General features: G+C 45.8%; 2 protein-coding genes and 1 pseudogene across 5 annotated transcripts; 1 reads left to right on the top strand and 2 right to left on the bottom strand.

The window, feature by feature from the left end:
* Window positions 1-52,171: 52,171 nt before the first annotated feature.
* LOC310823819 (DNA-directed RNA polymerase II subunit RPB4-like) lies at window positions 52,172-57,989 on the bottom strand. Of its 2 annotated transcripts, none has more exons than XM_083696691.1 (4): window positions 57,702-57,989; window positions 55,337-55,517; window positions 54,493-54,588; window positions 52,172-52,263 (listed from the first exon to the last, which is right to left on the bottom strand). In XM_083696691.1, exons 1-4 carry the CDS (start codon window positions 57,775-57,777, stop codon window positions 52,227-52,229), a joined length of 390 nt encoding a protein of 129 aa, XP_083552817.1. In that variant the 5' UTR covers window positions 57,778-57,989; the 3' UTR covers window positions 52,172-52,226. The 2 variants fall into 2 exon arrangements, with proteins under 2 accessions (XP_083552817.1, XP_083552816.1); XM_083696690.1 differs by lacking the exon at window positions 52,172-52,263 and adding an exon at window positions 52,288-53,552.
* An 11,955-nt stretch (window positions 57,990-69,944) lies between these two features.
* On the top strand, window positions 69,945-110,245 carry LOC310824226 (tyrosine-protein kinase BAZ1B-like). 2 transcript variants are annotated; one of them, XM_083697055.1, is made up of 20 exons: window positions 69,945-70,592; window positions 73,002-73,118; window positions 75,491-75,635; window positions 77,394-77,586; window positions 84,250-84,371; window positions 84,476-84,673; window positions 84,770-84,949; window positions 85,247-86,735; window positions 88,058-88,196; window positions 89,949-90,085; window positions 90,185-90,293; window positions 90,388-90,486; window positions 90,591-90,768; window positions 92,766-92,951; window positions 98,797-98,944; window positions 99,553-99,700; window positions 103,030-103,124; window positions 104,038-104,177; window positions 107,707-107,813; window positions 108,021-110,245. In XM_083697055.1, the coding sequence occupies exons 1-20, from the start codon at window positions 70,474-70,476 to the stop codon at window positions 108,592-108,594; spliced, it is 4,623 nt and encodes a 1,540-aa protein (XP_083553181.1). In that variant the 5' UTR covers window positions 69,945-70,473; the 3' UTR covers window positions 108,595-110,245. The 2 variants fall into 2 exon arrangements, with proteins under 2 accessions (XP_083553181.1, XP_083553180.1); XM_083697054.1 differs by having other exon boundaries at window positions 85,220-86,735.
* Window positions 110,246-119,824: 9,579 nt separating this feature from the next.
* On the bottom strand, window positions 119,825-121,103 carry LOC310824089 (frizzled-9-like; annotated as a pseudogene). The gene has a single exon. The product of its transcript is annotated as a frizzled-9-like (transcript).
* Between the last annotated feature and the right edge of the window lie 23,076 nt (window positions 121,104-144,179).

The following is a 144,179-nucleotide window of genomic DNA, read 5'->3' as shown; positions in this document are numbered from 1 at the left end:
TATCAGGTTTTGGATTGTATTTTTTAAATGGCTGAATGCCCTGGCTGCCAGTGTATTGGACATTATGGAAACTCTAGTGTCTGTTATCAAACCTCTTGTGCAAAATCATGTCAAGTGATCTCTTTCATTTTGAGTGTCGGTAATGATGGCAGTCTACTTGAACCATAACAACTCATTTATGCATGTTGATTATGGTATCTCACTCACTCACTCACTCACTCACTCACTCACTCATACACACACACTCCACAGAGCTCTTCTACATGGAGCAAGCCCATCTGTGGATGTTGAAGGTTCTAGACTAAGTCTTCAACCAGAAGCTGACTTGGGACAGCATCCTGCCTCCAGGGGACATCAATCACATCTTCACCAACCTGGAGGAGATCATCCAGCTACACAGTACACACTAGTCACCACCACACCAAAATAGGCTTTAACTTTTTGGGTGAAATTCTGTTGCTATGCTTGGTTTAGCTTGCCAGGAAAGCTAAATCAAAGTGCACCTCGAGTATTTCATTTTTGATCTTTTGGCCCATGCCAGGTTACCACTGTACTAGTTAACAGCAACAACCACCATTTTAGGTAACTGAACTAATGTTCTCTTCCTCTCTGCACATTACAGTGTCAATAACAGAACAGATGACTGTCATTCGCAAGATGAACGAGATGTCAGTAATCCGCCAGATAGTTACGACATTGGACGAACTGTGTGTGTGTGTGTGTGTGTGTGTGTGTGTGTGTGTGTGTGTACACTATAATTCAGCGGTGGGGAGGAGGAGAAGATATGGAGTTGTTCAGTTTTCAAAGACATACAAGCCTTCCACGAACCCACAATCTCTGAATCACCCTTCCACAGTTCCTGTTCCAAGCTGCTGTAACCTTGTAAATATTTCCCTTGGTGAGTCAGTGTTTTCATTATATTAGCAGCGCTAGTCACAAACTAACGGGACGATAGCAGTAGCATTCAATGGTGAGCATCAACAACAGTACAGTATATGTCTTGCTAATGTGAAGTTAAATTAGCTAACTCCAGCTAATGATACAGTATCTCCGGTTTAAACTAAGCTAAGCTAAAGCATTGGAATAAAATGAATATTCGCTTGAGTGAATACTAGTATTCAGTGGAAAGGGAATTGACACTTGAATTGATATGAAATTGAAATGTCTTTATTGAATAAATTAGAAAAGAGATTACAATGAAACAAACATGTTGAAAGTTGAAATTAAGAGGTAAATTAATGTAATTCAGAGAGAAGATATTAATAATTATATAGTATAAATCTAAGTATAAATCTACGAAAACTTTAACTTGGTTTTCAGAGTTGTTCTTTATTCAAGCATAAAACAGGTCAGCAGGATAATACATGATATCAATAAAATGATTTAATAGTAAAAGAATAAAAATGCTATAGAAAGAAGGATGATAAGTAATTACTCTCGGTCTAAATACGGTGGGTTTCAAATTCGTCCGATCTCCAAGTAAAAAAAAAAAGAAAAGCCAATTAATTACATCGCAATGCATTGAACAAAGCGTGTCGTAACAGCCGTTAATGAAAGATTTGAGAAACACATTTCTTCAATGGCAGACGCATGGCATTTCTGTGCAGGTGACAATGGTCATTTTTCAAAACGACAAGGATATTTAAACACCTAATTATTTGTTTGGTGTGCTCTATGGCCTCGGCTACAGACCTCTTTCGAAATGGCACTTAGATCTTTGGGTGCGAATATTACGTCTTCCCAAATGGACTACCGGGCAGGAATGTGCCTTTTTACCCTGGCGACCCCGGTTCGATTCCCGTCATGGCAAATGATTCTTCTAGAAAAATAAAATGAATCCCCACAGTTCGAAATCTCTTTAGATTTGCATCGCCATGAACATTAGTTATATGACGTATGACGCCTTTACGCATACAGCTTTTCAAAGCTTAGACAGTAACGACATGATTCATGTTGACATTTCTTTCATTTTTGATGCATTATCGTTATTCGTGACGCATCAATAGCCAGTTGATTACATGGCAATGCAATGAACAAAGCGTTTCCAAATAGCCGTTGATGAAAGATTTCAGAAACACATTTCTTCAATAGCAGACGCATGGCATTTCTGTGCAGGTCACAATGGTCATTTTTCATTCTCATGACGATGAAGAACACAAGGCTGTCTGCTGAAAGACGCTTTACTGTAGATTTTCGCTTCGTGTCAATAGGACTCCCTGACGCACACTTTTTCAAAGTAATAGTATTCGTCAGATCTTTTTATAACATTACATTACATTTACATTCATGGCATTTAGCAGACGCCATTATCCAAAGTGATTTACAACACATACATTTGTTTAAGTAAGTGAATCATCTATCTGTCAGTCTTCATAAGATAAAGTAATCAATGCTCAGACTGCAGGCCATTGGCAGTCACAATGCTAGAAGAAGATTTTATTTTTTTAACAAGAGAAAAACAGGGGGATAGTGGGGGTGAAGAGATCTCTAGGGTTGGGGTTATGGTTAGTACAGGGGGGTAGTCGGGGTGAAGAGGTCTTTAGAAGGTTAAGATGTATCCTGAAGAGACGGGTTTTCAATCTACGGCTGAAGATTGGTAGTGACTCTGCAGTCCTGACAGGAGCGGGAAGCTCATTCCACCAGTGGGGCGTCAGGACAGTGAAAAGCCGTGACCGAGTAGTGCAGCTGCTGCATCCAGCCGAGGTGGAAGAGTGGAGTGATTGTGCAAAGGTTTGGGGGCTAACCATTGCTTGCAAGTAGGGAGGGGCTGTTCCCTTTGCCGCCCGGTTGGCGAGCACCAGGCTCTTGAATCTGATGCGAGCTGCTACCGGGAGCCAGTGGAGGGTGCGGAGGAGGGGAGTGACATGGGAGAATTTAGGGAGATTGAACACCAGACGTCTGGCAGCGTTCTGGATGAGCTGCAGAGGCCTGATGGTGGAGGTGGGGAGTCCGGCCAAGAGTGCGTTGCAGTAGTCAAGGCGAGAGATCACACATGTTTGGACCAAAAGTTGTGCTGCTTCTCTGGTGAGGAATGGACGTGTCCTTCTGATGTTGTAGAGGAATAATTTATTGCCAGTTATACATAAGACAATGAAAAAGTTACTGTCTAGTGCTCAGTGCAGCAAATGTGTCTCATTGGTCAAATTAGAAAGTCTTATTCATGATAGTTTGTCATTGGGAGGAACTTCAGTTCCCTGGCCCACAGTATAATAGCTTTGTAATACAATGTTCAGGAGACAGAGGTCAGAGACAGAACCTAAAATTGTCCTCCATCACCATCTCCATCCCTCCTTGTAGGGCTCTTCTTCTGGGTAGCTGCTGTTTTCCTAGATAGAGACAGGTATGAGAGTCACATGACTGACTACAGTCATGATCACCTAAAAGCCAGTGTTCAGAATACAGATCAAAGGATCTCTTGGAAGTCCTTTTTAAGGAGAATATAAGATCACAATACAATCCTCACCCTTCTAAAGAATGTGTAATGTACAAAAAACACAGAAGCCTGGGACCAAATATATGTGAAGATGGAGCATATGAATAGATGGTATATCTGTTATATCTGTTGGTTGTATGACTTCCCCCTTGATGTCTGGCGGTCCCTGGGGTCCAGACTCCAGTCCTGCATCGAGCACTCTGATTGGCTGTTAAATAGAGCCCTCTGATTGGCTGTTAAATACAGCCCTCTGATTGGCTGTAATATCGAGCCTTCTAATTGGCTGTTAAATACAGCCCTCTGATTGGTTGTTAAATAGAGCCCTCTGATTGGCTGTTAAATAGAGCCCCCTGATTGGCTGTTAATATCGAGCCTTCTGATTGGCTGTTAAATAGAGCCCCCTGATTGGCTGTTAAATAGAGCCCCCTGATTGGCTGTTAAATATAGCCCTCTGATTGGTTGTTAAATAAAGCCCTCTGATTGGCTGTAATATCGAGCCTTCTGATTGGCTGTTAAATAGAGCCCTCTGATTGGCTGTTAATATCGAGCCTTCTGATTGGCTGTTAAATACAGCCCTTTGATTTGCTGTTAAATAGAGCCCTCTGATTGGCTGTTAAATAGAGCCCTGTGATTGGCTGTTAATATCGAGCCTTCTGATTGGCTGTTAAATACAGCCCTCTGATTGGCTGTTAAATACAGCACTCTGATTGGCTGTAAAATCGAGCCTTCTGATTGGCTGTTAAATAGAGCCTTCTGATTGGCTGTTAAATACAGCCCTCTGATTGGCTGTTAATATCAAGCCTTCTAATTGGCTGTTAAATACAGCACTCTGATTGGCTGTAATATCAAGTCTTCTAATTGGCTGTTAAAAAGCATTTTAAAAACATGAATGTAAATGTATATGAAAAGATGTTTTGCTATTGCTAGCTGATGACCGTTATCTCCACTCGACCGAATTTTTTCCCGCCTATTGGCGCTAATTTAACGTTGTGCGTGTTTTAAAAAATAAATGAATCCCAACACTGCTCTCCAACTCTGTGGTTAAGTAGATTTGATTTGATACAGTATTTTGCATCCAGCAACATCAGCAACCCAACGGATTTGGGACTGTATTGGTTAATGTATAATTTGTGACTTGTTTTTCAACTTAATGTTTTTTTTTTTTTTTTAATTGACTGGTAGGTAGTGGCATCCTGAGTTTAAAGACACCAGAGGGTCAGACTATTTCATCTGGTGTACTGAGTGGTCTCTGGCATGCCAACACTAATCTCTATTCTCTCCCTCTCTGCTATGTCCCCTGTCGAAAGTCTGGCCCTCTCCCGACCTGCAATTCCACCTGGGAATGTCACTCAGAGCTTCAGAAGGGGGATTATTCCAATAATCCTCGGTCTCAAGGAGGCTCTCGACAATACCAAGTGGCCCGGCTGGCGCTAGACAGAGCACGTAAGGCTGTTAAATTTTCTATTAGCTCCATTAGCAGAGCCAATCGCAGCGCCCCACTCCATTAGTGCGCCATTAGTGTCCATTAGCAGAGCCAATCGCAACGCCGGATTCCATTAGTGCGCCATTACTGCCCATTAGCAGAGCCAATCGCAGCGCTCCATTCCATTTGTGCGCCATTTTGTGGGCGGGTGACGTTTGGCTAACTGTGGGCTTTCGTCACACTGCTCAGATCACACCGGTAACCTGGCTTGATATATTGATTTGATCAATGGAATTGTTTATATATATTAATACTTTCTTGTCTCATCAGTTCATAGCAACACACTTGCAGCTCTCGTTGTTTGTTGACGAGAGACAGACGCTAGTTCTACGTTCGCTGAAAACTTGATTGAATGATATATTGATTTGATCAATGGAAATGTTATGCTGAATTAATACTTTAATCAGTTTATAACAACACACTATGAGTTCGCTGTTAACGATAGACGGATACGAGCGAGTTCGAGTGCTACCTAAGGTAAGCAAGCTGTACGATTGCTGAAAATCTGTGTCAAGTCACTAAAACCAACTTGAATAACTTCCTTATATTAGTTGAATCACCAAGATAAGATCTCCGATGATGAAATATGTGCTTTGTCACTTGTTTACTGGCGAAATGTTTAAACTGTCCGCTGTGTCTTTTCATTATACCGTTAAGTGCAGAGAGTGATCCATTCTAGACAGATTGATTTGATTCATAACCATTTTTATTGACAATTAAGCGTATGGTGATAAAGGCTTATGATTGATGACAGGTAGACAGATTTCATTGATTATACTAGTCCCATGATAGACTTTCACAGTTAGATATATTGCTCCTCGTCCCATGACACACTTTCACAGTTACATTCTTCCTCTTGTTGGCCTCAGATGGCGACCAAGAAGCACAGGGCCATGGGGGACAGGACAGTGAGTGGCTGTCTCGCCTCAAGACCTCTGCCACCACTGGGGTTTGGCCCTCTGATGTAGAGGACAGGCCAGCCCCCAGTCAGAAGAGGTGGTATGCTCTCTACCAGAAGGTAAAGTTTGTCTGAGAAATACACCAACAGATTAAACAGATATAGGCTAGGTTGTATATGCCATGACATTGAGCATATTTGTCATGCTGAAAAAGGATCCCATTATCAGTGGTATCGATTCTTGTTGTATCTGTATGTCTTCAGCAGCCAGCCAATGATTGCCTCCACTCTGTGGGAGAACCAGAGGCTGCGGCCAAACTTGAAGCTCTGGTACGAGCACCGATACCAGTGCTCGTTTATAACCAGGCCCCAACACCAGAGCACTTTTTCACCCACAGGCTCCTGGCGAGGATGCCCTACCATCTGTGGAAGGTCAGGGTGTGCTGCCCAATGTGTAGGAGGCAGCTCACAGGTTTTTTGTGTTTATTTCAATAAAAAATGTTCTATTTTCAAATATAAATCTTTTATCTGAGTTTTATTCAATCAATTTGACACATTGCTAATAGCGAGTGATGCAGTCCATAAGAGAAAGAAACAGAGGTCTGATAATTTTATAACTGATCATTTCAGATGCATAAACAAAGTTACACACACACACAAGTAACAGAGCTGTAGGCCCATAGCAGTCAAACAACAGCAAGTGTACATAATCTTCCGTTTGTTATGTTACAAGAAGCAAGATATTGGTTCAAGGGATCTTGAATTTACACAAAACAACACTTTGGGAAACTTTGCCTGTTTTTATTTCTGGCGCTGGTGGGATTCGAACCAGTGACCTTCGAATCCACTCTTCCCCCTATTCAAAAAACGGAAAAGGCGACATTTTTTCTTTTTCTTTAATCGTTTAGAATACATACTGACAAATAAACTAGTAGATAATGGAAAAGAAGCCTCAATTTCTCTCTCTCGCTTTCTTTTCCCTCTTTTTCACACCTTCTTACCCCCCCGGTGCAGTTGGTAAAGCGCAGGACTGTATGTTCAATAACAGTAATCCTTAGGTCGCTGGTTCAAATCCGGCTCGAAGAAGGAGCTATTTTTTTACGAGTTTCATTTTTTACGGTATCGTTCAAGGGGTACATCGGACGACGATTGTGTCTCCACAAAACTTGTTCCTTGACCGGGAATCGAACCCTGGCTGCTGTGGTGAGAGCGCCAAATCCTAAACACTAGACCACCAGGGAGAGACTGTTGGTCTGCATCTTTGATGAGGTTTCCTTGTCTAGACAGTCGTCCAAGTGTCCTGACTACTTTAATCAGTTTATAACTGCACAGCACAGCCTTAACTGTCAACAGTGTCTTCTACCATGCTGTCGCTCTGTGTTCCAACAATATATGCAGCTGGCCTTTGTGGATGTAGCTCAGTGACAGATGGCATGCTTCGCATGTATGAGGTCCAGGGTTCAATCCCCTGGATCTCCAAAATACAGCCTCTATTTTGGGCAGAGGCACATTCTGCATCCAACGCTGACCCTCTAAGTTGGAAACGTGCAGATCTGGGAGTCCCTTTTGCAGCCTTCGATAGCTCAGTTGGTAGAGCGGAGGACTATAGTCTCAATAACAGTGATCCTTAGGTGTCTGGTTCGAATCCGGCTCGAAGAAGGTGCATTTTTTACGAGTTTTAACAAGGTATCGTTCAAGGGGTACATCGGACGAGGGTTGTGTCTTCACAAAACTTGTTCCCTGACCGGAAATCGAACACGGGCCACGGCTGTGAGAGCGCCGAATCCTAACCACTAGACCACCAGGGAGAGACTGTTGGCCTACATCAGTGATGAGGTGTCCTTGTCTAGACAGTCTTCCAAGTGTCCTGACTCAGCACAGCCTTGACGCTCAACAGCGTCTTCTACCATGCTGTCGCTCTGTGTTCCAACAATATATGCAGCTATATATGCAGCTGACCTTTGGGGATGTAGCTCAGTGGTAGACCGCATGCTTCGCATGTATGAGGTCCAGGGTTCAATCCCCTGGATCTCCAAAATACAGCCTTGACTTTGGGCAGAGGCACATTCTGCATCCAACGCTGACCCTCTAAGTTGGAAACGTGCAGATCTGGGCGTCCCCTTTGCAGCCATCGATAGCTCAGTTGGTAGAGCGGAGGACTGTAGTTTCAATAACAGTGGTCCTTAGGTATCCGGCTCAAAGAAGGTGCTTTTTTTTTTACGAGTTTTAACAAGGTATCGTTCAAGGGGTACATCGGACGAGGGTTGTGTCTTCACAAAACTTGTTCCCTGACCGGAAATCGAACACGGGCCACGGCTGTGAGAGCGCCGAATCCTAACCACTAGACCACCAGGGAGAGACTGTTGGCCTACATCTGTGATGAGGTGTCCTTGTCTAGACAGTCTTCCAAGTGTCCTGACTCAGCACAGCCTTGACGGTCAACAGCGTCTTCTACCATGCTGTCGCTCTGTGTTACAACAATATATGCAGCTATATATGCAGCTGGCCTTTGGGGATGTAGCTCAGTGGTACACCGCATGCTTCGCATGTATGAGGTCCAGGGTTCAATCCCCTGCTTTTCCAAAATACAGCCTTGATTTTGGGCAGAGACACATTCTGCATCCAAGGCTGACCATCTAAGTTGGAAACGTGCAGATCTGGGAGTCTCCTTGGCAGCTCAGTTGGTTGAGAGGAGGACTGTAGCTCCAATGACGCTTAGGTCGCTGGTTCAAATCCGGCTCAAAGGAAGAGCTTTTTTTTTTCTTCTTTTTTTTTAAGACTTTTAACAAGGTATTGTTCTCGGTCTACATCGCACGAGGATTGTGTCTCCACAAAACTTGTTCCCTGACCAGGAATCGAACCCAGGCCGCAGCGGTGAGGGGACCAAATCCTAACCCCTAGACCACCAGGGAGAGACTGTTGGTCTGCATCTTTGATGAGGTGTCCTTGTCTAGACAGTCTTCCAAGTGTCCTGACTCAGCACAGCCTTGACGGTCAACAGCGTCTTCTACCATGCTGTTGCTCTGTGTTCCAACAATATATGCAGCTGGCCTTTGGGGATGTAGCTCAGTGGTGGAGCGCATGCTTCGCATGTATGAGGTCCAGGGTTCAATCCCCTGCATCTCCAAAATACAACCTTGATTTTGGGCAGAGGCACAAACAGCCGTTGATGACAGATTTGAGAAGCACATTTCTTCAATGGTGGCCGCATGGCATTCCTGTGCAGGTGACAATGGTCATTTTTCAAAACGACAAAGATATTTAAACACCTGATTATTTGTTTGGTGTGCTCTATGGCTTCGGCTACAGACCTCATCGAAATGACACTTAGATCTTAGGGTGCAGATATCACGTCTTCCCAAATGGTCTAGCGCATAGGAATCTGCCTTTTAAAGCAAAGGGGCCGGTTCAATTCCCGTCAAGGCAAATGATGCTTGTAGAAAAATAAAAAGAGTCCCAACGTGTGCAACAGAACAGTTCGAAATCTCTTTACATTTGCATCACCATGAACATTAGTTATATCAGGCTAGCTCTTTTTTTTCTTTGTTCATTTTAAGTGTAGAAAAAATATTTCGTTTGTGACCATTTTTTTCTGCCGTTTTGACAACATTCTCATGACTAGAAAGAACACCTTGGCTGTCTGCTGAAGGACGCTTGACTGTAGCTTTTCGCTTCGTGTCAAAAGGACTCCCTGACGCACACTTTTTCAAAGTAGGTGAATTCATCAGATCTGTTTGAAACATTGCATTTCATCCATTCACGACGACTGCTTAGACACTCGCAGCACAGCTGCCCCATATAAATTGCCCCTGAGCGCGGAGCTTGTCTTGGTCAATGTAACAGCTTTGCTCCATCAGGGGGAGCCGCCGGTTCGACGCCCCTGTAAGCACATGTTTCTCCAATTCCTTTGTGTTTCAGGCAAGCCACTGTGACGTAAGACGCCTTTACGCATACAGCTTTTCGATGCTTAGACAGTAATGACATAATTCATGTTTACATTTCTTTAAATTTCGACGCATTGTCGTTATTCGTGACGCATCAATGACCAATTGATTATATGGCAATGCAATGAAAAAAGCGTGTGGAAAACAGTCGTTAATGATAGATTTGAGAAACACATTTCTTCAATGGTGGCCGCATGGCATTCCTGTGCAGGTGACAATGGTCATTTTTCAAAACGACAAAGATATTTAAACACCTGATTATTTGTTTGGTGTGCTCTATGGCCTCGGCTACAGACAATGATTCTCGTAGAAAAATAAAATGAGTCCCAACGTGTGCAACAGACCAGTTCGAAATCTCTTTACATTTGCATCGTCATGAACATGAGTTATATCAGGCTAGCTCATTTTTTCTTTGTTCATTTTAAGTGTAGAAACAATATTTCGTTTGTGACCATTTTTTTCTGCCGTTTTGACAACAGTCTCATGACTAAAGAACACAAGGCTGTCTGCTGAAGGACGCTTGACTGTAGATTTTCGCTTCGTGTCAAAAGGACTCCCTGTGTCTCCCCGGGAATTCAGGCCCTATACAGCAGCCCCCGACCAACCCTCTGATAACAGATTATGGATCTTCAGCCTGAGGAGTCTTACCCTGTCAGATGCTGACTGGTCCTATGTAGGTTGGTGTCGATTAGATTCACTCCGCTGTTAACGGTCTACATCCCATAGTTCCTCCCATATCTTCCTCTACCCACCTCAGCTGCACTGAAAAATCACCCCAAATAAAAACCGTACACAGAAGTGGGTAGTCTCTATGGTTAACGACCGCTCTAATCTGATATGAGTGCCAGTTGGTGTGGTTGCGGATAAAGGGTTTATCGGTAAGGATAATTTACCCAAAGGAGGTGATAAGGGGCCAGATATAACTCTTCAGATCCTAAGATGTATTATGCACAGTAGTCTATAATATTTTATGTTACCAGGAGGAATTAAAAAGGCTTATGAGGGATGGAATGACTAAAAATAAAAAAAATAAAAAAATAAAAAATAAAAATGTAAGAATTAAAATTGAGAAAACTGTTCCTTTAAATGCAGGTTAAATTCTTTAATGATGGCTTAAAACATTGCAGCATTACAGGCAGAGTGATTAAATGGTAAAATGCTAGTATTCAAAAAATGATAAAAATTAGAAAAGAATAAGTCAGTCTATCCCTACTCTGCCTGTGAAATTTAGAGAAGTCCCAGTTTCACTCCGTCGAGCATAGCCGGTTCCTCTATCCGCCAGAGCTGTTGTTATACAAACAAAGGTCCACCAAGGTCCTCCGTTGTACTAGTGTGGCAGTCAGAATTCAATCAGAGTGTGAGCTCCGGACAACGAGAATCTGCTAGAGTATGGAGGCTCCAGTTTCCACTTCGGGGTGGTTTTTTACACACTCAGTCCTGCTCCAGCCTTCAGGTGTGACGCGGGGAAAGTCCGTTGTACTGCTCAAGGGAGCTCTTTTTATAATCTTGCAATGGGGCTTTTTGTTACCCCCACCCTTTCTTATCTAGTCCATTTTGTCAGGCATAGAATTCGATCTAGTTCTCAGTCAAGCATAGAATTCGATCTAGTTCATTACATCACCCTGAGTTCGCACCCATGCTTAGTCATGGGCATAAGGGCACCTGTTGTTATGTCTACTAGACATACTTATCACTCTCATGCTCAAACATGGACTCAAGGACACTTTTTATTGTGCCATACTAATCTAGGCATTTCTCAAAGTTAACATTTAGTACATATGGTATACAATCAACATTAGCACACATGATTAACCTACTTCAGTAATCATCCCTGAGTAAGAATTATACAGTCAAACATTAGTATGGTGGCCTACTTCAGTAATCATTTCTGAGTAAGGATTATACAGTCAAACATTAATGCATTTGGTTGCCTACTTCAGTATCAGTTAAACCGTTATCACTACGAGGTCCAACCAGATATGTTGACCCGGAGTCATACACTACCCTTATAATTTCTCTTATTCAGTTTTGCCTTTTGCACATATTTGAACTCATTTATCATTAACCAATTATATATATTTGACTCAACTTATCATTAATCAGTTACACTCCTTTGAATCAACTTATCATTAATCAGTTTCACACATTTGAATCAACTTATCAGTTACACACTTTTGAATCAACTTATCATTAATTAGTGGTTACACACTTTTGAATCAACTTATCATTAATTAGTTACACACATTTGAATCAACTTGTCATCAATCAGTTACACATCAAACAGGGTCATTCCATAGAGAAAATCAAGGAAGGACACTTCTCCTCCATAGGCCATTCCTGGTGGGGAATCTAACTGAAAATCCTCTGTGTCTAGAGTAATAATCGGCATCGGGTCATACCTCTGTATCTCTATGTCATGGGCTAAATCGAAGCTGAAGACTGTTTCAGGAGCCTCCTCGGGGGTCCACAGTCCCATCAGGTTTGGCAGGACAGGATCTTCAGGAACCTCAGCCATTGGCTCCAGTATGATCAATTCTGTTTTTGTGAGCGGCGAGTATGGGGACTGAGGGGAGCAGGGAGAGCTGAGGGCCTCGTCCAATACCACCCAGTCAGGCGGTATCTCTATCTCTGATAACTCCGGTGAGGAGATATCCCCTGGCTCCGATGGGCCCTGTGATACTTTTGGTGGTGGTGGCATGTGTTAGAAATTATTTTTATAAAAACAGTTGCATTATAATGCTCAATAGCAGACGAGTAAATAAAGCTATTCAGTTCTTTATTTAGGGTGATTAAATTTACTAATTGTATTTAATATTCCATATGCAAATCAATTGAATTAATATGTTTTTTAATCATCTGAAATTGACTAATGTGATGGCCTGTTGATAAATGAGAGATGAATCAAGCATTAGTTCCATGGTACATTGGATTAATACATGAAGAGGTTAGGGTCAGGTCATCAAGATGTTGCAACACACATAACACAAGAATGATGTAATGGAAAAATACTAGGATAGGAAAGGACAAATCAGAGTAGGTATGTTTTCTTCAGCAGGTCAACTCGTTCCCCAGAGGGAACGGACCGGCGATATCTCTACCTGGAACAGATCGTGTGTCAGGGGCTGGGACTAGCCTAAAACACCAACGAGAGGAGAGCCAAGTCTAAACCGCGGCTCCTCCCCAACCAAATAGCCAATCATAATCATTCTGTTTACTGTAAAATGCTTTGTTTGACATATTGAATGTATCCATTTTTGGAAGGTTGGTTACAGATTAACAGCTTGCTGACTGTGATTTTCTTCGCCAAAAGTGGTCCTTGTACAAGCCTAGAATTCTGACATATAAATAAATAGCTAAAAGTAAGAAGTAGTTTGTCTTCTCCTTCAAATAAAGAACACGTTTTCTCACACATGACCTCCTTCCTCTCATGCACCCTTCTGCCCCCTGTGGGCCTCTGCACACTGTACTTTGCCATTTTGCTTGGGGTTTGTGTAGTGTCAGGCCTAGGTCTGTTGGCCTCAGTCTTGGTGTCTTCAGAGGCCATCTGTCCACAGGGGGTATAGATTAACCCCGTTGTCGCCTCAGACGTGTCCTCTTCCTCCTTTATTAATGCTCTCTTTGTCTTTGAAGTCCCCTTTGTTAAAACTTTTTTAGTTGTCATTTTTGTAGTTGATGCTCTGTCAGAAGTGGTCCTTCTAGTTGAAGCTTTTCCATTTGTGGTTTTCTTAGCTGATGCTCTGTCAGAAGTGGTCCTGGTAGTTGAAGCTTTTCCATTTGTGGTTTTCTTAGCTGATGCTCTGTCAGAAGTGGTCCTGGTAGTTGAAGCTTTTCCATTTGTGTTTTTTTTAGCTGATGCTCTGTCAGAAGTGGTCCTGTTAGTTGATGGTTTGTCAGTTGTGACTTGGTAACCTTGGGTGTGGTGTTTAGGCCGGGAAAAGGCCATACTAATCTTGCCCTCGGCGACACCTGACGCACACTTTTTCAAAGCAGGTGAATTCATCAGATCTGTTTGAAACATTGCATTTTATCCATTCACGACGACTAGGCTACAGACAATGATTCTCGTAGAAAAATAAAATGAGTCTCAACGTGTGCAACAGACCAGTTCGAAATCTCTTTACATTTGCATCGTCATGAACATGAGTTATATCAGGCTAGCTCATTTTTTCTTTGTTCATTTTAAGTGTAGAAACAATATTTCGTTTGTGACCATTTTTTTCTGCCGTTTTGACAACAGTCTCATGACTAAAGAACACAAGGCTGTCTGCTGAAGGACACTTGACTGTAGATTTTCGCTTCGTGTCAAAAGGACTCCCTGACGCACACTTTTTCAAAGTAGGTGAATTCATCAGATCTGTTTGAAACATTGCATTTTATCCATTCACGACGACTGCTTAGATACTCGCAGCACAGTTGCCCCATATAAATTGCCCATGAGCGCGGAGCTTGTCTTTGTCAATGTAACAACTTTGCTCCCTCAGGGGCAGCCGCCGCTTCGACCCCCCTGTAAGCACGTGTCTCCAATTCCTTAGTTTTTTTTCAGGCAAGCCACTGTGATGTAAGACGCCATTACGCATACAGCTTTTCGATGCTTAGACAGTAAAGACATAATTCATGGTTACATTTCTTTAATTTTCGACACATTGTCGTTATTCGTGACGCATCAATGACCAACTGATTATATGGCAATGCAATGAAAAAAGCGTGGGGAAACAGTCTTTAATGATAGATTCGAGAAGCACATTCCTTCAATGGTGGCCGCATGGCATTCCTGTGCAGGTGACAATGGTCATTTTTTAAAACGACAAAGATATTTAAACACCTGATTATTTGTTTGGTGTGCTCTATGGCCTCGGCTACAGACCTCATCGAAATGACACTTAGATCTTAGGGTGCAGATATCACGTCTTCCCAAATGGTCTAGCGAATAGGAGTCTGCCTTTTAAAGCAGGGGGGGCGGTTCGATTCCCGTCATGGCAAATGATTCTTGTCGAAAAATAAAATGAGTCCCAACGTGTGCAACAGAACAGTTTGAAATCTCTTTACATTTACATCGCCATGAACATGAGTTATATCAGGATAGCTCTTTTTTTTCTTTGTTCATTTTAAGTGTGGAAAAAATATTTTGTTTGTGACCATTTTTTTCTGCCGTTTTGACAACAGTCTCATGACTATGAAGAACACAAGGCTGTCTGCTGAAGGACGCTTGACTGTAGATTTTCGCTTCGTGTCAAAAGGACTCCCTGACACACACTTTTTCAAAGTAGGTGAATTCATCAGATCTGTTTGAAACACTGCATTTTATCCATTCACGACGACTGCTTAGATACTCGCAGCACAGTTGCCCCATATAAATTGCCCATGAGCGCGGAGCTTGTCTTTGTCAATGTAACAACTTTGCTCCATCAGGGGGAGCCGCCGGTTCGACGCCCCTGTAAGCACGTTTCTCCAATTCCTTTGTGTTTCAGGCAAGCCACTGTGACGTAAGAGGCCTTTACGCATACAGCTTTTCGATGCTTAGACAGTAATGACATAATTCATGTTTACATTTCTTAAATTTTCGACGCATTGTCGTTATTCGTGACGCATCAATGACCAATTGATTATATGGCAATGCAATGAAAAAAGCGTGTGGAAAACAGTCGTTAATGACAGATTTGAGAAGCACATTTCTTCAATGGTGGCCGCATGGCATTCCTGTGCAGGTGACAATGGTCATTTTTCAAAACGACAAAGATATTTAAACACCTGATTATTTGTTTGGTGTGCTCTATGGCCTCGGCTACAGACCTCATCGAAATGACACTTAGATCTTAGGGTGCAGATATCATGTCTTCCCAAATGGTCTAGCGGATAGGTATCTGCCTTTTAAAGCAGGGGGGGGGCGGTTCGATTCCCGTCATGGCAAATGATTCTTGTAGAAAAATAAAATGAGTCCCAACGTGTGCAACAGAACAGTTTGAAGTCTCTTTACATTTGCCATGAACATTAGTTATATGACGTATGACGCGTTTACGCATACAGCTTTTCAAAGCTTAGACAGTAATGACATGATTCATGTTGACATTTCTTTCATTTTTGATGCATTATCGTTATTCGTGACGCATCAATAGCCAATTGATTACATGGCAATGCAATGAACAAAGTGTTTCCAAATAGCCGTTGATGAAAGATTTCAGAAACACATTTCTTCAATAGCAGACGCATGGCATTTCTGTGCAGGTCATTTTTCATTCTCATGACGATGAAGAACACAAGGCTGTCTGCTGAAAGACGCTTTACTGTAGATTTTCACTTCGTGTCAATAGGACTCCACTCCCAGAGTGGAGTGATTGTGCAAAGGTTTGGGGGCTAACCATTGCTTGCAAGTAGGGAGGGGCTGTTCCCTTTGCCGCCCGGTTGGCGAGCACCAGGCTCTTGAATCTGATGCGAGCTGCTACTGGGAGCCAGTGGAGGGTGCGGAGGAGGGGAGTGACATGGGAGAATTTAGGGAGATTGAACACCAGACGGGTGGCAGCGTTCTGGATGAGCTGCAGAGGCCTGATGGTGGAGGTGGGGAGTCCGGCCAAGAGTGCGTTGCAGTAGTCAAGGCGAGAGATCACACATGTTTGGACCAAAGGTTGTGCTGCTTCTCTGGTGAGGAATGAACGTGTCCTTCTGATGTTGTAGAGGAATAATTTATTGCCAGTTATACATAAGACAATGAAAAAGTTACTGTCTAGTGTTCAGTGCAGCAAATGTGTCTCATTGGTCAAATTAGAAAGTCTTATTCATGATAGTTTGTCATTGGGAGGAACTTCAGTTCCCTGGCCCACAGTATAATAGCTTTGTAATACAATGTTCAGGAGACAGAGGTCAGAGACAGAACCTAAAATTGTCCTGCATCACCATCTCCATCCCTCCTTGTAGGGCTCTTCTTCTGGGTAGCTGCTGTTTTCCTAGACAGAGACAGGTATGAGAGTCACATGATCACCTAAAAGCCAGTGTTCAGAATACAGATCAAAGGATCTCTTGGAAGTCCTTTTTAAGGAGAATATAAGATCACAATACAATCCTCACCCTTCTAAAGAATGTGTAATGTACAAAAAACACAGAAGCCTGATCTCATAAGACCAAATCTATGTGAAGATAGTACCACCTAGTGGGACATGGAGCATATGAATAGATGGTATATCTGTTATATCTGTTGGTTGTATGACTTCCCCCTTGATGTCTGGCGGTCCCTGGGGTCCAGACTCCAGTCCTGCATCGAGCACTCTGATTGGCTGTTAAATAGAGCCCTCTGATTGGCTGTTAAATACAGCCCTCTGATTGGCTGTAATATCGAGCCTTCTAATTGGCTGTTAAATACAGCCCTCTGATTGGCTGTTAAATAGAGCCCCCTGATTGACTGTTAATATCGAGCCTTCTGATTGGCTGTTAAATACAGCCCTCTGATTGGCTGTTAATATCAAGCCTTCTAATTGGCTGTTAAATACAGCACTCTGATTGGCTGTAATATCAAGCCTTCTAATTGGCTGTTAAAAAGCATTTTAAAAACATGAATGTAAATGTATATGAAAAGATGTTTTGCAATTGCTAGCTGATGACCGTTATCTCCACTCGACCGAAAATATTTTTTCCCCCCTATTGGCGCTAATTTAACGTTGTGCATGTTTTAAAAAATAAATGAATCCCAACACTGCTCTCCAACTCTGTGGTTAAGTAGATTTGATTTGATTTGATTTGATACAGTATTTTGCATCCAGCAACATCAGCAACCCAACGGATTTGGGAATGTATTGCTTAATGTATAGTTTGTGACTTGTTTTTCAACTTAATGTTTTTTTTTTTTTTTTGAATTGACTGGTAGGTAGTGGCATCCTGAGTTTAAAGACACCAGAGGGTCAGACTAATTCATCTGGTGTACTGAGTGGTCTCTGGCATGCCAACACTAATCTCTATTCTCTCCCTCTCTGCTATGTCCCCTGTCGAAAGTCTGGCCCTCTCCCGACCTGCATTTCCACCTGGGAATGTCACTCAGAGCTTCAGAAGGGGGATTATTCCAATAATCCTCGGTCTCAAGGAGGCTCTCGACAATACCAAGTGGCCCGGCTGGCGCTAGACAGAGCACGTAAGGCTGTTAAATTTTCTATTAGCTCCATTAGCAGAGCCAATCGCAGCGCCCCATTCCATTAGTGCGCCATTAGTGTCCATTAGCAGAGCCAATCGCAACGCCGCATCCCATTAGTGCGCCATTACTGCCCATTAGCAGAGCCAATCGCAGCGCTCCATTCCATTTGTGCGCCATTTTGTGGGCGGGTGACGTTTGGCTAACTGTGGGCTTTTGTCACACTGCTCAGATCACACCGGTAACCTGGCTTGATATATTGATTTGATCAATGGAATTGTTTATATATATTAATACTTTCTTGTCTCATCAGTTCATAGCAACACACTTGCAGCTCTCGTTGTTTGTTGACGAGAGACAGACGCTAGTTCTACGTTCGCTGAAAACTGAATTATATATTGATTTGATCAATGGAAATGTTATGCTGAATTAATACTTTAATCAGTTTATAACAACACACTATGAGTTCGCTGTTAACGAGAGACGGATACGAGCGAGTTCGAGTGCTACCTAAGGTAAGCTAGCTGTACGATTGCTGAAAATCTGTGTCAAGTCACTAAAACCAACTTGAATAACTTCCTTATATTAGTTGAATCACCAAGATAAGATCTCCGATGATGAAATATGTGCTTTGTCACTTGTTTACTGGCGAAATGTTGAAACTGTCCGCTGTGTCTTTTCATTATACCGTTAAGTGCAGAGAGTGATCCATTCTAGACAGATTGATTTGATTCATAACCATTTTTATTGACAATTAAGCGTATGGTGATAAAGGCTTACGATTGATGACAGGTAGACAGATTTCATTGATTATACTAGTCCCATGATAGACTTTCACAGTTAGATATATTGCTCCTCGTCCCATGACAGACTTTCACAGTTAGATATATTGCTCCTAGTCCCATGACAGACTTTGACAGTTACATTCTTCCTCTTGTTGGCCTCAGATGGCGACCAAGAAGCACAGGGCCATGGGGGACAGGACAGTGAGTGGCTGTCTCGCCTCAAGACCTCTGCCACCACTGGGGTTTGGCCCTCTGATGTACAGGACAGGCCAGCCCCCAGTCAGAAGAGGTGGTATGCTCTCTACCAGAAGGTAAAGTTTGTCTGAGAAATACACCAACAGATTAAACAGATATAAGGTAGGTTGTATATGCCATGACATTGAGCATATTTGTCATGCTGAAAAAGGATCCCATTATCAGTGGTATCGATTCTTGTTGTATCTGTATGTCTTCAGCAGCTAGCCAATGATTGCCTCCACTCTGCGGCCAAACTTGAAGCTCTGGTACGAGCACCGATACCAGTGCTCGTTTATAACCAGGCCCCAACACCAGAGCACTTTTTCACCCACAGGCTCCTGGCGAGGATGCCCTACCATCTGTGGAAGGTCAGGGTGTGCTGCCCAATGTGTAGGAGGCAGCTCACAGGTTTTTTGTGTTTATTTCAATAAAAAATGTTCTATTTTCAAATATAAATCTTTTATCTGAGTTTTATTCAATCAATTTGACACATTGCTAATAGCGAGTGATGCAGTCCATAAGAGAAAGAAACAGAGGTCTGATAATTTTATAACTGATCATTTCAGATGCATAAACAAAGTTACACACACACACAAGTAACAGACCTGTAGGCCCATAGCAGTCAAACAACAGCAAGTGTACATAAACTTCTGTTTGTTATGTCCCAAGAAGCAAGATATTGGCTCAAGGGATCTTGAATTTACACAAAACAACACTTTGGGAAACTTTGCCTGTTTTTATTTCTGGCGCTGGTGGGATTCGAACCGGTGACCTTCGAATCCACTCTTCCCCCTATTCAAAAAACGGAAAAGGCGACATTTTTTCTTTTTCTTTAATCGTTTAGAATACATACTGACAAATAAACTAGTAGATAATGGAAAAGAAGCCTCAATTTCTCTCTCTCTCTTTCTTTTCCCTCTTTTTCACACCTTCTTACCCCCCCTTAACAGACAAACTTGTCTTCCCCAGCCCTGGTGCAGTTGGTAAAGCACAGGACTGGATGTTCAATAACAGTAATCCTTAGGTCACTGGTTCAAATCCGGCTCGAAGAAGGAGCTTTTTTTACCAGTTTAATTTTTTACGGTATCGTTCAAGGGGTACATTGGACGAGGATTGTGTCTCCACAAAACTTGTTCCTTCACCGGAAATCGAACCCTGGCCGCTGCTGTGAGAGCGCCACATTCTGAACACTAGACCACCAGGGAGAGACTGTTGGTCTGCATCTTTGATGAGGTTTCCTTGTCTAGACAGTCTTCCAAGTGTCCTGACTCAGCACAGCCTTAACTGTCAACAGCGTCTTCTACCATGCTGTCGCTCTGTGTTCCAACAATATATGCAGCTGGCCTTTGGGGATGTAGCTCAGTGGTAGATGGCATGCTTCGCATGTATGATGTCCAGGGTTCAATCCCCTGGATCTCTAAAATACAGCCTTGATTTTGGGCAGAGGCACATTCTGCATCCAACGCTGACCCTCTAAGTAGGAAACGTGCAGATCTGGGTATCCCCTTCGCAGCCTTCGATAGCTCAATTGGTAGAGTGGAGGATTGTAGCTTCAATAACAGTGATCCTTAGGTCGCTGGTTCAAATGTGGCTCAAAGGAATGTTTTCTTTTTTTTTTTCACGACTTTTAACAAGGTATTGTTCTCGGTCGACATCGGAGGAGGATTGTGTCTCCACAAAACTTGTTCCCTGACCGGGAATCGAACCCGGGCCGCGGCGGTGAGAGCACCAAATGGGGATAAGCACCCATGGGGATGTAGCTCAGTGGTGGAGCGCATGCTTCGCATGTATGAGGTTCAGGGTTCAATCCCCTGCATCTCCAAAATACAGCCTTGATTTTGGGCAGAGGCACAAACAGCCGTTAATGATAGATTTGAGAAACACATTTCTTCAATGGTGGCCGCATGGCATTCCTGTGCAGGTGACAATGGTCATTTTTCAAAACGACAAAGATATTTAAACACCTGATTATTTGTTTGGTGTGCTCTATGGCCTCAGCTACAGACCTCATCGAAATGACACTTAGATCTTAGGGTGCAGATAGCACGTCTTCCCAAATGGTCTATCGGATAAGAGTCTGCCTTTTAACTCAGGGGGGGCCGGTTCGATTCCCGTCATAGCAAATGATTCTTGTAGAAAAATAAAATGAGTCCCAACGTGTGCAACAGAATAGTTCGAAATCTCTTTACATTTGCCTCACTAGACTATTTGGTAAGACGTGATATCTGCACCCTAAGATCTAAGTTCCATTTCGATGAGGTCTCTAGCCGAGGCCATAGAGCACACCAAACAAATAATCAGGTGTTTAAATATCCTTGTCGTTTTGAAAAATGACCATTGTCACCTGCACAGAAATGCCATGCGTCTACCATTGAAGAAATGTGTTTCTGAAATCTTTTATTTACGGCGGTTTCGTCAAGCTTTGTTCAATGCATTGCCATGTATTCAATTGGCTGTTGATGCGTCACGAATAACAATAATGCGTCAAAATGAAAGAAATGTTAACATGAATTATGTCATTTGTTATGGAAAATACATTGATAGAACTGTTTTCAGGTTATACACTTTCATATGATACAACTTGTGTAAATACTGTGATTACATTTTCTCTTGCCACACCTCTAAAGTTCTATAGCCATTGTTCTGAGAAGCACTGTATAATTTACCATATGAACAGCGGGGATTTCGGGGGGAGTGGTGAGGGAGCACAGTAATGGGGGAACAGACATATCTTGCCGATAGGTGTGAAATGTTGAATGCCGATTGATCAGTAAGAAAGCGCTGATTGATCAGTAAGAAAGTCTCCCCATTGTTCATTCTCTCCCGCCCTCTCTCATGTAAGCACAAGCCCATCAGCCGATAGCCTTGGCGGCGCCTACCATTATGTTTAAACTGTATAAAAGGCAACCCTGATAATCGTCTCTTCAGACTTGTGCTGAACAGACCCCCGGATCTAGGCTGGGCTGCTGTTACGCTCTTGTCTCTTGTTTGCAAGCAATAAATACCGGACTCAGATATTGTGGCTACTCAGGACTTGTTTCTTGATTCTTACCTCCGAAGAGCTGAAGTACAGAGTGGTAAATCCAAGACTTTCACCACAATTTGGGGGCACAATTTGGTCGTCTCTCTGCCAAGAAGGTCAAAACTCGTATACGGACAGGATATATTCCTGGATCCGAAATCCTCCCTTTGAAAGTTCGGAACGCAAAGGTTGAGAGAAAGGCGCCTGAAAGGAGAGGGACAGAGTTCTCAGGCACGGCGAGTCCATAAAGACATTGAACTCGGAAGAGGTGAATCGACAATATTTGTGAATTAAAAATCCGTGTAGGACTAGGTGCTCGCGAAAATTCTAAGCCGGGCTAAGGTCGACTGTTTGTAAATCCCTGGTTGGACCGGGTCGGCAGTTGAAAAGTCCTAGCCGGGCTAGGTCGACTGTTTTGTACGGTTGAAAATCCTAAATCGGGCTGAGGTCGACTGTTTGTAAATCCCTGGTTGGACCGGGTCGGCAGTTGAAAAGTCCTAGCCGGGCTAGGTCGACTGTTTCGTACGGTTAAAAATCCTAAACCGGGCTGAGGTCGACTGTTTGTAAATCCCTGGTTTGACCGAGTCGGCAGTTGAAAATCCTAACCGGGCTAGGTCGACTGTTTGTACCATGCTGCTGGTAAGATAAAGAAGTTACGGAACGGGTCGCGGAAGGTAGATTGGAAGGTTTGGGGATGGAAATCGGAGGTGACAATTAGACGGTCACAACAAGAAAAAGGCGGAGCAGCTAACGATGAAAGAGGAAGGGGGAAGGGGGAGCCAGGGAAGGTAAAGCAAGTTGAATCAAGAAGGTAGACACAAAGTTGAATCAGGAAAGTAACCGCAAGTTAGGTAGGCTAGGGTCTTCTAACCAGTGTCCTATAGTTTTATTGTCTGAGCAGGTTGATGTGGATTTCGACCGCCTCTCTGTCCGCCCACCACGGTACGGCGGAGAATAACCGAGAGTAACCGCCAGTGTCGCCGACTGCAGCTGAAGGACATCATTCCTGTGGAGATGCAGAGGCTGACCAAGTATCCTCTACTGCTTGAGAGCATAGCCAAGTACACACGTACCATAGACTACTACAATTTCACAACGACTACAATTCATGTATGTTCCTGTGATGAGGTTCTCCTACAAGCCCCCTATGTGTTTTTCGCCTCACCTGCACACTTTTTAAACCTTGTCTTTTTAAAACTGCTTTCTCTTTCACCTCCCTTTTTTGCACCTCCGCCCCCTTTACCTAACACCCCCCAACCCACCCCCTCCAGCTCAAAACACTTGTTCACTTTCTGGTGTAGTGCACTTATCGGCCCACATTAACAATGAGATGATGAGTTGATGGATGACTGGTTGACGTTTGGTTGTTGTCTTTGACCCCTAGAGGAGATGGAGGAGAGGGACAAGGTGAAGAGGACAGGAGGCTGCTGCAGGAAGATACTCAACTATGTTAACCAGGCCGTCAAAGAGGCAGAGAACAAACAGGTAACCAGGACCGTGTGAATAGACGCCATTGATTAGACCCAACATTGGTGGTCACATGCCGATGAGGGGTGTGCCGATCTCATATTACTTGTTTCCGTAAATTAGGACTTGATACTGGTAATTGGATAATACTTGTGATCGGACAACCAGGACTGTGATTTAAATGCTGAAAATGAAGGAGCAGGTGGTTTAGAATGCCACTGAGCTGCACAAGTTGGTCAGAATGCATATTAGCAAGCACCTGTCATTATTTATGTGGTATGTTCAATGTTTTGGTTAGTAATATAATGATTCATAATTTACCACAGGACAACATGTGTGATTGTTCAGTGCTCATAAGCGTGTGTGTGTGTGTGTGTGTGTGTGTGTGTGTGTGTGTGTGTTTGTGTGTGTGTGTGTGTGTGTGTGTGTGTGTGTGTGTGTGTGCACACGTTCCTATCCTTACAGGGACTAGAGGACTACCAGAGACGGTTAGACCTGTCCTTACTGAAGCAGAGTGAGAACCCCATGATATCATAGTTCAAGGTGAGGAGGCGCTCCACTACTCTCCCATTCACTTCTAATCAGAAAGTTTCCCTTTAAGGTTCCTGTTTGATTATTTTGAATTTCTGTAAGTTATTCCCTTGCGTCTGTTATCCGTAGCCGTGTATTCTTGTTTGGCATTATGATTGTTTTCTACTCTGTAAAAGCCAAAAATGTTCAGAAAAAGAAAAGAAGAAACTAAAGTTTTGATGATGATTTGATGATTCACATTCTCCTGTCGAATATGGATCTCACCAAGAGGAAGATGGTGCATGAGGGACCTCTCTCCTGGAAGGTCAACAAAGACAAGACAATCGGTACGTTGACATGAATGAAATGTGTTTTAGTGCAGAGAGAAAATACTGCATTTGAATTAATTCATTGTACCGTACACTTCTCATTTAGATTTTTACATTTTACAATGTTTTAAAGTTGAACCCCTCTCTGAAGGTATGAGCTTTAATTCTGACTTCTGAAAGAACATAGATTCCACCAACATCTTTGTGTCCTTTAGAAAAAGAAGTCACTTCCTTCCTGGGTCTGCAAGCCCCGCCCACAGGGTCCAATCCATTCCCAAATCAGAGGAGGAGGAGGAGAAGGAGGAAGAGTCGCCATTGCCAGATAGGGGAGAGGAGGAAGATTTGAAGGAGGTGGAGGTGGAGGTGGTGGTGGAGGAAAAGGAGGAGGAGGAGGAGGAGGAGGAGGAGGTGGAAGAAGGAGCCTTCCTAGACGGCGAGCTGGTAGACAGACTACCCTTCCTCCAGGAGAGGTCACACCAGGGCATCGCCGTCAACCACCAGGAACCTGACGCCTTTTTGAATCCCCCCGTCTAAAGCCGAGGAGGCCCTGAGGACCTGTGAGTTCACTGCCCTGGCCTACCCCAGTAGACTAACAAAGCACGGTGCTATACTGTACCATAACCATGTCATACAGTCAAACTCTTCATGTACGGTCTACTACTCTACATCTATGCTTTTGTTCTGTCAAGAACCTGTGAATTATTTTTTCTATTATTTTCTTCTTTTTTTTTAATTCAATTCTGGGTCTGCTATGGGAGGTGTCTATTTAATTGGTGGAAAGCCGCGGCACCTGTTTTTGGAGAGAATCCGAGTTAGACGGGGAAGTGGAACAGCTTTTTGACCACAAACAATCACCACAAGCTACTGCAAACTAACAAAAGTTATTGTCACAAATTGAAAAAAACAATTCGGGATCAATATATTTTGTTTATGGCATTGAAGAGCCACAGAGAATATTTTTGTTGAACGTTAATGCATAATAAATGCTATTTTGGTTTGAATTCTAACTTTTGATCTCCGCTTTTTTCTCGATCTTGGATTGTGTGTTATTAACCCCGCTCCAGCTTCGACAGTGGCTATTTGAAAGGAGTGTTTTTGTTATTTTGTTATGTTGTTAAAAGAAGCCACAATAGAAATTGTAACACTCCAATCTATAAATCAAGTTATGTGCAATTCTCAGGAAGGAGAAGGACTGGGGAGGAGGGGGAGCCCAACAGGCCTGCCGAGACAGAGAAGAGCCATTCCAACAGCAGCACGCTGTCCAACTGGCGGGACAACATCATCTTCGTCAACAAGGTCTTCCACCAGATACAGATGTGCAGAAGTACCATGGGCTCGGTGTTGTTATTGTTTAATATTGTCTAAAAGTATGAAGAGTAATGTTTTTACACGATAAGGACCCGGACCAGATTAAACAAACGAAACAAACCTACAAACCTAGTATTTTCACTGTGGCAAGATATGATAGAAATACATATACATACATAGTGTAATGCTTATTTGATTTCCTCACGTTCACCACTTGCTTTTGAATGGAGTGTTGATCTGAATGACCCTATGAGATGAGATGAGTTGCATTGGACTGCCCTCTAGTGGACGGACAGTATCACTCCATCGAAGACACATTCTTAGAAATTTGACTCGAACACACTCATTCTCAGGATGAAAATAGAGATTGTGTGTGTGCAGTCAGGAGAAGGAGAGGGACAATCTCCTGGAATTATATGATATAATTATAATTCTATAATAATGATAATTATGATGTATTATCTTAATATATTATAATATATTGGTCACATGGTGACTAAGGCTGATGGCGATAGGCGCCCCTGCGGCGAGGAGAGAGAGAGACATTCACCAGGGCATCTGTGCCTTTAAGAGAGTGGGCGGAAGTTATATGTTTTTGGTTCCGGGTGCATTGTCATGCCCGCTCAGTGTTGTTGTTAGTTGTATTTTATGTGGAGAGTAAACAGACTCGACTTGCCTTCGCCTCCTTGTCTCATTGTTTACCGCACCTCCACATTGGTGACCCCGTGAGAAGAATATGTCGACATCCGAAGATGGCAACGACTACCCTGCAATGCCTGGACCGAGCGGGGCGGGAGAAGCGGCAAATGCTAACATCTACGCCGCGACCATCAAGTTGCCTGACTTTTGGCAGCGCAACCCACGGCCGTGGTTTCAGCACATTGAAGCCCAGTTCCAGCTAAGAGGTATAACGCAAGATGTGACGAGGTACTTCCATGTGGTGGCGGCGTTGGATGCCTCGACTACGGCCAGAGGCTCCACCAGCTGTCGGCAAGTACGCCGCACTCAAAGCTTTCCTCTTGAGACTTTTCGAACTGTCAGAAATGGAGAAGGCAGACCGCCTGCTGTCCCTCAACGGCCTAGGGGATAGCAGGCCGTCCGAATTAATGGAGAAAATGCTGGCTGTGCTGGGCTCAGCTGATCCCTCATTCCTTTTTACTCACATTTTCCTGCGGCAGCTCCCAGCGCCTGTACGCACTGCGCTAGCCAGCTCCTCCTTCTCCTCCTCCAAGGACTACCGTGAGCTGGCTGCGGAAGCAGACACGATTTTCCTTGCCAAACGGCAGCAGTTTGTTCACGCGCTGCTCCCTACCCTGGGCGCTTCGACCCCGCCCCCCCCTTCGGAGGACACCATGGGCACCGCAGCCGCGGTGACGGCCCGCTGCCAGCGCGACGACGGGTTGTGTTATTACCATGCCAGGTTTGGAGCTAAGGCTAAGCAGTGTCGCCAACCATGCAGTTTCGCGGTGCCGGGAAACGCCAGGGCCGGCGCTCATTAGCAGCTATGGGTGCTGGCCGTGACTGCAGGCTGCTGTTTGTCACCGACTCCATCTCCGGCCGGCGTCTGTTGGTCGACTCGGGCGGCCAGCGCAGCATCCTGCCAGCTCTGCCCGTGGACACCATGGCTGGCGGACACGGCCCACAGATGGACGCCGCCAACGGCACGCCTATACGTACCTACGGCACCAGGTATGTGGAGGTGTGTTTTCGGCGGGCGGCGTTTCGGCTGGGACTTCGTTATGGCCGCTGTGTCTACGCCGATCCTGGGCGCGGACTTCCTCTGTGCCTTCAGGTTGCTGGTGGATGTTACGAACTGCCGCCTGATCGATGCTGTGGCCTTTGCTACATACCCCTGCACGCTTGGAGGGGTTGGCGGGCTCTGCCTGTCAAACACATTCGCCACCGGGGATCAGTATCAGCGCCTACTGGCCGAGTTCCCTGTCCTCACCACACCCACGTTCTCGTCGGCAGTGGCTAAGCACGGCGTAGAGCACCACATCACCACCGTCGGCCCTCCAGTCTACGCTCGTGCTCGGCGCCTCGACTCTGCTAAGCTCGTGATTGCCAGGGAGGAGTTTGCCACCATGGAACGCCTCGGCATCGTGCGCCGCTCGAACAGCCCGTGGGCCTCCCCCCTGCACATGGTGACTAAGGCTGATGGCGGTAGGCGCCCCTGCGGCGATTTCCGTCGCCTGAACAACGCCACGACTGCCGACCGGTATCCCGTCCCGCACATACAGGACTTCTCCGCCCACCTGGCGGGGGCCACGATCTTTTCCAAGGTGGACCTGGTGCGAGGATACCACCAGGTAAAGGTCCAACCACTGGACGTCCCCAAGACAGCGGTCATCACGCCCTTTGGCCTGTTTGAGTTCCTGCGGATGCCTTTCGGCCTTAAAGGGGCGGCGCAGACGTTTCAGTGCCTGATGGACTCTGTGCTGCGGGACATGCCGTTCTTGTTCGTCTATTTGGATGACATTCTGGTGGCCAGCGTGTGTGCAGAGGAGCACCTGACACACCTCCGGCTGCTGTTCGAGCGGCTCAGCGAGCACGGCCTCATCGTCAACCCGGCCAAGTGTCAGTTTGGCCTGTCGTCCATTACCTTCCTCGGACACCACGTTACTCCACAGGGAGCGGTCCCCCTTCCCGCCAGGGTGGACGCCGTCGCCAGTTTCCCACGCCCCCGCACTGTGAAGTCCCTGCAGGAGTTCCTGGGCATGGTGAACTTTTACAACAGGTTCATTCCCCATGCGGCTCACCTCATGCGGCCCTTGTACGGGGCCCTGCGGGGAAAAGGGCCCAAGGATGACGTGGACTGGTCCCCGGGGAGGGACGGAGCTTTCGACGCAGCCAAGGCTGCGCTGGCCACCGCGGCGCTGCTGGCGCACCCATCTCCCACTGCCCCGGTCGCCCTCACGACAGACGCATCAGACTACGCAGTGGGAGCGGTGTGTGAGCAGTGGGTGAGCGGGGCCTGGCAGCCCCTGGCCTTCTTCAGTAAGCAGCTTCGCGACAACGAGAGGAAGTACAGCACCTTCGACAGGGAGCTCCTGGGTCTCTTCCTCGCCACCCGACACTTCAGGTTCCTGTTGGAGGGCCGCCGGTTCACCGCCTTCGTGGACCACAAGCCGCTGACATTCGCCATGGCCAAAACCGCGGAGCCGTGGCTCGGGTCGACAGCAGCGTCAGCTCTCTGCCATCTCCGAGTTCACCACGGACATCCAGCATGTGTCTGGCAAGGACAACTCTGTCGCCGACTGCCTTTCCCGGTCGGTCGTGGGGTCCGTGCACTTGGGACTGGATTACGCTGCCATGGCCGCTGACCAGGCCACGGACTCGGACATTCAAGCCTACCGGACGGCCCCCACTGGGCTGCGGCTGGAGGACGTGGTGTTTGATGACGCCAAAGCCACGCTAGTCTGCGACGTCTCCACTGGCCAACCGCGCCCCATGGTGCCTGCTGGCTGGCGGCGCCGTGTTTTCGACACCATCCACGGCCTTTCCCACCCGGGCGTGAAAGCCTCCACTAGGTTGGTGGGGGCCAAGTTCGTCTGGCCGGGCCTCAGAAAGGACATCAGGACGTGGGCTGACTCCTGCGTGGCGTGCCAGCGTGCCAAGGTACAACGCCATATCAAGGCCCCTTTGGCACCATTTCTGGTGCCGGAGAGGCGGTTCGACCATGTCAACGTGGACCTGGTGGGCCCCCTGCCCCCCTCCCTCGGGTTCACTCACCTCCTCACCATGGTGGACAGAACCACCAGGTGGCCGGAAGCCGTTCCCCTGTCGTCTATCACATCAGCAGAGGTGGCCCGGGCATTCATCGCGTGCTGGGTTGCCCGGTTCGGCACGCCGGCTGACCTCACCTCCGACAGGGGCCCACAGTTCACATCAGAGCTTTGGACTGCGGTGGCTGAGGGCCTGGGGGTGAAGCTCCACCGCACTACGGCGTACAACCCGCAGGGCAACGGACTTTGTGAGAGGTTCCATCGCTCCATGAAGGCTGCTCTGCGGGCCAGCCTTACGGACAGCAACTGGGCCGACCGCCTCCCGTGGGTCATGCTCGGTCTTCGTTCTGCTCCCAAGGAGGACCTCCAGACCTCATCCGCCGAGCTGGTGTACGGCCAGCCACTGCGAGTTCCGGGGGAGTTCCTCCCGGAGGCCGCATCCCCCTGGTCTGCCGACTCTCATCGGGCGGTGTCCCGGGGCGTCGCTGATGCCTTTGTCCCCATCCCAACATCTCGCCACTGCGTCCCCCAGTCCTACGTGCCCAAGGACCTGCTGTCGGCCAGATACGTCTTCATCCGCCATGACAGCCATCGGACTCCATTACAGCCCCCATACGATGGACCCTTCCGCATCCTGGAGGCGGGAGCTAAGAACTTTGTTGTGGACATGGGGGGTAAGCCAGAGCGGGTCACAGTGGACCGTCTCCAGCCTGCTCATCTGGACATTGACACTCCAGTTCAGCTGGCCCTACCCCCACAGCGGGGACGCCCCCCTGCTGCGGCCTCCGGCCCTGCCCCGGCCCCTTGACCCCCCTCCTGCTAAACGCAGCCGTTGTGGCCGCTTGATACGGCCACCGCCGCGTTGACTGTTTGCTATGTTGATTGTTCATTGATTGACTGCGTTTTGTTATGGTGAATTCTGGGGGGGCCTGTGTAGTGACCTACAAGGGAGGAGAGAGAGAGACATTCACCAGGGCATCTGTGCCTTTAAGAGAGTGGGCGGAAGTTATATGTTTTTGGTTCCGGGTGCATTGTCATGCCCGCTCGGTGTTGTTGTTAGTTGTATTTTATGTGGAGAGTAAACAGACTCGACTTGCCTTCGCCTCCTTGTCTCATTGTTTACCGCACCTCCACACCACAAAGAATTAAGGCAGTTCTGAAGGCAAAAGGGGGTCCAACCCGGTACTAGCAAGGTGTACCTAATAAAGTGGCCGGTGAGTGTATGTGTGTGCTCTACAAACATTATAAACCATAACTCGTCTTACTGAATGAATACTTTATTCAGGTATGGCCATTCAAAATAAATATGGCTTCAGCCCCGCAGCCACGCTGGTGACTTGGTTTTTGTTGTAGGCTTATTGTTTCACATTTTTTCTACTCAAGCTACTTTTTATACATATTTTTGCTGTTAGTCTCCTCTTACCTTTTGAATTCTCCTGACTGTTAATACACAGTTCATTTCAGCAAATTACCATTGTCCAGCTGTGGATAGACATCTGAGGAAGGAACATAAAGGGAAAGGTCCTGCTCATTGTAAATCAATCAACCAACCTATCAATGAATCTACAATCTAAACTGTTGAATCTATCAAAACAGTTTTCCATTAGCCCACCTTTGCATTGTGTTCGCTGTCTACTCTGCCAAGTGTGGCTGTTGGGTATTGAACTCGGGTCTGTTTACCCTTGGAAAAGACGGGAAAACTGTAGATAGATACAGAGGTAAGAAAGTGAACCAGATGAACAAAAAAGAAACACTAGAATTGTAACTCAAAATGATCAAAAAATCTCAAGTAAGTGTGATGGCACTTCTCTCCTGTTCACTAATTACCTTTTCACTGTGACTAAAGCTTTGTTCCCTTGTTTTCTCCACTCCCGTTATTACTTTCACCTGATCCTCCTCTTCACAGTATATTAAACAAAATGTCTCATTTCTATTTTTGGCATCTGTCCATTCTTCATCAGTTTGGGGAATCTCTTTCTTTTCATCATACGATATTTTGGTTGTTTTCTGGGTCTTTTAAAGCCATAGTCCACCCATTCAATCATTATTGTATGTTTTTCTTATTTTGGTTCAAGTCTATGCATCTGTAACCTTTGATAAGCCTTCATCACTTTGTTACAGTACTTGGTTTGAGGTTACTTTTGATTGACGTTGGCATGAAATATAATGTGGGAAACATTGATTTCCGTTGATGGCAGTGAATGACAATGTCAGCCAGCGATGGCTGTAGCAAAGTAAAGAAGGCTTATTATAGGTTGCAGTCACTCCTGGCCCACACCACGACTAGACTATTTCCATTATTAGACCAAGATGAACGAAAGTTCATCCAAATGTTGTCATTCTCTTTAATAGCTGCCTTATACTCCACAGACCGTTTTTCCTCTCCATGTTTTTGTTTTCTTTCGCTAGTATCTTCTTCATCTGCCCATGTTTTATCAGTGTGGAGATCCGCTTTCTTCTCCTCATCCCCCTTTTGATATTTTTTCATGTCACCTGTTTGGACACTTTCACTGTCATGACTATGATGCTGGCTGGAAATCGAGTGCAGATGCTTCAAGAAAATGGAAAAACAGACAAAGTGGTACTGTTAAACAAAAAAAAAACAACTATTTTATCAGAAAAAAGACTGATCATATTTATACTTTTTTTTCAAAGATATCTTACTAACTCATCTAACCTCTTCGCAACAATGTTACTGTGCTAACTGCTCAACTCTGACCTTCTAGAATATCACAGAGCTGGCTTGGATTAGAAGAAGTTTATTTTTCCAGAAGGTACTTTGTTTATGGTGTCAGGTGCATAAAGGCATTTTTTTTTTTTATTCCTCTGGGAACCTTGTCATTTTTCGCCTCAAACAGCGGAACTCCACCCAGCCAGTCAGCGAAAACATTTCATCCACTGATGATTTCCCTCGCCGTGATCATCCGTCCGCGTTGGTCGGTGCGTATTCTCTTCGATAGTATTAGAGCTGGCGCTGTGTTTAACATCCAAATCCGCGCTTATCCGTCCGCTACATTCTAAGGGAAACTCCGATGGTTTCCATTGAAATGGTTTTGGTTTCCTTGTTTTGTGAGGAACTCATTTTTATTCATTTTTCCGCTGGGAACCCTGTCTTTTTTCGCCTCAAACAGTGGACCTCTCCCGCCACTTCCTGCCAACACGTTGGTAGGTGCGTATTCTCTTTGATCGTGTTAGAGCGGGCGCTGTTTTGAACAATTCCAAAGCCGCGCTCATCCGTCCGCTACGTTCCAAGGTAAACTCTGATCGTTTCCATTGAAACGGTTTTGGGTTCTTTGTTTTGTTAGGAACACTGGGATATTTCATTTTTATTTCGTTTTTATTCTTCTGGGAACCTTGTTATTTTTCGCCTCAAACAGCGGAGCTCCACCCAACCCACACCCTTGCGCCGCCAGTCAGCGAAAACATTTCATTCACTGATGATTTCCCTCACCGTGATCATCCGTATGCGTTGGTCGGTGCGTATTCTCTTCGATAGTATTAGAGTTGGCGCTGTTTTGAATATTTGCCAAACCGCGCTCATGCGTCCGCTACATTAGAAGGGAAACTCCGATCGTTTCCATTGAAATGGTTTTGGGTTCCTTGAGAGGAACACAGGGATATTTAATTTTTATTTTATTTTCCATTTGCAGAGAAGCCTGTCTTTTTTTGCCTTAAACATTGGACCCCCGCCCTCTTTCTTCGATCACGTTGGTTGGTGCGTATTCACTTCTACAGTATTGGAGCGGGCGCTGTGTTTGCCATCCAAATCCGCGCTTATCTGTCCGCTACATTCTAAGGGAAACTCCGATGGTTTCCATTGAAATGGTTTTGGTTTCCTTGTTTTGTGAGGAACTCATTTTTATTTATTTTTCCGCTGGGAACCCTGTCTTTTTTCGCCTCAAACAGTGGACCTCTCCCGCCACTTCCTGCCAACACGTTGGTAGGTGCGTATTCTCTTTGATCGTGTTAGAGCGGGCGCTGTTTTGAACAATTCCAAAGCCACGCTCATCCGTCCGCTACGTTCCAAGGTAAACTCCGATCATTTCCATTGAAATGGTTTTGGGTTCCTTGAGAGGAACACGGGGATATTTAATCTTTATTTTATTTTCATTTTGCAGAGAAGCCTGTCTTTTTTTGCCTTAAACATTTGACCCCACGCCCTCTTTCTTTCATCACGCTGGTAGGTGCGTATTCGCTTCTATAGTATTGGAGCTAGCGCTGTGTTTAACATCCAAATCCGCGCTTATCCGTCCGCTACATTCTAAGGGAAACTCCGATGGTTTCCATTGAAATCTTTTTGGGTTCTGTGGGAAAACGTGTTCTTTATTTGAAGGATAAGACAAACTACTTCTTACTTTTAGCTATTTATTTATATGTCAGAATTCTAGGCTTGTACAAGGACCACTTTTGGCGAAGAAAATCACAGTCAGCAAGCTGTTAATCTGTAACCAACCTTCCAAAAATGGATACATTCAATATGTCAAACAAATCATTTTACAGTAAACAGAATGATTATGATTGGCTATTTGGTTGGGGAGGAGCCGCGGTTTAGACTTGGCTCTCCTCTCGTTGGTGTTTTAGGCTAGTCCTAGCCCCTGACACTCGATCCGTTCCAGGTAGAGATATCGCCGGTCCGTTCCCTCTGGGGAACGAGTTGACCTGCTGAAGAAAACATACACCTACTCTGAATTGTCCTTTCCTAGCCTAATATTTTTCCATTACATCATTCTTATGTTATGTGTGTGTTGCAGCATCTATCTTGATGACCTGACCCTTACCTCTTCATGTATTAATCCAATGTACCATGGAACTAATGCTTGATTCATCTCTCATTTATCAACAGGCCATCACATTAGTAAATTTAACACACTGCAGTACTGTATTTTTTATAGCAATAATAAACTGTTTCTTATAATAATGTTTTCCAACACTTCTCAATCAAGAGTTAATGATTATCAAACAAATGTTCCCTGTTTCCGATTATTAAAAACATATTAATTCAATTGATTTGGATATGGAATATCAAATACAATTATCAACAACTTCTTAATCAAAAGTTAATGTTTATCAAAGATAAATATTTCCTGAATCAGATGATTAAAAACATATTAATTCAATTGATTTGGATATGGAATATCAAATACAATTATTTTAATCACCTAAATAAAGAACTGAATAGCTTTATTTACTTGTCTGCTATTGAGCATTATAATGCAACTGTTTTCATAAAAATAATTCCTAACAAATCCCTCCTTTCACACCTTTTAAGGTGTGAACCAAACCTACGAACCACCTTTACAGCAAGGCCTCAAGTGCAGCCCTTTCCTCCCTTTCAGACTCCTCCTCCCAGTCTGGACCCTCATCCTTGGTCCTACATCCTTCAGCACTCAGGAGAGGGAGCTCATATGCAGAGGGAGCCTGTTCTTTGGACAGAGCAGTGGTTATTAAGCGATTCACTAGCGTGCGCACACATGGGATACAACAACAACCACAGCATGTTAGTATAGCAGCAAAAGTGGCTATAGAAACAACATAGACATGAAAAGAGCTTTATACTTCCCAAACGTAGAGTTAAACCAGTCTCCCAACGGATCATCAATACCAGAATCCTCTGCCATTTGATTTGACAGGGTCCTCAGCCCTTCCAATGCCTTTGTGACTGACCCATCAGGAGCTGTGTTATTGGGAATAAAGGTACAGCACGAAGAACCAAACATAGCACACACTCCTCCCCTTTCAGCCAACATCATATCTAGGGCCATCCTATTTTGAACAGACATAAGGGATGTGGCTGCCAATTGACTAGATAGACCTCCCACAGAGTCTCTAGTGAGGTTTGCCAACCTCTGAACATTGAAATGTATGTAGTTGATTCTATCAACGTTTTTATTAGTAGTTATCCATGGTAATATTGATTCAAACCCGTTGGCAACAGGGCTGGCCAGTTTGAATTCATCTGGAACCCCTCTGGGAATCCCAATTGCGTCAATATAAGTGGGAGAGTCTTTAGTCAAATCGAAACTGTCTGCCGTGGACCTTCTCCTACGGTAGTCGCCCACTGTGAGTGTCAAGTTTGCTTTGTGTCCAATCATGGTTAAAGCTAGCCTAACAATTGTACATGTGCCTGACCAATGTTTGGGGAAGTAATTTAACAGCCTTCTGCCTCCACAGTACCAATGAAGGTCTGCTCTGGCTATGAGTAGTCTGGAGGCATTGGCCCATGTTGTGTGAGTGCACCATGCAGGATTCATTTCACCCACCTTTGTACTACTTTTTCTGGTTAGGCAGGTGTAGTTTCCTTTTCTTGGCTGAAAGGTTGGTGGTGTGGTGTGGTTGGCTGTGGCTGGGAAAAGAAGACTCAGAGTAGAGCAATTAGCAGGATCAGGTTCCATATGCAAGCGCATCATGCAATTAAAGCCATCTTTATCTGTATCATACAATAGTGGAGCAGGGGTGGTATATAGAGTTGGTCTTGCCGTTGAACAAACAATGCAATCGGTCATATTCATGCTTATGGCAGTAAACCGGACCCAAGTCAACCAAGTGTTTGAGTCGCTATAACCAGTTTCTATAGCTAGGGTTTCTTTTACTGTCAAATTTGTGAGATATTCGATCCTAGGGTCTATCTTGCTAGGGGGTTCTGGGCTAGAGATATTCTGTGCATTCTGCGAGTTATTAGTCATTGGGGACTGAAACTTTTTTGTTACTGTGATCATGAACTGACCCAAGGGGTCAGTACCAGATTCATATGCTCCCAACACATAAATGTCAGTATCCATGGTTAGGGGTCTTTTTAGAGTGATTATCAATGGGTTGCATGCACCGTTCTTACAATCATCTGGAGAGGATTCTTTAAAGATGGTCAGTCTATTTCCGAGGGGGTCTTTCCCTTTGGATGATTTGATTGGTTTATAGCCCCAATTTCCAATGCCTGAGTTGGCTATTACATAGGACCAAGAGGAACACCACCTATCATTAGTGTATCCGGTGTTCCCATAGTATTCACACACATATTTCTCAGACCATTTATGACTTTGTTCATCTGATCCACACATGATTACTGAGCACAGGTCAAAACGTGCCACTCCATCTTGACCTTCTACAAACTGTAGGTTAAGTGGAGTGATACTGCTTCTCATTGATCTTTTGGGTCTAAGTTTAGTAGTGTTAGATGTTTCTTTTAGCTGTTCAGTTTCCTGACACAGCAAGGGAATGGCAATTAGAATGTACAGTACAACTAGACAGCTCAATGCTGTCCCTGAACCACGTCTACTGAGCTCTGAGGCAGGCATTTTCCTGCTGCTGTCTCCAGTTGAGCCAAATCAGTTCTAACTTCTCTTAATGTGCGGGAAGGTGGTGAGGCGGGCACACAATGTGTCAGGTGATGCCAAATTGCTCCTGTTTTACCTTTTATTTGGACAGCATGAGTTGTATACTCTACAACCTCATAGGGTCCAGTCCACCTGGGATCCGGCCACTTTCTTTTGTGGACCTTCACTCGTACCCAATCCCCTACCTTTACCACAGGAGTCTCTGGGGTGGTTGTCCCAGGCTTGGGCTCAGGCTCAGCCTCCACTTCCCGCACCTGTTTAGACAAAACTCGAGTCAGGTTAGTTAGTGCAGTCATGTATTCATCACAGTGAATTTGCCATGTGTCTAAGGACGGGATGTGGTCCCCATCCCTTGGAGGGCCAGGCATTGGGCGGCCAGTCAACAACTCATGTGGTGATAGGTGTGTTTTGCTACTGGGCGAGTTTCTCATAGACATTAGAGCCAGTGGGAGTGCGTCTAACCACTTTATGTTAGTGCCGTGGCACACCTTGGCAATCTTTCTCTTAAGGGTTTGATTAGCTCTTTCTACCAATCCTTGTGAAGCAGGATGATAAACTGACCCAAACTTGTGTGTTATGCCTAGGGCTCTCTCTACCTCTTCTAGGTGTTTGTTTTTAAAGTGCGAGCCATTGTCTGATCTGATCATTCTGGGAACTCCATATCTGGGAATCAGTTCATTCTTCAGCCACTTTGTGACTGAGCTGGCGGTTTCCTTTTTGCATGGGATAGCTTCCACCCACCTTGTGAACCTATCCACCATTACCAGTAGGTACCTGTAGCCTCTGACGCAGTTTTCTGCGCCCATGTCCGTATAGTCAATGGTAATGTCTTTGAATGGTGCATCAGGAACTGGGAACTTTCCCATAGGGCACTTGTAGACCATTTTTGGGTTGTGGCTATTGCATGTGTCACATTCTGTCACATAGTTTTCCACTATGCTAGTCATGTAGGGATGCCACCAGAGAAGTTCGATATTCTGTTGGGTGATTTTTCTGCTCACATGGGTGGGGCCATGAGCTTGCTTCAGTAGGAGTTGACAACGCTTAGCTGGAGCTACTATTCTTCCATCATGGCATCTCCAGAGTCCATACCCTCCATACTCTCCATTCTTTTCTGGCACTAGTTTAGCACCTTTCCTGAGCCATTCATTCTGCTCGTAGGCGTCTGCTTCCTTTTGCATGTATCGGATGTCCTTTTCAGTTAGTTTTGGAAGAGGGTTTTCTGTGTTTGTCATCATCATCATCTGGCCCGTGTATCCTCCTGCTGCTTTGGCTGCTGTGTCAGCGGCATCATTTCCTTGGGCCACTTCGGTGGTGTTTTTCTGGTGTCCCTTGCATTTCATTACTGCAATTTCTTTGGGTAGTAACACAGCTTCATCTAGTTCTTCCAATTTCTCTCTGTGTCTTACTGGAGTGTTTGCTGTAGTCAGGAAATTTCTTCTCACCCATTGTGGTCCATCCACATGAACTGCCCCATGTCCGTAGGCAGAGTCAGTATAGATGTTCACTTTGTTTCCTTCGCTGAGTTGGAGTGCCTTGGGGAGAGCGATGATTTCTGCCAATTGGGCAGATGCTGGCTGAGGTATTTTTCCTGAGTCAAGTGTTTTGTGGCTGATAGTGTACCCTTCTCCTTTTTGTTCCACTACTGCATATGAGGCAACATTTCCATGTTCTCCTTTGTAGCAGCAGCCATCTGTGTAGAGTGTTAGGTCTGGATTTTTCAGAGGTTCTGAGTATAGATCTGGTCTGAGTTTGATGTCTTTGGCAGCTTTTTCGGCACAGTCATGAGGCATGTGAGTTTCAGTTGTCATTCCTGACGCCATGTTGACTCCTTCTGTAACAAAGGTAATGTGTGGCTGGGTGAGTGTGTTTGAGATTTTCACTTTCCTTGTTTGTGAAAAGATAAATGCTCTTGAGGACATAAATGCCACCACTCCATGAATTGTGTTGACTTTTAGTGGATGGCACATCACAATGTGGCTTGTTTTGTCCACTGCCTTAGTCAGGGCCGCCAGGTATCGTGAGCATCCGGCTTGACCTGTTTCAATGTTGTCAAGTTTTGAACTGTGGTACATTAGTACTCTTCTTTCTCCCTCCTTTTTCTGAAAAAGGACACCATTTACTATCCCTCCTTTTTCAGAAACATCCAGGTAGAAAGGCAACGTGTAGTCAGGGGAAGCCAGGGCGGTAGCCTGAGCTAGAGCCTGTTTGGTAGCCGTAAAGGCATCTTCAGCGTCTTTTGTCCACGTGAGAGGTGCAGTGAGGTTTCTGTTTCCAGCCTCAGACACAATGTCACGTAGCGGTTGAGTTAAGTTGACGTATCCTGACACATGTGTTCTGCTGTAGCCAGCAAGCCCCAAAAAGGCTAGCATGTGTTGCACAGTGTTCGGTTTGCCATGGCTGAGAATGGAACTGCGCTGTGTCGAGGTGAGAGTACACCCTTCAGGTGAGATGAGCCTGCCCAGGAAGGTAACATGTCTTCTGCAGACTTGGACTTTCTCTTGTTTGATCTTATAGCCTGTTTCAGAGAGGACCATGAGGAGGTCATAGGTGGCCTGAAGGCAAGAAGAGACTTCAGGTGCAGCCAAAAGGAGGTCATCAACGTACTGTATGAGTACAACACCTGGTGGTAACGTGAGTTGTGTCAGTGTGTTTTTCAGAGATGCATTGAAAAGACCAGGGCTGTCTCTGTAGCCTTGCGGGATGCGGGTGTATGTGTACTGTTGTCCCTTGTAGGTGAAAGCAAAAATGGGCTGAGAGTCTTGATGGAGTGGTAGGCAGAAGAAAGCATTCGCCAAGTCAATGACAGTAAAGTATTGGTGTGTGGGACTGAGGTTTTGTAGAGCCAGGTAAGGGTCTGGAACAGGCTTCTCTGCAGCAACAGTAGCATCATTGACAGCTCTGAAGTCCTGTACCATTCTCCAACCCTTGCCCTGTGCTTTGGGCACTGGTAAGATAGGTGTGTTCCACTGGGAGTAGCAGGGTATCAGGACTCCTGCTTCTAGAAGGCCAGTAACTGTCTCTTCAATCCCAGCTTCCTGGTCTGGTTTCAGTCTGTACTGGGGTCTCCACACAGGCGCTTGATCAGGCTGGGTTTGGATAACGAGCGGCTCATCATGTACCAGACCAACATCATAGGGGCCCGTTGTCCACAGTTCAAGGGGAATGTGGGCTAACATAGCGGCTGCGTCTGGGTGATCAGTTTTTTCTCTGCCATGGAATCTGGGGAGTTCTTGCATTTCTAGGACACCGTCTTCTGTGGTATGCTTCTTTATTTTCCACATGTTTGCGTTTGGAGCATGAAGTAGAATGGGTGAGTCTGTAGGTTCCCAGTTAAGGGTCAGGGCAGTCTTTATCATGGGTCCCAATGACCGAGCTTCATGGCCAATTCCAACAGCGAGGGTGATGTGTGGCTCCGCATCTTTTTGTAAAGCATACCATGAGTCCTGTGAAGGTGTGAGTAGGCAGTGGGCAGCCACACCCTCTTTCCCGATGTAGATGTCTTTGGCTGTGATCTGTTCTCTCTTGCCCTCTTGTTCCTCTTCCCATGCCTCTTCATACACTTCATCAGGGTTGATAATGTAATTGTAGGTGCAGTGTAGTGGGTCTGTCGGTTCCCTGATAGGAAACTGCGTCTGGATCCAGGGTTTCCATTCCATATAAGCAAACTGAATAGAGGGAGTTGCTTCTTTTTCTGAAATGAGTCTTGTCCAGAATACTTTGGTGAGATTCTCATCAGGGGCGTTGGCAGGGGCCATATACAGGATCCTGCATGGCGAGATAACAGGTGTGCTGGGGGTAGAACAGAGACGGAGGCCTGCTGTATTGCAATAGATGGTGATGCCCAGTTTGGTGAGAAGGTCTCTGCCCAGTAGATTGATGGGGCACTGTGGGGCGTAGAGAAACTCATGTACTTGTGTCCCAATTTTGATAGCCAAGGGTTTTGTGAAATGTTGGGTTTGAGGTTTTCCCGTATATCCAACAATGGTGAGTTGTTTTTCAGACAGTGGTAGTGGAGTGTTTATGCTGGATATTGCTGCTCCTGTGTCTGCCATTAGTCGATAAGTCTCACCATTTATACAGCAGGTCACCATTGGCTCTTCTATGGGTGATGTTACCGAACCTGCTGTGGACATAGGGCCTCTTCAGAGGGGTCCTCCAGAGTGGGATTGGTCATAGTCCCATGCATTCTGGGGCTTCTGGTTTTGGTACGGAGTGTAGCCTCTTCCCCTTCCTCCAGAGAAGGCTTGGTCATGGTCCCATGCATTCTGGGGCATCTGGTTTTGGTACTGAGTGTAGCCTCTTCCCCTTTCTCCAGAGAAGGCTTGGTCATGGTCCCATGCATTCTGGGGCATCTGGTTTTGGTACTGAGTGTAGCCTCTTCCCCTTCCTCTCCATGCTCCTCTTCTATTCTGGTATTCTCCTGTTGATTGGTAATCTGGAGTGGGCCCGTGATAGGCATTGGGACAATAACGTACCCAATGGCCTATTTCTCCGCAGCCATGGCATGGTCTGGCCCTAGAGTTTCCACGTCCGCGCAGGTCAGGGTTATACGTTGGCATGTGAGGACCTGGGTATTGTGGGGCAGGGTTGACTGGGGGAGTTGTTGCTGAGAGCCTTTGGTGATCAGGTAGAGGAGCAGTAGGCAAGGGTGGGCTCGCAAGCTGCTGGCTGGCTAGAACTGATTCCACAGCTTTCTGGATTTCTGTCTTGACATCTACTTGAGCTGCTATCATTTGTTTGATCTTGGGCTTATTTTTATTAGCTTCATTATCTTTCTCAGCTAACTGGTGTTTCAGGAGTCTTTTAGTCATTGCTTTGAATTCCTCATCTTCTTTTTCCTTCTTGGTCAGGTAGCGCTTATGCCAATGGACAATGTTCCCTCTCCAGTCTTGGTCAGACATGCTTCCTAACCCCACAACGTCTGAAAGTTGGTCTTGTATGGACTGGGGTAGTCCCTTGATACACTGAACTCTCCAGAGAACCTTGGAGGTGTTGTTGCCGTCATGTCTTGAACCAATCTGGTCTTCCCAGCAAGTCGCTGCTCTCTTCAGGTATTCACATATGTTCTCCCCGTCTTCCAGTTGTATGTCTTGTAAGGCGGTGGGGTCCCTGTTTGTGGGATATAGCATACGTAAGGCCTCCCAGAGATCGTTCCTTACTTGGTTGAATGGCGTCTCGTGAGGCAGACGAGACCGAATCTGCGCTTGTTTCATAATTCGTTCAGATGTTCTCATGCCCTCAGTTCTTGCTAGGAGGGCTCTGATGTCTCCCACACAGAGGGCCTCACCAGCAGTAAGACTCTCTACCATGGAGATCCAAGGATCAGCCCCAGAAGTCATAGGTGGTAGCTTAGCTATTAGTGCGTCCATGTCTCTATGTCCAAAAGGGACGTAGGTCATCTGTCCTCCCTGTGTAATTCTCAGTGGGTAATTACCAAGGTTGTATGGCTGTCTGTGTCTTGTGGGCATCAGCGTACCGGTGATAGTACCAACAATATCTGCTTGTATGGGGGCGTCTTGTTGCTGAGTCCATCCATCTGGATCTTGTCCTTCTTCCATCTTAAAGCTTGGATATGATCTTCCTTCAAATTCTTCATCTTCCTCGTCTGACTCATCTTGTGAGTCTCTGCTTCTGGAGGGCATCGATATCTCTGGTCCAGGAGGGGGGTAATTGCAATCAAGAAGTGGGGGTGGTCTTGTAGTGGACTTTCGTAGGTCGGCTGTTGTCATGCCTGAGCTGGGTGTAGAAGTTCTTGAAGCATTTGGGTTGCTGGAAGCAGGGGTAGAGGCCCTTGAGATACTGGCATTGTTGGGGGTAGATGTTCTTGGCCTCTCTGTGGTTGATCTGCCCCTGCCGGTCGCTTCCAAGACAGACCTGGAGAGCTGTTCGATGTTCCTTCCTTGTTGTTCCATGTTTTGGGTGACGAGATGTAGGATCTGGTGTGTTGTGTCACTGAGTCTGTGGAGTCCGTCCATCTCTGGGATGTGGAGCTCCAAGGTTCCGTCCATCACTGTTGCCATTGGTGCCTGTATGACTGGTGTTGTTGGAAGTTCTGTCTTTGTCTCCGTGGTGAAAGGGTTCTTGGTTGACGGATATGCCTGAGCTGGAGAAGCACATGTCTCCTCGGTCTGGTAGGGAGGGGGCTCAATAGGCAGGGCAGGGTAGATCCCTGTTGTGGCTGATGTTCGCTTAGGTGGGGCTGTGGTAGATGAGGAGACCGTGGTAGTGTCTTGCTCCCTGGCTTTCCTCTCCTCGGGTTGTTTTCTCTCCTCCTTTTCCTTTGGAGCTGGTTTCCAAGGGTTGACTTGTGTATAGACTGAATAGAGAGTTCTAGCAACCAACAAGTTGTCATGTAGCTTTTCCATGTTTGTTTTTCGGGGGCCCCATGTTTTCCTTCCGTCTCTTTCCCATTCTTCTTCAGCTTCTTTGTGTTTCCCCATGGCCCCCCTTAGAATCACATTTACGGCTGTATATGATGGCATGGGATCGGTTTCCTTGGGGAGGTGACCTTGGTTTTCCCATCTTGTCCACAGCTTCTCAAATCTTTTGGCTGCTTCTTTTTTGTCTTTGCTGAGTATGAATTTGGTCAGTTTATCTAGGACTTGAGCTTTAAACTCACCTATGTTAGGCAGAGGTTTAGGTTCGGATGAAGCCATCTGTGTTTATGTTTGACGAGTAGTTAAGGTGTGTATGTAAAAAGCAAAGGGTGTGTGTGCACGTGTGGGACGTGTGGTACGACGGGTAATTGCTGAACTCGAACACTAAATGGAGCTAATCAATAAAGCTAGCCAATAGTTGCTAAATATGAATACTAGATGGAGCCAATCAGTAGAGCTAATCAATAGTTGCTAAATTTGAAAACAAGATGGAGCCAAACAGTAGAGCTAATCAATAGTTATTAAATATGAACACTAGATGGAGCCAATCAGTAGAGCTAATCAATAGTTGCTAAATTTGAAAACAAGATGGAGCCAAACAGTAGAGCTAATCAATAGTTGCTAAATTTGAAAGCAAGATGGAGCCAAACAGTGGAGCTAATCAATAGTTATTAAATATGAACATTAGATGGAGCCAATCAGTAGAGCTAATCAATCGTTGCTAAATTTGAACACTAGATGGAGCCAATCAGTAAAGCTGTTTAATATGAAAACAAAATGGAGCCAAAGAGTAGAGCTAGCCAATAATTGCTAAACTTGAACACTAGATGGGGTCAAAACAGTAGCTTAGCCAATAGGTGCTAAATATGAAAACAAGATGGAACCAAACAGTAGAGCTAGCCAATAATTGCTAAACTTGAACACTAGATGGGTCAAAACAGTAGCTTAGCCAATAGGTGCTAAATATGAAAACAAGATGGAGCCAAACAGTAGTTTCTGAGCTTGAACATTAAATGGATCCAACCACTAGTTGCTAAGGAAGTAACGAGACAAAGAAAACTTTTCAGGGTGGGGCCGGCCTCCCACTTACTGAACAACCACAACAACAGTAGAGCGAACTCTCGCACAATTTCTATAACAGTTTACACCAATATGTTTTCATCAGTATGTCACTTTTTACCTTCATACACAATTACTCTCCAAACGCTCTCACCTCCCTCAGCTTCAATGCTTTACTTACTCACATAACCTGGTCCCATACGCTCTCCATTCATAACAAGATTAACTCTAACACACAACAACATTTACAGGACTTTAACCTGAAAAGGATTTTACCCCAGAACAATAGAATTTATCAGGACTCGAACCTGAAATGCACATATCCTTATATTTTCTTAATACTACTGTTAATACTCTGCACATACTGTACATACCTGTTTATACTGTTTATACTGTTCATACGGCATTCCATATTTATATTTATTCTGCTATCTACCTCATGTTACTGTTAATACATATATATACTGCTAGACTGCATTACCTATACAGTTCATATGCTGCTACACTGTTCATACTGTAACTTATTTACTCTGCTATAATGCTAATGCTACTCATATACTGCTTACACTGCACTACTTATATTATACTGCACTACTTACTGCTCATATATTGCACTACCTGTAAATACTGTTCATTGCACTTTCTGCTATTTTGCACTTCTGGTTAGACGCTAACTGCATTTCGTTGTCTCTGTACTTGTACTCTGCACAATGACAATAAAGTTGAATCTAATCTTAAAAAAAATAAATAATAATAATAATAATAAAAAGGACTTGAACGTCTTTATCAGGACTCGAACCTGAAAGGACTTGAACGTCTTTATCAGGACTTTAACCTGAAAGGACTTGAACCTCTTTATCAGGACTCTAACCTGAAAGGACTTGAACCTCTTTATCAGGACTCTAACCTGAAAGGACTTGAAACTCTTTATCAGGACTTTAACCTGAAAGGACTTGAACCTCTTTATCAGGACTCTAACCTGAAAGGACTTGAACCTCTTTATCAGGACTCTAACCTGAAAGGACTTGAACCTCTTTATCAGGACTTTAACCTGAAAGGACTTGAACCTCTATATCAGGACTCTAACCTGAAAGGACTTGAACCTCTTTATCAGGACTTTAACCTGAAAGGACTTGAACCTATTTATCAATAGAATTCTGACATATATTGCTTTGATTGTTAAATTTTCATTAACGGTTTCATTACGTATACATAGATTTATACATTTGGTAGTTGGTTTACTCTTACCTCCTCCACACTCACAGTCTACAGTATTCAAAGTTAACTATGCAGAATTCGGTTTATAACAACAGGTTTCTGCTTACCTTTTTGTTTTTGGCCAGCCTCTGTGAGTGGTGAGGGGTTACAAGAAAACAACTCCGTCTGGCTTCCGTCTCACAGACTTCGCTGTCGATTCAATTCGGTCCAATTTCTTCTCTTCAAATCACGTCGGGACGTCACCAAATTTGTGGGAAAACGTGTTCTTTATTTGAAGGAGAAGACAAACTACTTCTTACTTTTAGCTATTTATTTATATGTCAGAATTCTAGGCTTGTACAAGGACCACTTTTGGCGAAGAAAATCACAGTCAGCAAGCTGTTAATCTGTAACCAACCTTCCAAAAATGGATACATTCAATATGTCAAACAAATCATTTTACAGTAAACAGAATGATTATGATTGGCTATTTGGTTGGGGAGGAGCCGCGGTTTAGACTTGGCTCTCCTCTCGTTGGTGTTTTAGGCTAGTCCTAGCCCCTGACACTCGATCCGTTCCAGGTAGAGATATCGCCGGTCCGTTCCCTCTGGGGAACGAGTTGACCTGCTGAAGAAAACATACACCTACTCTGATTTGTCCTTTCCTAGCCTAATATTTTTCCATTACATCATTCTTATGTTATGTGTGTGTTGCAGCATCTATCTTGATGACCTGACCCTTACCTCTTCATGTATTAATCCAATGTACCATGGAACTAATGCTTGATTCATCTCTCATTTATCAACAGGCCATCACATTAGTAAATTTAACACACTGCAGTACTGTATTTTTTATAGCAATAATGAACTGTTTTTATAAAAATAATTTCTAACATAAGTACAAGGTATAAATCCACTAAAACTTTTCCTTGGTTTGCAGAGTTGTTCTTTATTCAAGCATTAAGCATGACAGCAGCATAATACAAGATATCAATGAAGTGATTTGATGGAAAAATAATAAAAATACAAAAGAAGATGAAAAGTAGTTAATGTAAGTCTAAATACCGAGGGTTACAAATTCTCCCGTTGGCTCACTCTGGTCCATCACCGCCCCCCTCAGCCGAGGGACTCCGACAGTTCCCGAACTTCAAGTAAAAAGAAAGAAAAGATATCGAAAAAGCGATTCTGCCGAGGGATTCCCAATCTCCGAGTAAAAAGAAATGTTTAAGGAAAAAATAATAAAAATAGAAGATGCAAAGTAATTAAAGTAAACCCACGCGGTAAAAAAGAAATCAAAGGAATTCAAGAAATTATCGAAATCAAAGAAATCAAATCTTTTCAAAGTAATCATAGTAATTAAGAGTAAAATAAGGTATACATATGAGTATTGTAATGCTACAGTAAGAGAGTAAAATAGTTTAACAAAATATAACAAAATTGTAATACTAAAGTGAGTAAAGTAAAATCCAATAAATTAAAGTGAAAGTAAATAGATCGGACTAAAAGGACTTACCAAAGATTCAAGATTCTTTATTTGTCACGTGCATACAAGTATACAGTGAAATGCAAAAGTGACAGTGCCACAGAGTAGTGCAACAATACAATAGTTTTAAAATAGAATAAAATAAAAATAGAAGTACAAAAAAATATACAGTATGGACAGTATAAGCAGTAAGCAATATAAACAGCAGATGGATGATTGTGTGTGTGCATATGTGTTATGATGTCAGTGAGTGTGTGAGTGACTTGAGGGGGGCACTGGTGGGGTCATCGTTGATGATTCTGATGGCGTGGGGGAAGAAACTCAGCCTTAGCCTCTCTGTTCTTGCTGCACGCCTGTCTTGAGCTCGCCTGTCCTGGGCCATGCTGTTACCGTACCAGCCGGTGATGTTGCCAGCCAGGATGCTCTCCACAGCTCCAGAGTAGAAGGACTGAAGGATCCTCCGGGAGACTTTGAATTTCCTCAGCTGCCTGAGATGGAACAGGCGTTGCCTTGCCTTTCCCACCAGTGAACTGATGTGGGTAGTCCAGGTCAGGTCTTCTGAGATGTGGACTCCCAGGTATTTAAAACTGCTCACCCTGTCCACAGCAGTCCCACCGATGTCCAGCGGTGTGTAGGCCCTTAGTTGTTGTGCTCTCCCGAAGTCCACAATCAGCTCTTTTGTCTTGGAGACATTCAGGATGAGGCTATTCTCCTGACACCAGAGTGACAGGTCCGCCACCTCGTCCAGGTAGCCTTTCTCATTGTTGTCTGAGATCAGCCCCATCACGACTGTGTCGTCCGCAAACTTAATGATGGAGTTTTCGCTGGACTTAGCCACACAGTCGTGGGTGTACAGGGAGTAGAGGAGGGGACTAAGGACGCAGCCCTGGGGGGACCCTGTGCTCAGTATGAGTGAGCTGGAGGTGTGTCTACCCACCCTGACCACCTGTGGCCTGGCTGTCAGAAAGTCCAGGATCCAGGCACACAGGGGAATGTTCAGTCCTAAACCAATCTTATCAGCCAGTCTGGTGGGGACTTATGATATTGAACGCTGAGCTGTAGTCTATAAACAGCATTCTCACATAGCCCCCCTTCTGACTGTCAAGGTGAGAGAGAGTGGTGTGGAGGACCTGGGAAACTGCATCGTCCATAGATCTGTTTGGTCTATATGCGAACTGCAGTGGGTACAGGGTCGGAGGAGCAGATGTATTCCTTAACCCATTTGTGCCGAATGCCGCGCGACGCAACATTGCATCTACCGCCGGTTGCTGCATTGCGCAACTTTGAATCTACCGCCGGTTGCTGCGTGGCGCAGCATTTTTGATTTGTCGTAATTTTCATGAGTGCAGCATATAATGCACTGTCATTGGTTCAAATACACATGAGGTGGGTCTTGTTGATTTTTTAAAACCACGTGAGCACCCAAATGTCGTGTGGTTCGCCGAAAATCACGTAAATCAATCAGACATACACGTGCGTTTATTGTAGATTTTTTAAACGCACGTGTATGTCTGATTGATTTTCGGCGAACCACACGACATTTGGGTGCTCACGTGGTTTTAAAAAATCAACAAGACAATTCAGAGTTGCGCAACGCAGCAACCAGCGGTAGATGCAATGTTGCGTCGCGCAGCATCCGGCACAAATGGGTTAATCAGCCTCTCAAAGCACTTCATGACCACTGAGGTTAGAGCCACGGGTCTATAGTCATTTAAGCAGGCTGGGGAGGTGATCTTGGGCACAGGGACGATGGAGGATCTTTTAAAACAGGTGGGAACTACTGAATTTGCCAAAGATAAGTTGAATATGGTAGTGAACACAGGAGCTAGCCGGTTAGCACAGGTCTTAAGTACTCTCCCCGGAATGCCATCCGGGCCAGCAGCTTTCCTAGTGTTCACCTTCAGCAGAGCCCTCCTCACATCGTGTTCCGTCACGGAGAGTGCTTGCTCTGCCCTAGCATGTGAACTCCCATCAGCCGCGCTAGCCAGCACTCTGATGTTGTTATTGTTAGCTGGCGCGCTAGTGGTGGTGTTGCCAGCCTCAAACCGTGCATAAAAAGAGTTCAGGTCTTCGGCTAGGGAGGCATCTGCACTTCCGGTTGAGGGGGGTGTGTGGCGGTAATCCGTAATAGATCGTAGTCCTCGCCATAGGCCCCTGGTGTCGTTGTTCTCCATCTGCGCCTGCATTCTGTCTGCATATCTCCTCTTGGAGGCTTTCACCGCCCTCTGCAGTTTGTAGGACTCCGCTTTATACTCCTCCATGCTGCCGGATGCCAGCCCGGAGTTGTAAGCGGCGGTGCGAGCCCTCAGAGCGGCACGGATGGAACTGTCGACCCAGGGTTTCTGGTTGGGGTAGATCTTTACCGTTGTAGTTGGTACGATGTTATCGGCTAATGTAGAGATGAAGTCCAAGACAGTCTCTGTAAACTCGCTGACATCGCTGGAACTTGATTGAAACATATCCCAGTCGACGTCACTCAGCGCGTCTTGTAACGCGGCCTCTGATTGGTCGGACCACCGCTTTCCCTCCCTCTTCTCAACCGCTACCTGTTGGATCCTCTGTTTGTAAACAGGCATCAACAGAATGGCGCAGTGGTCTGATTTCCCAAAGGGAGGGTGGGAAACAGCTTTGTACCCATTCTTAAACTGAGTATAACAATGGTCCAAAGTTCTATCTCCCCTGGTGGCACACTTGATGTGTTGACGGAAGTTTGGCATCACTTTTTTTAGGTTAGCCCGATTGAAATCACCTGTTACTATCATCGCCACCTCAGGGTGGTGCTCTGATGCCGGCACAGCGTATCATGTAGGGTCGATAGCGCTGCCTCTGTGTTGGCCTGTGGTGGAATGTAGACGGCTGTGATGATGATTGAGCTGAACTCCCGGGGAAGGTAGAATGGGCGGCATGAGATGGTCAGATGCTCCAGGTCCGCCGAGCAGGTCTGAGAAAGCGTTGTTACGTTGATAGGGTTACACCAGTTGTTGTTGGTCATGAAACAAACTCCACCACCCTTGGATTTGCCGGACTCCTCCGTTCTATCCGCCCGGAAAACAGAGAAGGACTCGGAAGGGCAGATGACTCGGTCCGGTACCAACGAGGTAAGCCATGTCTCTGTTAGACAAAGGATGTTACAGTCTCTTACGTCTCGCTGGAAAGTAATCCTCGCCCTGAGATCATCCATCTTGTTCTCCAGAGACTGGACATTAGCAAGAAGTATGCTAGGCAGAGGTGGACGGTGGGCCTGAGCTCTCAGCCGATTCCGAATGCCTCCCCGCTTTCCCCGGTGTTTCCTCCTCTTTTTTGGCACGCTCCCATTGTTGTTATCGTGGGGGGTCCTTCTGATCTCCGCCGGCCACACCGTGTCGATAGAATAATTATCCAAAATACTTGGTCTTGTTGTAATTTACATATAGAAGTGTGTCCTCGTCGTAGGATATCAGTGCCAGTGAGTTTCTCACAATGAGAGAATTTAGAAAACACATGAAAGCTAAAAAAACGCACATCCTCTGCGGAGCTCTCACAACGGCGACCGGCATTTCCAGAAGAGTTAAAGGAAATAAAACCAAATACTGGAAAAAAGTCTCGCTCTGCCTGTCCCTAGTCTGTCTAACTTATAATAACTTAGAGAGGCTCCGTACAGTATCGACAGTGGCCACTGCCGAAATACCCTCGAATCCTCTATCAGCCCGGCCGATTTCTCCGAAGCAGCACTGTACCCTCAGCCAAGGATCTACAATGGCCCACCTCCAAGTTCAAGTGAAGTGGTCACTCAACCCCTAGCAATCCCTTCCGCTGAATATAGGTAGCCAAAAGAGTGAGCTTACTTCTGATACTAACAGCAATTCAGACTGGGTTTTCCGATTCGAAAACTCTCTCCAGAGAGGATTTTGGTCGTGGAACCCCAATTGGGCTAGACCTCCTGGTCTCTACAGGGATCCGTCCTCCTGGGAGATCTGTGGAAAATGCCCATAAAAATACACCAAACAACCAGTTTTGTATAACCCTGCCCCTTCATGAGCTCCTCTGAACCTCCTCCTCTGTTTCACGTGAACAAAGCTTCTAGCTCCCCTTGATATTTACAGTTCCTCCTTACACCCCCCCCCCCCCCCCCCCTCTGGGTCATCCTTGACTATTAATTTATCGGAACCCACTGCCTTCTGGACTCAACCCAAACCTCTCCCAACTTTGACTTAATTCCCCTTTCTCTCCTTCCCTTTCCAATTTATTACATTTCAACTTTATTTGTTACACATAGTTAGACAGATCAGTTTCATCCTTCAAATCATAAAACAGGCAAAACGTCCTTTCAACACAAATCAACCCCAAGTTATTTGTTCAGTTTTATGTCTGAATAGTATTTCTTGCCATTAGACATTCAGTACCTTAGTAGTACATATCACTAGTAGGATATAATATGTTTTGCTGGTTATACTTTAGCATATTAGTAGTACATAACATCAGTAGTATATAATGGGCTTCTGTGCTGGTTATATTTCAGTGTGTTAGTAGCACATACCATCAGTACTATATAGTATGTTTTGGCGGATTATGTTTCAGTGTGTTAGTAGTACATACTCTCAGCATCAAAATCCAGCAGGTAATCCATGTCACAAAGGAGCCCTACAACATATTCCTCCGTAGCCACAGCCTCCGTAGGTACACCCCCATCCGCCACCCCCGACCCCACCTGCCCCTCCTCAGAGAGCGGAGCGGGAGCGGGAACCGTCACAGGGAGGTCCCCAGGAGAGACACTGACATCACCATCTTCCTCAACAACCTCTTCTTTAATCCCATCCTGAATCATCCCCTGAGCCGAGCTCTCAGCTTCCCCGGACACTTCTAGCCTGAGGACACTAGATGGAGCCAGCCCCCCACGCCTGGGCGCTCCATCCGGAATCCTCCAGTACCCACATGACACCGCCATCCCCGCTCGTCCATAAGGGAGCCTGCCATGGTTTAAGCGCCGAAGCCCCCTTCTGAAGTTCTGAGTGGCATGCTCAGGTGGAGATGCAGGTCGGGGGAGGGCCAGACTTTCGACAATAGCTGCCAAGACAAGAACTGGCTAACTTGTTTTAATTGATGTTACTGCTGACAGCAGCAGCAGAATGTATTCTGAAGTGTACAGAAACATCTTGTCTGCTCAAGTACAAGCAAATGCCTCCAAATTCATTGGATGGTGCAGTAAGACAATGACCCCAAACATACTGCCATAGCAACTAGGGAGATCTTCAGGGCCAAAAAGTGGGAAGTTCTTGGCTGGTCAATCTTCAGATTTAAATCCAATTGAAAATGCATTTCATTTCCTGATAAGATTTTAGGCAAAAAGACCTAAAAACAAACAACTGTACAAGAAAAAAAACAAGTACAGGTCTGGCAGAGAATATACTGGTGGGATCAGTGGGTCGCAGACTTGAGGCAGTTATTGCATACAAAGGATTGTCGACCAAATACTAAACATAAGTACTTTATTTGGACATTATATGATTTTTTTCTCAATACTTCTGGAGCCCTGAAATAGGGGTATGTTTAAAAAATGTTGTACTTTGTAAATGGTGACCCCAATCTGAAAAGAAAAGAAAAACAAACATTGAATTAAAGCTGAGAATCTCTACTTTGACCCCATATTTTTGATTTCAAATTGTTTGATTTCAAATCCAAACTGTTGGAGCATAGAGCTAAAAGACGACAAAATGCTTCCTCTTTCCAATGCTTATGGAGGGCAATGTATAGACATGTGGGAGCATGTTTTCCACCAACATGTTTCCTTAGAAAATGATCAAAACCTACCATTATTTTCATCTATTGTCAGCAATAGTTCCATATAATACAACTGAGAGATGTTCTTCTTGTCTCTGTTTTCGTGGGGAGACTTTTGGGCTAGTTCTACATACCACTTAAAATGTCAACAGATAATGAACCAGACCAATGTAAGTGACTGTACAACTATCATAACCCTAAATATAGGCACCAATTTACTCCACACTGTATCGCTTCCAATTATGTGTTCTCCATGTTGTTCTCAGTCCTTGCATCCAGAGTTCTGTTTATGAATTTGAGAGTGGTGTTTCTCCAACCCCCATCCCTCAACTTTATGTGGTGGGGCTTTAATAAAACATACAGACTATGGATTTGTATGATGCCAGTTTTATTCTTGTTAATGTGTCAGACCGTTGCATGGTGTCAATAGAGGGCCCTCGGTCACCACGGATGAAAAATAAAAATTCTAAAAAGAAACAAATGTTATGATAAATCAATATTATCCATTTTAAAACAGAATAATTATATCACAAATTTGTTTTCAAACCTAAAATGGATAGTTTATTTGTAAGGAATGTAATTCTTTTGTCATCCTAATCTGGTCCTAGCCATCCATGTCCGAACATTCAGAATACCTACAACTTACTTAAAGTATTCACTATACACCGACAATAGCACACACTATTTAGAGTATACTGACTATGTTGTTCACCGCAATTGGTTCAATTTCGAATTCCATTGAATTGTGGGACTGAAATCGGAATTTACTTAATCGTGTGACGCAAATTCCTACTACATGGAAGGGCAAATTTAGAATGACTGCATTTTAGTCAATTTAGCAAAACTTTCTAATCCTGAATACTCAAAAAGCCTACAGCAGCACAGCAACCCCTTATAAAAAATGCATGCCATATCTTCTGGTACCCATTCTGGGTCGAGGATGTCCTAGATTGGTACTAGTACCCAGCATATTCTCACAATTCCTGAAATACATTTGGCCCAAGAAGGAATTGCTCTCAATACTGGAAGCTTCTCTTGGTCTGAATATCATCCAGAACCTGCTGCAGCTCCTCATCTTCAAAACGTCCCTCTAAACTGTAACGAGGGAAGAGCAAAGCTTTAATTCCAATTACTTGCGCAATTACTATTGTTCAAGGGAAATTATGTACAATCGATCTTGAATGCATGATCGCACCATGGTCCTGGGGGACTGGAGTCAGTTCAATACCCAAAACAATACAATATTTTGTGCATGCATAATAAACCAGTTTATGCTTCGTGTCCTGGTCAAGGACCAACTGCTGTTACCAATGACTACCCAAAACAATAAAAACGGTGTATGATGACTTATGGTGCTTTTCCACTGTCACTTTTGGCACCGGTACTTGGTTCAAAGCCTCAGACTTTTGTGTTTCCATCCGAGAATGGCCCAAAAAAAGCCCAGGGCCATGGCCCCAAGGTCCTACCCTGACCTGGGACCTTGAGGACTTTTTGAGACTTGGGGTAGGCGTGCGATGTGTACTGCGCCTTCCCATTGTTTGGCTAGGCTAGTCTATGGGACTGCTACTTGTTATGTTACAATAGCATCAAAACACGATATAAACCATTAGTTACTTTGGTTTGAAGTCACATTTAGAAGCATTTATATGCACTATTAAGTTTGCTCAGCTGCAGGTAAACACCTGTTTAATTTAATGGGAAATGTGACTGGCTCATCTGGTTGCATGGATAACTAAGCAATCTGTGCTAGTTTTCGTGTACATTTCCAATCGGCAAATAAATGCCTCACATTCAACCACACAACACCTTCGCTAGTTTCAAAGTCATGTTACTAAGAAATTCGCTGGAGAAAAACATGAAAATTATTGACAGATCTGCTCCTCCCTGCTATCCCCAAGTCCTCAGAATCACCCTGGGTGGTGGAAAAGCAACGCACCAAAAAAACCCACCAGTGCTTGGGCCCAAAAAAAGTCTGGAGTGGGACCCAGTCTCAGGTGGAAAAGTGCCATTAGTGTGTCACTTAAGCAGGACTTACCTCGGAATGAGGGCTTTTGCCTCCTCCGCTGCTTCAGGACAAAGATTGGCCAAACTTGCCAGCTCAAACTTGTGCAGCTTCTTCTGCAAGAGTAAGCTGTATGGGACACACAATAGTGAACCATTTCAGTGACCAGACAAGAGTCAAAGCCATTTGTGCACACTGCACCATCAAAGAACTGGCCACCAACCAAAGTGGAGCACATGCATGCCTCGTTGCAACTGAAAATAAAAATGCATGGACGAAAACAGAAAGACACTGCCGCACTCTAATGCTGAATAAAAACCTGCTTCAAAATATCTGACTTGTTATTTTTTCGAAATACTCACCAGAAGTTATGTTGTATCCGTGTTTCCCTGTGGCAGTGGTGTATTCCGGTTGTCGGCTAATGTAAGCGCAAGTTGCATACCAAATTATGAGTTTTGCACAAGACAAATCATTCTTCCAACAACGCGTGAAGTGGAAGACTCTTATTTTGGTATGCAATTTGAGGGGAAAGTGCACTTGCATTAGCCATCCTGAACAACACAACAAACAAGTAGGATATCTTGAAGCAGGTTTTATTCCAAGTGCGGCGGTATGTTTTTCTGTTTTTGTCTATGTATTTTTGTGCAACCAGAGTGTGAAGCCTCGGGTTGCAGTTCCAACAAATGCATGCCATGATAATATAACTAAAAAGCACTTGACTATTGCTACACTCATTTGTTTATGGGTTTAAATAAACAAAAAACAGGGTAATGTCCTCACTGTGTTTTGGTTATGAATATAAACTGTTTGTATTTTTATTAATTTGTATTATTATAGCTGTATCATAAACACAAGAGGCTAGTGTGATATCACTGACCTGCGAACACTTGCGATAGTCTCTCGGTTCTTGAATCTGCTAAAACGTGCGGTATAGTTGAGAGTCTTCATAAACACTTCTGACAGCTCTTGTTCATCCTCAGCACTCTCGTTCTGATGCTTTCGGTGCTCCAGAAGCATGTGCACTTCGGAGTTGAGAAGTGTCTCTGCATTCTCAAACTCTGAAATGAAGTAATGAGCAGGAGATAAAGCATGCGGTCACCAGAGTGGCACAGAATCCACTCTTAAGCTATCTTTACACTGAGAAGTTATGGCAGCACAGAGACGGCACTGTACCGTCACATAATTCTATGGAGGTGACAAGCCGTCCTAAAAAAAGTCTCTGAACCACCTCAACCCCTGGTACCATAGACACCTCTATATCAGCATTTTGTCATATTTACATTTACGGCATTTAGCCGACGCCTTTATCCAAAGCGACTTACAACAAATACATTTGTTTAAATAAGTGAATCATCTATCCATCAGTCATCATAAGATAAAGTAATCAATGCTCAGACTAGGGGCCATAGGCAGTCACAATGCTAGAATGCTTTTTTTTTAATTATTATTAACAGGAGAGAAACTTGTACAGGGGGGTAGTGGGGGTGAAGAGGTCATTAGGAGGGACAGTTACGATGTAGCCTGAAGAGATGGGTCTTCAATCTACGGCGGAAGTGGAAATTAAAAAATTAAAGACGCTACAGCGCAGGCTTAAATGTCATGGTAACCATTATGCGCTTGGATGTGCGTCACCCCAACAAGCTAGTCAGAAACGGCGAATATCAGGGGAAATATGCGTCACGGGCACCTTTTACTCTAGCCATCTCTCCTACGCCTCTATTGTACTACAAGTTGTATTTTGAGTTGTTTGTTTACCTTTGAAGAACAAGTGCAATCGCAACATCAGCTTCCTACATCAGTGTGTGAGCGAGATACATTGTTTCGCGCGGTTAGTTTTTGTGTAGAAAGACGTTATGCCGTCTTAAATCGCAGAAATAGGATGTCTTTGTTGTTTTTATAATACGCTTAGTGAAGTGGAAAGTCACTGGAGACACTTGCTGGATTATCCAACTCCATGTCTACTGACACAGAGTTGAGTGGTCTTCTACCCTTGGTTACTCCGAATTTCTGGGGGACTACCTGACGTTGCAAAATGTTTGTTCTCAAACGATTGGAAGAAGATACAGATCAACGTCATGGCCAGATATGATTACTATAGAGTGGAACCGTAAATATTGGGATGTATTCAAGTATCTGGAGTAGAACCTGATCAATCAAAAAGTTCAACGACAATAACCGGCACATTCCGACAATAAGACTTCTGGTTTCAGAAGTGTTGCTGAGTACAGCGGTAATAAAAATCATGTTTAGCCTTGGAAAATATTTTCTGTACAGTCCATTTTGTGTCCCCTATGCAATCGAGACTAGGCACGTTTAACTGTTGGGACACAGTAAAGGGCCAAGAATACTTTGTATGGCAACCCTCATGGTTGAAACTCACTTTATGTATACTAGTATTGCTGAGTACAGTGGTAGTACAAATCATGTTTAGCCTTGGAAAAGTATCCATTATGTGTCCCCTATGCAGTGCAACAGTCTTTCATCAGGGAAATTTGGATATTAGAAGAAATACAAACCCTTAAAAACACAAATAATACATTGAGAGGATTCCATGTTTATTCCCAGATGTAGTTACATATAATTTGTGGTTCCTTTATTTATATTTAGTATTTCTAAATGCTTAAAACAAGTTTAACGTGGGCGCTTTTATTTTGAAGAAATCCTCATTTACATTCACCCGAGCTAAGTGGGGGAGTTCCACTATTGTCGTCCACAGAACAAAGCTCAGCTATGGAGACACCTAAACAAACGCGCAGCCCTGTAACACTGACATGACAATGCTGATATTTGGCTGTCTAACTTGATCCCACCATAATAAAATTGACTTAGTATTGATTATTTCGCTTTTCCCATCATCACAGCATCGTTTTTCAGCTACATTAGCGACTGGTCACGTTACTTATACCAGTATACATGTCTCGAATATCACATTTTATTACGCAAAAAAAAAGAAAAGCTTTATTTACTAGTATCATATGGAGCTTCCAATACAAACTTGCAATGTTTGTCCCCAGACAGCTTCGTTGTCATGGTATTCTTTGATTATGGTGCATTCACTTTACCAGCGTATTATAGCGGCAAGCCTGTGATGGCTTTTTATGGCGGATCAGCAGTGTAAACATGGCTTTATAGAATCCGACCTTATACAACACTCTGGCTGCCACTAGCAGCATTGTTGGTATTCGATCGAGCTAGATATGGAACAAAATATAGCTGGTTTGTTACGTTAAGTAGACACAAACCTTTCGGGAAAAGTAGCTGTGAAGCATCCTCCTCAACATCGCCGACATGCGCTGGCGCTGAACCACCTGAAGCCATGGATGTTAAGCTACCCAGCTAACGCGTTAGTTACAGTTAATTATCTCTAAACTTGTTACCCAGACGATTATCACAACACACAGTAAATTGTTTGGCTATATCAAACGCCTTATAACTTTTTATACGGCTGCTGTGCTAACACACAAAAAACATATGGCCATAATGTCAGATATTCGGAAGATTTGCTCAGAGACGTTATCAGTCTCTTTAGCTTGCCAACAAAAAACATAGCACGTGCTTCTTCTTCTGTGCTACACTGATTAGCGCGTTGTTAGCCCTTGAACTGAGACAAGGATCTTGGGCGCAACCTTGCGGTTGGAGGATATCCGACGACAAAAAACATTGGAAAGCGTGCGAGAGTTGATTTACGAGATGCTTACATTGGTCAAGTTTGAGTAGAAAAGTCAAACCGACGAGAAGCCAGGCGAAACAGGCGGGAGTAGTGCATCTGTGCGGTCTCAAGTTGGACAATGTAATACAATTCTGACTGCACGGCTTGAAAACATGGCAGTGACAACATGGTTTTGGTTTATAAAAACAAGCTCTGGGGGCCCACAAGCAATTAAAAAATGTATTCCACTTATAATCATTTTGACAATCTTTAATTGTGAGTCCTTAATAGAACTTTTTAATTTCCAATTAAGGAGAATGATAGAGGTTTAATTAAAGATCTTGCAGAACTGCTGCATTTGAAGCATCACTCCCTTCTGCTCAGTTTCCCCAATGTTGTTACGGCATTCAAGCTCTTTGTAACCATTCCTGTGCAGAGATTATTTTCAAAACTGAAATTAATCAAAAACTACCTTAGAAGCACCATGTCTCAAGACAGACAGTCTGGGTTGTCAGTACTTAGCATCGAAAACAACGCCTCCTCAAACCTCCACAGCTCGCGACACCACTTACAGTACCCTGCGTAAGTAATGGGACAGTGAAGCATTTTTTCTTCTTTTGGCTCTACACTCGAAACAGTTTGGATTTGAAATCAAACAATTAATACAAGGTTAAAACATAGCTTTTATTTGATAGTATTTGTGTACATATTGGTTTCAATTACCACACTTTTTATACATAGTCCCCCTTTTTCAGGGTACCCAAAAGTGATGGGACAGATTTCTCAAATGTCCAAATTAAGCACTCATGTTTGTATTTGGTCGACAATCCTTTCCATGCAATAACTGCCTGAGTCTGCGATCCATTGACCCCACCAGATGCTGGGTGTCTTCTCTGGTGATGCTCTGCCAGGCCTGTAAATCAAAATCAAATCAAATCAAATTTGATTGGTCATATTGATTGGTCATATGCCTTTGGAAAGTATTCAGACCCCTTCACTTTTTTCACATTTTGTTGTGACTCAATTTAAAATGGACTCAATTAAAAAAAAAATCAAAATCAAACACAATACCCCAGAATGACAAAGCGAAAACACGTTTTTTGAAATTTCAGTAAATTTATTCAAATCGAAATACAGAAATACCTCATGTACATAAGTATACAAACCCTTTGCTATGACACTCTTTTCTAAACCTTTGCTAAAATGCAAAAATGTCATCAACAAATCACTCTTGTATGTAATTGATTCCTATGCAAATCAGAGACCCTATAAAAACAAACATATTAATTCCAAAATTACATGAACTATTATCCTTGCATTAAGATGGACTCAATTCAACTTATTATTATTATTTATTTATTTTTAAATATGTTTTTAGGGCATTTCTGCTTTATTGGGATAGAGACAGTAGAGATTGACAGGAAGGATGGGAGAGAGAGGAGGGATGACATGCAAGGGTCGGAATCGAACCAGGAACCCCTGCGATTACGTGGTAAGCGCATTAGTGTGCTACACCAGCGCCCCTCAATTCAACTTATTGAATGATTTGTTGATGACATTTTTCATAGCAAAGGGTCTGAATACTTATGTACATGAGGTATTTCTGTATTTCAATTTTAATACATTTACAGAAATGTCTAAAAACCAGTTTTCGCTTTGCCATTCTGGGGTATTGTGTGTGGATTGATGGCAAATTCTTTTAAATTAATCCATTTTAAATTGAGTCTATAACACAAGAAAATGTGGAAAAAGTGAAGGGGTCTGAATACTTTCCGAAGGCACTGTACATCGCATACAGCCATAAGTGATAGTGAAATGCTTTTTGAATCTAGCTCCTCGTACAATAACAATCAATAATCAATAAATCAACAACACAATATAATAAAGTAGTAATAAAGCAATCACTAATAACTAGAAAAATATTATTTTGGTAGTAGAAAAAAGTTTAAAGATGGTTTGGACTTGGACTGGATAGATTTGCTGGGTAGTTGAAAGAAAGTGAGAGTCTTATTTTAGTAGCGGACACAGTTAAATATGGTTTGATTTGTGGGTTGGGTGGATGGATGAATGGTTGGTTGGTTTGTTGGTTGGTTGGATGGATGAATTGATAGCTGATAGATACTGTTCGATAGATGAGAGTAGATTATATAGATAGATATTGTAGATAGACAGATGAAGTTTCTCCCTTTTAAGCAAGCTACTCTGTTATTAGCATATACATGCCGACGAAGTACGTGTTAGCATATAGTTGCTTGCTACCTTGCCAGTTAAGGCACTGCATCAGGTAGCGTAGCAACAACAGTCACGTATTTCACCATGTTAAAAAAATAGGAGTTTTTATTTTATTTTATTATAATAATTATTATTATTTAGAATAATAATAATAAACTTTATTTTTGTAGCACCTTTCATACAGAAAATGCAGCTCAAAGTGCTTTACATTTGAAGCTTTAAAACAAGAACAAATAAATATGGCAAGAACAAATATATATAACAGCATAGATGAAAATAAATTAAAACAAATTAGTAGAAATACATTTCATAAAATAAAAACTTGTTTAGGGGATAAAGCACAAGCTAAAAATGGGTTAGCTAAAAGCCTTCCAGTAAAGGTATGTTTTAAGCTCTTTTTAAAAAATGTCCACAGAGCCTGCCTGTTTGATATACATGGATAGGGCGTTCCACAATTTTGGTGCATAATACATAAAAGCAGCTTCCCCGCTTTGTTTGTGGAGTACTTTGGGCACGATTAAAAGACCAACATTGGAGGATCTAAGGGCTTTTTGTGGTTGATAGGATATTAAAAAGTCAGAGTATGTATGTGGGGGGACATGCAGCGTTCGGCCTGTAGAGGGAGCTACAGGGCCGTGGCCAGGGTTACGGAAGCGAGGCTGTGTTGCGCACCTGTTGCGAATGAAGCCTCGTTGACGAAAGGGTTTAAGATGTGTGTGCCTCTGCTTTCGGGAGGAAGGGCTGGAAAGCCAAAGACTGGAAAGTCCAAACAATAGAGCAAATAAACGACCATTCCCGCATCCCAACACTGCGTCTGCCTCTGTGTGTTACGAACATTGTTACATTGGCGCCCAACCTGGGACACACAGAGGGTTAGGGTTAGGGTTAGCCATGCCATTAAGAGCTTTGTAGGTCATTAAAAGGACCTTAATATCAATTCAAAAAGAAACAGGGAGTCAGTGCAGTTCAGCTGAAACAGGAGTGATGTTTCTTTATAGACTTTTTTGGGAGACCAGTAAAAAGTGCATTGCAGTAGTGTAACCTACTAATGATAAAAGCATGAATTAGTTTTTAAGCATCCTGTTGTGTTAAAAATGGCTGTACTTTGGCAACGTTTCTCCGGTGGAAGAAAGCTGTCTAGGTCACTTTACTAATATGGGGTTTAAAACTTAAATGCAAATCTAAAATGACACCTGGACTTTTAACTTGAGATTTGGTCTGGTGAGCTAGGCTCCCGAGCTTACTAAAAAGGGTGTCTCTCTTTGATTTTGGTCCAAGTAAAAGTATCTCTGTTTTATCCTCATTCAGCTTTAAAAAGTTGTCACTCATCCACTGATTTATGCAGGTCAAACAGGCGGTCAGGGAGCAAAGGCTGTCTGGGTTTGTTGGCTCAACAGAAATGAAAAGTTGGGTATCATCTGCGTAGTTGTGGAAATTAACATTATGTTGACTAATGATGTTACCTAATGGAACCATATACAGGGAAAATAGCAAGGGACCAAGACAGCTTCCTTGGGCTCCACTGAAAGGTAAGTCATGTTTTACAGACACATAATCCACAAGACTATCGTAAAATTCTCTCCCAGTAATGTAGGTTTGAAACCAGTTCACCACCACTATCAGAGAGACCAACCCACTTCTCAAGGCGGTGAATTAAAATGTTATGATCAATGGTGTCGAATGCTGCACTCAAATCTAAAAGAATAAGGATTGACACTTGGTTTAAGTCAGTAGCACGTCTAAGATAATTTACTATTTTTGACTAAAGCTGTTTCTGTGCTGTGATTGGATCTAAAACCTGATTGGAATTTCTCTAGGATACTGTTTTCATTGGGGAAGGTATTAAGCTGATTACAAACCACTTTTTCAAGTACTTTGCTCATGAAGGGTAGGGTTAGATATAAGCCTGTAATTACTAAGGATAGTATTATCTGCATTCGACTTTTTAAGTAGAGGTTTCACTACAGCAGTCTTAAAGACAGTAGGAAATATACTTGTTTCCAATGAGATCTTCATTATCTTAAGAATAGAGGGAGCCAAACTATCACATACATTCTTGAGGAATTTACTAGGGACTGGATCCAGAGCACATGTTGAGGAGCTGAGGTCTGAGTTACAATTTTGCTGAGTTCAGATTGTGTAATTGTAACAAGTCCCTTGCTCACAGATAGGCGGACGCAGTGTGGTGGTAAGGGAATGTCCCGTTTATTATAAAAATGGTTATGATTTCTTCCGTTGGCTTTCCAGCCTCCTCCAAACACTCGGCGACTTTCCAGTCGCCATTCTCCTCTCGAATGCAACGGAGCCTCGCTGATGTAACCCTGGCCACGGTCCTGTAGCTCCCTCTACAGGCCGAACGCTGCATGTCCCCCCACATACCCCCACCGCCCGACACAGGCCGGGGACACGACGACCGACAGCCTACTCCCCCCCCCCTGCACGGGAGAGGAAGTCTGCCACGACCATCTGCGCCCCCGGTCTGTGCACGACCGAAAAGTTGAAGGGCTGCAACGCGAGATACCACCGGGTGATCCTCGCGTTCACATCCTTCATGCGGTGGAGCCACTGGAGCATGGTTGGAATAGAGGGTGAAAGCGCGACCCAGCAGGTAGTAGCGGAGGGCGCCGACCGCCCACTTAATGGCGAGGCACTCCTTCTCCACCGTGCTGTACCGGCCCTCCCTCTCCGATAGTTTGCGGCTCAGGTACAGCACCGGCCGGTCAGCCCCCTCCACGCGCTGGGTCAGCACTGCTCCCAGCCCTCTATCCGACGCGTCCGTCTGTAGGGAGAAAGGGAGGTTAAAATCAGGCGCTTTTCTCCACAAAATCACGTTTCTCCACAAAGAGCGCCCTTAAGGGCCTCGAACGGCCCCTGGCACTGGCCCGACCATTGGACCGGATCCGGGGAACCCTTCCGGGTGAGGTCCGTCAAGGGACTGGCCAGCTCTGAAAATCCCGGCACGAACTGCCGGTAATAGCCAGCCAGCCCCAGGAAGGCCCTCACCTCCTTTTTAGTCTTGGGCCGTGGAGAGGCGGCGATGGCGATGGGATTGACCAACTGACATTCGCGACAAGAAGCGCACCACCTACGCACCTCTGCCCGAATTCCCGGCCAATAAAATCGAGCCATTATACGGTTTAGTGTCTTATCATACCCTAAATGGCCCGCCATGGGGTTGAAATGAGCCGCCTGGAAGACCATTTCCCGGCGTCTACGGGGAACCAACAACTGGGTTACTTCCTCCTGGCTATGTGAGTCACGACTTACTCGGTACAACCTGTCGCTGATAATCGCGAAATAGGGGTGGGCGCGTACTGTGTCTGGCCGTAACAAAGTACCATCAATCGCTATCACTTGGTCATAGGCCGATCGTAGGGTCTCGTCACGAGACTGCTCGAGGGAGAAGTCACCTAGTAGCGGATAGTTCGGTGGGGAAATCTCGGGTTGAGACCCCCCCGCCGGCTCTGGCTCCTCGGCAGTGTCACGAGGCGCCGCCTCAGCACAGAGCACATTACACGCCTCACACCTCCCTCTCTGTCGTGCACGCACCCCGGTAGCCCGCTTTACCGCTTGAGGAAACCCCTCCCAATCTACACCCAGAACAAGGGGATGTGTGAGGCGCGGGCTAACCGCCGCCTGTACACTATGCTTTTTCCCTTCAAAATGAATCTCGATCGCGACCACAGGATATTCGTGAATGTCCCCATGCACACACTTCACCAACACCCTCGATGCCTTTAACAATGCCCCCGGTCGAACCAGGCGCTCCTGGATCATGGACTGCATGCAGCCCGAATCCAAGAACGCCTGGTGCGTATCATGTTGTATCCTTACCGGAACAGGATATGCCGCTCCTGGTCCGGGGGGAGGGCCTGGTATGTCGCCGATGCGGATGACCTGCCCCACCTCCCTCACTGGGCACTCCGCCTGTACATGGCCCGGCCGTCCGCATCGCCAACACACCCCCCCTGTCGCTCGGGGTGCTTCCTGTGGGGCCAAGGCTGGTTCTCGACATGCCTGCCCCTGCCATCTCGTCCTCGGGGCGGGCGCCGGTCTCTCCTCCTCCGGCACCATGGTTCCTTCCGGGCGCCGGACCCCCGGCCCCACGCCAGGGGGCCGTTGGTCGCCGGGGCTCCTGCGGCGGGAGGGAGAGATGGTCCTCCGCCAAGGTAACGGCGGCCGCGAGATCCTGGGGCCGGTGGTACCGGACCCAGGCGGCGGTCCGGGCCGGGAGCCCCGTGAGGAATTGCTCCAACACCACCCGGTCCCCGACCTCCTCCGCCGAGCTGTTCCCTGGGTCCAGCCACCGCTGCGCGCTGTCCCACAGCCGCTGGGCGTAGGCAAAGGGCCGGCTCCCCTCCTCCATCGTCAGGGCCCGGAATCGGCGACGGTGTTCCTCCGGCGTGAGGCCCAGGCGGTCTCGATTTGCCCGGGCCAGGGACGGGTAGTCCCGCTGGGCGACCGCTGGCAGGCTGTGGGCAGCTTGCTGTGCCTCACCTGACAGGAGGGGCAGCAGATGGTATGCCCACTCGCCGTCCGGCCACCCCGAGATCCTCGCCGTCCCCTCAAACACCGCCAGGAACGCCTCCGGGTCGTCCAGGTCCCCCATTTTCTGGAGGTGGACCTTGGGGGGACCTTGTGCCGACCCGGGCGCCGGCCCCGACGAGCTCCAGGAGGAGGGTACGGTCCTCAGCCCTTGCCGTCGCCATCTCCCTCACCGCGGCCTGGTGCTCCTGCTGGAGGTGGGCCTGCTGCTCCAGTACAAGGGCCATCCTTCCTATTGCCGCGCTTAACGCCTCCATTTCCTTTTCTTCCGCCTTCACTGTGCCCCACGTTGGGCGCCACTGTAACAAGTCCCTTGCTCACAGATAGGCGGACGCAGTGTGGTGGTAAGGGAATGTCCCGTTTATTATAAAAATGGTTGATTTCTTCCGTTGGCTTTCCAGCCTCCTCCAAACACTCTCCTCTCGAACGCCGAGGCACACACATCTTAAACCATCTAGTCAACGAGGCTTCATTTGCAACAGGTGTGCAACGGAGCCTCGCTGACGTAACCCTGGCCACGGTCCTGTAGCTCCCTCTACAGGCCGAACGCTGCATGTCCCCCCACAGTAATATTGCTAAAACATCTCAATTTTGTGAGGCTGTTTTTGGGTGTGTCACCAAACTTATTAGCAGTATTAGCAATGCCCGCCCTTATAGAGGTGACTTTGTCTTTAAAGAAGCTTGCAAATTCTTCACATTTCAAAGCAGATGCCTGACTGAGTGTGTTGAAGGGGGTAGGATTTAGTAGTCTATCAATGGTGGAGAACAAAACCCTAGACTTTCCACTATTCTCTGTAATAATTTTAGAGAAGTGGGCCCTTCTCTCACTTCGAACAGTTTTATTATAACTAGCAATTTTTCCTTTTAGAATGGCACAGTGAACCTGTAGCTAAGTTTTCCTCCATGTTCTTTCAGCTTTCCTACAGGATCTTTTTAGGTCACCAACATTTTTGTTCATCCAAGGCGTCACTCCATGCTACAATACTTTTTTTAGTCTTTACAGAAGCTACTCTGTCAAGCATGACACCCAGTTCACTGTTGAAGGCATCCACCATTGTGTTAATAGAATGATTAAAAATATTTGGATCTATGGAATCTGCTAGCTCAGCAAACTGCTGCTCTGCTCTAGTGTCCAGGTGCCGTCTTTTAATTGTAGTTTCAGGATGACTTGTTAAGGCATTTAATAGGACATTAAAATATACACAATAATGATCGGACACATTAATATCGTTCACCAATAGATCAGTGACATTTATCCCTCTGGAGATGACTAGATCAAGAGTGTTACCAAGGTTGTGGGTAGTAAGTAACATGCTGCTTTAACTCTTGGCTGTCTAAAATATGAAGGAACTTCATGGCTTTGGCATCAGACTTCTTATTCACATGGATATTGAAATCGCCATTTACAATTATCCAATCATAACTAGTGATGATGAGCGACATAAGTTCAGAAAACTGGTTGAGAAAACCTGCCCATAGTTTAGGAGGGTGGTACAATGTTAGTAGGAGTATAGTTGGTTCAGCCTTCGAGGCAATATACTCAAATGAGGAGAAATCACCAAAACTGACCCGAGTACTATATTTGTTTGAGAAATAACTATATTTGTTTGAGAAGATAGTGGTAATTCCACCCCCTTGTTTACCCTGCCTAATTGAGTGAAAGAAATTGTAATTTGGGGGACAGGTCTCAACAAGGACAGCCGCACTGTCTGAGGTGAGCCAGGTTTCAACAAGAAACAGGAAGTCTAATTTCTTTTCGAAGATAAAATCATTAATTGTAAAGGTCTTAGTAGTGAGAGTTCCTACATTCAGTAGAACCATGTTAGTTAAATATATGTCTGGTTGTAGTAGAATATACCAAGGTACAGTTAAAATATTAGTTGGGTTTCTAAAATTACAATTTTGTCTGGAGCCTTTGCTTTTCACTGTATATTGGGTAGAAAAAGTCGAGGATAGGTCTTGGAGATGGAGACTCTGCATTAGAACTACAGGCATATGTCATGGTATTACATGAAACAGTCAGATCTGAGGTAGTGATGCCTGAATTTACCTTGGAGAAAATACTACCAGATCCATTTACATGAACTGTGTTATTAGAATAGAGACCTGGGGAGCATGGATCAGCGGTACTTTCTACAGCATGTCAATGCCTGGGTGGAGGCCATGTTGTCAGAGAGCAACCTGGCTCCTCTTCGGTTTGGGTGGAGGCCATCATACTTCAGTAGGCTGGGCCTCTCCCAGAACAGGTCAAAGTTGTTGACAAAGGTGACCCCTAAGGAGGCACAGTAACCTCGTAGCCAGGTGTGAAGGGAGAACAGTCTGGACCATCTCTCATCACCCCTCTGGTGGGTAGGGAGGGGCCCAGAGATGATGATCCGTTTTCCAGTGTTCAGCAGTTTAAGCTGAATATTTGTAAAAGTATAATGAGTTTGAAAAATATAAACGTAAGCAACTCAAGTTAGACCTCTCTGCACGTTTTAAAATTGGAATGATGGAAATAGCTTAAAAGCTGTAGGAGGAGTAGCATACCGAAACATCTGAACAATTTGAATAATAAGAACTAGAAAAATAAGTTCCAGAAGAAACTTGCAAAGTCTTATTTTGGTAGTGGAAAAGGCTTAAAGATGTGTTGATAGATAGATTTGCTGGGTAGTTGAAAGAAAGTGAGATGGTCTTATTATGGTATTTATAGGATAAAGTTAGAGATGGTTTGGTTGGTTGGTTGGATGGATAGAATGTTAGATAGAAAAATAGATAGATTCAAGATTCAAGATTCTTTATTTGTCACGTGCAAGTATGCAGTGAGATGCAAAAGTGACAGTGCCACAGAGGAGTTCAAACAATAAATTTAAAATAAATAGAATATAAACAGCAGTATAAACAGCAATGTACACAATGGAATTACTATATACAATGGCATTGACAGGTTGTCAGTATAGTTATTTACAGTGAAAGATGAGTCTGCAATGGGTAATTATGTGTGTGCGTATGTGTTATGATGTCAGTGAGTGTGTGAGTGACTTGAGGGGGGCACTGGTGGGGTCGTCATTGATGATCCTGATGGCATGGGGGAAGAAACTCAGTCTTAGCCGCTCTGTTCTTGCTGCATGACAGCGAAGGCGTTTGCCTGACCACATCAGCTGGAACAGTCCATTATTCGGGTGGTGAGGGTCCTTCATTATCCTGCAGGCTCTGGTCCTACACCTCCTGGTGTACAGGACATGGAGGGGGGGGGGGGGGTTGTAGGTCCCATGGTCCTTTCTGCAAAACTCATCCGGTTAATCAACCAACTCTACCCCTCTCTACCACTCTAGATAGATAGATAGGATGAGCCAGGGGTACTTCAGTGGAGTGGGTGGAGAGTTGGTTGATTCAGTGGTAGAGAGGGGTAGAGTTGGTTGATTAACCAGATGCGTTTTTGGAGTTACACAAAACGTAATAATTTAAAAGGTTTAATAGGTATCAGAAAGCTTTTTATGAATGCATAATGAAAGAGAGGATGGATAGATGAGAGGGGAGGTATAGAAAGATCAACAATTAAGAGGTTAATCTGCATGGGTTATACTGAGTGAAGCAGTAATGACTGGTGAAAGGATGATGGCTAGGCAGTTGAAAGGTTAGATAGATATATGGTTGGAATGACAGATAATATGTTATGTCACAGATAAATGATCGATAGAAGTTCATAGTTCATCGAGTTAGTAGCTGTCGGTAGCTTGCTAGCATCATTGAAGATTGAATTAATCGTTCGTTCAATTCAAGACTCTTTCCTATATAAAAGCAGCAGCTCTTCCTCCTCGTCATCTATCGCCCGCAGCTGCATTATCAAAAAAGTTCCATTTCTCCACGAAGTGGCTCAGACAGTCTGCTAGCGTGGCTACCACCAACTCCTTCGTGATTTGTTGTTTTTGTTTTGCCGGATTCAACTTCCGGATCCGGATTCCTTGCGTTCACGAAAAGCTAATTTATCGACCTTTGTCAATACATTGCCATCTAGTGTACAGAAGAGTAATGACACCACTGCACACAGGTTGCGCGTAGGCTACGGAGAAGTATGAATTACAGAATGCTTGCGACAGTTTTGCGCAGCGCGAACACTAGTCGCACAAGTGACGCAGAAGCTTGTAGAGGCCTTTACGCGTTAGGTGCTGGCTTCGATTTCTGTCTGGAGCATTAAGATATTAACAGAGCGCCTGGTCCTTTCGATTAGGGGCATGGGTACACCCTGCTGGCGCAACCAGGTCCTGCGCTTTCCGATGTCGGACCAGATTATTTGGGTGGAGGGAAACATTTTTATGACCTCCTCCAGATTCCGCCGAATCGACCGCACGAGCTCCGTGCCCGAGAGGCTGCCCAGGTTCGCTAACCTTCTCCAGTCCTCTCCTCTCCCTCTACAGTCATTGTATCACTTCTGATAGTGCCACTAGTTTCTGTAATTATGTTCTTATTTATTATCACAATTTTCTTTTAAGTGAAACAACTCTGCATATCCCCGAACTACCATGTCGGGGTAGTCCATTGTCCGCATAGAATAATAAATCGATAAAATATATGCACACCCTACGTAATTGGGCACGAGCCATAAGCATCTGTTCAACTCGATCATTAAAATCAAATCACTTAAATCCCAACAAAAACACACTGCTGGCAGGAACTGAACCCTGCAACTCACATGTGATGGAGCGAGGACATCTCTATCATGCCACGCAGACTGCGTTTGAGCAAGAGGCAACTAGTGTGTATGATGGTCACAGTGTGGAAATTTACTCGGGTGATTTGATTTTAACGATCGAGATGAATAGCGCTTATGGCTGCCTAATGTTTAATGTGTAGTGACTCTCTACATAACATAAAGCTAGCTCAATACAAACGCATATTAACTAAATTACAACTAATTTACGATCCCTAAATACAAACGCATACTAGGAAAATTGCACCCGAAAAAAAATCCATTAAATACATAATTCTGATTATTTCGCAATATCCCGGAAATGACAAGACGCGCAGCATCTGATCCCCCAAACGCTACCCGAGCCATCTGCGTACGACCTGAGTCGGATATAGCGCGACACCGGCGGAGTAGGAACTCCCGCCATTTTTTCAACAAGGAATTAACCTCCTGTTGTTGCATTTTACTTATTACAACGTTAAACAAAAACTGTGACAGTGAGAACAATCAATTACGCAGAAAGTAAGACTCCGCTGTTGCTTCGAGGTCGAGAATCCTGTGAAGATCGCCTCTCAACCCATCCTCCTTTTGGACTAGCAGAAGTTTTCGTCGAATACCTGAAAAGTCAATTTACATCGCAACGTTTGCTTTTCTGACTAGTTCTTGTTGAATAATCATGGCAGCACCCCCAGCAAACAGAACTAGGATGTGATGTGGCTGGTAGCAAGATATGCTATCTGTTATTGTTTTGCAACGAGGATTTAGCAAACTATCTTGCTAGCAGGGTGAATGGTCCGGGAACGTGGACAGTGCTTGGTGATCATTTTTACATGCTTAGGCCATATTCTCTTTATTTTGCCTAGTTTTGTGCGAGGTGATTTATTTCTAAAGCCGTCGTCGCTGCTATCTCGCATTCACAATGGCGCCACTGCTGGGCCGGAAACCCTACCCGCTGGTTAAGCCGCTAGCCGAGCCGCCAGGCCCAGAGAATGAAGTCTTCATCATCGAACACACCAAGGAGGCCTTCAGGAACAAAGAGTATCCTTTCACATTATGGCAGAGGCACACTCAGTTGGGCATTTTAGTGAACTTGCAAACGAACTCATTATCGAAGCACAATTGTTAGGCACACACTTATAATATGATCTAATACATGTTATTCAGCTTCTAACGTTATATCGAATTTGCGCTGGTGCTTTGACAATGTTTCCCTGCATGTCGTATGCTTACTTGGTTGGCTAGCAAGCCGGTCACTTTATTTCCTAAAGCCAAGCAATTTTTTCGCCGTCCCGTGGTCTCTCTTTAAAGGTAGTTGGCTAGAATAAGGTAAAAAGCAATACGACTACCTAACTAAAAGCGCTATATTTGGTTTAGCTTTGCGTAAACTGGGACGGTTGATTACTTTTCACTTGCTTCAGATGATGGTCATGACGCCTCGGTAGTGGCACGTTTGCTGCTCCACAACATTAGCTACTCAGTGAGCTAGCCCAGCTCACTAACGTATCTACTGACAGAGCTACCCTTTTACAGATTACTAGTTTGTTCTGACACATGCTCGTAATTATATCGGATTTAACTTGGGTAAACAATCTGTCATGTCTGGCTTGTTGAAATAAGTTTTATGCGATCCAGCTAACGTGAGATGTGACTAAATGTGTTGATATTAATCACTTTCACTTCACAACGGCAAATGCAGCTGGTGCCTGAAAGTTTGACACAGCATGCATTATGGGCCATGGCCGTTTTGTTAAGCTTTGTTCAGGTTGCTTTACTAAATGTCTTATTGCCATGCAGTTCAGTGAATTATCTTGAGGTGTCTTCCCCATTCATACAGCTAAAATGTTCTGGTGTGCCACCTAAGTTTGACAACATTGCTTCAGGAGCCGATGGATTCCATGGATTATCCAACTCCATGTCACCTGCCACTGGTTGGACGGTCTTCTTGACACGTTTCCACTCTACAGTAACCATGTCTGGCCATGTATGATTGATCTGTATCTTATTTCAAATGTCCCTATCGTTTGAGAACTGACATTTTGCAACGTAGGGGTGGGAGAATCACATTTCCAGCGCCCGCCATCTAGAGGTAGTCAGGACAACAACACCAAAGTGTTGAATCGTGGTTTGTGACACCATATCATCATCTTCTACTGTCGAGAAAAAGTGCAGTCTGGACAGGTCTGGGCTCCTTTCCATTCCAAAATGACACATCCACTTCCCTTGCTCCCTCCTGTCGAGTGAGCCCTACCTGAGCGAAGGGGATTGTTCAGCCTATCCTCACTCAGTCCTTCGTGGTCGCTGTTTCATACCTGTCTGGGTACATCAAAAGATGGTTTGAAACGGAGACCACTAACAGCTGTTTGGCTGTGTTGAATGAATTGTAATGAACTGTGGGATACCCTTTGTGCTGAAGGGATGTTTTATGTTCACTTGGTGAAGGGGATATTTGGAGGGGCCAGAATTCCCCCTTCTCTTGCTTACAACGAAATGGAATCGCCCTGCTGTTTGCCGCCATCTTAGATCCTGGTAAAATGGGGATTTCCCCCCTTGAGTGAAGCAAAGGGAATGCACTGAAGCAAACATTTCTTTTGGAATGGAAAGGAGCCCCGGTCTACCCGACTGCCCCCAGCAGTTCGGCGTAACGAAGGGCACACTAATCAAGGTGAGCGCCATCATCCTAGGCGTTTCCTCACCTTGATTAGTTTGTCCTGCGTTACTCTGAACTGCTGGGGGCAGTTGGGAAGACCAGACCTGTCCAGACCGCAATTTTTCTTAAGAATAGAAGATGATGTCACTCACCACGACTCGACCCTTTCTCATTGTTGTCATGACTACCTGAAAACGGCGGGCGCTTGAAATGTGATTTCCCCCCCCCCCCCCCCATGTTGCAAAATGTCATACATGAGGCACTGTACAGTGGAAACGGAGATATTAGGATTTATTTTAGTATCTGGAGTAAAGTTCAACTGTGATGGGTTAGTCGAGAATACGTCCAACTCTGTGGCAGGTGACATCCAGCGACATCCTGCCCTTGCCCATAACCTTTTCTCATTCTAAATGTAAAGTAAACATACCTGCAAAAGACTGGAGGCAAAATGCTTCAGGCAGGTGAATTCAGATGGTTACACGTTTACAGTTGTTGTTGGCAGAATACCAGGACTACACTTAGTACCCAGATCATATAACTGTCATATTTTGTTTTGCTGGAGCACAGTGTTTCTGGGTATTACTATGCAACTTGGCTGTGTCATAAAATGATCCAAATGTATGCTTGGAGTGGGACGTTCCTCGTGCCTGGCCTTTTTAATTATTGAGTTCAATTGCTTCATTGCTCCATTAATTATGAATGAGCGGGCTTTTGTTGCAGCCTGGCGCACTGAGTCGAGTGAGTGAATGTTTCTATTCAAATAGTTTTTGGATATTGTTGTCCTGATGAAATGGCTACAGAGAGTACGAGGCACGCCTGCAGAAGTACAGTGAACGCATCTGGACATGCAAGAGCACCGGCAGCAACCAGCTCACACATAAGGAAGCCTGGGAAGAGGAGGAAGAAGTCACTGAACTGTGAGGATAGAGATGTTATTATTTTCTTGCATTTATCAGTCAGTCTGCACCCACGTCAATTTTTGGTGCGTGTTCTTCATTATCTAACCTGTGAGTAACCAAGGTGTCTGCCTTAGTCACACTTGGTAATTCATATAACGTCTCATGAAGGACTCTGCTTCATAAGAAATAAAAAAAAAACCTACATTCAGAAGCCTAAAAGATCACCTCAGCTCCTCTGTCGACACTGTCTCCCTGTGAAGGTCACGTGATTCGCAGCCGTGTCATTATTGGACATCCAGTGTCCCTCCTTCCATTCTATTTCCAGGGTGTATGGTTGTATCCTTGAATGTAGTGTGGACTGGAGAGAATACGTTTTTATTTTATCAACAGAATGACCCAAAAAAAAGTCTGTGCACCCTTGTTTGGTATATTTTAGTACATTGTTTTCTTGTTAGCTACACTGTGCATTGCCAGAAAGAGGGAGGCTAAGCAAGCTAAGTGTGTATATACAGTGCCTATAGAAAGTCATCATACCCCTTTGAGAGAGTTACTATATTTGTCGTACAGCCTGAAATCAAAACCCATTAAAAATGTACAAATTTAGCCATACAACATCAAACTAATGAAAAAAAGGCAACAGTTCTGAAAATTTATGAAAAACAAGAATAAACAGGGTCGGAAAAGTCATCAGTCCCCTGATTTAATACTTTGTAGAGCCACCTTTTGCTGCAATTACAGCCATCAATCTGTTTGGATATGTCCCTACTAGCTTTGCACACCTAGATTGGAGAATATTTGCCCATTCTTCCTTGCAGAATTGTTCAACTTCAGTCAAATTCCGTGGTGAGCGGCGATGGACTGCTCTCTTCAAGTCCATCCACAGATTTTCTATCGGATTTAAGTCAGGGCTCTGACTTGGCCACTCAAGGACAATTCACCTTTCTATCCTTAAGCCACTGCGTTGTTCTTTTGGCGGTATGTTTAGGATCGTTGTCATGTTGGAAGGTGAATGACCTGCCCATCTTCAGCTGTCTAGCAGAGGGACGCAGGTTGTACTCAAGAATTTGGGTGTACTTGGCAGCATCCATTTTCCTTTCAATCCTGACCAATTACCCAGTCCCCGCTGAAGAGAAACATCCCCACAACATAATGTTGCCACCACCATGCTTCACAGTAGGTATGGTGTGTTTTGGGTGGTGTGCTGTGTTTGGTTTTCGCCAAACATAGCGCTTGGAGTTCAGTCCAAAAAGTTCAATCTTAGTCTCGTCTGACCATAAAACCTTTTCCCACATGGCAACAGAATCTTGCAGGTGTGTTTTTGCATAACACAAACGAGACTGAGTGTGGCACTTTTTCAGAAAAGGCTTCTTTCTTGCTACCCTGCCATACAGGCCAGCTTTGTGTAAAGCTTGTGAGATTGTTGTCACATGCACAGACAGACCAGTCCCAGCCATAAAGACTTGTAAGTGCTTCAAAGTTGCCTTTGGCCTCTTGGTAGCTTCTCTGATCAATGTCCTCCTGGCTCGGTCATCCAGTTTGGACAGACGGCCTGATACAGGCAAGGTGTTGGTGGTGCCATACGTCTTCCACTTCTTAATGATGCTCTGAACGGTACTCAGAGGGAAAGCTAAAGCCTTCAAAATCTTTTTGTAGCCTTCACCTAACTTGTGCCTTTCTACAACTTTATCCCGGAGGCCTTTTGAAAGTACTTTTCCAACCATGGTGGATTCTTTGCACAACCATGCACTTCTAGTAGTGGAATCCTCAAGAAACAGCTGGTTTTATTCTGAAGTAATCAAAACCACTACAACTGATGTCAGGTGGGGGGCAATTAGCCTGGTGTTTGATCTGGAAGTTGATTGATTGCACCTGAGCAAGTTTATAATGGTATACTCTAAGGGGCTGATCTTTCAACCAAACCAGGTATTTCACTAATTCATTTTTAATAATTGTCCAGAATTTAATTTGTTTTTATTTTCACTTTGATGATGAGGGTTATAATGTGTACATACAGCTCAAAAAAGTTAGATTTGATTTATTTTAATTTCCAAGGTGTAATGTGACAAAAGGTAAAGATTTCACAGGGTATGATGACTTTCTATAGGCACTGTATGACTGAACAGAGCAGCAAATGACAGCCAACAGCGCAGGCAGGATCGGCTTTTACTAATGTCCAATTTTACTTGATGGCTGCTTGAGGCTGTATGATAGGCGTCTTTTGTTTCAGTGGTGGGATGTTGTGTTGCTTGACTGTTGCATACATTTGTATGTAGAAATGTTTTGAAAGAACATACACCAATACATACATAAGGGTTATTTCCTATAAACCTCAGTATTAGTTGAGTGTTTAAAAAGCTGATGTGTGAAATGCTCCCACATCTTATATTCAGGCTTCAGGAAGAGTACCCACTATGGTTCGAGAAGCCTGTCCTGGAGATCGTCCACCACAACACAGTTTCTCTGGACAAGCTGGTGGACCAGGCCTGGGTAGAGATTCTTACCAAGTATGCTGTCGATGAAGAGTGTGACTTTCTGGTGAGTTTAATGTTAATGCTGCCAATGTTTTGATATGAAGTGGTAGCTAGGTAGTCATGAATAAATGGCAGAGATAGAGAATAGACTACATAGAATTACTGCAATCCGATGCTCAATTCTTTTAAAATGTTTTTTTGTCTCCCATGATGAAATCGGGGAGGGGACTATGGGTCGTTTTCTGTCTGTTAATATGTCATGCTTTATCTCCGACACCACTTGGACAATTTTGACGAAACTTGGATGAATAATGTGTCTTGCCATAGAGATCTGTTGTTAGGAGTTTCGAGGTGACGCCGATTCATCTCATGACGGTGCGGCTGTAGGGCCTTGTAGGATGGCAGTGACTATGGATGGTTGCTAAGGAAATTTGGCGATGTACTGTTAATGGCAAAGCATATCTTAATTATTAATCTGACTCAAAGTAATTTAATTAGACAAACACTGTGCTAAGAATTGTTGAGTTTGTGCCAATTAGTGCAAGAATGGTCACGTTTAGAATGAATGAATTAATCAAATGAGACTTTAATAATACTGTAAACTTATACAATTACTACAAGGCACATACACTCACTGAGCACTTTATGAGGAACACTATACTAATTCTGGGTAGGGCCTCCCTTTGCTCTCAAAACAGCCTCAATTCTTTGTGGCATTGATTCCACAAGATGTTGGAAACATTTCTTTGAGATTCTGGTCCATGATGACATGATTGCATCACGCAATTCCTGCAGATTTTTCAGGTGCACTTTCAAGCTGTGAATCTCCCGTTCTACCACATCCCAAAGGTGTTCTATTGGATTCAGATCCGGTGACTGGAAAGGCCACCGAAGAACACTGAACTCATTGTCATGTTCATGAAACCAGTTTGAGACGACTTTTGCTTTGTAACATGGTTCATTATCATGCTGGAAGTAGCCATTAGAAGATGGGTAAATTGTGGCCATGAAGGGATGCACATGGTCAGCAACAATACTCAAATAGGCTGTGGCATTCAAGCGATAATTGGTTGGTATTAACAGGCCCAAAGTGTGCCAAGCAAACATTCCCCACACCATTACACCACCTTCACCATGAGAAGGTGTACAGGTGTTCCTAATAAAGTGTTTGGTGGGTGTACATCATAGAGAAATGTTACATTGTACCCTCATGGTAAATAATAGAAAGAGAAAGAATCTGTGCTTTACTTTTGTTTTTATAGCCGGCTTCAACCATAGTATTTAAATTAAGAGCTGTTTGCAAGTAGAACCAATGAGACCTCATCCTATACCTTATTTTTATATGACACCACAACATCAACACATTCCTGAGGGCTTGAAAAACTTCAGAGACATCAGTTATTTGGCCCATCGGGGGAAGGGTCATTTGAAGAACATGGGGTAGAATTGATGTCTCTCCCATCATGGCTAAAGTGATGGGTTGTTATCATTAAAAACGTCATAAGGTGCAAAGAGGAGAATTTACAACCCTTTTCAGACCGCACCTGTTGGCCAATTGACTTCCAATAATACTGTCAAATCCTGTAATCAAATAAACACTACAAGCTCCGGTAACTTTTCACCTACCTCAAATCCGTAGACTGCCTTCAAATAAACGCAAAGCTGTACGAAGCAAGACTAATAATTAATCAAATAAGCACTACACGTTCCGGTAACTTTTCAGTCGAACGTTATAATTGTCTCCAATTCACACAAGGAGGGGCCCTACATCATTTGTGGGGGGACAACATTTTAACTTATTTTCAATCTGTTTTGGTTTCAGGTGGGTAAGGAGACAAGTTTGCGGGTAAGGATTGTGAAGGGGCTTCCTCTTGATAACCCAGAGGGGGAGACGGCAGAGAAGAAACTGGAGGGGGCCTGTGACTCTCCCTCGAGTGACAAGGAGAATGCCAGCCAGGAGAACCAGAAGAAGGAACAACTGCCCAGGGAGGAGGAGAGCAGGAGGGACCATATCAGTGAGTACAAAGAACCTCCGGTTCATGCTGTGGCTACTGAGAAAAACATTTGACTTGTACATTTTGTTGGAGGTTATCTACATCACATGAAGCTTCATACAGTGCTCTGCATAAGTAATGGGGCATTTTTTCTTCTTTTGGCTCTACACTCCAAAGGTTTGGATTTTAAGTCAAATAACTATAAGGTTACAGAAGAGATTCTCAGATTTAATTTGATGGTATTTCTGTACATATTGGTTTCACCATTTCAAAATGACTACTTTTTATGCATAGTCCCCCTATTTCAGGGTACCCAGAAGTTATGACAATTGACTTGACGGGTGTCTCTGGTTCGTTAGGTGTGTTCCGTCACATCATATTTGCAGGCATAAGATGGCTCTCAATGTCTAGTATTGATTCTAGGCTTTGTGTTTGCCGTTGGAGTATGCTATTGGTGTCTGTCAAGATGAAGACCAAGTACATGTCAATGAAAATCAGGGAAGCCATTATGAGGCTGATATCAAAAACATTATACCTACCAAAATCAACAGTTTGGAACATCATTAAAAGGAAAGAAAGCACTGGTGAGCTCAGAAATCGCAAATCGCCTGGTAGGCCAAGGAAGACCTCAACAGTGCATGACCGAAGAATGCTCACCATGATAAAGAAAACCCCCAAAACTGCTGTCCCACAGGTCAGGAACACTCTCCAGGAGGTAGGCATGAATGTGTCAGAAACTACCATCCGCAGACGACTTTACCAGCAGAACAACAGAGGCTACACTGCAAGGTACAAACCACAAGTTGGCCACAAAAACAGGATGGCCACCTTATGGTTTGCTAAAAAGTACCTAAAGGATCCTGCAGAGTTATGGAAAAAGTTATTGTGGACAGATGAGACGAACATGATGGCAAGAGTGAAGTGTGGAAATAGCCACAACATACCACCTCATCTGAGTTTTTCAGGACCAACATTTGGAAAGTTCTTGACTGGCCAAGTCAATCTTCAGATTGAAATGATTTTAATGCAATTGATCATGCATTTAATTTCCTGAATATTTTAGGCAGAAATACCTCAAAACAAACAACTGAAGATGGATGCAGTACAGACCTGACAGAGCATCACCAAGGAATATACCCAGCGTCTGGTGGGGTCAATGGGTCGCAGACTTCAGGCAGTTATTGCATGCAAAGGATGGTCGACCAAATACTAAACATGCATGCTTATTTTGGACATTTGATGAGTCTGTCCCATCACTTTTGTGTACCCTGAAATAGGGGGACAATGCATAAAGTGTATTTCTGAATGGTGAAACCAATATGTACAATACATCAAATAACTACATCGCCAAAAGTACAGTGCCTATAGAAAGTCATCATACCCTGTGAAATATTTACCTTTTGTCACATTACACCCTGGAAATTAAAATAAATCAAATCTGACTTTTTTGAGCTGTATGTACACATTATAACCCTCATCATCAAAGTGAAAATATATATATATATTTTAAATTCTGGACAATTATTAAGAATTAATTAGTGAAATACCTGGTTTGGTTAAGTGATCAGCCCCTTAGAGTATACCATTATAAACTTGCTCAGGTGCAACCAATCAACTTCCAGATCAAACCCCAGGCTAATTGCCCCCCACCTGACATCAGTTGTAGTGGTTTTGATTACTTCAGAATAAAACCAGCTGCTTCTTGAGGATTCCACTACTAGAAGTGCATGGTTCTGCAAAGAATTCACCATGGTTGGAAAAGTACTTTCAAAAGGCCTCCGGGATAAAGTTGTCGGAAGGCACAAGTTAGGTGAAGGCTACAAAAAGATTTCGAAGGCTTTAGCTTTCCCTCTGAGTACCGTTCAGAGCATCATTAAGAAGTGGAAGGCGTATGGCACCACCAACACCTTGCCTGTATCAGGCCGTCTGTCCAAACTGGATGACCGAGCCAGGAGGACATTGATCAGAGAAGCTACCAAGAGGCCAAAGGCAACTTTGAAGGACTTACAAGTCTTTATGGCTGGGACTGGTCTGTCTGTGCATGTGACAACAATCTCACAAGCTTTACACACAGCTGGCCTGTATGGCAGGGTAGCAAGAAAGAAGGCTTTTCTGAAAAAGTGCCACACTCAGTCTCGTTTGTGTTATGCAAAAACACACCTGGAAGATTCTGTTGCCATGTGGGAAAAGGTTTTATGGTCAGACGAGACTAAGATTGAACTTTTTGGACTGAACTCCAAGCGCTATGTTTGGCGAAAACCAAACACAGCACACCACCCCACCCAAAACACACCATACCTACTGTGAAGCATGGTGGTGGCAACATTATGTTGTGGGGATGTTTCTCTTCAGCGAGGACTGGGCAATTGGTCAGGATTGAAGGGAAAATGGATGCTGCCAAGTACACCCAAATTCTTGAGGACAACCTGCGTCCCTCTGCTAGACAGCTGAAGATGGGCAGGTCATTCACCTTCCAACATGACAACTATCCTAAACATACCGCCAAAAGAACAACGCAGTGGCTTAAGGATAGAAAGGTGAATGTCCTTGAGTGGCCAAGTCAGAGCCCTGACTTAAATCCGATAGAAAATCTGTGGAAGGACTTGAAGAGAGCAGTCCATCGCCGCTCACCACGGAATTTGACTGAACTCGAACAATTCTGCATGGAAGAATGTGCAAATATTCTCCAATCTAGGTGTGCAAAGCTAGTAGAGACATATCCAAACAGATTGATTGGCTGTAATTGCAGCAAAAGGTGGCTCTACAAAGTATTAAATCAGGGGACTGATGACTTTTCCAACCTAGTTATTCTTGTTTTTAATTTATCAATTTTCAGAACTGTCACCTTTTTTTCATTAGTTTGATGTTGTATGGCTAAACATTTTTTTAATGGGTTTTGATCTCAGGCTGTACGACAAATATAGTAACTATTTCAAAGGGGTATGATGACTTTCTATAGGCACTGTATGTGGACACCACATGTGCTTGTTGAATGTCTCATTCCAAAACCATGGGCATTAATATGGAGTTGTACCCCCCTGTGCTGCTATAACAGCCTCCACTCGTCTGGGAAGGCTTTCTACTAGATTTTGGAACATGGCTGTGGGGAATCGCTCCCATTCAGCCACAAGAGCATTAGTGAGGTTGGGTAAGAAGGCCTGGCTCGCAGTTGGCGTTCCAATTCATCCTAAAGGTGTTCGATGGGGTTGAGGTCAGGGCTCTGTGCAGGCCAGTCAAGTTCTTCCACACCAAACTCGGCAAACCATGTCGTGATGGACCTCGCTTTCTGCACTGGGGCATTGTCATGCTGAAACAGGAAAGGGCCTTCTCCAAACTGCCACAAAGTTGGAAGCATACATTTCTCTAGAATGTCATTGTATGCTGTAGTATTAACATTTCCCTTCAGTGGAACTAAGGGGCCTTTCCCAAACCATAAAAAACAGCCCCAGACCATTATTCCTCCTCCACCAAACTTTACTTCACAGTTGACTGGAGAAGCTCTACCAGGGCAGAAATTTTACGAACTGACTTGTTGGAAAGGTGGCATCCTATGACAGTGCCATGTTGAAAGTCACTGAGCTCTTCAGTATGACCCATTTTACTGCCAAAGTTTGTCTATGGAGATTTTTGCTTTTATGCATCTGTTGGCAATGGGTGTGGCTGAAATAGCAGAACCCACTAATTAGAAGGGGTTTCCACATACTTTTGGATTACGTAGTGTACATACACATACATTAATACAGGGGTTCTCAACCTTTTGCAAGCTGGGCCCCCCCAAACCTGGTTCATTGCAGTTGGGGCCCCCCCTTACTCTGGCGCCACCCCCACTACACCACCTTGCATAGATAGATAGATAGCCCTAGGCTATTATTGTTAGGCCCACACTATTATTATTATTATTATTATTATTATTATTATCATCAGTAGCGGTAGGTAGGCCTATTATCATTACTAGGCTATTGTTATAATTGGCAGTAGCACCAGACTTCTAATGTGAGCTTGCAGGCATTATTATTATTATGAGTAGTGGTAGGCCTATTATCATTACTAGGCTATTGCTATATAATTATGAGGTTACATGCTTTGTTGTTGTTGTTGTTATTATTATCATCATTATCATCATCAGTAGGCCTATTATCATTACTAGGCTATTGCTAGAATTGGGAATTGGCACCAGACCTCTGATATGAATTTATGCTTTATTTTTTTTAAGACTTAACAATTGTAGTCCTTTGTGAGTGAGTGTGTGTGGGTCGTATAGTTGTGTTGCAACACGGTGAAAAAGTTGCTAGTTAGTTAGCTAAGTGCACGCCTAGCAGTTAAAAAATGACTGGCTAGGGCTGAGATGGGGATAATCTTTAAAAAGACTGTTTGTGGGGTTAGTCTTTAAAAAGACTGTTTGGGTTTTGAAGTATAGGCCTAAGTAAATCGATATCGAGATTGATAACAGAGACTAGCGAGAGCTGGAACAAGCGAACTTGGCAAGAGACTAGACTAGAGTGAATGGAGCTACGACGCGTGTGCGGACGCTTATATAGTAGCACTTACGTGACGTTGCGTCACAGGCTCAAAATACTACCCCCTGTATTGGTAGATTTGAAATGAAACTGTGTGGTTGATTTGTTTGTGTGTTATAATAGTCCAACCACTTGCATTTCGACATGGGGGGGAATCTGTTGCATCTCCTTTGTAGGTCTACTAATAGCCAGTGAGTCCGTGATTTTTTTGTGTTTTTATTTTTTTCCCCTCCCATCCTGTAGCCTACTCGCGCACCCCCGGGAGAGTGTCCGCACCGGTTGAGAACCACTGCATTAATACATACACTCACTTAACACTTTATTAGGAACACCTGTACACCTTCTCATGGTGGAGGTGGTGAATGTTTTCTTGGCACACTTTGGGCCTGTTAATACCATTTTATCATCGCTTGAATGCCACAGCCTATTTGAGTACTGTTGCTGACCAGGTGCATGATAATGCGCCATGTCACAAAGCAAAAGTCATCTCAAACTGGTTTCATGAACAGGACAATGAGTTCACTGTTCTTCAGTGGCCTTCCCGGATCTGAATCCAATAGAGAACACCTTTGGGATGTGGTGGAACGGGAGATTCACAGCTTGAAAGTGCACCTGAAAAATCTGCAGGAATTGCGTGATGCAATCATGTCATCATGGACCAGAATCTCAAAGGAATGTTTCCAACATCTTGTGGAATCAATGCCACAAAGAATTGAGGCTGTTTTGAGAGCAAAGGGAGGCCCTACCCAGTATTAGTATAGTGTTCCTAATAAAGTGTTGTGTTTTGTGTGTGTGTATACACATGCATGCATACAGTGGGGGAAATAATTATTTGATCCCCTGCTGATTTTGTTAGTTTGCCCGATTACAAAGAAATGAGCGGTATATAATTTTTATGGTACTTTTATTTGAACAAATAGAGACAGAATATCAACAAAGAAGTCCAGAAAAAACACATTATATAAAGTTATAAATTCATTTGCATTTGATCGAAGGAAATAAATATTTGATCCCCAAGCAAAACATGACTTAGTACTTGGTGGAGAAACCCTTGCTGGCAAGCACAGAAGTCAGATGTTTCTTATAGTTGGTCACCAGGTTTGCACACATCTCAGGAGGGATTTTGGTCCACTCCTCTTTACAGATCCTCTCCAAATCCTGAAGGTTTCAAGGCTTTTGCTTGGCAACTCGAAGCTTCAGCTCCCTCCACAAATTTTCGATAGGATTAAGGTCTGGAGACTAGCTAGGCCACTCCATGACCTTAGTGTCCTTCGTCTTGAGCCACTCCTTTGTTGCCTTGGCTGTATGTTTTGGGTCATTGTCATGCTGGAAGACCCATCCACAACCCATCCTCAGTGCTCTGGCTGAGGGAAGGAGGTTCTCGTCCAAGATCTTATGGTACATGGCCCCGTCCATTGGCCCCTCAATGCAGTGAAGTCGTCCTGTACCCTTAGCAGAGAAACAACCCCAAAGCATAATGAAGCTTTCATTAGACCAATGAAACTGCCGAACGGGTTAAGGTGAAACAATGTAACTGTTTAGATTAAATCGAGCGCGCTCAAACTTCCCATCATTCTGATTACGGTAGTCATTTTGACAAAATTGTCACCCTAAAATCCACTATCAACGGGTTTCGAAAGGCTGGACTGCTGCGTGTTGAAGAGGGCAGCATGAGCTCAGCGGGGAATTTGCCTCCGGATGAAAGTGACGAGAGCGGCAATGAAAACGATCCAACATCGGATGAAGCAATTCTGAGGCTATTCAACTCCGACACCGAAGGAGATGACTTCAGTGGTTTCAGTGCACAGGAGGAGGAAGATAGTGACCAATGACTTTCTTGATAGGCTACTGTTTACCGCTAATTTTTTATTTGTTACAAGCCGTGTTTTGTTAAAGCCTGTGTAAAGTTCATTTGTTTCAATGTACCGGTAGGCACCTGCGGCTTATAGACGTGCGGCTTATTTATGTTCAAAATAATTATTTTTTTAAAATTCAGTGGGTGCGGCTTATATTCAGGTGCGCTTAATAGTCCGGAAATTACGGTATTTCCTCCACTCATATACATATATATATATTAATTAATTAAATGAGAGAGAGAGAGAGAGGGGAAAAAAATATGTAGCAGAGATTTTCATTTAGTATGATTTTCTACTTTTTTTCTTAACAGTTGACCGGGCACGTCGCTCTCCCAGGAAACTCCCAACGAGTATGAAGGAAGAAAAGAAGAGATGGGTGATGCCAAAATTCATACCACACAGATATGAAGTGAAGCTGGTCAACGAGGATACGGTTGGTGTCCTCAACTGCTTTAAGATGTGAATTACTCCTCTGGTCATAATTTGTGTTAGTTTTATTCAGCTGGTGTCTTTTTGAACTCTGCCTTTCACTCAAAGGTCATCAGTGACGTCCCTACAGAGAGCCTCTTTCGGACAGAGCGCCCTCCAACCAAGGAGATCATGCGCTATTTCATCAGACATTATGCACTACGGCTGGGGACAGGAGAGAGCGCCCCCTGGGTGGTGGAGGATGAACTGGTGAAAAAGTTCAACCTGCCTAGCAAATTCAACAACTTCCTCCTGGATCCACACAAGGTAACCTCATGGTAATTTTTTTGGGGGGGTGTTTCTTCTCAAACTAATACACTGTAATGTTGAATGCGTGACTCATTATAGTTGTTTACTTAATAGTTTTTAGTTGAAAACCCTTCAACCAAGCGCAAGAGCCTGAGCTTGCCAGAAGGCAAACCCACCAAAAAACTGAAAACCTCTGACACTCCAAGAGAGGAGCCAGAGAATGAGACTGGAGAGATTAAGAAAAAGGACTCTCTCAACATGCCCCTGAGCCCTACAATCTGGGGCCACATGCAGGTTTGCTTCATTATGCGCATTCTAATGTAGTCTCATTCACACATTTTGTGCTGACTAAGTGGTTTTATACAGAAAATGTGTTCACATTGAACAGAACAGCTGTCAAGAACTTCCCTAAAACTATCCCTTCTAGATTGCCTTTTTTTTATTTGACCATTGCTCACTCGATAAAATGAATGAGAGAGAATGTGGGATCCTGTGGTTGTTAAATGCAAGCGTGTCAGTTCATTAAGAATTAATCAAATGTTCATGAATTGCTGTCTTTTCAAGATGAAAATGAACGGCTCACCCCTGAAGGTAAAGAATTCTGGAACCCCCAAGAAAGAGGAGGGTGGAGTCTCTCCCCTTTCCACTCCAAAATCAAGTAAGAAGCCAGGCGACAAAAAATCCAACAACGGCAAAAAGGGCAGTAAGAGCGGGGACCAAAACCTCAATAGTCAAAAGGCATCCAAAAAGGATGAGAGAGGCGGAGCCATGAAGCCCAAGATGAAGCAAATGACGCTGCTGGACTTGGCCAAGAACACCCCTGCAGGTAGCCCAAAGAAGAGAGTCCGCAGCTCTGGACCAGGGAAGCCCAAAATGGGGAGGCTCCTGCACCCCATGGCCCTCCATCTTCTGCGCTACTACAAAGAGAATAAGGCCAAAGAGGACAAAAAGAATGCCATGTCCTCACTTATCTCCAAGGCAGCCAAGGCTCTCTCCCCAGACGACCGTGGCAGGCTGCCTGAGGAGCTGAGGTACCTGGTGCAGAAACGCTGGGAACTGCTGGAGCACAAGAAGCGCTGGGCTGCCATGAGCGAAGAGGAGAAGCAGGATGTGATGCTCAAGAAACGTGAGGAGATTAAGGAGAAGCTCAGAGAGAAGGCCAAGGAGCGGCGTGAGAAGGAGATGCTTGTGCGCCGGGAGCAGCAACGACGATATGAGGACACTGAGATGGAGGGCAAGAGCCTGCCCACCTATAAACTGGTGGACATGCCAGAGGGGCTGCCTAATGCCCTGTTTGGTGACGTTGCCATGGTGGCAGACTTCCTCAACTGCTATGCAGGGCTGTTGATGCCTGACGACCAGTACCCCATTACAGCCATGGCTCTCATGGAGGCCCTTGCAGGAGAGAAGGCAGGGTTCCTCTACCTGAACCGTGTGCTGGTGGTCCTGCTGCAAACGCTGCTCCAGGACGAGCTGGCTGAGGGCTACAGTGAGCTGGACATGCCCCTGTCTGAGATCCCTCTCACACTGCAGTCTGTGTCAGAGCTGGTGAGGCTGTGCCTGCGGCCGTGCGACACCCACGGCGAGGAGAGCGGCCAGGGCTCGGAAGACTGGGCCCTGGGGGGCTTTGAAGATGTGGTAACCAGCGAGTTCCTGGAGAGGCTGGAGGCCGTGGAAGTGTTTGAGCTGACCCCGCAGGAGAAGATTAGCCTGCTGGTAGCACTCTGCCACCGCATCCTCATGACCTACTCTGTGGAGGACCACGTGTACGCCATGCAGCAGCGCTCGGCCGAGCTGTGGAAGGAACGCCTCGCAACACTCAAGGAGGTTAATGACCGCAAGAGGGCAGAGAAGCAGCGCCGCAAAGAACAGATTCAGATGAAAGGGGGGGGGGACACATCCTCGTCGAAGGCAGAGAGGAAGAAAGAGGGGAGCGCAAAAAAGGAGGACAAGAAGGTGAAATCTGAGCCGACCCCTGCTGAGCCAGAGCCTGAGGACATGATCAGGACAGTGAAGAGCAGGAGGCTCATGTCCGTCCAGGCCAAGAAGGAGAAGGAGGAGCAGGACAGACAGAACAAGCGTAAGTAGACTTGTAGGCAAGGTGGTCATGAATAAAATATTCTGAATGAGACAGTTTAGGTTAGAGTCTGGATTTTCAGCCAAAGCTGAGGCCGGGTCGGGACTGATTTTCTCAATTGAATTGGGCTGGGCTTGTGTTTGTTGTTGTAAAACACAGAGCTGTGTTTTAATTTTAAAAATGGAGATACAATCTTGCGTGGCTGTGTGTGATGGGTCGCAGCGTGCTTACTGCTCTCTCTCCCTCTGCCCCAGTCAATGAGAGATGCACAGCAGCAGAACCTGTTCAATTAAATGTTTTAATGTTATTTTCTTTCAGGCTATATACACTCACTGGGCACTTTATTAGGAACATCTGTACACCTTCTCATGGTGGAGGTGTAATGGTGTGGGGGATGTTTTCTTTAATACCAATCAATCATCACTTGAATGCCACAGCCTATTTGAGTATTGTTGCTGACCATGTGCATCCCTTCATGGCCACAATTTACCCATCTTCTAATGGCTACTTCCAGCATGATAATGCACCATGTCACAAAGCAAAAGTCGTCTCAAACTAGTTTCATGAACATGACATTGAGTTCAGTGTTCTTCGGTGGCCTTCCCAGTCACTGGATCTGAATCCAATAGAATACCTTTGGGATGTGGTAGAATGGGAGATTCACAGCTTGAAAGTGCACCTGAAAAATCTGCAGGAAGTGCGTGATGCAATCATGTCATCATGGACCAGAATCTCAAAGGAATGTTTCCAACATCTTGTGGAATCAATGCCATGAAGAATTGAGGCTGTTTTGAGAGCAAAGGGAGGCCCTACCCAGTATTAGTGTTCCTAATAAAGTGTTCGGGGAGTGTACATATAAGAGTGTGTGTCACACACACACACACCCTTCTATTGTTGTTTTTAAAGGCTCTGAAAAAAAAAAAACTAAAAACATTCCATTTGCCAATGTGCTTTTGCTCTGTCATGCTCTCTTCGCCTGCACCTGACCAAGGGTATCAATTGAGTTGTTAGCATAACTAACTCCCCTGCATGAAGCCTTCTTATGGAACGCTATTGATACGGCATCAACGCTTACAAACATACAGAATGGGCAACAACAGCAAGATCTGGCTCATTTCTGGAAATCGATGTAAAGAAACTCATACCAAACCAACAGATAAGATAATTAATGTTTTGCAGCATTGTTTCATTAAAAGACATGGCGTCACAGGACAAGGCATACAATATATATGCAGCCTCCAATGCGATCACAGGGGATAGAAAGTTAAGTATGCTCCAAGCTTTAGTGTCATTGACTCACAATGAGATGTCTTATCCCCCCTCAGAGCGCATGGAGAAGGAGGCAGAGGAGCAGCGTGTCCGGAAGCAGAAAGCGTCTGCAGAGAGGGCATTTCAGGACGGCATCACCAAAGCCAAACTTGTCCTGCGGAGAATCCCACTTGGAACAGATAGGAACCACAACAGGTCAGAACTCCCGTCCCATAAAGAGAATCACCTCCATGGCCCAGAGGAGGTTATGGTGTTGCGGTGTACAGTGGGGGAAATAATTATTTGATCCCCTGCTGATTTTGTTAGTTTGCCCGATTACAAAGAAATGAGTGGTCTATAATTTTTATGGTACTTTTATTTGAACAAATAGAGACAGAATATCAACAAAGAAGTCCAGAAAAAACACATTATATAAAGTTATAAATTCATTTGCATTTGATCGAAGGAAATAAGTATTTGATCCCCAAGCAAAACATGACTTAGTACTTGGTGGAGAAACCCTTGCTGGCAAGCACAGAAGTCAGACGTTTCTTGTAGTTGGTCACCAGGTTTGCACACATCTCAGGAGGGATTTTGATCCTTTCCAAATCCTGAAGGTTTCAAGGCTTTTGCTTGGCAACTCGAAGCTTCAGCTCCCTCCACAAATTTTCGATAGGATTAAGGTCTGGAGACTAGCTAGGCCACTCCATGACCTTAGTGTGCTTCTTCTTGAGCCACTCCTTTGTTGCCTTGGCTGTATGTTTTGGGTCATTGTCATGCTGGAAGACCCATCGACGACCCATCCTCAGTGCTCTGGCTGAGGGAAGGAGGTTCTTGTCCAAGATCTTATGGTACATGGCCCCGTCCATTGGCCCCTCAATGCAGTGAAGTCGTCCTGTACCCTTAGCAGAGAAACAACCCCAAAGCATAATGTTTCCACCTCCGTGTTTGACGGTGGGGATGGTGTTCTTGGGATTGTAGCATTCAGCATTTCTCTCCCTCCAAACACGAAGAGTCGAATTCATGCCAAAGAGTTCAATTTTGGTCTCATCTGACCACATCACCTTCTCCCAAGCCTTCTCTGAATCATTTAGGTGTTTATTGGCAAACTTCAGATGGGCCTGTACATGTGCCTTCTTGAGCAGGGGGACCTTGCGGGCACTGCAGGATTTCAATCCGTTACGGTATAGTGTGTTACCAATGGTTTTCTTGGTGACTGTGGTCCCAGCTGCCTTGATCATTACCAAGCTCCTCCCGTGTAGTTCTGGGCTGATCCCTCACCCTTCTCATGATCATCCTTACCCCACGAGGCAAGATCTTGCATGGAGCTCCAGGCCGAGGGCGATTGATGGTTATTTTGTATTTCTTCCATTTTCTAATAATTGCACCAACAGTTGTCTCCTTTTCACCAATCTTCTTGCTGATGGTCTTGTAGCCCATTCCAGCCTTGTGCAGGTCTACAACTTACCCTGATGTCCTTTGAATGTTCTTTGGTCTTGCCCATGGTGGTGGAGAGGTTGGAATGGAAGAGATTGATTCTATTGACAGGTGTCTTATACCCATAACAAGCAGAGATTAGGAGTACTTTTCCTAAAGTGACAGGACTAATCTGTGTGCCTCATGGGCATATAACCGGTCTGTATGAGCCAGAATTCTTGCTGGTTTGTAGGGGATCAAATGCTTATTTCCTTCGATCAAATGCAAATTAATTTATAACTTTATATAATGTGTTTTTTCTGGACTTCTTTGTTGATATTCTGTCTATTTGTTAAACTAAAAGTACCATAAAAATTATAGACTGCTCATTTATTTGTAATCGGGCAAACTAACAAAATCAGCAGGGGATCAAATAATTATTTCCCCCACTGTATATTTATAAACACACAGTTGTACCATGTATGTGGGAATTGTACCTCTGTGGTTTATATGACCATTTTTGACCCTACAACCCGTGTTTGTTTATGGCAGGTACTGGCTATTTTCTGACGTAGTGCCTGGTCTGTACATTGAGAAGGGCTGGGTGCACGGAAGCATTGACTACAATTACGCACTGCCCCCTGGGAAAGCAATAGTTGAGGATGAGGAGGTGATGCAGGAGACTGAGGGTGAGTTTACTGTCAATCACATCTGACACCTTGCACAAACCTTTCACTTGTAGCATTAAATATGTTAGACAAATGGCTGTTTTGGTGCTCATTGTGCAGAAGGTGAAAAGGAGGAGGAAGGCAGTGTAGATGGTGAGAGAGCACAGCAGGGGGCGCCAGCAGATATCTGTATAGAGACCACTGTTCCCAAACGGGGACAAAACCTTTGGTAAGAAACCTAATTCAGAACGAGATTCAAAACCCTTGTTCCAGTTGTTGTATGCAACATTGTACATGCTTAGAAAACACCTTTTGTGTTTCAGGTTTGTGTGCGATGCTCCTCGGGATCTGGAGGAGCTGGTGGGGAACCTCCATCCACAGGGGGTGAGAGAGAGTGAACTTAAGACCAAGCTGCAGGTCAGGTAAGGAGATATGCTTCACACACTCACTCACAGTCAAAGAGTGCTGTAATCGGTGTCCAGTGACGCATGAATTTTGACTTATTATTTTGTTGGGTGTTGCACAGGTACCAGGACATACTACACTCGATTTATCTGGCCCGGAAGGGGAACCCACGGCTGAAGCCCTGTGATGGCCACCAAGAGCTGCTCAAATACCTGCGCACTGACATCATGGAGGTGGGATCCCGCCTCCAGAAGGGCGGGCTTGGCTACCTGGACAATACCACAGAGTTTGAGGAAAAGGTCAGCAATCGTTGTTTGTACATTGTTTATGTATACAGTAGGGCTTCCCCCGAATAGTCGATTGGTCGGTCAGTAGATCTTTGGTCGGAAAAATGTTTGGTTGAATCGTGGCAGGGCGGGAAAAGGAAAAACAACATTTTTAACCACAGGAATATTACTTTGTCATGAAAAAATCTAATACATATTTTGAAAAGTATGAATAATGCAACAAACTCTTTATGATAACTGAATATTGCCCCCCAATAACACAGTCGGGTATCAGTGTATTTTCTTTTTGTTCTCGCACACTCGGATTCCCGCTCTCAAGCGCATTTCACAACCTCTCTGCCGCCCAGCCAGAGCTCTAAATTGCGAACAAAATGGTCGCATTTGTGCCCAAGAATTTGGCAGTACAACCTGGAATTTTTATTTGGGAGCACAAGTGCGACTGCGACCATCAGAAAATTGCATGCAGAAGTGCTCTTTGACATGACATCGCCTCCTTGTTAAATGTCTCAAACCTGAAGTTTTCGAAAACGGCCCTTTTAGATTGACTGAGAGACAGCGGAGAGCGGCAGAAACTCACAAGTTTGTTTATCGCTCCCCCAGTGTGTATTCTGTCCCTTGAATATTTTTGCACCAAGCAAAAGTTTTAATAGCAGCGAAATTACTGCGGAGCGCACACAGGCTATTTTCAATTACCTTTGTAAGCAAACTATTTGTTTTCGGTAGCCTATACTTTTGAAAGTATTACTTTTTGACAAGATGCTTTGCACAACTTCTCATCTACGACAAACTGTTTTCGAAATGTTGCCACTGCCGACGACAATCACAATATAGGGCTTATGCCTGGACTTCATAAGGCATCGATGTAAAACGGCCAAAATCTGTCCAATTCGAAGGGGGGTAAGTAACATGTTTGAGAGATGATGCGTCCAGGCGGGCAACCAGGTTAGTGCGGGTTTACATGCACACAAATTATATGGGTAACCAATAGCGCAGCCCATACAGTATGTCCACAAATTTAGGTTGTATCATTAGCGATTAGAATTCCATTAAAATCCACTTTGCTTCTCTGTAATTCTGCTGTCATTAATATTACTCACCCCTCATATCAAGCAGGCCTACTACACCCATCTGCAGTGTTGTTTAAACAAACCCCTGTTTTGAGGGACTGCTCCTAAAAAATGTTGTGGTGCTCTTAAATGTTCTAGTTCGTACCAAGTTAGTACCAAGCGGAAAAGTACATTTTGAGCCCTGCGCAGATTTACTTGAGGGCTGTGCACTTGTCCATCACTGATTAGGCAACCCCATTTTACATAGGTGATTCTGTTCAGCTCAGGTCAAGAGGCGAGGTGGACATCATGAATGAAAATGGCCTATTTGTCAGCATGTAGGCCTCGATAAAGAACTTCATCATAAGGCTACAGTGTAAGCAGGGCTGTCTACACGAACCAACGACAGTGTCCTTATCCACCTCCGCTTCCCTATCAAAAGACACCTATTGTGCATACCCATGCGCATTTGCATGGTGCCCTCGCATTCAGGCTTTGTAGTATGGCAACATTTCGAGCATGTACGATCCAAAAAAAGCAAAATGCAAACTGGCTTGTTCCGACACAGCCACTACCACCGCCTTGTCCTCTGCAGTTATCTTCATGAATAAATTGATATTTTAAATGCTCATCATACATTTGATTCCTCTGTAGTATAGTAGAACGTTAACTAATTCTTGATCAGTACTTAAAGTGAAACCATGCATTTTCTGATGGCCAAAAAGTATATTTATTATATTTAAATAATTAATAGCCTGTCATAATTTTGGGACACTTAGTCGACTATTGGTTTGAACTGGCAATTTTGACTCGACCAAGCAATTTCTTGTTCAGGTTACCGCCCGAGTATAATCTCAATTATACAGTCAGTCTCAATCTGTCTGTACCTACATCTTTTCTATTTGTGTCTTACACATCCTCCAGAGCAGACCCTGACTCCTGTCTGTTTATGTCCATACTCAGGTGCGTGATCTGGACAACCTCAAGGATTTCGGAGAGTGCATCATCACCATCCAGAGCTGTGTGATCAAGAAGTTTCTGCAGGGCTTCATGGCCCCCAAACAGAAGAAGAAAAAGAAGCAAGGGGGGGAGGAGAGCAGCAAGACAGAGGAGGTGGATGAGGAGAAGAAGCTGGCAGAGGAGGCCAGGGTGAGAGTGGGCTTACATTTACACTTTTGGCATTAAGCAGACGCCTTTATCCAAAGAGACTTACAACAAATACATTTGTCGAAGTAAGTGAATCATCTATGCATCAGTCATCATAAGAAAAAGTAATTTATGCTTGGACCAGGGGCCGTTGGCTGTCACAATGCTAGAAGAAGGAAGATTTTTTATTATTATTAATTTACAGTAGAGAAACTGTAGTGGGGATGTAGAGGTCTTTAGGAGGGACAGTTAAGATGTAGCCTGAAGAGATGGGTTCAATCTACAGAGGAAGATGGGTAGTGACTCTGCAGTCCTGACAGCAGTGGGAAGCTTGTTCCACCAGCGGGGCGCCAGGACAGTGAAAAGCCATGACCGAGTAGCACGACTACTGCATCCACGTAGAGGTGGCGGAGCCAGGCGGCCAGCCGAGGTGGAAGAGTGGAGTGATCGGGCAGCGGTTTGGGGGCTGACCATTGCTTGCAAGTAGGGAGGGGCTGTTCCCTTTGCCGCCCGGTAGACGAGCACCAGGATCTTGAATCTGATGCAAGCTGCTACCGGGAGCCAGTGAAGGGTGCGAAGGAGGGGGGTGACATGGGAGAATTTGGGGAGATTGAACACCAGATGGGCGGCAGCATTTTGGATGAGCTGCAGAGGTCTGATGGTGGAGGCGGGGAGCTCGGCCAAGAGTGCGTTGCAGTACTCAAGGCGACAGATACAAGTGTCTGGACCAAGGGTTGTGCTGCTTCTCTGGTGAGGAATGGACGTATCCTTCTGATGTTGTAGAGGAACAATCTACAGGAGTGTGCTGTCGCTGTGATGTTCGCCGCACAGGATAAGTGGTTGTCAAGGGTCACCCCAAGGTTCTTGGCTGTCTGGGAGGAGGTCACAGTCGAGTTCTGTACTGTGATGGAGAGGGCAGGCTTTCCCTGGGAGGAAGAGCAGCTCAGTCTTGTTAAGGTTGAGCTTGAGGTGGTGGGCTGACATTCAAGCAGAAATGTCTGCAAGACACGCAGAGACACGTGTTGCCACCTGTGAGTCAGAAGGGGGGAAAGACAGAGTTGTGCAGCTGTGGTAGGAGAAACCATGTGAGGAAATCTCCATTTGAAGAGATTTGGTATAGAGGGAGAACAGTCAGGGCCCAAGGACGGAGCTCTGGGGGACCCCAGTGGTGAGGGCTCATGGAGAGGACAGCGATCCTCTCCACGTCACCTGGTAAGAGCGATCGGCCAGGTAGGATGCAAACCAGGAGAGTGCAGAGCCAGAGATGCCCAATTCTGAGAGGGTGGAGAGAAGGATCGGGTGGTTTACTGTTGAATGCAGCCGACAGGTCCAGAAGAATGAGAACAGAGGAGAGAGAGGAAGCTTGAGCGGAGTGGAGGGCCTCGGTGACAGCAAGGAGAGCAGTCCCAGTAGAGTGCCCAGCCTTAAAGCCGGATTTGGTGAGGGTCAAGGAGGTTGTTCTGAAGGAGGTAGTCAGACAGTTGGTGAGAGACAGCACGTTCAAGGGTTTTAGATAAGAAGGAGAGAAGGGATACCGGTCTGTAGTTATGAACAGCAGATGGGTCAAGAGTTGGTTTCCTGAGAAGAGGCTTGACTCTGGCTATAAAGGCAGCTGGGACAGATCCTGTGGATAGAGAGGAATTGATTAAGGTGGTAAGGAACGGAAGGAGGTCTTTGGAGATGGATTGGAGAAAGGGGGAGGGGATAGGATCGAGGGGGCATGTGGTTGCCTGCTTGGATGTGACCAGTTTTAAAATATCAGCAGGGGAGAGGGATGAACAAGCTGATAAACCAGAGACCGAGTGTAGCGCAGTGGGTTTGGGAGGAGTGATAGCAGTGTTGGCAAGAGGTAGAGAGAAAGAGCTGCTAATGTCATCAACCGGTGACAGTCATCCACAGACAGGGAGGAGGTGGGTTGAGGAGAATGTGGAGAACAGTTTCCTTGGGTCAGAGGCAGAGGATTGAATTTTGGAATGGTAGTATAAAGCTTTAGCAGCTGATGCAGATGAGGTGTAGTTGAGGAGGAGAGAGAGAAAAGGGTCTAGATCATCAGGAAGGCCAGATTTTCTCCATTTCCTCTCAGCTGCCCAGAGCCCTATTCTACAACATTGCTCTTTGGGATTGAATGAGTGGTGAAGCCTGTTCTCCAGTCTGAGTAAGTTAGTTTAATCTCGTTCTAGTCAAAGTGCTGTTGAGTTGTTTGTTTTGCTGTGGCTATCCTGCCTTAAGCTCTGATAAGTAGTTTCTATTGGAAGCCATCTGTTTGAAGTCAATAGCTGTGAAGTGCTGTCAATCTCCAGTGGGAGGGCCTAAACACTATCCTGCCGTTAACTAATCGTCAGGTGGGAGGGGCTGCTACCCTGATAGTCATCAGCAATCACAGAATCTACATTTATATTGTGACGATCGCAGAGCGACAGCCTCAGCGACAGCCTCCTGACACGAAGACGAAGGAGTCTATCTGTGGAGTCCATCGAGGAAGGCCATACTACTAAGTATTTTTATTCTATTTTGATAATTTCTTCATTACCCTGAGTGTATTGAGCCTACCTATATCCTACATTTCCCACTAACCCTCTCCCTCTATACTGGCAAAAAATCACGATGTGCTTTCTCCCCATTCCTGTTATTTCATCCATCAGGAGGACACATCGACGCTACACCTCCACGCGCAACCCTTCCAATCTAATATACCCACCATGCTCAACACGACCTCACTGTCAGAGGAGGACTTTGGAACTGCCAGTCAGTGGTCTGGAAAGCAGAGGCTATCTCAGCCTATGAACAGCCATGTCTCTCCATTTCCTTGCTCTCACTGAGACATGGATTACACCGCATGACACAGCTACTCCGGCAGCCCTCTCTGATGCCTACTCCTTTACTCGTTCCCCAAGACTCTCTGGTTGAGGAGGAGGAACAAGACTCCTCATCTCGCCTAAGTGGTCACATAATGTCCTTCCCCTGTCACACCTGTCCATTTCCACCTTTGAATTCCATGCTGTTTCCATCACCTCCCCTGTTAAACTTCACATTGTTGTTATCTATCGTCCACCAGGTCAGCTCGGCCACTTCTTAGATGAGATGGATGTCCTTCTCAGCTTCTTCCCTGAGGACGGCACACCGCTCACACTACTGGGTGACTTCAACATCCAGTCGGAGAAGCTTCACTCGTCTGGAGCACTGGACCTTCTCTCCTCCTTCGGCCTTACCCTGTCCCACTCTCCTCCGACTCATAAGGCGGGCAATCAGCTCGACCTTGTCTTCACCAGATCCTCCCATACCTCCAACCTTACAGTTACCCCTCTTCCGGTTTCTGATCATCATTTTGTATCCTTCTCCCTCCCTCTCAAATGCTCACCCTCCTAGCCAGTCTCTACCCACACTGTATCCTCTCGTCGCAACCCGCACACCCTCTCACTCACCGCTCTCTCTTCCTCTGTCTTATCCGCCCTACCCTCTGTTGAATCCTTCTCTCTTCTTTCCACTGATGCAGCTTCCTCCACCCTCCTGTTCTCTTTTTCCTCATCCTTCGACTCTCTCTGTCCACAGATCTCGAGGCCGGCACCATCCACTCCACGCGCTCCCTGGCTGTCTGAAACCCTGCAAGCTTGTAGAATAGGGCTCCGGGCAGCTGAGAGGAAATGGAGAAAATCTGGCCTTCCTGATGATCTAGACCCTTATCTCTCTCTCCTCCTCAACTACACCTCATCTGCATCAGCTGCTAAAGCTTTATACTACCATTCCAAAATTCAATCCTCTGTCTCTAACCCAAGGAAACTGTTCTCCACACTCCTCAACCCTACTCCTCCCCCTCCTCCCTCCTCTCTGTCTGCCGATGACTTTGTCACCTGCTTTGAAAAGAAGGTTGATGACATTAGCAGCTCCTTCCCTCTTCCTCTTACCAACAATGCTACCTTTCCTCCCAAACCCACTGTGCAACACCTAGTCTCTGGTTTATCCGATTTCTCCCCCCTCTCCCCTGATGTTCTAAAACTGGTCACATCCAAACGGGCAACCACCTGCCCCCTCAATCCTATCCCCTCCCCCCTTCTCCAATCCATCTCCAAAGACCTCCTTCCGTTCCTTATCGCCTGAATCAATTCCTCTCTATCCACAGGATCTGTCCCAGCTGCCTTCAAGACAGCCAGAGTCAAGCCTCTTCTCAAGAAACCAACTCTTGACCCGTCTGCTGTCCATAACTACAGACCGGTATCCCTTCTCTCCTTCTTATCTGAAACCCTTGAACGTGCTGTCTCTAACCAACTGTCTAACTACCTCCTTCAGAACAACTTCCTTGACCCTCACCAATCCGGCTTTAAAGCTAGACACTCTACTGAAACTGCTCTCCTCGCTGTCACCGAGGCCCTCCACTCCGCTCAAGCTTCCTCCCTCTCCTCTGTTCTCATTCTTCTGGACCTGTCCGCTGTATTCGACACAGTAAAAATCCTTCTCTCCACCCTCTCAGAATTGGGCATCTCTGGCTCTGCACTGTCCTGGTTTGCGTCCTACCTGGCCGGTCGCTCCTACCAGGTGACGTGGAGAGGATCGCTGTCCTCTCCACGAGCCCTAACCACTGGGGTCCCCCAGGGCTCTGTCCTTGGGCCTTTACTGTTCTCTCTCTACACCAAATCTCTCGGCTCTGTAATTTCTTCACATGGTTTCTCCTACCATACCTACGCAGATGACACTCAACTTTTTCTGTCTTTCCCCCCTTCTGACTCACAGGTGGCAACACGTGTCTCGGCATGTCTTGCAGACATTTCTGCTTGGATGTCAGCCCACCACCTCAAGCTCAACCTTGACAAGACTGAGCTGCTCTTCCTCCCAGGGAAAGCCGGCCCTTTCCAAGACTTCTCCATCACAGTAGAGAACTCGACTGTGACGACCTCCCATACAGCCAAGGACCTTGGGGTGATCCTTGACAACCACTTATCCTGTGTGGCGAACATCACAGCGACAGCACGCTCCTGTAGATTCTTCCTCTACAACATCAGAAGGGATACGTGCATTCCTCACCAGAGAAGCAGCACAACTTTTGGTCCAAACACTTGTAATCTCTCGCCTTGACTACTGCAACGCACTCTTGGCCGGACTCCCCGCCTCCGCCATCGGGCCTCTGCAGCTCATCCAGAACGTTGCCGCTCGTCTGGTGTTCAATCTCCCCAAATTCTTCCATGTCACGCCCCTCCTCCACACCCTCCACTGGCTCCCGGTAGCAGCTCGCATCAGATTCAAGACCCTGGTGCTCGCCTACCGGGCGGCAAAGGGAACAGCCCCTCCCTACTTGCAAGCATTGATTAGCCCCCAAACCCCTGCACGATCACTCCGCTCTTCCACCTCGGCTGCCCGCCTGGCACCACCGCCTCTACGTGGATGCAGCGGCTGCGCCACTCTGTCACGGCTTTTCACTGTCCTGGCGCCCCGCTGGTGGAATGAGCTTCCCACCACTGTCAGGACTGCAGAATCACTACCGATCTTCCGCTGTAGATCGAAAACCCATCTCTTCAGGCTCCATCTTAACAGTCCCTCCTAAAGACCTCTTCACCCCCACTTCCCAACTGTACAAGTTCTTCTGGCATTACGACTGCCAATGGCCCCTGGTGTGAGCATTGATTGCTTTGTCTAATGATGACTGTTGGATAGATGATTCACTTACTTAAACAAATGTATTTGTTGTAAGTTGCTTTGGATAAAGGCGTCTGCTAAATGCCATAAATGTAAATGTCTCTAGTCTTTCCTTCATTTGTGAATCTTTGTCCAGTTTGTATTGGTCTCTTGTGACTGTTAGTCTTCAATTGTAGCTCATTCTGTAGTTGAGCTGAAGGAGGACTGACTCTCTGTCCTGCAGGTGGCGACAGCGGTAGAGAAGTGGAAGATGGGGATCCGTGAGGCCCAGACTTTCTCTCGCATGCATGTTCTGCTGGGAATGCTGGATGCCTGCATCAAGTGGGACATGTCAGCTGAGAATGCACGCTGCAAGGTGTGCCGCAGGAAAGGTGGGTGATCCTCACCATCCTGAAGCTGTATCAGGATACTGAATCGGATTTGACATGGTCTAAATGTGTCAATGTATCAATTGGAATTATGAATGGCTGCAAGGATCACCCAACAATGGCTTCATAAAATTTCACAAAATAATCCCTTATAGAAATGATTGGGCTCAAACGACCATCTTACAGGTCCACAGATTCAAAGATAATACTGTAGAACAGGCATAATTACAGTGCTATATTCATCAGTAGGTGGAGATGTTCCATTCACTGATTTGTCCTAAGAGCAACCTCTTTGGTGTGTTACCACATTATTTGCCTGGAAAGAGGGTGAAAGTCAACCCTCAACATTTCTATAGTTTTGCCCCTTCATGTACCCCACAGTGTTTTGACACCTGTCCCTGTCAGACTAGCTGGTAGACTTTAAGCTCTGCTGGGTCCTGGGCTGTAAGTGATGCAAGGCAGGCATTGTTACTGGTCTCAGCCATGGAACAAGTGGTCTTGAAAAAGTCCCGTTCTTGATTTTGAATGTGATTGTGTGTAGAAGATCACTGTCGTGAGGCAATGTGTCAATTACAAACTGAAATGGTTTGTGATATCCTCTGACCCTCCAGGAGAGGATGAAAAGCTCATCCTGTGTGATGAGTGCAACAAGGCCTTCCACCTGTTCTGTCTGCGCCCGGCCCTGTACCGTATCCCTGCAGGAGAATGGCTGTGCCCTGCCTGCCACCCTGCAGTGGCCAGGCGCTGCTTACGTGGAAGGTAAGGACACTGCAGACGCTAACAACCCCTGCAAGACTGGTTAACATGGAGTTGGAGGGAAGGGATGGGGGTCGTGTCATGTCATTTGGCAAATGCACAAGTTATATTTTATTATCAGCACTGTTTCCCCTAGGTTTTATTTCAGCAGTGGGGGTCAAGGTTTTGAATTGCGGGCAAGCTTTGCGGGCTGCCGGCGTAGCGCCTCATCTGGGGTTGGGAGGCGTGCACAATGTCAATTTAGGTGACTCAAGACTTTAATTCAAATTATACTCATTTTAGAACATGCAGTGCCCTCCGTAAGTGTTGGAAAGAGGAAGCATTTTGTCTTCTTTTAGCTCTATACTCCAACAGTTTGGATTTGAAGTCAAACAATTACTATGAGGTTAAAGTAAAGAAATTCTCAGCATTAATTCAATGTTTTTTTTAGATTGGTTTCACCATTTAGAAATTACAACCCTTTTTATACATGGTCCTATTTCAGGGTACCAAAGGTATTGGAAAATTGTCTTGACAGGTGTTTCTGGTTACTCAGGTGTGTTCCGTCACATCATTTGTGCAGACATCAGAGAGTTGTCAATGTCTAGCATTGATTCTTGGCCTAAGTACCTAAAAAGCCTGCAGATGTCTGGAAAACTGTCTTGTGGACAGATAAGACAAATATTATGATGTACCAGTGTGATTGCAAGAGGAAAGTTTGGAGAAAAAAGGATCTGCCCAAGATTTACAACATACCACCTCATCTGTGAAACATGATGGAGGGGGGTGCTATGGTTTGGGCATGTATAGCTGCTACAAGAACTGGCTAACTTGTCTTAATTGACTTTACTGCTGAGAGCAGCAGCAGAATGTATTCTGAAATGTACAGAAACATCTCGTCTGCTCGAGTATAAGCAAATGCCTCCAAATTCATTGGATGGCGCTTCATCATACAGTAAGACAATGACCCAAATCATACTGCCATAGCAACTAAGGGAGTATTTCAGGGCCAAAAAGCGGAACATTTTTAAGTCAATATTCAAATTTAAATCCAATTGAACATGCATTTCATTTCCTGATAATGATAATCTTTTAGGCAAAAAGACTCAACAACAAACAAACAGCAACTGAAGATTGCTGCAGTACAGGCCTGGCAGAGCATCACCAGAGAATATACCCAGTGTCAGGTGGGGTCAATGGGTAGCAGACTTCAGGCAGTTATTGCATGCAAAGGAGTGATTATAAGTGTAAAGAAGAGTGTGGAGAAAGAAAGGAACTGCCCAAAATCCCTGTCATACCACCTCATCATCATCAAATATGGATTCTACGGATTCTATATGGATCTCTATTTTAAGGATTGTCGACCAAATACTAAACATGAGTTTTATTTGGACGTTTATCATTTTGGAGCCCTGAAATAGGGGATTTGTTTGTTTGTTTAGTTTGTTTAAAACATTTACTTTCTAAATGGTGAAGCCAATCTGAAAGAGAAAAAACATTGAATTAAAGCTACAGCTGAATCTCTACTTTGACCCCATAGTAATTGTGTTATAATAGAGCTAAAAGAAGACACATTGCTTCCTCTTTACAAGACTTACGGAGGGCACTGTATTTTAAAGGGCATCATTTCGTTGTACCCCTTAAAGATTTCGGGGGCATTTTCAAGAGCCCCCCCCCTTCTCCCTACCTGACTACGCTCACCGGCCACTTTATTAGGTACACCTGTTCAACTGCTCGTTAACGCAAATATCTGATCAGCCAATCACATGGCAGCAACTCAATGCATTTAGGCATGTAGACATGGTCAAGACGACCTGCTGAAGTTCAAACCGAGCATCAGAATGGGGAAGAAAGGTGATTTAAGTGACTTTGAACGTGGCATGGTTGTTGGTGCCAGACGGGCTGGTCTGAGTATTTCAGAAACTGCTGATCATCTGGGATTTTCACGCACAACCATCTCTAGGGTTTACAGAGAATGGTCCGAAAAAGAGAAAATATCCAGTGAGCGGCAGTTCTCTGGGCGAAAATGCCTTGTTGATGCCAGAGGTCAGAGGAGAATGGCCAGACTGGTTCGAGATGATAGAAAGGCAACAGGAACTCAAATAACCACTTGTTACAACCAAGGTATGCAGAAGACCATCTCTGAACGCACAACACGTCGAACCTTGAAGCAGATGGGCTACAGCAGCAGAAGACCACACCGGGTGCCACTCCTGTCAGCTAAGAACAGGAAACTGAGGCTACAATTTGCACAGGCTCACCAAAATTGGACAATAGAAGATTGGAAAAACATTGCTTGGTCTGATGGGTCTCGATTTCTGCTGCGACATTCAGATGGTAGGGTCTTCTGATGGCTACTTCCAGCAGGATAACGCGCCATGTCACAAAGCTCAAATCATCTCAAACTGGTTTCTTGAACATGACAATGAGTTCACTGTACTCCAATGGCCTCCACAGTCACCAGATCTCAATCCAATAGAGCACCTTTGGGATGTGGTGGAACGGGAGATTCGCATCATGGATGTGCAGCCGACAAATCTGCAGCAACTGTGTGATGCTATCATGTCAATATGGACCAAAATCTCTGAGGAATGTTTCCAGCACCTTGTTGAATCTATGCCACAAAGAATTAAGGCAGTTTTGAAGGCAAAAGGGGGTCCAACCCGGTACTAGCAAGGTGTACCTAATAAAGTGGCTGGTGAGTGTATTCTTTGCTTCTTCATCAGGGGCAATCTTTCTCGTCTTTGAATTTTCAGATAAGTTTGCACAAGTATTTTTCAATCAAGAAGATTTCGTTTGACTAACGTTAGCTGGACCCAGCTTGTATCATCACCTTGAGGAACTGTGTTAGCTGGCCAAAGTCACATCGAAAATAACCATCTGTCTAGGATAGTTGACAACATAGTCACCAACAAATGGTGAGGGGAGTTTTTGTGCAACAAGTTTGTAGCTGAGCGCTAGCTAATACCTTATTGTAGCTACTCAACCCTGTTGTCACTCAACTGTCGTCTTGCAACTCTGCTCACGGTGTCTTGAGGTGAAGCTGCTTGCCCCAGTTGCTCAAAGTGGAGAGCGCAGAGAGCCTGTATGCATTATTGCATACCTCATATTTCATAAAATTCTAAAATCCCACAGGAGTGACGGTAAAGATCCTCAGTGGCGGTGCTGAGTGCATATCACGGAAACAATGGCACTGATGACTTCTTCAAAATCATAGTACTCATTTATTTTTTCATTTGCACTGTGTCCCTCACTTCTCAGACACAGTGTTTAGTTAAAGGACACTTGTTCTGCTTTTGACTACTTGGGATAATTTGTGTAAAGTTCAGTTGCTTACGACCTCTTTGTTACAGAAATTACAACGAGGACACTGAGGAAGAGGAGGATTCCGATGAAGAGGATGAATCTGAAGAAGAGGACAATGAGTACAAGGTGATGGGCCACAGCTGTGAGTACACACTCCTATAGGGGTTAGCCTTGCTATAAGTAAACACTCCTGTTGGGGTTAGCCTTCCCCATAGCCAACTCTGTGGGGATACTGCCAAGGGAACTACTCTCCCCAGTCTCCGCTGAGTAGCTGAGAGTCATGGGTGGGATAGTCTAAAGTCAGATGTGTTGCCTCCCACAAATTACATATGCTCCCGGCTAAACGTCTGTGCTATCATTGGCTTCGGTGGCCTATAGACGGAATGGGAGGGATGTGCACTCACAGGAAATCACAGCTATCCTTATTCCTCTGAGCCACACCTCCATTTCATTCTGAACCCCACCAACCCAAACTTGTCAAAAGCTTGATTTGTTTTTTTCCAGACGTACTGCATTAGCTGGTACGGATGGCTCAGGACTTGGGGTGTGAAGGACCTGTCTGTAGCTCTGTAACAGCCTGGACAATGGAGAGGGTGCAGAGGGATTGGAATAACAGGAATGTATGGGGGAATTCGGCCCCTATTTTCTCTCTCTGCCCATTGTCTGAGGTGTTGTTAGTCTGTCAGACCGATGAGTTCCTTTTAACGGCGGGGCTTTTCATCCTGGTTTGGCTAAGTGAGAGTGACTGGGTGATCCACTGTGAGTTTAGTCCTGCACGTAAGGTACAGACAATTGTTATGTGGAACGTTGCCTGAAGAGCTCTTCCTCTCGCTGTTTGGGGTTTTCTCAATAGGCTTTATCTCAGTGCATTTTGAGGTGGAGATATTTGTTGGGCTTATTGATGAACCTGCTAGACAGAGGAAGCCAGTTTTGGCATGTCTGGTAAGCTAATTTAAACAGCTCACAAATTGAGCTAACTAACCCTAACCCTTTTACTGATGGCCTATTGTTATTGCACTGTACACATTTTTAACATTGAGTTTTCTGCTTCACAGTGAGACCAAGGAAGAAAAAGCAGTCATCTTCACGCTCTAAAGGCCAGAGTCAGGGTGGATCTAAGAAACGGTCTCCTCCTAGTGGTCGGGGTAGCAAACAGAAGGCTGCCCCCAGCAGCCCTGCAGACATGGATGAGCTGGTGAGAACAAGCGTATACACACAGAGCAAGCTATGACTGTACCAAATATATTGTATAATTTCTCATCTGAAAATATTGTGACTCACTAAAGACTGACTCATTTGCATTTGACATTTAGCAGACGCTTTTATCCAAAGCGATGTATATTTGTCTAAAGTAAGTGAATCATCTATACATCAGCCATCATAAGAACAAATCTATGCTAGGACCAGGTGTAAATAGATATTGGTGTTCGCTGGCCTCTGACACCCTTAGGAAGGCTGTTAAGCCAAAACGTTCATGGCAATGAGAGAAGTGTGTGCGACTTTCATTTATCAAGTTTTGAGTTATGTTCCTGTAGGAATGGTCCGGACACAGAGGTAGTGGTCTGGGAATCAACCCGTTTATATTGTTCAGTCTGCTACGAGTAATATGTTTTCAGCTCTGCGACTTTTCAGTCCGCAGTGAGTAATATGTTTTCAGCTCCGCGACTTTTCAGTCCTCCCTTCTTCACCGCCACTCTCCTACTGAAAAGCAGAGGCACACACATCTTACGCCATTTGGTAACGAGGATTCATTCGCAACAAGTGTGCGACAACCTCGCTCCCGCACCCTGGCCACGGTCCTGTAGCACCCTCTACAGGCCGAACGCTGCATGTCCCCCCACATACCCCCACAGGCCGGGGATACGACAGCCTACTTCCCCCCCCCCCCCCCCCCTGCACGGGAGAGGAAGTCTGCCACGACCATCTGCACCCCCGGTCTGTGCACGACCGAAAAGTTGAAGGGCTGCAACGCGAGATACCACTGGAGGGGAGCATGGTCGGAGTAGAGGGTGAAAGCGCGACCCAGCAGGTAGTAACAGAGGGCGCCGACCGCCCACTTGATGGCCAGGCACTCCTTCGCCGACAGTTTGCGGCTCAGGTACAGCACCGGCCGGTCAGCCCCCTCTACCTGCTGGGTCAGCACTGCTCCCAGGCCTCTATCCGACGCGTCCGTCTGTAGGGAGAAAGGGAGGTTAAAATCAGGCGCATACAGGACCGTTTCTCCACAAAGAGTGCCCTTAAGGGCCTCGAACAACCCCTGGCACTGGCCCGACCATTGGACCGGATCCGGGGCACCCTTCCGGGTGAGGTCCATCAAGGGACTGGCCATCAGTGGCTGGGTGGTAAACACTGGTTCGAACCGCCTTGATGTTCAACAACCCGTACAGTTCCTTAACCCATTTGTGCCGGATGCTGCGCTACGCAGCATTGCATCTACCGCCGGTTGCTGCGTTACGCACATTTGAATTTGCCGCCAGTTGCTGCGCAGCGCAGCATTTTTGATTTGTCGTAATTTTCATGAATGCAGCATATAATGCACTGTCGGTAAATTCAAATGTGCGCAACGCAGCAACCGGCACAAATGGGTTAAGGGTGCGTGACATTAAAATTAGTGCCCTTGTCGGTGAGAATCTCTTTCGGGATTCCCACGCGGGAGATTACTTGAAACAATGCCTGCGCTACACTCCTGGCAGAAATATTGCGCAGCGGTATTGCCTCGGGGTATCGGGTTGCGTAATCTATCAAGACCAACACAAATCGATATCCCGGTGTACACCGATCAAATGGCCCGATAATATCCATGGCAATGCGGTCGAACGGGTTCCTCGACCAATGGTAAGGGCCGTAAGGGGGCCCGTGGAATGGCTGGGGGATTTACCAACTGACATTCGCGACAAGAAGCGCACCACCTACGCACCTCTGCCCGAATTCCCGGCTAATAAAATCGAGCCATTATACGGTTCAGTGTCTTATCATAACCTAAATGGCCCGCCATGGGGTTGAAATGAGCCGCCTGGAAGACCATTTCCCGGCGGCTACGGGGAACCAACAACTGGGTTACTTCCTCCTGACTACGTGAGTCACGACTTACTCTGTATAACCTGTCGCTGATAATCGCAAAATAGGGGTGGGCGCGCACTGTGTCTGGCCGTACCAAAGTACCATCAATTGCTATCACTTGGTCATAGGCCGATCGTAGGGTCTCGTCACGAGACTGCTCGAGGGGGAAGTCGCCTAGCAGCGGATAGTTCGGCGGGGAAATCTCGGGTTGAGACCCCCCCGCCGGCTCCGGCTCCTCGGCAGTGTCGTGAGGCGCCGCCTCAGCACAGAGCACATTACACGCCTCACACCTCCCCCTCTGTTGTGCACGCACCCCGGTAGCCCGCTTTACCACTTGAGGAAACCCCTCCCAATCTACACCCAGAATCAGGGGATGTGTGAGGCGCGGGCTAACCGCCGCCTGTACACTATGTTTTTTTCCCTCATAATGAATTTCGATAGCGACCACAGGATATTCGTGGATGTCCCCATGCACACACTTCACCAACACCCTCGATGCCTTTAACAATGCCCCCGGTCGAACCAGGCACTCCTGGATCATGGACTGCATGCAGCCCGAATCCAAGAACGCCTGGTGCGTATCATGCTGTATCCTTACCGGAACACGATATGCCGCTCCTGGTCCGGGGGGAGGGCCCGGTATGTCGCCGATGCGGACGACCTGCCCCACCTCCATCACTGGGCACTCGGCCTGAACATGGCCCGGCCGTCCGCATCGCCAACACACACCCCCTGTCGCTCGGGGTGCTTCCTGCAGGGCCAGGGCTGGCTCTCGATGTGCACGCCCCTGCCATCTCGTTCTCAGAGCGGGCGCCGGCCTCTCTCCTTCCGGTCCCTCGGCTCCTCCCGGGCGCCGCCCCCTGGCGCGGGGCCGGGGTTGGTCGTCGTGGCTCCCGTGGTGGGAGGGAGAGATGGTCCTCTGCCAAGCCCACGGCGGCCGCAAGATCCTGGGGCCGGTGGTACTGGACCCAGGCGGCGGTTCGGGCCGGGAGCCCCGTGAGGAACTGTTCTAACACCACCCGGTCCCCGACCTCCTCCGCCGAGCTGTTCCTCGGGTCCAGCCACCGCCACGCGTTGTGGCGGTGGACCTTGGGGGGACCTTGTGCCGACCCTGGTGCCGGCCCCGCCTTGATGGTCCTGGAGGAGGGCACGGTCCTCAGCCCTCGCCGTTGTCAGCTCTCCCACCGCGGTCTGCTGGTTCTGCTGCAGGAGGGCCTGCTGTTCCAGGATCATCGTCATCCTCGCGATGGCCGTAGTCAGTGTGTCCATACCTCTGCCCCACGTTGGGCGCCAATGTAGGAATGGTCCGGACACAGAGGGTAGTGGTCTGGGAATCAACCCGTTTATTGTTCAGTCTGCTACGAGTAATATGTTTTCAGCTCCGCGACTTTTTAGTCCTCCCTTCTTCACCGCCACTCTCCTACTGAAAAGCAGAGGCACACACATCTTATGCCATTTGGTAACGAGGCTTCATTCGCAACAGGTGTGCGACACAACCTCGCTCTCGCACCCTGGCCACGGTCCTGTAGCACCCTCTACAGGCCGAACGCTGCATGTCCCCCCACAGTTCCGTTAGTCAACACCTTGCCTTGTTTGTTTTTTAGTTTTTTTAATTTTACATGTGAGTTAGATTCATCTGGTGTTTGTGTTCTGTGTCACTGCAGGTGCGTCAGAGCTCCAGCGCAGGTGTACGCAGGCAGGCGCGTGATCTTGAGAGGTGTGAGGAGATCCTTCAGAAACTGATCAAGTTTCGCTACAGCTGGCCGTTCAGGTGAAGGCTCAACTGAGAACTATGTACCAGTGTGTCACAATGGCTTGTAATATTTGTTGGGAAGTTCGTATTGAAAGCTTTATCTTTCAAAAATGTTTGCATTGACATAAAGGACTTGCTGTGCCAGTGACTGCTGTTTGATGTATACTGTATGTTTAGCTTAGATGGTTGATCCAAATCCTAATGCCACCTCTCTCCCCCCTGCAGAGAGCCTGTATCTATAGAGGAGGCGGAGGACTACCTCGACATCATCTCCAGTCCCATGGACTTTCACACCATGCAGGCCAAGTTCACCGACAGCCAGTACCGCCATGCTCAGGACTTCTTGGAGGACATAAAGCTGGTGTTCTCCAACGCTGAGGAGTACAACCAGGCGGGCAGCTCAATCCTCTCCTGCATGGCCAAGACAGAGCAGAGCTTCACAGAGCTGCTCCACAAACTGCTGCCATGCCTCCACTACCTCCGCTGCCGTCAGCACAAAAGCGGTAGCCAGACATCCGCCCACTCAAAGGATAGGAGGGAAAAGGAAGATGAAGATGATGAGAAAGGGCGCAGGATGCAGAACGGCAAGTTGAGCCGGTCTAGGAGGGGGGCGGGGGAGCAGGGGCACAAAACCAGGCAGAGCGGAGGACAGGAGGAGGCGGCGGCAGCCAGTGTGAGGAGGAAGAGCAAGCGTGCTTCGGCCACTTCCAGCAAGAGGGATTACCAGGAGCAGGAGAGTGATGGCGAGCATGACACCAGGAGAACTCGGCAGCACAGGGACCGGCGGAAGGGCAAGTAGCGATGAGGACAGGCCCGGCCAGCTACATTCCAAGCTACAAAGACGCTCAATATGAAGTCCAGGGACGTTTTGTGTTGTCTTTCGAATTTTTGCCCCCTCCTAAAATGAAAAAGAACCCTCCCGAGTCCCAGAGAAATGGGACTCACCTCTCCAGTTTTTTCATTTGGTTTCATTCTCATATTTTGAAAACAAAGGAAAACTGATTTATATTTGTAACGCATTTAATGTTGGTGACTTTTTCAACCAATAAATGTACATTGAGATTTGAGATGAGGATTTGTGAGAGCTCTTAAGACTTTGATTTGAATTCCTCCCCATCTCACATCCTGTTCATCCTCACAAGAACAGTAGAATTTTGCTCTGTTTGAGCTTGCAACAATTGTCCATGAGAGGATTGTAATTTACACCCATATGAACTGTCATTCTCTATTTTGCAACTCTTTCCTCTGGACACTCCAGTTATCAGAGCCATATCCTCCCTCAGGCCCCACACGTGTGTGCACACAGCCCAGACATTGCAATACACAGAAAATCCATTTTCTTTTTGATTATGCAACACCTGTTTGTGCTATGCAATTTCTGTTATTGATAATAAAAAGAACCTCAATAATAGTCCATTGTGCTTAACCCCTTTTTCTCATTAGAGGATTATATCCTGGTTGTAGGACCAGAGACTGTTGATGTGCCAGTTCCTCTGAGATGATTCTGCCCCAGCAGCACATTGTTAAATGTCTCATTCCTGGTCTGCAGTTTACCACCTTTCACCTCCATAGTGCCAGTTTAGTTTGTGAGCCCTGTACATTTTGCCCCTTAGTCCTCCAGTGAAAGCACACCTGCATCTGTCATGCCAGCTGCAGTTGGGCTGTACAGAATTGTATTGACATTGTATGCATACATTATTTTTAACCAGTGTTTAAATGACAGATGCAAACACAGCCATGATCAGGCTGTGATACTTGCATGGAAGAGAATTTGTTCAAATCTTGGTTAGTAGTGTAATAAATATGCTCACATTTTGTCATTGATAATTTTGTATGTAATGCAATGTCAGGTTATAAGTCTGAGCAGAGGGTCTGGGTCAGATGTTCGGTGAAACAGCAGATTGCTTAACGTCCCTTACTGTCTGTCCATTTGCTAACACCAGGTGGCACAATACTCCTGCACTCATCACAAGCATTGTGCTAGGCATCAACCCTTATTTCAATTGCTGTGTTATTTGGACAGTTTTAATAGTGCTTTGAGTTGTACATTGTTTTGATTCTTTTCATTCAACTCCTCTGTACCTAAGATGAATGAGTTCATTATTGGCTGTTATATTACACTGATGGATTGCTGAGACTTGCCAGTAAGCAAATGTAAAACATGAAAAAACAACTGCCCTCAATATAATACCTGTCTGACTGTTGTTGTAAATGCTTTCTTTCTTTCTGGAGGAACTAAAAGTATTTTAAACTTGTTTTTTTATATATTTATAGTGTCTCATGTAAAGAACTTCAAATAAAGGATATAGATTATAACTTTAGATCTCCCCTTTTTATTTGATATTAGGTATAGTATCCCCAGTCACCACTGCCAATTGTAAACCTTGTGATAGATAATTGACAGGGGGAGGAGGTAGCTGAGGCTTTTTAATAAAACATCATACAATGGTCTTGCTATCTAGTGTTGACTCTTCTTTGCTACATTAATAAAGGTAGTTCTAAACTGGCACATTTCATCCCTTACTAGGCCTCTGTCTTCACTGAGACGCATGCCATTATTTTAATTATGCACGCTGGTGTTTTTCTTGGACATCTCAGGTGGCACCAGGTAATTATCCCTCCTCACTAGCAAGCACACAGTCTCCAGACTTTCCACTGCCGCATGCTGGAGGGGAAAGGGGGTGGCCTGGAGCAGACGAGAGAAGGCAGAGGCTCATAGAGAAAAGGATGCTTTAGGAGTTGTCCAACTCCATAATGTTTGACCTGTGTTTTAGGGACATAGGGACATTTAGAGGATCTGGTTTACTGTTGCTCATAAATGTTTTCACAGATTTAACAGATAATTTATATAACTTAATCAGTTAATGTGACACCCTGATGATGAAAGCGCAATATTCTTAATTCACTAGGTTGAAGGGTTTCCTCTAGCAGTTAACAGTTACAGGGCACCAGGCTGTGTCACCCTTCACAAACTGTACTCGCATTTAAACAAGAGGCAAATATTACCATCCAAGAGACAAACACCAGCCACACGCAGAGTAACCTTTGAACCTATGCCTTGTACATTTAGTAGCCGTTTTCAGTATGCGAAGTATGCAAAATTTACCGAAATTGATAGGTATAAAATGCCAGGATGTCATACTAGATTTGCTATTCCATGTTGTATGAATTCACTGCAAACTGTTCAGGAATTCCTTTCCGATTTTAGTCCCACAATTCAATGGAGCAGGTTGGTCAGATGGGCAATTTCTCTATATAAATGAGGTGTAGTACAGTATGTTGAAATGTGTTGCTTTCTGCATACATTTGACAAAACATAGCCCCTTAATAATATGTAATAATATGATATAATATTCATAACAATAATAATATGTAAGTATGTAGTAGATACTTTTAGTAAACAGTAGGCAGTATGAGCTTTCGGACACAGCCCATCACCTGGAGTGAATGAGCCATCTGTGGACCATGCATGTGTATGGGGCGGGCATTGCAGTCTAGTAAATATTGACCCACAACTTTGTACCAAGGCCCCTCTCAGCACAGAGGGCATTTGGTAAGAGCAAACAAGCATGATGCAAAGTCTAACTCCAAGTGAATTCTGTGTGTATACTGTACAACTAAATCAAACGTATAAAGTGGTGTGGGTGTTTACATGCCACTGTCTAGAGCTCTGTGAGGATCACTATGAACTCTGAGACCTAAATCAGCAGACATTACATAATCATGACAAGTAGGCAAGTATAGAACAGAAAACATAAAAAAAAAGTTAAGAGACTGGTCTGATATGTTCTTGGTCTTAGTCTTCCACAATAGTTGTGTAATTACATTCAATTTCACTATTTAAATCAGGCTCTGAGAATAAGTGAGCGGGGCTTTAATAATATAAATGCTGTATGTCCCATATTCTAAAGCCCAGCCGAGAGATCAAGTACTAGGATGCGACATATACATTAATAAACACTACAGCCATTCAGGACAGGAGTTGAGCACCCCTGCATTTACCTCTCAGATGTTCAGGCAAATGGATTAGACTAAGCAGGCCTGTCGCCAAGGGGGAGTCTAGTATGGCCTTTTCCCGGCCTGAACACCACACCCAATGTTACCAAGCTAAGCACAACGGAATTGGCCCAAAGTCTGGGAGCAACCTTGGCGAGAGAGAGAAGAGGATTGCTGGTTGGGGACATAGCAGTATGGAAACTATACCGCCACTAAGGGAGGTTGAGGTCACTCAGACTTTTTCGGATACTCTGGTACAAACAGCTAAGAAAGAGAGGCCATCAACTAAGAGAACCACAACTGAGAAGGCTTCAACTAAGGAGGCATCAACTAAGAGGACTACAACTGAAAAGGCATCAACTAAGAGAACCACAACTGAGAAGGCATCAACAAAGAGGACTTCAACGACGAAGAGAGCATCGATAAAGGAGGAAGGGAGCAGGACGACAACGGTGCTAATCTGTACCCCCTATGGATGGAAGACCTCTGAAGACACCAAGACTGAGACCAACAGACCGAGGCCTGATACGACACAAACCCCTAGCAAAATGGCAAAGTACAGTATGCAGAGGCCCACGGGAGGCCGAGGTGCGCATGAGAAGAAGGAGGTCATCCCACCGCCACCCAAAATATCACAGGGCCCGTCGGAGCCGGAGGATATCTCCTCCCCGGAGCTACCAGAGCTAAAACTGCCGCCCAACTGGGTGGTATTGGACGAGGCACTCAGCTCTCCCTACTCGCCTCTCTCCCCATACTCCCCGCTCACAAAAACAGAATTAACCATACTGGAGCCAATGGCTGAGGTTCCTGCTGATCCTATCATGCCAAACCTGATGAGAGGGGACGCAGCCGAGGAGGCTCCTGAAACAGTCTTCAGCCTCGATGTAACCCACGACCCAGAGCTACAGGTGTATGACCCGATGCCGATCCTTACTCTGGACACGGAGGTTTTACAGCTAGAGTCTCCACCAGATATGGCCTATGGCTCGGAGGTGACCTTCCTTGATCTACTCTACGAGATGACCCTAGCAGTTGGAATTGACTGCTGATTAATGATAAGTTGATTCAAATAAGTGTAACTAATTAATGATAAGTTGAGTCAAATGTGTGATAAAGTTGATGCAAATATGTGTAACTGAAAAATGATAAGTTGATTCAAATATGTGTAACTAATTAATGATAAGTTGAGTCAAATGTGTGTAACTAATTAATGATAAAGTTGATGCAAATATGTGTAACTGAAAAATGATAAGTTGGTTTAAATATGTGTAACTGCATAACTAAATAAGAGAAATTAGAATGCAAGTGTATGACCCCGGGTCAACATATCTGCTTGGGCCTCATGGTGATGACGGCTTACTAACACTGGAAGGTACTAAGAATATAGAAATACTAAGATTTGATTGTGTAATCTTACTCAGAGATGATTACTGAAGTAGGCTACCATATGTACTAATGTTTTGATTGTGTAGCCTTACTCAGGGATGATTACTGAAGTAGGCTACCATATGTACTAATGTTAATGTTGATGATACATAGTTTTATTACGGCATAAGAAGGGTTAATAGTGTAAGACCTGCGGGATGAAGTGGGTCAGGTTGCGGAACTCCCCAACAAAAAGTACCCTTGTGTCCATGATCAAGCATGAGTGTGATAAGAATGTTTAGCAGACACAACAAAAAGTACCCTTGTGTCCATGATTAAGCATGAGTGTGATAAGGCCGTCTAGCAGACACACCAAAAAGTACCCTTGTGCCCATAATTAAGCATGAGTACGAACCCAGGGTGATGTACTGGTTACTAGATCGGATTCTATGCCTGACTAAGTAGGTATAAAGGTCAAATGTATTATTATATGTCTTGTGACACTGAGAGTTGAGGGACAGAGACACTTCCTAAAAAGAACTTCCCCAAAAGCACTTCATATGACCTTACAAACACACATACTGTGTCTAACACAAAGATACAAGCACGAAAAAACACACACACTTAGTTTAGAACAAATATTCAGGCACAGACACACAAAGCACCTGCACTCTGGTGTTAAGCAGTATTGAAGGACTTTTAGCAAGAGTATAAAAAGAGCTCCCCGGAGCAGTACAACGGTCATTCCCCGCTGAGGAGCGTCAAAACCTGGAGGACCAGAGCAGGACGGAGCGTGTTGGAAACTTTACCCCGGAGTGGAAACTGGAGCTTTCATACTCTAGCACCCGAGCAGTTCTCCGTGACCGGAGCTCACACTCTGATTGAATTCTGACTGACGGACTCGCCACTCGAGTACAACGGAGGACCTTGGCGGACCTTTCTTTGTACAACAACGGCTCCTCGCCACGGCCGTGGCGGAAAGAGGAACCGGCTTCGCTCGGATCAAGTGAAACTGGGACTTCTCTAAATTTCACAGGCAGAGTAGGGACAGACTGATAGGGTTTTTATTATTTTCTATTTTTTATCGTTTTTAAATGTTATCATTTTAACATTTTAATCACTCTACCTGTAACCCATTTTTATGATAACTCAGCTATGCTGCAATGCTTTAAGCCATCATTAAAGAATCTAACCTGCATTTAAAGGAACAGTTTTCTCAATTTTTATTCTTAATTTTTATTCTTATTTTTTAGTAATTCCATCCATCATAAGCCTTTTTACCTCCTCCTGGTGACATAAAATATTATAGACTACTGTGCATATTTCATCATTGGATCTGAAGGGTTATATCTGGCCCCTTATTACCTCCTTTGGGTAAATTATCCTTACCGAAAAACCTTTTTATCCGCAACCACACCAACTGGCACTCATGTAAGATTAGAGCAGTCGTTAACCATAGAGATTACCCACTTCTGTGTACGGTTTTATTTGGGGTGATTTTTCAGTTCAACTGAGGTGGGTAGAGGAAGATGTGGGAGGAACTATGGGACGTAGACTGTTAACAGCGGAGTGAGTCTAATCGACACCAACCTACATAGGACCTTTTAGTAGCTGTTAGGGTAAGACCCTGCAGGCTGAGGATCATACCTGTTATCAGAGGGTTGGTCCGGGGCTCCTGTACAGGGCCTGAATTCCCGGGAGACAGGCCAAGTCCGTCTCATGTCGGCTTAAAGTGTCTGGTTCCAGCCGTGGCAGCTGTGATATGAATCATATGCTAATGTTGGTGGGTTTTTAGTCTGGGAGGGGGCAGGAGAGCAGGCTCCCAATGGGATTAACTTTTTGCCTCCCCTTGAGTAACTCTTTTGGGTTTTTATTTGCAATTTTTGCATTTGAAAAATTAGGGTTAGGGTTTTTTTTACTTTGCTTTTATCATCAAAGGGAGAGGCCGCACTTCTGTCGAGAAATTGGGGGAGAGGGGTGGGATTGCATTGAAAAGAAGAAGGAAATTTAAGGCGCATTGCTACTGAGGTCATAGAGGTCAGTGAGTTGGTTGTCACAAATTCAGGTCATAATTTGCTCGCTGTAAATGGTTATGTGTGTCTGCCTTTGGTTGAATTTGTCTTGACTCTTTATCCTAGCCTTATCCCCATTCCCCTCCTGGCTAGGCGATCAGCATATCAGCATTACCATCTCAGTAACACTTTATGTTCTGTTTAGGGTTTGTAAAGCGTTTATGATCATTTTATAGATAGTTAACTACAGTATTGATGAACACTTATTAACAGTTATTACTAATTGATTAAAAGTGTGTGATCATCACTTTGGTACTGGGGGTGCCAAAAGAAAAGTGACTTGCTTTGATCGTGTTGTGTGTGCACTAAAGTAGATTTAGTACAGAGTAATGGATTTAGTGTACAGAATGCTAGAGAAAGCCAGCTTTTGGTACCCCAAGTACTGAAGTGATGATCACATATTAACAATTAAATGCATACATAAACACCCCTGTCCCCTCTGCCCTGTTGGATAAAAAAGTGATCACGAAATCAAAATAGGGGATATCAGAATTAAACACATCAACGTGTGTAATAGTGCAATAACCACCCCAGGCCTCTAACTACACAGCAGAACTAAAGACAAGTGATTAACCGCAGCTGTTGTGTCCTGCAGGAGGTTAGATTCCTGTAAAAGAAAATGGAGTTTATTCAGAGCTGCGAGCCTGTGCAACGGAGCTCTTCTCAATGTCTCTGTCTGTGTGTGTGTGTGTGCGTGCGGGAAGTGGGAAGCAGTTACAGGGCTGCTGAGCAGGGAAGGAAAGAATATCCACCCAGGTTGAGTGGCCGTTCACAGCCAGGTGACAAGAGGTCCAATCCAGGGGAGGCAGATGGCGGGCAGGAAAGACAATCTGGAGCTCTGGGCCCAGGGAGTCTAGAGGACTGTGCTCAGGCTTTATGCCACCTCTCCTGGCTCCTCTTGGTCAATTAACATGCTCTCACACTGTTAGCACAACCAGGTAACATATGATACGCCTCTACACTTTGGGACGAGGAAAGATCATCTTCTCAAACCTTTCACAAAGTCAAATAATACATATCACACTCTCTTTGTTTGTCAATATGACTGAGTCATCATTAGGGGTGCCTCTTACCACATACAATAAACACTGCCTTTCCCTCTGGAGTTGAACCCCCAAACTGTTGAGGGTAGAGCTTCCACCTTACACCAATCTTCAACAAAACCCACCTGGTCAGAAACACTCACTGACTTCATATCAACGACCTTCAATCATCATTGAGTAGAAACTGATGTGCTCTGAAACAAGGGATCACTGTGATAAGAGCATTACAGTTCTCACTCCTGAAGGTTCACTTCAACTTTTATAAAGGAGAGGGGACAGGAGAGGATTAACTGGACAGTAACTTTTAATTAAAACTTCAAAAATAAATGGGAAAGTGGGACAAGCTCCAGAGACACTGTAAATTTTGTAAATGAGCTGCAGACACAGAGAGACACTGGCACTTCTGTCCCACAGAGACTGGCTGAACAGTGAGACACAGACACAGTTTAACCCCCTGAGCCATTCAAACAAGGTCAAGCTTTCTTTTAAAATTAGGCATTTCTGTAAAATGGGGTGGGGATTCTCTCAAGGCCTGCCTTGATCAAATGGCACAGGTTATAGTGCTGACCTCAGGTTTTTGTGTCTCAGACATTGACGGCAACAGGTCTGCTGCAACAGGAAACGTAACTCAAACAAGCCCCCTCCCCCGCTCCCCCTTCCATTTACACACGTTTAATAGTGTTATGAGATGTAAAAATTTTTAGATAAAAAGAGCTGAATCTATGACAAAGCTGGTGACACAGGAAATGTTAAAAGAGCATTCAAGAGTCAAGATATAAATCTTGGTTTGAGAAAGCCTCCTGTTTCTGTTATTCTTGTTGTCTTTATGGGATGTGATTTCTCTGTTCAGGAAACTTTCACATCAATAATGAAAGTATTTGTGCACTTCCAAACTCTCAGTATGTCTTCACACACTATGCAGCTCATATCTTATCAGTAAACACAGGTGGGACAAGTTTTTTTCTGGTTTTGAGAGGAAGCGTTTTCTCTTTCTAAGTCATGTCACTGGAGTGTAAACCCGAAACAAGGCACACGCTGGTGCATGTGGCTTTAACACCACCACCTGTGTCCAAGCTACTGGTAGTTAAATGTAGTAGTTAAATGGGCCTGGTGATGTCAGGCTTCAGCTTTACAAGCAATGGACAATGTCCTCAATGGCGGAGGGACAACAAATGGGTGGGGGTTGGTAGTTAACTATGTGAGGTAATCCTGTAAAGGTAATGCATAATATTACATAGGCTTATCTCTAACACTATTAGAGAACAACAGGCCAAAGGCTTGAATCAGTGTTCCAAATTCAAATCAAAACCATGCCATTAGGCTGATTCTGAGATCTTCCTACATCAAATTTGTCTTATGGATCAAAGTGCAGAGCATTTGCATGGGGATCAAACAGAAGGAGAGGGCATTCGAAATTGGATTAAAACTCCCATTAATGTTTCCTGTGAACACTGAGAAAGCAAGACTCAAATGCTCAGTTGTTTCTTACGTATTGCAATAACAAATAGGCCTAGTTCACAAAAACAAATGCCGAGCCAATTTATTCTAAGTAATAAGAACATTGTCCTGGTTAACTTATGGTTAAGGTATGATAGACAATAATAGAAACAATGAACGTCTTATTTGAAAATGTTATATTACAATGTTATTTTAGCAGCTCCATGTTTCCACAGAGCAGCGAAACATTGTTGCAGCCTCTCTCATTGGCCATGTGGAGCAAGACTGCAGGGGCTTAGTAATGGCAGTGTGTGCTGCTGTAGCTGGCACTGCTGCAAGGTTTTCTTCTAATCATGTCTGCCAGCTTCCTGGTCTTGGAGCTCCACACGCCGCTGGTGATGCCCACCACCAGAGACATTTTATTTATTTAACCTTTATTTATACTGGGGAAACACTCTGAGACTAAGACCTCTTTGTGCACCCTGTCCACAATATTTACACAATAACAAAACAACACGTAAAAAATACAACACAGTTTAATACATCATATAAAGCCACAATATTAGGAGAAACAATCACATCTTTCACAAAGGAGGTCCTCAATTAACACCCGAAATTGCCCAGAACATCCAACTGAATTTTTTTCTGGATATTGTTCCAGCAGGTAGGTGCACCATAACTAAAAGCAGATTCACCCAATTTGGTGGAGACCCGGGGAACCTCAAGAGTTAACCCATTCTGAGAATGGGTTAGGTAATTAATGTCCTTGAATTGTTATAATGAGGTTAGGTAAGCCAGGAGTTTATGCAGTAAGACTTTATAGACAAAAAGGGAGTAATAAAGAGATCTACGGGATTTTAACAAGGTACAGCCAACCTTTTGATAAAGAATGCAATGATGAGTATTAAAGCTGTGATAAAGCAAAGGGCACTATGGTAGATGGCATCCAAAGGTTTAAGAGTAGTGGCTGCTGCATTTTGGTAGATGATATCACCATAATTAAGTACTGGCATGAAAGTTGATTACACAACTGCTGTTCAGGGAAAGGCACAATCTATTCCTATAAAAAGAAGCCCACCTTAAATTTTAGCTTTTTAACAAGCTCCTCTGTATGTTTTCTTTGTCAAACCAAATGCCCAGGTATTTATAAGCAGGGACAAGCTCAATGCGGGCACCACCCAAAGTACATATGCATAAATCAGATACATTTTTCTGTGATTTGATAAATAACATTTTGTTTTTCCAGCATTAAGCACCAACCTCAGCCCAACAAATGCTCTCTGCAGGACAGTGAATGCAGACTGTAGGTCAGAAAGAGCCTGGTCAGTCGTGGGGGCAATAGCATATACAACAGTGTCATTGGCATTATTTACAGATAATCCAATATTGTTGATGTAAATAGTAAAAAGAACCGGACCAAGAATTTATCCTTGTGGAACACCCTTCGTTATGTCCAGAAAACCTGATTTAACACCATTAGTTAAGACACACTGTGTTCTGTCCATTAAATAATTTTCAAACCATCTACATGAAGCCTGATCCAGGCCTATTTCAGACAACCTCTGAATGAGTAGATAATGGTCGACTGTATCGAATGCCTTGGAGAGATCTATAAACAGCACAATGTTTTTTCTGATCTAGGCAATTTAACACATCAAGTGTAGCCGCTGAGACTGTGCTATGACCAGGTCTAAAGCCAGATTAGTGAACATTTAGAATAGAATGCGAAGATAAAAAGGTGCTTAGCTGGGGGTTGACCAGGGACTCAAATACTTTAGAAAGGCAACGTAGCTTCGGGGGCTGCCTTCCAAACCTTAGGGACAGTACCTGAGATATCAGTCAGATTAAAAATATATGTCAATGACTTGGTAATCAAGGGGGCCGAAAGCTGCAATAGGCCTGGATCAAGCAGACCAGCCCCAATGGATTTTACATCAATTTTAAGCAGGGCATCAAGTAGAAAATGGTTGAAATGAAAACTCGCTAGTAGATGACTCACATCGAGCCAACTGGGGGCTGGGAGATGGGAGCGTAGTCGACCGTCTGACCAGGGTCAGTCAAACCACCATTTCTCTCAAATAAAAAGCCTGCTGAGATAAAATGCTGGTTAAAGGAATTACTTATCAATTTTCTCTGTAATGGGGCCAGAGTCTGACAAAACTTTTTTAGGTAGGGATGAAAAGGAATTTCCACGCTTCAGGGCATTCATTGTTTTCCAAAATTGTGTAGGATCACCAGCAGAATCCGAGATAGTAAGTCTCATCTTGAAGATCTTCAGCATGAACACCGCTACAGTGGGCACCAGCGCCTCCAGGGAGTAGTCCTCGTTCTTGCACCCAGGGAAAGACACACACTTGCCCTCCAAACTTCCAATAATCCATGTTTAGCCTCTCATAGAAATAGCAGATGATGACGACAGATGGCTGGGACTGTGTACAGGATGGAATAGATGCCGATTTTCACCATGAGCTTCTCCAGCTTCTGTGTTGGTGCCCTCAGTTTTCACGACTTTGCGGACGTGGAAGAGGGCCATGTATCCTGTGAGGTGCCGATGACCAGATAACAGGAGAGGGGGATGAGGACGAAGCCACTGAGTGCGCCCACGCCCATGCTGCCTACGTAGCACAGCCCTGTCAACTCATCCCCAGCGACCTTCCTCATGGTGAGGATGACGATGGTCTTTAAAGCAGGGATGCCCCACGCTGCCATGTGGAAGTAGTTGCTGCGCCTCATGGCCCCACTTCTCCCCTGTGACCAGGAACCAGGTGAAAGTGAGGATGACCCACCAGATGGAGCTGGTCATGGGTTCTTGCAGGACCCCAGGATGGCTGATCCACACCCGGTGCCACTGCCTGGTTGCCTGGGACACGCAGGGACTGGGAGCATTCCCTCTCCTTTCTTGGTCTCTGTCTTGGTGTCGTTCTCAGGAGCCTCCATGCACAATGCATTGGGGTCATTCCTGGTCGGGAGCTTAGAACAGTCCAGTGAGTCAGGCCATGCACAGTTGAACTTCTCTGTGATGGGGGAAAACTTAAGCCTGGCTTGCTCACACAGGTCTGCAGGCAGGGATAGAGGTGGACACTTTATCCGTGCACATGGGGCATAGAGGGTGCATGGGGGGGGAGAAAAAAAAAAAAAGTAGCTGAACATCGCATCCATACTCCACCAGCAGGGCAAACTCATTCAGCTTGATTGCAGCCTCCTTCTGATTGTCATGGTCCATAAAATTGGGCATCCTAGTCATATTGTACCCAATCCCCTGGCACATGGGAATAATGATGGGTTTGCATTTTGCTGGTCTGCCTCGTTCCATGTCAGACTCCCATATTCAAGCTGGAGGCAGCAATCACCAGCTGACACAGAGAAATCACAATTTTTAAAGGAGACCCCACCATACTGATTTTCAGTCATGTTTTCTAGCAGTGCAAAAGAGGTTGTTCTGTAATAAATGTCCAGACAAAAAATACAAATTCAGGTGGGTAACACACTAATTTCCCATTGTCATCGAGGCTCAAAAAGTTGCTTTATCCTTACAAATGCATTTCCAGCAGCACTCAACGCAAATGCTGGTTCAGTCAAGACACTTAAGCCGTAAATGTAAGCATTTTTTGTTTAATGAATGTACAATTAGATTTGGCGTAACGGATAGTTCCACTCTGATATAGCTCCCCGCTTGAATTAAACAATATTGAAATACAAATAGTGGGGAGACCATGAAAATCAAACCCCCCTGTAATAATGTCCGTTGTACACAGAGGCAGACGCAGTATGTCGGTGAGGGATTTTGTCCCGTTTATTAGCATATACATAGCATATATATATAGCATATATATAGTCTTGGCTTTTCAGCCCGTCTCAACGCTTTCGCAACTTTCCAGTCGTCGTCTCGGGAAAACCTCCTCTCGTTCCCAGCCCCTCTACTGAAATGACAAAGGCACACACATGTTAAGCACTAGCTAACGAGGCTTCATTTTCCACAGGTGTGCAACGAAGCCTCGCCGACACAACCCTGTCCACGGTCCTGTAGCTCCCTCTACAGGCCGAACGCTGCATGTCCCCCCACATACCCCCACCGCCCGACACAGGCCGGGGACCCGACGGCCGACAACCTACTCCCCCCCCCCTGCACGGGAGAGGAAGTCTGCCACGACCATCTGCGCCCCCGGTCTGTGCACGACCGAAAAGTTGAAGGGCTGCAACGCGAGGTACCACCGGGTGATCCTCGCGTTCACATCCTTCATGCGGTGGAGCCACTGGAGGGGAGCATGGTCGGAGTAGAGGGTGTAAAGCGCGGAGTAAAGCGCGACCCAGCAGGTAGTAGCGGAGGGCGCCGACCGCCCACTTGATGGCCAGGCACTCCTTCTCCACCGTGCTGTACCGGCCCTCCCTCTCCAAAAGCTTGCGGCTCAGGTACAGCACCGGCCGGTCAGCCCCCTCCACGCGCTGGGTCAGCACTGCTCCCAGCCCTCTATCCGACGCGTCCGTCTGTAGGGAGAAAGGGAGGTTAAAATCAGGCGCATACAGGACCGTTTCTCCACAAAGAGCTCCCTTAAGGGCCTCGAACGACCCCTGGCACTGGCCCGACCATTGGACCGGATCCGGGGCACCCTTCCGGGTGAGGTCCGTCAAGGGACTGGCCAGCTCTGAAAACCCTGGCACGAACTGCCGGTAATAGCCAGCCAGCCCCAGGAAGGCCCTCACGTCTTTCTTCGTCTTGGGCCGAGGAGAGGCGGCGATGGCCGCAGTCTTTTCAATCTGCGGCCGCACCTCCCCCCGACCCAAGTGGTACCCCAGATACCGGATCTCCCTCCGCCCGATCACGCACTTTTTCGGGTTGGCCGTCAGCCCCGCCTGCCTCAGGGACCGCAGAACAGCAGCCACACTCTGCACATGCTGCGCCCAGGTGTCACTGTGAATGACAATGTCATCCAGGTAGGCCGCAGCATAGGCAGAGTGCAGCCGCAGAATACGGTCCATGAGGCGCTGAAAATTGGCTGGGGCTCCGAACAACCCGAAAGGGAGCACTGTGAACTGGAACAGCCCGAGCGGAGTGGAGAATGCCGTTTTCTCCCGGGATACCGGCGAGAGTGGAATCTGCCAGTATCCCTTCGTGCAATCCAATGTCGTGAAGTACTTGGCCGTACCAAGCCGGTCCAAGAGCTCGTCAACCCGGGGCATCGGATACGCATCGAACTTGAAGACCGCATTAACCCGTCTATAATCCACACAGAACCGTATAGACCCATCTGGCTTGTTGACAAGCACGATGTGGCTACACCAGTCACTGCGGGACTCCTCGACCACACCCAGCTCCAGCATGGCTTCCAACTCCCTGCACACAATGTCTCGTTTGTGCACCTGCAACCTATAGGGACGCGTGCGCACCGTTAAACCCGGCTGCGTTTCTATATGGTGGTCGATGAGCGTAGTCCGACCGGGCAGGGGAGAGAACACGTCGGCGAACGTAGCCTGCAAATCTGCAACGTCCGTGCTGGAGGTGGGTAACAGTACGAGCACCTTGTCTCCCGGTGTAAATTCTCGTAGGGTAGTTCCCCTGTCGTATAGGCGTTTCTGACGCTCCTGGGCTTGCAGCAAATGCTCGCGTGAGATAACCTCTAGGGCGTGGAGCTTTGTGCGCAAGTCCAGGACGTATTGGATCTCACTTTTACCCTTCCTCCCAATTTTCTTTAAGAAGGTTTAGGACACCCCGGGGCTTACGCCCGTAGAGTAATTCAAACGGGGAAAACCCGGTGGAAGCTTGGGGGACTTCCCGTACCGCAAACAACAGGGGATCTAGCCATTTATGCCAATTCCGACTATCCTCGTGTACAAACTTCCGGATCATTGACTTCAAGGTCCGATTGAACCGCTCACAAAGGCCATCAGTGGCCGGGTGGTAAACACTGGTTCGAATCGCCTTGATGTTTAACAAGCCATACAGTTCCTTGAGGGTGCGTGACATAAAATTAGTGCCCTGATCGGTGAGAATCTCTTTCGGGATTCCCACGCGGGAGATTACTTGAAACAATGCCTGCGCTACACTCCTGGCAGAGATATTGCGCAGCGGTATTGCCTCGGGGTATCGGGTGGCGTAATCTATCAAGACCAACACAAATCGATATCCCTGTGTACTCCGATCAAATGGCCCGATAATATCCATCGCAATGCGGTCGAATGGGTTCTCGACCAATGGTAAGGGCCGCAAGGGGGCCCCGTGGGATGACCGGGGGATTTACCAACTGACATTCACGACAAGAAGCGCACCACCTACGCACCTCTGCCCGAATTCCCGGCCAATAAAATCGAGCCATTATACGGTTCAGTGTTTTATCATACCCGAAATGGCCCGCCATGGGGTTGAAATGAGCCGCCTGGAAGACCATTTCGCGGCGGCTGCGGGGAACCAACAACTGGGTTACTTCCTCCTGACTATGTGAGTCACGACTTACTCTATATAACCTGTCGCTGATAATCGCAAAATAGGGGTGGGTGCGCACTGTGTCTGGCCGTACCAAAGTACCATCAATTGCTATCACTTGGTCATAGGCCGATCGTAGGGTCTCGTCACGAGACTGCTCGAGGGGGAAGTCGCCTAGCAGCGGATAGTTCGGCGGGGAAATCTCGGGGTGAGGCGCCCCCGCCGGCTCCGGCTCCCCGGCAGTGTCGCGAGGCGCCGCCTCAGCACAGAGCACATTACACGCCTCACACCTCCCTCGCTGTCGTGCACGCATCCCGGTAGCCCTCTTTACCGCTTGAGGAAACCCCTCCCAATCTGCACCTAGATTCAGGGGATGCGTGAGGTGTGTACACTATGTTTTTTTCCCTCATAATAAATTTCGATAGCGACCACCGGATATTCGTGAACGTCCCCATGCACACACTTCACCAACACCCTCGACGCCTTCAACAATGCCCCCGGCCGAACCAGGCGCTCCTGGATCATGGACTGCATGCAGCCCAAATCCAAGAACGCCTGGTGCGTATCATGCTGTATCCTTACCGGAACACGATACGCCGCTCCAAGTCCGGGGGGAGGGCCCGGTATGTCGCCGATGCGGACGACCTGCCCCACCTCCATCGCCGGGCACTCGGCCTGCACATGGCCCGGCCGTCCGCATCGCCAACACCCCCCCCCTGTTGCTCGGGGTGCTACCTGTGGGGCCAGGGTTGGCTCTGGACGGGTGCGCCCCTGCCATCTCGTCCTCGGGGCGGGCGCCGGCCTTTCCCCTTCCGGTCCCTCGGCTCCTCCTGGGGTTGGTCGTTGCAGCCCCCGCGGTGGGAGGGAGAGATGGTCCTCCGCTAATCCCACGGTGGTCTTGAGATCCTGGGGGCGGTGGTACTGGACCCAGGCGGCGGTTCGGGCCGGGAGCACCGTGAGGAACTGTTCCAGGACTACCCGGTACCCGACCTCCTCCGCCGAGTTGTTCCCTGGGTCCAGCCACTGCCACGCGCTGTCCCGCAGCCGCTGGGCGTAGGCGAAGGGCCGGCTCCCCTCTTCCATAGTCAGGGCCCGAAACCGGCGACGGTGCTCCTCCGGTGTGAGGCCCAGGCGGTCCCGAATTGCCCAGGCCAGGGACGGGTAGTCCCGTTGGGCGGCCGCTGGTAGACTGTGGGCCGCGAGCTGCGCCTCCCCTGACAGGAGGGGCAGCAGATGGTAGGCCCACTCTCCGTCCGGCCACCCCGAGATCCTCGCCGTCCCCTCAAACACCACGAGGAACCACAGGTGTGCAACGAAGCCTCGCCGACACAACCCTGGCCACGGTCCTGTAGCTCCCTCTACAGGCCGAACGCTGCATGTCCCCCCACACCCCCTTAGGTAGGTAAGAGCTAAACTGCAGGTGAAAGCTGGGATGGTGGTGGGAAACTCACGAACGGGCAGCATGAACGACTGCTCAAGCTATAGTGGAACTAACATGAACCGGCTCTTATAGCCTGTCCCATGAACATGACATGAGCAAAAGTGAGAACAGCTGCGTCGTCCTTCCCCATGCCTTACTGAACCTGCGTGATACTTCAATTCAGTCAGGACACTTAAGTCGTAGATTAAAATGTTTTTAGTTATATAGTACAGTTATATAGTGTAAACAACATTATAATACAATATACATAGCGGGGAGCCCATAAACTTCTAACCCCCAAAACAGCAGAACCATCCAATATCACTCGACTATGTGTCCGATCTAAGCCAATACCTGCTTAGCAGGGTGACCCACCCGGTTTCCCCTGTACACATGTGCAGGGACGGGCTTGACCAACCTGGATTCTGTAGTCTTGCTGCCCCATTCACATGCATGTACAGCCTTGGAACACAACATAGTCTAGATCTTACCAGTCTAACCATAGCTGAAAGGGGGAAAAGCATTACAGGCTGCATCCAGGCACATTGAGCAGGATAATAACTAATTTGGTTCAGAGCTTTGTGCGAGTTAAGACCCCCAAAACAAATAGAAGAGCTGCAACTCGCAACTCAAACACACACGTCTGTAAGAAGGACTAGCACAACTCGGACAACAACATAAGTGCAAAGACAGCGAGTGCAGCGTAAACATGCCGTCTCCCGCAAGGATATAGCGCCCCTAAAAGAGAATGGAGAACATCATGTAAAAGAAGCAAAAAGTTATATCCTGAAGTTAACATGACATACTGTGACTTGTGAAACAGCGCTGTGTTTCCGATGTTTATATACCCACCGTTAGAAGAAACAGATTTATTAATATACGCAAATAACTGACTACAAAGCGAAGCTACCCAAGTTAAAACACGCTGGTCCGTATTGACATAGCCAAACGATAAGAATTTACCTGCATGCAGACTCACAAGCAAATATTTCTTCAAATCGTTAGGCTAAACGCCTACTACTGTAGTGGTAGCCAAACTGAGTACTGGGACCGGTAGTTGTTATTATCAGTCTTGTTAAGACTCCTAAAACAAACTCCAAGCAGATGCAACTCACCGTAGTTCATCAATAAAACCAACAGTGTAATTAGTGGCTTGCAGCAAGTCCACTATTGAATTGGTCACTAGTATAATTCCAAAATCTCCAATTCGGTAAAGTAACTCCTCTTACGGCACCCACCCAATGACATAATCTACTGAACTGTGCCCTAAGACTACTAATTACAGTACTTAAAAGGGGGAAAAAAACGATGTCAAAAATGTTTACACCGTCCTGAACTAAGCCTACAGCCCTGGCGCCAAGTCAGACAGCTCCTGCAAGTGCAGGATTTAAGCCATCCGACCTAATAACCTGCAACACACATGAAAGCATAGAAAACGCAGTCGCCGACTAAGTTAAACAATAAAGCATCTCAAGCCTACATGTAAACGCGTAACCTTGAATACTGACTGTGCTACATAAACGTGCAATTCTCTACTGGAACACTCTTGTTAATGAAGCTAGCTCCTAAGTTACTTCTATTGTTGAATCTAGACACCAATCACAACAACTATAAAAAGAACCCCAAAACTTAACTTATACTACACCACATGAGCTAAGACATAAAGAAGCCCTTATACTATTCGCTACGTACTTCCCAACTGGTACACACGTGCCAGTTACATGTAAACACGCAGAACTCAACCTGCAAGAGCATGAGAAAATAATGTTTAACTTCCCTATTCACTGATGGGATCGCGGGCACTTGGCAGGAATGTTTCGCTGGAAGGCAGAGGCGACCTTCTTGTCAGCCATCCCGAGAAAAGGAAAATCTGTGTCCGATCATCATAACGAACCGATGAGGGACGCGAAACTCCAGGTCAAATAACATCAAGAATGCACCCGTGGGCCAAATCAAAACGTCCAACTAGTTGGCAGCTAGCGATGTTGTACGCCAGTACTGGTAAAAACACAATACAACAGAGATTCCATCGAGATGTATGAGATACAAGACAGTAGAGAAATTGTGAGTAATCCAAGATGGCGACGTCCAATGGTTGAGGCCACAACAGTTCTCACACACGTAAAGCAACAATGATCCACTCGGAACACTCCCGTCATTCCGTAGAAGCAATCACGCTTGCAGTGAAAACTCATTGATCAAAAGGCAAAACTAGTAGCAGAAATCTCCTGCTAATCAATATTAGGATAGTCAATCCTAATATGATCACCCGGTTAAAAAGAAAACAAAGTAGGACGGAAATACAACCAAGTTGGATAGCATACTCTCACAAGTGTATGACGAAGTTACCTAACAAGAACCCTAACCAGATGACGGTAACAGTAAGCTCAAACAACGGACAGCGTGAACTACTGCTCAGCTATGGTGGAACTAACATGAACTGGCTCTTATAGCCTGTCCCATGAACATGGACTTGATCAGCAAAAGTGAGAACAGCTGTCTGTCCCTGATGGCCAGCTGCGTTCTCCTTGCCGTGCCTTACTGAACCTGCGTGATACTTCAATACAAATACAGCATGAAGGGCTGCATTAAAAATATATAATGATTCTCCGCTTCCGAAATTATGCAGAAATGTCTTTAAAGTTGAAGACTCCGAACTTCGAACACCATAGTGATCAATGTATGAAATGGCATTCACATTGAAAAGAGTAAATAACGATGATGAAGAAAATAATGTTTTACCGAAAAAAGGTGTTTTGTCGTCATCCTTGATCCATTGACCTGATCAAATGGAAGGAACTTAGGCAGATGTTTCCAATGATTTGCAGTGTATCAGCTGTGTTCTGTGAACGACAATAGTGGAACTCTGCCCACTTGGGTTAGGGTTAGGTTACTGTCGGGCCACAGTAAAGGGCCAAGAACACTTTGTATGACACCCCTCATGGTTGAAACTCACTTGATTCATATTCTAGAAGTGTTGTCGAGTACAGTGGCAGTAAAAATCATGTGTAGCCTGGGAAAATAGTTTGTGTACAGTCCATTATGTGTTCCCTGTGCAATCTAGACGAGGCACTTTGAACTGTTGGGCCACAGTAAACGGCCAAGAGTACTTTGTATGTAACTGTAAGCATATATAATAATGTCAGTTTCCATGTGAAGGTTTGGCTGAGACTTTTGGCTATATTTTGTTAATAGCAAAGCATATACAGTATATTAGTGCAAGAACGGTCAAATCGAATGGACATTTGTGTACACTCCATTATATGTGCCCTATGTAAAATGACATGTAATGACATTATAATGATCCAAATTACTTTTTTGAAATTGTACATACTTTCTGTTTCGTAATATTTCCTTAATTCATGAAAAATGTAATTAAGTATTGCGATCCCATCACTTTTATTTTGAAGCCGCAAAAACGAAACCGGAAGTCTTATTGTCGGAATGTGCCGGTTATTGTCGTTCAGAGAACACAGCATTGTGTATCTCCACCGTACCGGACTACAACTCTCCATCCCTCGCCTGAGAACGCTTAACTTTATGTTCAGGGAGGGCTACCCAATGTGAGGGTGGGCATTTTGTGACACTTGCATCTCGCACCGCCCACAATAACTAACCTGAGAATTGTCTTCAAATTATAGTAATCACATTTCGAGAACGGCTTTGGGACCTGTCCTGAGGCTAGGAACAACTTTAAACTTGGAATTTAAGTGAGTGATGATAGGCCCGCAATCCTTACTGATTTCTGCATATTGCTTATTGCTTATGATATTACATTTGGGATTGAGTGAGTGGTGAAGCCTGTTCTCCAGTCTAGGTAAATTAGTTTAATCTTGTTTAAAGTCAGTGTGCTGTTGGTAGCTTGTGTATTTTGCTGTGGCTATCCTGCCTTAAGCTCAGGAACCAGTTTCTATTGGAAGCCAGCTGTTTGACGTCAATTGCTGTGAAGTGCTGTCAATCTCCAGTGGGAGGGCCTGACACTATCCTACAAGGTATTTAACCCCTGCTCACCTTGGACCAGGACTAATACATTTGGGATTGAGTGAGTGGTGAAGCCTGTTCTCCAGTCTAAGTAAATTAGTTTAATCTTGTTTGTGAGTGGTGAAACCTGTCTGGTCGTTAACTGATCGTCAGGTGGGAGGAGCTGCTACCCTGCTAGTCATCTCGCACCACCCACAATGACTAACCTGAGAATTGTTTTCAAATTATAGTAATCACATTTCGAGAATGGTTTTGGGACCTGTCCTGAGGCTGGAAACAACTTTAAACTTGGAATTTAAGTGAGTTATGATAGGCCCGCAATCCTTACATTACATTTGGGATTGAGTGAGTGGTGAAGCCTGTCTGGTCATTAACTGATCGTCAGGTGGGAGGGGCTGTTACCCTGCTAGTCATCAGCGATAACAGAGCGACAGCCTCCTGACACGAAGACGCTTGACACAAAGGCGAAGGAGTCAATCTGTGGAGTGCATCGAGGAAGGCCTGAGAGGAAGGCCAAACTACTAAGTATTTTTATTCTATTAGTTTGTTTTTTCACTACTCTGAGTGTACTGAGTGCTACCGACATCTTGTATTGCCCACAAACCCTCAATCTCTATACCGGCAAATATCATAATGTGCTTCCTCCCCATTCCTGTTGTTTCATCCATCAGGAGGACACATCGACGCTACACCCCCACTCACAACCCTTCCAATCTAATCTACCCACCATGCTCAACTGACCACGACCTCACTGTCGCGGGAGGACTTTGGAACTGCCAGTCAGCGGTCCAGAAAGCAGAGGCTATCTTGGCTTATGCCTACTTCATGTCCCCCCTCCACTTCCTTGCTCTCACAGAGATATGGATTACACTGGATAACACAGCTACTCCTGCAGTCCTCTCTGATGCCTACTCCTTTTCTCATTCCCCTAGACTCTCTGGTCGAGGAGGAGAAACAGGACTCCTCATCTCGCCTAAGTGGTCACATAATGCCCTTCCCCTGTCACACCTGTCCATATTCACCTTCGAATTCCATGCTGTTTCTGTCTCCTCCCCTGTCAAACTTCACATTGCTGTAATCTATTGTCCACCAGGTCAGCTTGGCCACTTCTTCGATGAGATGGATGTCCTTCTCAGCTTCTTCCCTGAGGACGGCACACTGCTCACACTACTGGGTGACTTCAACATCCAGTCGGAGAAGCTTCACTCGTCTGGAGCACTTGACCTTCTCTCCTCCTTCGGCCTTACCCTGTCCCACTCTCCTCTGACTCATAAGGCAATCAGCTCGACCTTGTCTTCACCAGATCCTCCCAAACCTCCAACCTTACTGTTACCCCTCTTCCGGTTTCTCATCATCATTTTGTATCCTTCTCCCTTCCTCTCAAATCCTCCCCCTCCCAGTCAGTCTCTACCCACACTGTATCCTCTCATCGCAACCTGCGTACCCTCTTACTCACCACTCTCTCTTTCTCTGTCTTATCCGCCCTACCCTCTGTTGAATCCTTCTCCCTTCTGTCCACTGATGCAGCCTCATCCACCCTCCTGTCCACTCTTTCCTCATCCTTCGACTCTCTCTGTCCACAGACCTCAAGGCCGGCAAGATCCTCTCCACGAGCTCCCTGGCTGGCTAAAACTTGTAACCTGCAAGCTTGTAGAATAGGGCTCCAGGCAGCTGAGAGGAAATGGAGAAAAACTGGCCTCCCTGATGACCTAGACCATTATCTCTCTCTCCTCCTCAACTACACCTCATCTGCATCAGCTGCTAAAGCTTCTTACTACCATTCCAAAATTCAATCCTCTGCCTCTGACCCAAGGAAACTGTTCTCCACATTCTCCTCACTCCTCAACCCACCTCCTCCCCCTCTTCCCTCCTCTCTGTCTGCCGATGACTTTGTCACCTACTTTGAAAAGAAGGTTGATGACATTAGCAGCTCTTTCCCTCTACCTCTCACCAACACTGCTACCTCTCCTATCAAACCCCCTGCACTACACCCGGTCTCTGGTTTATCAGATTTTTCCCCCCTCTCCCCTGATGATGTTTTAAAACTGGTCACATCCAAACGGGCAACCACCTGCCCCCTCGATCCTATCCCCTCCCCCTTTCTCCAATCCATCTCCAAAGACCTCCTTCCGTTCCTTACCACCTTAATCAATTCCCAGCCCACCACCTCAAGCTCAACCTTGACAAGACTGAGCTGCTCTTCCTCCCAGGGAAAGCCTGCCCTCTCCAAGACTTCTCCATCACAGTCGAGAACTCTACTGTGACCTCCTCCCATACACCCAAGAACCTTGGGGTGATCCTTGACAACCACTTATGCTGTGTGGCAAACATCACAGCGACAGCACGCTCCTGTAGATTCTTCCTCTACAACATCAGAAGGATACGTCCATTCCTCACCAGAGAAGCAGCACAACTTTTGGTCCAACTCTTGGCCATTCTCCCCGCCTCCACCATCAGGCCTCTGCAGCTCATCCAGAACGCTGCCGCCCATCTGGTGTTCAATCTCCCCAAATTCTCCCATGTCACTCCCCTCCTCCGCACCCTTCACTGGCTCCCGGTAGCAGCTCGCATCAGATTCAAGACCTTGGTGCGCGCCTACCGGGCGGCAAAGGGAACAGCCCCTCCCTACTTGCAAGCAATGGTCAGCCCCCAAACCCCTGCCCGATCACTCCACTCTTCCACCTCTCCGTGGATGCAGCAGCCGCACTACTCGGGTCACGGCTTTTCACTGTCCTGGCGCCCTGCTGGTGGAGCAGCTTCCCACTGCTGTCATGACTGCAGAGTCACTACCAATCTTCTGCCATAGATTGAAGACCCATCTCTTCAGGCTACATCTTAGCAGTCCCTCTTCACCCCCTCTACCCCCCTGTACAAGTTTCTCTCCTGTTAATAAAAAAAAATCCTTCTTCTAGCATTGTGACTGCCTATGGCCCCTGGTCTGAGCATTGATTACTTTATCTTATGATGACTGATGGATAGATGATTCACTTACTTAAACAAATTTGTTTAGTATTTGTAATACAAGTATTTGTATTTGTTGTAAGTCGCTTTGAATAAAGGCGTCTGCTAAATGCTATAAATGTAATGTAATGTAAATGCATGGTTTCCAAAGACATGCATTGATAATGCAATAGCCTAGGTCAAAATAAATTACACAAATTGCATCTCCCAAAGGTTCAAGGAAGCAGTCAATAAAAGGTCACTATTAAATAGGGAATACATCAGAAATTGCATGTTTTTTGTGGTTAGTGTCTGTTACTATTGCCCACATCAACTTCATACAAATATGGGTGACTCTATTCTTGACCACACTGTAGGTGATTTTTTCACCTCGAAGCTTGAAACTATGTAAGAAATTGACCAAGTGAACCACATATTCACATTGGTAGTTTCACCACCATTTCTGAAAAAAATACCTAGTTTTACTGCCACTAACATTATACATATTCTAACCAAGTAATTTCAGGTGTGAATATGAGTTGGACAGAGCAGCAGGTATGGTAAATTTCGATAGCAAATAAAGAGAGAACATAACAAGTAAGACAGGACAAAGAGGCCAAGAGTGAGGTACGGGAAATTGAGAAAACCAATTATAAACATTCCACACAGGACAGGACAAAGAGGCCAAAAGTGAGTTATGAAAACCAATTATAAATGTTCCATAAGAAAACAGGTTGACATAGAGAGGGAGTAAAATCAAGAGATAACCAGATGTTGATTTATGGAGGGAGTGATGTCAAGAGGTGCTTAGAAGTTGGTGCATGAAAGGAGCAGAGCCAGGGGTACCAAGTACTAGAAATATTTTAACAGGAACAGTACTAATCAGTACCAAGGATGATGTAATCTTCTTTTTGATAATTACAATGAGCTCAGCACCAATATTGTAGCAACCCGAGAACTGTCTTTAGAAATGGGAGGGGAAACCAAGCCGTGACGAGGTATAGGAACTGGGTGAATGATATTGGTGGCGAACAGCCAGGAAGTGTAAATGATTTGTATATGAGGGATGGAACCTAAATTTGAATTGTATAAACATGGTGTGCTGAGGAACAAGCGGGGGATGCTTCGCAAACCACCTCAGCTTTTGTTACTTGTAATAAAAGTCTCTGAATAAACCATCAGCTCTAATCTTTGGCATTTTATTTTTGACATTTTTGACATATTTTTTGACAAGTATTTTAATTTAGAATTCCACCACGCAGGTTTTCATTTGCATATGTGAACAGGGCCAAACCCTGAATCCTCTGGCTGACATTAGCTTTTTTCTATAATGCTTTCTTATCTGACAAATAGGTAAATGTAAGCATTTAAGCCATTCTACCCCTGGTGTTACAAAGTGGTTCTCTATCAGATTTGGCATTTGGTAAAAGAAAAAACCTTGCCTTCAAGTTCAAATTGGGTCTGATCATCTAGCTGGAGAGGAAGTGCCTCCTGATGTCATCTTGCTCTGTGTCAGGATGCAGCCTTTTGTGAATCAAGTGTGATACTTAAGAATATTGTCACCTCCATCACTGTTTATCTTATGCACAAAAATGTTTAACATTTCAGGCATGATGCAAATTTAGATGGCCTAACAGTCAGAGAAGCTTGTGATCTGCATACACGAGGAACAATTGGAGCCCATTTGAAAAAACAGGTCTATGAAAAACATCAAGAGTTTGGCTGACAAAGTCATAGAGGCACAGTGATTTGAATGATCTGCACAATTTGAATTCAGAGTTGAATAGAGAGTCTCTCTCTACTCTCTCTCTGTCTCTCTCAACAAAACCATAACTACCCTGTGGAGAACAATGGGAATGCTTGGCACAGCTTGGGTTGACATTACTATCCCAGAGAAGCTGGCTGTCTGAGGTTGTTATGGGTGTAATAAGTGACACCTCTCACAGCGTACATCCGGACCAGCATGGTGCTTTTAACAAGTAGCACAATGGCATATTGTTGAAGGTTTCATTTGTGTTGTGTGTGTTGTACTGTGTCAGCCATGAAATGTTTGAGCACAAATCTCCATTACCTTAATAACCTTATCTTTATTAAAGCAATAAGTTGTCTAACTCAGTGAGTCCAAAGTTCATTTGTATGCACGATTGCACTATTATTGTGTTGAAACAAATTCTTTCATCATCATAACCCATCTGTATTCTCCATCTGACAGTGATGCGGAGAGATCATGTTTTTTACAGCTCCAGTGACATGTAGACAAAATTAACGAGAGGATGGCTATTCCTCATCCTCTCTCTCCATCAAAGGGGACTGAAACACAGGCCCATAACGAGGCACAGCCATTCAAATGCAGCACTCTTCCAAGGCAAGGGACTTGGGTAGCATGGACAGGCTCCTCAGAAATATGCATGAATTTGAGGTGGAAATTCTTCCAAGGAAAGCAAATCTTTTGGGAGATTTAAAAAACAAATATTGTCTCAGTTCTATACGAGAGATTAATTAAAAGCCCTCTAGCCCCCAATGTCAAAATATATATATGGTTTCTGATGCTGTCGAGAAATAAGCTTCTACAAACAGGGAGTCTAATCCCAGACCACTGACTCTCATCTGTCCTTTAACCATCTCCAGAGGGAGACGGTAAAATGGCCAAAAAGATTTCCTGGTATTTTTTGTCTGACCCCAGTTTACACAGGCCTCAATTTACCAGGTCACCCGGTTTACACACATCAGTGCAATGCGGGTAAAGTGGGAGGGGAGAGTTGGGGAGTGTTTGAGAGGGGAGAGGTGGGGCACAGGACAGAGTCGAATTCTAACCCTGCATTTCACCTCTATCCCATTTACACAGACCACTGATTGGCTTTTTCCCAGGACCACGGGTAAAAGATTTAGCGGTGTCCCCTACCCCAGGTCAGTTTACACAGACAAACAAAAATTACTAGGGCATGCCTCTGTGTAAACGTGTGACAAAAGGAGGGAGACCTGATGCTGAATAGCTCAATTTGCTTTATTAATTTATTTTTTAAAGCTGAACTTTCTGGGCATACACACATATATATGGCAATACTACTGTGTGGTTGCAGCCATAGTGGAGGGGGAAGGGGGTATTTTGAGTAATTGGGGGGGTTGTTCAGAGGGAATGTGGGGTCAGAGGATTTGGAAGTTTAAAGATAACTCTTTGAGGTGGGATATAGAAGTGTGTAACGAGGTCCTTGAACACAGAGGCGGACTCAGTGGTGGTGATAAGGGAAACCCCGTTTATTTAGACTGTTACTGGCTCTCATCCGTACTCAGGTCCTGGTCGACTTTCCAGTCTCAGCTTTTCAGCTTCCCCCCCCTCTCAAAGCAGAGGCACACGCATCTTAGACCATTTCGTTAACGAGGCTTCATTCGCAACAGGTGCGCAACGAAGCCTCGCTTCCGTAACCCTAGCCACGGTCCTGTAGCTCCCTCTACAGGCCGAACGCTGCATGTCCCCCCACATACCCCCACACGACGGCCGACAGCCTACCCCCCCCCCCCCCCCTGCACGGGAGAGGAAGTCATGCGGTGGAGCCACTGGAGGGGAGCATGGTCGGAATAGAGGGTGAAAGCGCGACCCAGCAGGTAGTAGCGGAGGGCGCCGACCGCCCACTTGATGGCGAGGCACTCCTTCTCCACCGTGCTGTACCGGCCCTCCCTCTCCGACAGTTTGCGGCTCAGGTACAGCATCGGCCGGTCAGCCCCCTCCACCCGCTGGGTCAGCACTGCTCCCAGGCCTCTATCCGATGCGTCCGTCTGTAGGGAGAAAGGGAGGTTAAAATCAGGCGCATACAGGACCGTTTCTCCACAAAGAGCGCCCTTAAGGGCCTCGAACGACCCTGGCACTGGCCCGGCCATTGGACCGGATCCGAGGCACCCTTCCAGGTGAGGTCCTTCAAGAGACTGGCCAGCTCTGAGAAGCCCGGCACGAACTGCCGGTAATAGCCAGCCAGCCCCAGGAACGCCCTCACCTCCTTCTTAGTCTTGGGCCGCGGAGAGGCGGCGATGGCCGCAGGTTGAAACCTGCAACCTGCGGCCACACCTCCCCTCGACCCAAGTGGTACCCCAGATACCGGATCTCCCTCCGCCCGATCACGCACTTCTTCGGGTTGGCCGTCAGCCCCGCCTGCCTCAGGGACCGCAGAACAGCAGCCACACGCTGCATATGCTGCGCCCAGGTGTCACTGTAAATGACAATGTCATCCAGATAGGCAGCAGCATAGGCAGAGTGCGGCCGCAGAATGCGGTCCATGAGGCGCTGGAAAGTGGCTGGGGCCCCGAACAACCCGAAAGGGAGCACCGTGAACTGATACAACCCGAGCGGAGTGGAGAATGCAGTCTTCTCCCGGGATACCGGCGAGAGGGGAAACTGCCAGTATCCCTTCGTGCAATCCAATGTCGTAAAAAACCTGGCCGTGCCAAGCCGGTCCAAGAGCTCGTCAACCCGGGGCATCAGGTAGGCATCGAATTTGAGACCGCATTAACCCTTCTATAATCCACACAGAACCGTATAGACCCATCCGGCTTGTTGACAAGCACGATGGGGCTACACCAGTCACCACGGGACTCCTCGACCACACCCAGCTCCAGCATGGCTTCCAATTCCTTGCACACAATGTCTCGTTTGTGTACCGGCAGCCTATATCACTGCGGATCACCAGCCCCTCACTCTATCTCCCACCGACGTGTGTGCAGCACTGAGCAGGACTAACGCACGCAAGGCTGCTGGTCCTGATGGGATCCCCGGACGCGTCCTCAGGGCCTGCGCTGTGCAGCTGACTAAGGTTTGGACTGACATATTCAACCTGTCCCTAGCCCAAGCAGCTGTCCCCGCGTGCTTCAAAACCACCTCCATCGTGCCGGTGCCAAAACACTCCACTGCAACGAGCTTAAATGACTTCCGACCAGTGGCACTCACGCCCATCATCATGAAGTGCTTCGAGAGGCTGGTCTTAGCTCAACTCAAGACCTGCCTACCACCCACACTGGACCCCTTTCAATTCGCCTACCGGCAGAACAGGAGTACAGAGGATGCCATTTCAACGGCACTTCACTCCGCCCTGTCCCACCTCGACAAGACTAACTCTTATGTGAGAATGCTGTTTATTGACTTCAGCTCAGCATTCAACACCATCATCCCCTCCAAACTGATCTCCAAACTCAGGCAACTGGGCATCAACCCCTCCCTCTGCAACTGGATTCTAGACTTCCTGACCAACAGGCCGCAGTCTGTTAGGCTTCACAACCACACCTCCTCAACCCTCACCCTGAACACCGGCGTTCCACAAGGCTGTGTGCTGAGCCCCCTCCTTTACTCCCTCTTCACCTACGACTGCACACCTGTACATGGCTCAAACACCATTGTTAAGTTTGCAGACGACACAACGGTGATCGGTCTCATCAGCAACAACGATGAGTCGGCCTACAGGGAGGAGGTCCAGCACCTAACAGTGTGGTGCAACGACAATAACCTGGCTCTCAACACCAAGAAGACCAAAGAACTCATTGTGGACTTCAGGAAGTCTAAAGCTGGCGCACACACCCCCATCCTCATCAACGGGACTGAGGTGGAGCGAGTCACCAGCTTCAAGTTTCTGGGTGTCCACATCTCTGAGGACCTCTCCTGGACCCTCAACACCTCCACCCTGATAAAGAAGGCTCACCAGCGTCTCTTCTTCCTGAGGAGACTAAAGAAGGTCCATCTGTCTCCTCAGATCCTGGTGAACTTCTACCGCTGCACCATCAAGAGTATCCTTACCAACTGTGTCACAGTATGGTATGGCAACTGCTCGGCATCGGACCGGAAAGCACTGCAGAGGGTGGTGAAAACTGCCCAACGCATCACCGGTTCCTCACTCCCCTCCATCGAGGCTGTCCAGGGCAAACGATGCTTGCGTAAGGCACGCAGCATCGTCAAGGACATTTCTCACCCCAACCATAGACTTTTCACCCCACTCCCCTCCGGGAGGCGCTACAGGTCTCTCCGCACCCGAACCAGTAGGTTCAGAGGCAGCTTCTTCCCTGCGGCTGTCACCCTACTGAACTTGAACACTGCACCGACCTGACAACCTACTACCCCTGCAACCCCCCCCCCCCCCCTGCAACCCCCCCCCCACCCGGACAATTGCACTACTACTCCCCTCCCCTGCTCTTACTCAATACCATTGCTCTTCTGTACATACCTGTCCATACTGTTCAAACTGTTCATAATGCACATAATGCACATATCCTTATATTTTCTTTAACACTACTGCACATACTGTACATACCTGTTTATACTGTTTATACGGCATTCCATATTTATATTTATTCTGCTATCTACCTCATGTTACTGTTAATACATATATACTGCTAGACTGCATTACCCATACAGCTCATATGCTGCTACACTGTTCATACTGTAACTATTTATTCTGCTATAATGCTACTGCTACTCATATACTGCTATACTGCACTGCTTATATTATACTGCACTACTTACTGATCATATATTGCACTACCTGTAAATACTGTTCATTGCACTTTCTGCTATTTTGCACTTCTGGTTAGACGCTAACTGCATTTCGTTGTCTCTGTACTTGTACTCTGCACAATGACAATAAAGTTGAATCTAATCTAATCTAATCTATAGGGACGCTCGTCAACCCGGGGCATCGGATACGCATCGAACTTGAAGACCGCATTAACCCGTCTATAATCCACACAGAACCGTATAGACCCATCTGGCTTGTTGACAAGCACGATGGGGCTACACCAGTCACTGCGGGACTCCTCGACCACACCCAGCTCCAGCATGGCTTCCAACTCCCTGCACACAATGTCTCGTTTGTGCACCTGCAACCTATAGGGACGCGTGCGCACCGTTAAACCCGGCTGTGTTTCTATATGGTGGTCGATAAGCGTAGTCCGACCGGGCAGGGGAGAGAACACGTCAGCGAACCTAGCTTGCAAATCTGCAACATCCGTGGCCTGGCTAGCAGAGAGGTGGTTATCAATACTGACCGGAGTGCTAATTTTTGATTTTGGGACTTCCGGTCCGAACTCATCTCTCTCTGGAATTATTGTAGCCAGAGCAACAGTGACCACGTCGTTCCATTTTTTAAGGAGATTTACGTGATACACCTGCAAGCTATCCCCCCGGTCTGAGCGTACTACCTCATAATCCACGTCCCCCATGCGACGTGTGACCACAAACAGCCCTTGCCACTTCGCGAGTAATTTCGTGCTGGAGGTGGGTAACAGTACGAGCACCTTGTCTCCCGGGGAAAATTTTCGCAGGTTAGTTCCCCTGTCGTAGAGGCGCTTTTGACGCTCCTGGGCTTGCTGCAAATGCTCACGTGAGATAACCCCTAGGGCGTGGAGCTTTGTGCACAAGTCCAGGACGTACTGAATCGCATTTTTACTGTCGCTAGACCCTTTTTTAATTTTCTTTAAGAAGGTCTAGGACACCCCGGGGATTACGCCCGTAGAGTAATTCAAACGGGGAAAACCCGGTGGAAACTTGGGGAACTTCCCGTACCACAAACAGCAGGGGATCTAGCCATTTATGCCAATTCCGACTATCCTCGTGCACAAACTTCCGGATCATCGATTTCAAGGTCCGATTGAACCGCTCACAAAGGCCATCCGTGGCCGGGTGGTAAACACTGGTTCGAATCACCTTGATGTTCAACAACCCGTACAGTTCCTTGAGGGTGCGTGACATAAAATTGGTGCCCTGGTCGGTGAGAATCTCTTTCGGGATTCCCACCCGGGAGATCACTTGAAACAATGCCTGCGCGACACTCCTGGCAGAAATATTGCGCAGCGGTATTGCCTCGGGGTATTGGGTTGCGCAATCTATCAAGACCAACACAAATCGATATCCCTGTGTACACCGATCAAATGGCCCGATAATATCCATGGCAATGCGGTCGAATGGGTTCTCGACCAATGGTAAGGGCCGCAACAGGGCCCGGGGAATGGCTGGGTGATTTACCAACTGACATTCGCGACAGGAAGCGCACCACCTACGCACCTCTGCCCGAATTCCCGGCCAATAAAATTGAGCCATTATACGGTTTAGTGTCTTATCATAACCTAAATGGACCGCCATGGGGTTGAAATGAGCGGCCTGGAAGACCATTTCCCGGCGGCTACGGGGAACCAACAACTGGGTTACTTCCTCCTGACTATGTGAGTCACGACTCACTCGGTATAACCTGTCGCTGATGATCGCAAAATAGGGGTGGGCGCGCACTGTGTCCGGCCGTACCAAAGTACCATCAATCGCTATCACTTGATCATAGGCCGATCGTAGGGTCTTGTCACGAGACTGCTCGAGGGGGAAGTCACCTAGCAGCGGGTAGTTCGGCGGGGAAATCTCGGGTTGAGACCCCCCCGCCGGCTCCGGCTCCTCGGCAGTGTCGCGAGGCGCCGCCTCAGCACAGAGCACATTACACGCCTCACACCTCCCTCTCTGTCATGCACGCACCGCGGTAGCCTGCTTTACCGCTTGAGGAAACCCCTCCCAATCTACACCCAGAACAAGGGGATGCATGAGGCGCGGGCTAACCGCCGCCTGTACACTATGCTTTTTCCCCTCATAATGAATATCGATAGCGACCCCAGGATATTCGTGAATGTGCCCATGCACGCACTTCACCAACACCCTCGATGCCTTTAACAATGCCCCCGGTCGAACCAGGCACTCCTGGATCATGGACTGCATGCAGCCCGAATCCAAGAATGCCTGGTGCGTATCGTGTTGTATCCTTACCGGAACACAATACGCCTCTCCTGGTCCGAGGGGAGGGCCTGGTATGTTGCCGATGCGGACTACCTGCCCCACCTCCATCACTGGGCAATCCGCCTGGACGTGGCCCGGCCGCCCGCAGCGCCAACACACCCCCCCTGCCGCTCAGGGTGCTTCTTGTGGGGCCAGGGTTGGTTCTCGACGTGTCTGCCCCTGCCATCTCGTCCTCGGGGAGGGCGCCGGCCTCTCCTCGTCCCGCGCCGGGGCTCCCGCGGCGGGAGGGAAAGATGGTCCTCCGCCAAGGTAACGGCGGCCGCAAGATACTAGGGCCGGTGGTACTGGACCCAGGCGGCGGTCCGGGCGGTCCGGAGCCCCGTGAGGAACTGCTCCAACACCACCTGGTCCCCGACCTCCTCCGCCGAGCTGTTCCCTGGGTCCAGCCACCGCCACGCGCTGTCCCGCAGCCGCTGGGCGTCGGCAAAGGGCCGGCACCGGCGACGGTGTTCCTCCGAGGTGAGGCCCAGGCGGTCTCGAATCGCCCGGGCTAGGGAGGGATAATCCCGCTGGGCGGCCGTTGGCAGGCTGTGGGCAGCGAGCTGCACCTCGCCTGACAGGAGGGGCAGCAGATGGTACGCCCACTCGCCGTCTGGCCACCCCGAGATCCTCACCGTCCCCTCGAACACCGCCAGGAATGCCTCCGGGTCGTCCAGGTCCCCCATCTTCTGGAGGTGGACCTTGGGGGGACCTTGTGCCGACCCGGGCACCGGTCCCGCTTTGATGGCCCCGACGAGCTCCCGGAGGAGGGCACGGTCCTCAGCCCTCGCCGTCGCCATCTCTCCCATCGCAGACTGCTGCTCCTGCTGCTCCTGCTGTAGGTGGGCCTGCTGCTCCAGGATGAGGGCCATCCTTGCGATGGCCGCGCTTAACGCCTCCATTTTTCTCTTTTATATATATTTTTTTATCCACCTTCACTCTGTGCCCCTCGTTGGGCACCACTGTAACGAAGTCCTTGAACACAGAGGCGGACTCAGTGGTGGTGATAAGGGAAACCCTGTTTATTTAGACTGTTACTGGCTCTCATCCGTACTCAGGTCCTGGTCGACTTTCCAGTCTCAGCTTTTCAGCTTCCCCCCCCTCTCAAAGCAGAGGCACACACATCTTAAACCATTTCGTTAACGAGGCTTCATTCGCAACAGGTGCACAACGAAGCCTCGCTTCCGTAACCCTAGCCACGGTCCTGTAGCTCCCTCTACAGGCCGAAGGCTGCATGTCCCCCCGGACAGTTTATCACAATCTTGAATTATTCACATATCTGTGGGATGACAGAAAAACTATTCCTGTTTGTCGTATAAATGAAGTTTATGTAACTTCAGGTGGGCCACTTTAAGAAGAGTCAAATTCAGTCGCTTCAGTAGCTTTACTAGGTGTTTCTCACGGCTGCATGGGTTTCTAAGGCGTGGTGAATACACTACTCGTGATTATTCTTCAATCCTTATTATTCTCACACGCTCTGATTTGAAAATGTATGAGCATTTGTTTACATCACTTTCAAACACTTAGTTTGTAAGAGGTAGCAGAGGACCTCCATTGTAATTCTCAAGTAATAGTTGCATTGTATCCCATTCTCTTCCATGTCCTGCTATTTGCAATGCCGACCACAGACAATGCCTACAAACCAATTCATCATTGAGGAGGGAAAACCTATGACCAGATGCCGATTCACGCACAACTCCGGCTCCTGTGCCCATGTGGACTAAATCCGGGAACATACACACTTCACTTCTTCATCGGTGCTGCCACCTCAGCTTCATCAACCTTCGAGGTGTCGACCGCTACCCTGATGAAGATGTCACGCGCACACACATACTCTTCCGGTTCAGGCAGGACACTTTAAGTCAAGCGGCACAGGTGACGGACAGCTGATTAACGCAGATGCAAAACATCATCACATGTCTCAGGGACATGGCTTAAAGAGCCAAGTATGCAACACTCCACCATGGTTAAACAGTGTTTTCGCCACTGGCTATAAGAGTTTACTTATGGGTCGTCCCACCCACCGCCCCAGCCTCCACCCGCTTGGTCACTCTGTATTTAGCTACCTATGGGGGGTTTTGATAGTATGGGCTCCCTTTTTGTGTTATTTTGTATTTTATGATGTTTAATTTCAGGCAGAGAGCTATACAGAGTGGAGCCATTGAATTACGCCAAACTTAAATGTACTGTCATTTTCATTACACATGATTGAACCATACATTTTGAAAGGGCAAAAACAAGTAGAACATTTTGCTGATGTTTTTTTTTGCTTATTTCTAACATGTGACATTTATCATATCGTCATTTCCTGCTCTCTCATGGACTGTCATTCATTCCTTGAGCACAACCAGTTATATTGAGGCTAATATTATGCTATGCCAACCCTCTCCACTGGTTAACATTAACATAACATCTATTTAGAATACAATCTAGCATCACTGTCATCAAACATTACCAGCATGACTCGGCTGGTTGACCAGCAACACGACCAGCACCACGACCACCTTAGACCAGAATAGAATTCAAGCTGGTCTAAGATGGATTTTTCAGCAGGGTGGACTGAGATGTGGATGTTTGTTTCAAATGGCAATGCTAACGGTCATTCATCATGGAATCGATGAACAGCTGCGCACACTAGCGGTGCATCCTTGAAAAGTTCCCTGTGTTCCAGAACTTCTTAATTAAGAAAAACTGTTCTAATAAGATTCTGATTGGAGTAACCCAATCCTTCAAGACAAAACCTCTAGGATCCAATAGGATTACTTTTGATTTCCAATAGGAATAAAATATTCCAATAGTATTTCGATAGAGGTGGCACTAAATCCTATAGGATTCTACTTTTTTCACCAATCACCAAAATCACCAATATTTTTTCCACTACTCTCCCGAAGAAAATGGCCTTTTAGAAACCAATTTCATACAATTCT

The sequence above is a fragment of the Argentina silus genome, assembly GCF_951799395.1.
Source record: "Argentina silus genome assembly, chromosome: Y".
NCBI lineage: Eukaryota > Metazoa > Chordata > Actinopteri > Argentiniformes > Argentinidae > Argentina > Argentina silus.
The sequence above is the reverse complement of the archived record's forward strand: the minus strand, read 5'-3'. Positions and strand labels throughout refer to the sequence as shown.

What these genes read in the sequence shown, in the direction of transcription:
- LOC310823819 (XM_083696690.1), bottom strand. Translation starts at nt 57,777, where the DNA reads ATGGCTTCAGGTGGTTCAGCGCCAGCGCATGTCGGCGATGTTGAGGAG. An exon ending in ACAGCTACTTTTCCCGAAAG is followed by an intron (nt 55,518 to 57,701) that starts GTTTGTGTCTAC and finishes ACTTCATTTCAG; the next exon opens with AGTTTGAGAATGCAGAGACA. An exon ending in ACTATCGCAAGTGTTCGCAG is followed by an intron (nt 54,589 to 55,336) that starts GTCAGTGATATC and finishes TGTCCCATACAG; the next exon opens with CTTACTCTTGCAGAAGAAGC.
- LOC310824226 (XM_083697054.1), top strand. Translation starts at nt 70,474, where the DNA reads ATGGCGCCACTGCTGGGCCGGAAACCCTACCCGCTGGTTAAGCCGCTA. An exon ending in CCACAGAGTTTGAGGAAAAG is followed by an intron (nt 90,769 to 92,765) that starts GTCAGCAATCGT and finishes GTCCATACTCAG; the next exon opens with GTGCGTGATCTGGACAACCT. An exon ending in CGCTACAGCTGGCCGTTCAG is followed by an intron (nt 107,814 to 108,020) that starts GTGAAGGCTCAA and finishes TCCCCCCTGCAG; the next exon opens with AGAGCCTGTATCTATAGAGG.